General features: G+C 37.8%; 1 protein-coding gene across 3 annotated transcripts; it reads right to left on the reverse strand.

Annotated features, from left to right (window-relative positions):
* Window positions 1-38468: 38468 nt before the first annotated feature.
* Window positions 38469-96819, reverse strand: CYSLTR1 (cysteinyl leukotriene receptor 1). Of its 3 annotated transcripts, XM_003824413.4 has the most exons (3): window positions 95729-96819; window positions 51831-51917; window positions 38469-42157 (listed from the first exon to the last, which is right to left on the reverse strand). In XM_003824413.4, the coding sequence occupies exon 3, from the start codon at window positions 42128-42130 to the stop codon at window positions 41117-41119; it is 1014 nt and encodes a 337-aa protein (XP_003824461.1). In that variant the 5' UTR covers window positions 42131-42157; window positions 51831-51917; window positions 95729-96819; the 3' UTR covers window positions 38469-41116. The 3 variants fall into 3 exon arrangements, 2 of the variants coding, with proteins under 2 accessions (XP_003824461.1, XP_008976381.1); XM_008978133.4 differs by lacking the exon at window positions 51831-51917; XR_008622789.1 differs by lacking the exons at window positions 38469-42157; window positions 51831-51917 and adding an exon at window positions 89587-90116.
* Window positions 96820-144179: the final 47360 nt, after the last annotated feature.

Raw genomic sequence — 144179 nt, forward strand, 5'->3', positions numbered from 1 at the left:
TTTCAAGCCAGTGGATCTTAGTTTGCTGGGCTCCATGGGGGTGGGACTTGCTGAGCCAGACCACTTGGCTCCCTGGCTTCAGCACCCCTTTCCAGGGGACTGAATGGTTCTGTCTTGCTGGCGTTCCAGGCGCCACTGGAGTATGGAAAAAATGAACTCCTGCAGCTAGTTTGGTGTCTGCCCAAATGGCTGCCTGGTTTTGTGTTTGAAACCCAGGGCCCTGGTGGGGTAGGCACCGGAGGACTCTCCTGGTTTGCGGGTTGTGAAAACCGTGGGACAAGCGCAGTATCTGTGGCAGAGTTTCTCAGGCTCAGCCCCTCACGGCTTCTCTTGGGTGGGGGAGAAAATTCCCTGACCACTTGCACTTCCTGGGTGAGGTGACACCCCACCCTGCTTCAGCTTGCCCTCCATGGGCTGCACCCACTGTCTGACCAGCCCCAGTGAGATGAACCAGGTACCTCACTTGGAAATGCAGAAATCACCTGCTTTCTGGGACGATCTTGCTGGGAGCTGCAGACCGGAGCTGTTCCTATTTGGCCATCTCAACAGCCTCAAGAATAGAAAACACTTTCTCTCTTTTTTTTTTTTTTTTTTGAGACAGAGTCTCACTCTGTCGCCCAGGCTGGAGTGCAGCAGCGTGATCTCGGCTCACTGCAAGCTCTGCCTCCCGGGTTCACACCATTCTCCTGCCTCAGCCTCCTGAGTTGCTGGGACTACAGGTGCCTGCCACCACGCCCTGCTAATTTTTTTTTGTACTTTTAGTAGAGACTGGGTTTCACTGTGTTAGCCAGGATGGTCTGGATTTCCTGACCTCGTGATCTGCCCGTCTCAGCCTCCCAAAGTGCTGGGATTACAGGTGTGAGCCACCACGCCCGGCCAAGAGTAGAAAACACTTTCTACCTCATTCCCTAATGCCAGCATTACCTTGATATGGTGGCATGGAGGGATGGAGGGAGCAATATGAGCAAAGATTTAGAAGGGAGGTACTGTATATGTGGAGAGGTAATGTAAGCAGTTGAGTTTCACTGGAATTTTAAAGTGTGAAGCAGGAGAAGGTGAGAGATGAGGCTGGAGAATTAGGCAGAGGTCAGATCATGGACACCTATATATGTAATGTTAAGAAGCTTAGCTCTTATCCTCTATGTATTCTTGATGTTTAGCCTGAAACCTGTCACTTTTACAATGCAGATATGACAATAAATTGAATCAAAATTACTTCAAATACAGAACAGTGTCTAGGAATAAGCTTCAATGAGATATAAATATTCAGTTATAAAAATAATTGCTTTCATACCTTTGTAATGTTGGCATCAAAGGAGGACACTATACTATAATGAATAGATGTACTATGTTTACATACATAGAAAACATAATTTGATTTTATAAAGTGGAAAAAATTGACTAGCAAACCATTCTAAATGATTTTATTTTTTATGTTACAATTATATTTTCAGGAATCTTTAATTTTTTTATTTTTAACTTTTGTGGGTACATAGTAGTTGCATATATTTATGGGGTATGTGGGATGTTTTGATATAGGCATGCAATGTTAACTAAGCACATCTTAGAGAATGGGGTAGCTGTCCCCTCAAGCATTTATCCTTTGAGTTGCAAACAATCCAATTACACTCTTGAAGTTATTTTAAAATATACAATTAAGTTATTATTGACTATCATCACCCTATTGTGCTATCAAAGTGTAGGTCTTATTCATTCTTTCTAACTATTATTTTTGTGTTAATTAACCATTCTCAGCTCACCAAAGGCCCTCACAACACTTCCAAGCCTCTGGTAACTGCTTTCTATGACCGTAAGTTCAATTGTTTCAATTTTTAAATCCCACAAATAAGTGATAAGATATGACGTTTGCTTTTCTGTGCCTGGCTCATTTCACTTAATATAATGATCTCCAGTTCCATCTACGTTGTTTGAACTGACTGGATCTCATTCTTTTTATGGCCGAATAATATTTTATTGTATATATGTACCACATTTTCTTTATCCATTTATCTGATGATGGACACTTATATTGCTTCCAAATATTGGCTATTGTAAACAGTGTTACGAGAAATATAGGAGTGCAGATATCCCTTTGATATACTAATTGTTTTTCTTTTGGGTACATTCCCAACAATGGGATTGCTGGATCATATGGTAGCTCAATTTTTAGTTTTTTGAGGAACCTCCAAACTGTTCTCCATAGTGGTTGTACTAATTTACACTTCCACCAACAGTGTACAAGAGTTCCTTTTTCTCCTCATCCTCACCAGCATTTGTTATTGCTTGTCTTTTGTATATAAGTAATTTTAATGGGGGTTGAGATGATATCTCATTGTAGTTTTGATTTGCATTTCTCTGATCAATGAGGTGAGCACTTTTTCATATGCTTGTTTGCAATTTGTATGTCTTCTTTTGAGTAATGCCTATTCACATCTTTTCCCATTTTTTGATTAGATTATTAGATTTTCTTCTATACAGTTGTTTAAACTCCTTATATAGTCTGGTTATTAATTCCCTGTCAAATGGGTAGTTTGCAAATATTTTCTTCCATTCTGTGGGTTGTCTCTTCATTGATTGTATTCTTTGCTGTGCAGAAGCTTCTTAACTTGATGTTATTTGTCTGTTTTTGCTTTGGTTGCCTGTGCTTGTGGGGGTATTGCTCAAGAAATTTTTGCCCAGAATGTCGTGTAGAGTTTCCCCTATGTTTTCTTGTAGTAGTTTCATAGATTGAGGTCTTAGATTTAAGACTCTAATCCATTTTGATTTGATTTTTATATATAGTGAGAGATAAGGGTATAGTTTTATTCTTCTGTATATGAATATATACTTTTTATTTATTTTTATTTTTTATTTTTATTTTTGAGACGTAGTTTCACTCTTGTTGCCCAGGCTGGAGTGCAATGGCAGGATCTCGGCTCACGGCAACCTCCACCTCCCGTGTTCAATCGATTCGCCTGCGTCAGCCTATCGAGTAGCTGGGATTACAGGCATGCGCCACCACTCCCGGCTAATTTTGTATTTTTAGTAGAGACAGGGTTTCTTCATGTTGGTCAGACTGGTCTCGAACTACCGACGTCAGGTGATGCATCTGCCTCGGCCTCCCAAAGTGCTGGGATTACAGGCGTGAACCACCGTGCCCGGCCCTACTTTTTATTTTTATGTTTTTTTTTTTTTTTTTTTTTTTTTTTTTGAGACCGAGTCTCACTCTGTTGCCCAGGCTGGAGTGCACTGGCGCAATCTCGGCTCACTGCAACCTCCACCCTCTACCTGCCGGGTTGAAGGATTCTCCTGCCTCAGCCTCTTGAGTAGCAGGGATTACAGGCGCCTGCTACCGCACCTAGCTAATTTTTGTATTTTTAGTAGAGTTGGGGTTTTGCCATGTTGGCCAGGCTGGTCTAGAAGTCCTGACCTTAGAAGATTCACCCACCTCAGCCTCCCAAAGTGCTGGGATTACAGGCTTGAGCCACTGTACCTGGCCTGAATATTTACTTTTTAAAGCACTGTTTATTAAAGAGATTGTCTTTTCCACAGTGTATGTTTTGGCACCTTTGTTGAAAATAAGTTCACTGTTAATGGATGGATTTATTTCTAGGTTCTCTATTCTTTTCTATTCATCTATGTATGTGTTTTTATGCCAGTACCATGCTGTTTTGGTGACTATAGCTCTGTAGTAGTAAAATTTGAAGTCAGGTAATATGATTCCTCCAGTTTTGTTCTTTTTGTTTATGATAGCTCTGGCTATTCTGGGTTCTTTGTGGTTCTATATAAATTTCAGGACTGTTTTTCCTATTTCTGTGAAGAATGTCATTGGTATTTTGATAGGGATTGCACTGAATCTGTGGATTGCTTTGTATAGTATGGACATTTTAAGAATATTGCTTCTTCTAATTCATGAACATATAATTTTTTTTATTTTTTTGTTTCCTCTTCAATTTCTTTTATCAGTATTTTTACTTTTTATTACAGAGATCATTCACTTCTTTGGTTAATTCCTATGTATTTAATTTTATGTGTAGCTAATGAAAATGGGATTAGTTTCAACATTTCTTTTTCACATTTTCACTATTGGCATATAGAAATGCTGATGATTTTTGTATGTTAAATTTTTGTCCTGAAATTTTACTGAATTTGTTGATCAGTTCTAATAGTTTTCCTGTGGAGACTTCAGGTTTTATCAAATATAAGATCACATCATCTGCAAATAAGGATAATCTGATTTCTCCCTTTCCAGTTGGGATGCCCTTTTAATCTCTGTCTTGTCTGATTGCTCTAGCTAAGACTTCCAGTACTATGTTGAGTAACAGTGGTGAAAGTGGGTATCCTTGTCCTTCAGATCTGAGTCAGACCTGAAGCCAGCACAGCACTGGGTCTTGCCCAGTGCCTGCTGTAACCACTTTCTGGCTACTGCATATGTTGTCTCAAGGCCCTGGGGCTCTACATTCAACAGGTACCAAAGCCAGCCAGGGTTGTGTCTTTCCTATCAGGACAGTGAGGGCCCCAGTCCCCATTTGGGTTCAGAAATGCTGTCTGGGAGTCAGGGATGAGAGTAAAAAACCTTAGAAGTCTACCTGCTGCTCTGTTGTATGGCAGCTAAGCTGACACTCAAACCACTAGATGCAGACCTTCCCACTCTTCACTCCCCTTTCAAAAGGCAGAGTAGCCTCACTCTGTAGCCACTGCCATCTCAGGCCATGAGGAGTACTGGCAGTCTACCAGCCAATGTTCCTCTAAGGCCCATGGGCTTTTAAATCAGTTTGTGGTGAATGCTGTCTGGCCTGGGACTCACCCTTCAGGGTAGTGGGCCCTTCTCTGTCCCTGGGCAGGTCCAGAAATGCCATTCAAGAGTCACAACCTGGAATCAGGGACCCTAGGAACTTGCTTGGTGCTCTGTCCCACTGTGCCTGTGCTGGTACCTAAGGTGTCAGACAAAGTCCATTTACTTTTCCCTCTGCTTTTCTCAAGCAGAAGTTTTGCCTCATAGCCACCATAGCTAGTAATGTGCTGAGTCTCACATGAAGCCAGCAAGCCTCAGGGGCTCACCCAAGGCCCTTGATATAGTACCTGGGTATCACTGCTGGTTATTCACGGCCCAAGGGCTCTTCAGTTAGCAGATGATGAATGCTGCCACGACTAGGTTTTTCATGAAAGGCGGCAGGTTCCTTTCTGGCAAAAGGTGTGTCTAGAGATGTCGTCTGGAAGCTAAGGCCTGTAATGGGGGCATCATGACTCTATCTGGTGCCCTATTCTGCTGTGACTGTGCTAGTATTCAAGATGCAAGACAAAGTCCTTCCCACTCTTCCATCTCTTCTCCTCAAGAAAAAGGAAGGGGTCTCTTTTGGACCTGTGAGCTGTGCAGCCTGGGGTTAGGGGAGGGGTGATGCCAGCATTTCCTTGACTTCCCTAGTTGCTGTTTCAGTATGTCACATGTCCCCCCACACAAATCACAGTCTACGGCCTAGTTCAGCACTAGGACTCACCTAGGAGTTGCATTTCTTATGGCCTTGGCTACTTTTCAAATTTACTTTGAGACACAGGGTGCAGTAGCCTCAGCGGTGATGTTTGCAGGAACTCACACTCCAACCACTGGGATTGGTGATTCTCTTCTGGCTAGGGCTGGTTTACATGTGCCCTCCAAGGGCAGGCATAAGCTGAGTTTGATCAGGTTTTTCTTTCTGCTTTAACAGGACAACATTGAGTTCAATGCCTCACAATTACTGTGTTCTCTCTCCTCTAGTGCCCAGAGTTGCACTCCACACCATGCTGCCACTGGAGGTAAGAGAGGGGTGTCATCAGTGACTTCAGACTGTTTTTTTCTATCTCCTCAGTGTCTCTTTGAGTGATATGAAGTTAAAATCAGGTTCTATGAATGTGCACCTAATTTTTGGTTCTTATAAAGATTTTTTTTTTCTTTGTAGATCGTTGTTAACTTGGTGTACTTGTAGAGGGGGATGATTGGTGGAGCCTTGTATTCTGCCATCTTGCTCCATTTCTCTAAAAACCATTTTGTAATGGTGTTTTACTCTGTATTATTGACAATCATCAGCAATGTAAGTGTAGTTCAGGAAAAGGCTTGAATATGTGTCTTTATATTTGTCAGAGAACAAATTTACTGGTGGCTGTCACTGAGAATGCAGCCATGGCTGGGATCTTATATACCTGACAGTATTATTTTATTTTCTGAATTCATGGTCAATTTTCACATATCAGTTTGTTTCACTTTATGATAAGGTAAATATGCTCTTAAAGACAACTGTGTTTTATGAATCATTGTGGTCACTTTTTATAGACTCTAGACTGTAAGTAACTACTCTTAAATAATTGATTTACTGTACACGTTGGGCTGTGCATGTCTGGCTATAGCATATTTTGCATATGAAGACTAACAAATTAAGTAATAAAATGACTGCTCAAAAAAACTACTGCTGGCTTAACTGAGGTTATAAAATAAATCACTATAAAAAGTACTTAAATTGAGTTTTAATGAGTTCTATCTTCCCCTACACTCATGGAAACATATGATTTCTAAGTTCATGGAAGAATATTCTTGTCTATGTCATCTTCTGGGTAGCCTAAATGTTCTTTCTGGGTAGCTAATAACTTATGTACCTGCATAGAATGTTTGGTAGGGAGGCAGGCCAAAATGGATTGGAAAGCATTTGGGACTAGTGGGTCCTTTATGGAAGAGTCCTAGAGTCATCATGGGATTAGGGTAGAGGTGTCAACTAGCTGTCACAAAATGCTACTGTGAGTACTCCTATATTCCAGTGCTGTTTTTTCAGCCTCTAGAGCCATTGATCTGTAAACTTGCTGTGAAAAGCAGGGAGAAAGGAGTATTATTTCTAGATGAAGGTTCATCTGTCATGCGGGCTACAGAAACCACCTAGACAAAGAGATTGGATTTAGCCTTAGTTTGGGACTATTTCTCTGAAAGACTCAGAGAATATGAATTGAGAGATTTGTTAACTGACAGATAATTTAACCATTAAACAGGAGATTCCTAAAATATATAAATTCAATCTTAAACTAAGGTTGATTGAATTTTAATTAGCTGAAGCATAAATAATGTTCCTTTACTAATTAAAATATTCAGGGTGGCAGGGCTAAGACTGTTGACTAGAAGGAGCTCATGTTCACCACTCTCACAGAGAGAAAATTGAAGGGCTACTGAACATAGACTCTGCAGGCCTATTATTTGAGAAACCACAGCAGGATCCACCAGGGCAGCAAAGAAACACAGAGAACAGAGAGGAGCAAAGCTGAGCGTCAGCCTGTCTGGGCTCAGCACAGAGCCAGGAAAACCTCTTCAACACAGGAAAGGGTGAGTGAATGAGAGCCTTCAGGGGGATTCACACTTTCAGAGGCACGTGTGTAAGACTGGAATGGGAGAACCACCCTGGCCCTCCCACGCACCCACCCCCACCATGATTCTAGACTGAGGCAGAGAGACACCTGGACATTTTGTGGGGGCAACTCCTGAGTCCAGTGGGACTTCCACAAGCCTTGGGCCCTGGAGCAGACCAGCAGTGGTGCCACATCTCCAACAGAGGCCACAGGTGCAGTGCCACGTTGCTCCACCACTGCTCAGGGCCAGGGCTCAGCACCAGCTTTTAGCCCAGCAGTCCTGCTTTGGCCTGAACTCATCTGGCCACCCTTCCCATCTCCGCCACTGATATCCAGCTGGGTAATGCTTGCTGGGGCCTTCAGTTCAGTGGTCCCACTTTTGTGTGAACTCAGCTGGAAGGAGCAGCTTTCTCTTTTCACAGGCAACGCCCTAATGGCAGAGCATGAGACCCCACCCACTCTGCCCTGGTAGGAGCGGGCAGCACTTTCTAAAGCTTCTGGCCCAAAAGCCTTGCCTTTGTGTGAGCTTAGCTGGAGGGCATAGCTCCTGTGGTCACAAGAAATACCCCAACAGCATAGCATGAGAGCTCACCCTCCCCTGCCATTGGTAGCCAGGTGGACAACAACTGCTAGAACCTCCAGCCCAGTGGTCCCAATTTTATGTGAACTCAGCTGGATGGCCAGTTTCCTGTTATCACAGGAAACACCCCAATGGCAGAGCAAGTGACCCAACCCATGCCTGCCACTAGTAGCCAGTGGGGGTGACAGCTGTTAGAGCCTCCAGCGTAGCAGCCTTGCTTTTGCATAAACCCAGCTGGAGGGTGCAGCTTACTGTTGTAGTGGAAAACACTGGGATGGCAGAGCCCGAGACCCCACCTGCCTCTGCCACTGGTGGCCAGGTAGGCAAAGCCTTCTAGAGCTTCCAGAACAGTAGGCATGCTTTTTTAGTTAACTTAGTTGGAGGGTGCCACTTCCTGTTGTCACAGGAAACACTCAGACAGCAGAGCATGAGAGCCCACCTACCCCCACCACTGGTATCCAGGCAGGCAACACCTACTACAGCTTCTATCCCAGTGGCCTTGCTTCTGTGTGAGCTTGACTAGAGGGCACAGCTTTTTGATGTTCCAGGAAACACCTGGATGATAAAGAATGAGTCCCCAACTGCCCTGACTGCTGGTAGCCAGGTGGGCAACACTTCATCAAGCTTTTGACCCAATAGCCCCACTTCTGTGTGAACTCAGCTGAAGGGTGCAGCCTTCTCTTGTCCCAGTGTCAGGGTGCATAAACCTACGGAACCCCATTACTAATATCTAGGTGGACAACAGTTACTAGAGCATCCAGTCCAACTGTTCTACATCTGCCTGAATGTGCCCAGGGGGCACAGCCCCCTATTGCCCTGGAAAAACCTAAACAGTAAGACTGGCAACCCCACCCACACTCATTCCCATAGCCAGATGGGCCACACCCATTGGAGTTTCCAACCCAGCAGTTTCACATCCAGCTGAACTTTGTGGGTGGACATAACCATATGTTGTCCCAGGAAGCAAAAAAATGGCAAATTAGGGGCAACCTGGCAAGGACACAACTTGGGCAACTTTATCCCCAGCCTGAGGGAGCCCTGTGGACCAGAACTCTCAAGAAAAGAAACATGGGCACAGAGACAGTAATTGGAGGGGGTTCCTCCAAGACCCAGGAGCAGATTAGTATTGAAGCCAGTCAATGAAACCCACCTTATATCTTTATCAAAACTCCAAGGGCATCAAAGAAGAAAAAAATCAAAGCAATCTATCCAAGGACAGAAACTTCAAAGACTGAAGAAACATTAACCCATGCAAATGAGAAAGAAACAGCATAAGAATTCTGGCAACTCAAAAAGCCAGAGTGCATTCTTTCCTTCAAACAATCACAGTAATTCTCCAGCAAGGTTTTTTAATCAGGCTGAGATGGCTGAAATGACAGAAATAGAATTCAGAATATGGATAGGAATGAAGAGCAGTGAGATTCAGAACATTGAAACCCAATGCAAGGAAGCTAAGAATCACAATCAAATGATGCAGGGGCTGACAGATGAAATTGCCAATATAGAAATAATGTAGCTGACCTGATAGAACTGAAAAAGACACTACAAGAATTTCATAATGCAATTGCAAGTATTAACAGCAGAATATACCAAGCTGAGAGAAGAATTTCAGAACTTGAACACTGGCTTTCTGAAATATGATAGTCAGACAAGGATAAAGAAAAAGGAACAAAAATGAATGAACAAAACCCCAGAGAATTGTAGCATTATGTAAAGAGAACAAATCTATAACTCATTGATGTCCTAGAAAAAGATGGGGAGAAAGGGGGCAACTTGGAAAACATATTTCAGAATATTGTTCATGAGAACTTCCCCAACCTAGCTAGAGAGGTCAACATCCAAATTCAGGAAATGCAGAGAACCCCACAAGATACTTCACAAGAAGACCATCCCCAAGACATAATCATCTCCAAGGTTGAAATGAAAGGAAAATGTTAAAGGCAGCTAGAGAAAGAGGACAGGTCACCTAAAAGGAGAAACCCATGACTAACAGTGGACCTCTCAGCAGAAACCCTACAAGCCAGAAGAGATTGGGGGCCCATATTCAACATTCTTAAAGAAAAGAAATTCCAACCAATAATTTCATATCTGTCCAAACTAAACTTCATAAGCAAAGATGAAGTAAGATCCTTTACAGAGAAGCAAATTTGGAGGCAATTTGTTACTGCCAGGTCTGCCTTACAAGAGCTCCTGAAAGAAGTACTAAATATGGAAAGGAAAGATCACTACCAGCCACTACAACACACTTAAGTACACAGACTAGTGACACTGTAAAGCAACCACACAAGCAAGTATGCATGATAACCAGTTAACAATACAATGACAAGATCAAATCCACACATATCAATAATAACCTTAAATGTAAATGGGCTAAGTGTCTCAGTTAAAAGTCATAGAGTGGCAAATTGGATAAAGAAGCAAGACCCAATGGTATGCTGTCTTCAAGAGACCCATTTCACATGCAAAGACACCCATAGGCTCAAAGATAGAGGAATGAAGAGAAATCTATCAAGCAAATGGGAAACAGAAAAAAAGTAGGGGTGGCAATCCTAATATCAGACAAAACAGACTTTAAACCAACAAAGATAAAAAAGACAAGGGCATTACATAATGGTAAAGCATTCAATCCAACAGGAAGACCTAACTATCCTAAATCTCTTAGCACCCAATGCAGGTGCACCCAGATTTATAAAGCAAATTCTTAGAGACCTACAAAGAGACTTAGACTTACACACAATAATAGCGGGAGACCTCAACACCTTACTGACAGTATTAGACAGATGATTGAGCAGAAAGTTAACAAAGAGATTCCAGATCTGAATTCCACACTTGACCAAATGGACCTAATAGACATCCATAAAACTTTCTACCCAAAGACAATAGAATATACATTTTTTTCATTGCCACAAGTACATACTCTAAAATCAACCATTAAGTTGGACATAAGACAATTCTCAGCAAACTCAAAAAAACCAAAATCTTATCAACCACCCTGTTGGACCATAGCACAATAAAAATAGAAATCAAGCCCAGAAAAATTACTCAAAACCATACAATTATTTGGAAATTAAACAACATGCTCCTGAATAACCCTTGGGCAAATAATGAGATTAAAGCAGAAATCAAGAATTTCTTTGAAACTAATGAGACCAAAGACACAACATACCAGAATCTCTGGGACACAGCTAAGGCAGTGTTAAGAGAGAAATGTATAGCACTAAACAACCACATCAAAAAGTTAGAAAGGTCTCACATTAACAACCTAACATCACAACTAGAAGAACTACAGAAGGAAGAGCAAACCAACCTCAAAGCTAGCAGAAGAGAAGACATAACCAAAATCAGAACTGAACTAAAGGAGATAGAGAAACAAAAAGCCTTATAAAAGATCAATGAGTCTAGAAGGTGGTTCTTGAAAAAATTAATAAGATAGACCACTAGCTAGACTAGTAAAGAAGAAAAAGAGATAATCCAAATAAAGATAATTAGAAATGACAAAGGAGATGTTACCAATCTTACACCACAGAAATACAAATAACCATCAGAGGCTACTATGAACACCTCTATTCAAACTAGAAAATCTAAAAGAAATGGATAAATTCCTGGACACATACGTCTTCCCAGGACTGAACAAAAAGAAATTGAATCCCTGAACAGACCAATAATGAACTCTGAAATTGAATAAATAATAAATATCCTACCAACTAAAAAAAGCCTAGGACCAGATGGATTCACATACAAATTCTACTAGATGTGCAAAAAAAGCTGGTAACATTCCTACTAAAGCTATTCAAAAAAATTGAGGCTGAGGAATTCATTTCCAATTCATTCTATGAGACCAGCATCATACTGATACCAAAACCTAGTAGAGACACAAGAAAAAAGAAAACTTCAGGCTAATATCCCTGATGAACATAGATGCAAAAATCTTCAACAAAATACTAGCAAACTAAATCCAGCATCACATCAAGAAGTTAATCCACTATAGGCAAATCAATAAATGTGATTCATCACATAAAAGAACTAAAGACAAAAACTCTATGATTATCTCAATAGATACAGAAAAGGCTTTTAATAAAATTCAGTATCTGTTCTCATTAAAACCCCTGAATTAACTAGGCACTGAAAGAACATACTTTAAAATAATAAGATCCATCTATGACAAACCCACAGCCAATATCATACTGAATGGGCAAAATCTGAAAACTTTCCTGTTGAAAACTGGCACAAGACAAGGATGCCAACTCTCACCACTACTACTCAACATAATATTGAAAGTTCTGTCCAAAGCAATCAGGCAAGACAAAGAAATAAACAACATTTAAATAAGAAGAGAGGAACTAAAACTATTCCTGTTTGCAGATGACATGATTTTATACCAAGAACCACCCCCCACCCCCAGTCTTAGCTCAAAAGCTCTTTGAGCTGATAAGAAACTTCAGCAAAGTTCTGAGATACAAAACCAATGGACAAATATCAGTAGCATTTCTGTACATGAACACCCCCAAGCCAAGAGCCAAATCAGAAGTGAAATCTTAAAATTGCCACAAAAGAATAAAATACCCTAAAACTTAAAGTATAATAACAATAATAATAATAATAATAAAACCTAGGACTACAGCTAGCCAGGGAGGTGAAAGATCCCTACAATAAGAATTACAAAACACTGCTCAAAGAAATGAAAGATGACATAGACAAATAGAAGAACATTCCTTGCCCATGGATAGGAAAAATTAATATAATTAAAATGGCCATACTGTCCAAAGCAAAGCAGTGTACAAATTCAATGCTGTTCCCATCAAACTACCAAGGGCATTCTTCACAGAACTCAAAAAAAATTATTCTAAAATTAATTTGGAACCCAAAAAGAGCCCAAATAGGAAAGATAATCCTAAGTAAAAAGAACAAAGCTGGAAGTATCACATTGCCTGACTTCAAACTGTACTACAAAGCTGCAGTAATAAAAATAGCATGCTACTGGTACAAAAACATACACATAGATCAAAACTGGTACAAAAACATACATAGATCAATGGAACAGAATAGAGAACCCAGAAATAATGCCACACACCTACAACCATCTGATCTTCAGCAAAGCTGACAAAAACAAGCAATGGGGAAAGAACTCCCTATTAAATAAATGGTGCTGGTATAACTGCCAAGCTATATGCGTGTAAAGGTTGTTTTCATACTGCTACAAACAAATACCTGAGACTGGGTAATTTTCTTTTTTTTTTTGGAATGGAGTCTTCCTCTGTCACCCAGGCTGGAGTGCAGTGGTGCAATCTTGGCTCACTGCAGCCTCTGCCTCCTGGGTTCCAGTGATTCTCCTGCCTCAGCTTCCTGGGTAGCTGGGATTACAGGTGCATGCCACCACACCCACCTAATTTTTTTATTTTTAGTAGAGATGGGGTTTCACCATTTTGGCCAGGCTGTTCTCAAACTCCTGACCTCAGGTGATCCGCCTGCCTCGGCCTCCCAAAGTGCTGGGATTACAGGCATGAGCCCAGCCGAGACTGGGTAATTTTTTAAGGAAGGAGGTTTAATTGACTCACAGTTCCACATGGCTGGTGGGAGAGGTCCTCAGGAAACTTACAATCATGGTGGAAGGTGAAGGAGAAGCAAGTACCTTTCTCACATGGTGGCAGAAAAGAAAAATGCCAGGAAGGGAAATGCCAGACACTTATAAAACCATCAGATCTCATGAGAACTCAATCAGTATCATAAAGACAGTATTGGGGAAACTGACCCCATGATCCAATCACCTCCCTCCCTTGATACGTGGGGATTACAGGTTTCTCCCTTGACACGTGAGGATTGCAATTCGATATGGGATGATGAGTGGGGACAGAGAGCCAAACCTTATCAATGTGGAAGAGTGAAACTGGACGCCTTCCTTATACCATATACAAAAATCATCTCAAGATGAATTAAGGACCTAAATATAATACTCAAAACTATAAAACCCCTGTAATATAACCTAGGAAATACCATTCTGGACATAGGAACTGGCAAAGATTTCATAATGAAAATGCCAAAAGCAATTGCAACTAAAGCAAAAATTGAGAAATTGAACTTAATTAAACTCTAGAGTTCTGCACAGCAAAAGAAACTGTCAACAGAGTCAACATGCAGCCTACAGAACGAGAGAAAATATTTGTAAATTATACATCTGACAAAGGTCTAATTTTCAGAATCTATAAGGAACTGAAATGTTCAAGCAAAAAACAAGCAAACCTATTAAAAAGTGGGCAAAGGACATGAACAGACACCATTCAAAAGAAGACATACATGCGGCCAAGAATGATATGAAAAAATGCTCAATATCCCTAAACATTAAAGAAATGCAAATCAAAACCACAATGAGATACCATCTCACACACAGTTTGAATGGCTATTATTAAAAAGACAAAAATAACAGATTCTGGTGAGGTTGCAGAGAAAAAGGAATGTTTATACATTGCTGGTGTATAAGCTTTCTGCCACAGTGCTTTCTACCATTGTAGAAATGGTAGAAAGGAGGAGAAAGAGATTTGGGAAAAAAAACCTGTTGGGTACTATGTTTAGTACCCAGGTGATGAAATAGTTTGTACACCAAACCCCTGAGTCAGTAGTTTACCTATATAACAAACCAGCAGATGTACCCCTGACTAAAATAAAAGTTAAAATATTTAAAAAGACACATTGTTAATTGAACACACATGTACAAATTGGCAAATATTTACAGTCTTCTACCATTTTTTCTGAAAAAGGTATAGAGTGAATGTATAAAAACACATATATGTAGGCATTTGCTAATATGTTTGTGAAAAGATACACAGGTGACTGATCACATTGTCTGCTTCCAGAAGGGGAAAATGGGTGGCTGGACAGAGAGGTGGAGAAGTCTGTGCACCAAATACTCATTCTGTTTTTTGATTCTTGAACCATATGAGTGCATTAACTATTCAAAAATTTTTTTGCAAATATTGTTTATACATTACAATCATAATTTCAAATCTTATTTGAAATTGAATAATATGTTGTCTCTGTGGACTAAAATAATTTATAAATAGTTAATAAAAATGGAATAACTCTTTCAATGGCTTAGTAATAAAAGGTTTAGTATCTGCTTTAATTATTGATTGATATTTAGTGGTTTATAAGTTATAAATCCATAAATAACCTATAAAATATTAATTAAAATCTACAGTAAAACTCTAAATTGTAATGGTAATAATTTTTGCTTATATAAATTTATGGAGTATAAGTGTAATTTTGTTACATGAATAGATTGTGTAGTGGTGAAGTCAGGGCTTTTAGAGTGTCCATTATCCAAATAATGTACATTGTACCAATTAAGTAATTTCCCATCCTTCATCGCCTCAAACCCCCTTATCACTGAGTCTCCATTGTCTTATCATTCCACATTCTACATTCACATATACACGTTATTTACCTCCCATTATAAGTGAGAATATGTGATTGTTGTCTTTCTGTGTTTGAGTGGTTTCACTTAAGATAATGGCTTTCAGTTCCATTCATGTTACTGACAAAGACATTATTTCATTATTTTTAAAGGCTGAATAGTATTCCATTGTGTATATATACCACATTTTCTTTACCCAGTCATCCATTGATGGATATTAAGGTTGATTCCATGTCTTTGCTATTGTGAATAGTGCTGTTATAAATATATAATATATATTATATATTTATGCTGTTATCTTTTAAATATAATTATTTCTTTTCCTTTGGGTAAATGCCCAGTAGTGGGATTGCTGGATTGATTGGTAGTCCTATTTTTAGTTCTTTGAGAATCTCTATATTGTTTTTCATAGAGGCTGTACTAATTTACATTCCCACCAACAGTGTATTGGCATTTTCTTTCTTCAAATCCTCCAACATGTTATTTTTTTTGTCATTTTTAATGAGCCATTCTAAGTCCTATAAGATGATACCTCGTTGTGGTTTTAGTTTGCATTTTTCTAATAATAAGTGATGTTGAACATTTTTTCATATGGTTGTTGGTTATTTGTATGTCTTCTTTTGAAAAATATCTATTCATGCCCTGTTAAAACTTTTTAATGGGATTGTTTTTATTTTGTTGAGTTCCTTGTAAATTATGGATATCTGTCCCCTGTTGGATGCATAGTTTGCAAATATTTTATGTCATTCTGTATGTTGTCTCTTAACTCTGTTTATTGTTTCCTTTGCTGTGCAGAGTATTTTCAGTTTAAGTTTCATTTACTTATTTTTGTTTTTGTTGCTTGTGCTTCTGAGGTCTTATTCATAATTTTTTTGCCTAGACCAATGTCCAAAAGAGTTTTTACTAGGTTTTCTTCTAGTATTTTTATAGTTTCAGGTCTTACATTTGGGTCTTTAATCCATCTCGAGTTGACTTTTGTACATGGTGAGAAATAGGGGTCCAGTTTTATTATTCTGCATATGGCAATCAAATTTTCCCAGCACCTATTGAAAAGGGTGTCCTTTCCTCAGTGTATGTTCTTTTCAACTTTGTGAAAGATCAGTTAGCTGTATTCATGTGACTTTATTTCTTGGTTTTCTATTCTGTTCAACTGATCTATGCATCTATTTTTATACCAGCATGATGCTGTTATAATTACTCTAGCCTTGAAGTGCAATTTGAGGTCAGGCAATGGAATGCCTGTAGCTATTTTTTTTCTTTTTTCCTTAGGATTGCTTTGGCTATTTGAGTTCTTTTTTGGTTGCATATGAATTTCAGGATTGTTTTTCCTAATTCTGTGATAAATGACATTGGTTTTTATAGAGATTGCATTGAATCTGTAGATTTCCTTAGGCAGTATGTTCATTTTTACAATAGTAATTCTTCTGATCCATGAAAACGAATGTTTTTTCCACTTTTTTCATCTATAATTTCTTTTATCAGTGTTTTGTAGTTTTTTTTTTTTTGTAGAGCTCTTTCAACTCCCTGATTAAATATATTCCTAGGTTTTTTTTTTGTAGCTTTAGTAAGGGGGAGTGCCTCCTTGATTTTTTTCACAGGTTCATCATTATTAGTGTATAGAAATGCTACTGATTTTTGCACATTGATTTTGCATCCTGAAACTTCACTGAAGTGACATGTCAAATCTAAGAGTTTTTTTTTTTTTTGGCAGAGTCTTTAGTGTTTTCTAAATAGAAAATAATCTCATCAATGCTTTTTATGCATTTATTGAGATTATCATCTGGTTTATGTCCTTTATTCTGTTCATGTGTTGTATTACATTTATTGATATGCGTATGTTGAACCAACCTTGCATTCCTGGGAAGAAATACACTTGATTATGGTGTATTATCTTTGTGAGGTGCTGTTGGATTCAGTTTGGTAGTATTTTATTGATAATTTATGCGCCTATGTTTATTAGTGATATTGGCATGCAGTTTTATTCTTTCATGTGTGTTCTTGCCTGGTTTTGGTATCATAGTGATACCGGCTTTGGAGAATTCGTTTCTCCTCAGTGTTTTGAAATAGTTTTTGGAGGATTGTTATTAGCTTTCCTTTTATTTTACTTTTTTAGAATTCAGCTGTTAACTCATCTGGTCTGGCATTTTCTTCGTTGGGAGGTTTTTAAACTACTGATTCAATGTCACTACTCATTATTGAACTGTTCACCTTTTCTATCTCTTCTTGGTTCAATCTTGGAAGATTATATGTTTCCAGGAATTAATCCATTTCCTCTAGGCTTTTTAGTTTGTGAGCATATACTTTTTCATAATAGCCTGTGATGATCTTTTTTATTACTGTGGCATTAATTGTAATGTCTCTTTTTTGTAACTGATTTTATTTATTTGAATCTTCTTTCTTCTTTTCTTGGTTAGTCTAGCTAGCAGTTTATCAATTTTGTTTATTTATTTATTTTGAGAAAACATCTCGCTCTGTCACCCAGGCTAGAGTGAAGTGGCATAATCATGGCTTACTGTAGCCTTAACCTCCCAGGCTCAAGCAATCTTTCTGCCTCAGTCTCCCGTGTAAATGGGACTACAGGTCCTACCACACCTGGCTAATTTTTATTTTTATTTTTTGTAGAGATGGTAGTCTCACTTTGTTGCTCAGGCTTGTCTTGAACTCCTGAGCTAAGTAATCCTTCCATTTTGGCCTCTGAAATTGCTGGAATTACAGGCATGAGTTACTGTGCTTGGCCTGTTTATCTTTTTGAAGAACCAACTTTTTGTTTTGTTGATCCTTTGTATTGTTTTTTCATCTCTATTTCATTTAGTTCTGTTGTGATGTTTGTTATATTTTTCTTCTGCTAACTTTAGGTTAGGTTTGTTCTTGCTTTTCTGGCTCCTTGAGGTGCAATATTGAGTTGTTAATTTATAATTTTTCCTCTTTTTTCATGTAGGCATTTAATGCTATAAACTTCCATCTTACCACTGCTTTTGCCATATCTCATAGGTTTTGGGATGTTCTGTTTCCATTTTCGTTTGCTTTAAAAAATGTTTTCAATTTCTTTCTTAATTTCTTCATTGATCCAATGATCATTCAGGAGCATGTGGTTTAATTTCCATGTATTTGTATAGTTTGCAGAGTTTCTCTTGGTATTGATTTCTACTTTTATTTCACTGTGGTCTGAGATCATATTTGATATAATTTTGATTTTAAAAAATGTGTTGAGATTTGTTTTGTAGCATAACATATGGTCTATCATGGAGAATGTTATATTGATGAGAATAATGCATATTCTGTAGTTGTTGGGTAGAAAGTTCTGTAAATGTCTGTTAGGTTTATTTGATTTAAAGTTGATTGTCCATCTAGATGATCTGTCCCATGCTGTGAGTAGGGAATCAAAGTCTCCCACTATTATTGTACTGCTGTCTATCTCTTTCTTTAGGTCCAATAATATTCGCTTTATGAATCTGGATGTTCCAGTGTTGGGTGCATATATATTTAAAATTCTTATAGCCCCTTGCTGAATTGACACTTTTATCATTATATAATGATCTTCTTTTACTATTTTTACTGTTTTTGATTTAAAGAATGTTTTATCTCATATGAGTGTTGTTACTCCTGCTTGCTTTTGGCTTCTGTTTGCATAGAATAATTTTTCCATCTCTTTACTTTCAATCTATGTGTTTTTACAGATAAGGAGAGATTTTGTGAGCAGCATATGATTGGATCACATTTTAAACATTTATTCTGCCAATCTCTCTCTATATATTTTTGTATTAATGTTTTCTTTCTTTTTCAAAAAATTTTTGTAGGTACATGATAGGTGTATACATTTATGGGATTCATTAAAAATTTCATAAGACATGCAACAAACAATAATCACATTGTGAAAAATGGGGTATCCATCTCATTAAACATTTATCTTTTCTGTTAGAAATGATCTAATTATACTCTCTTAGTTATTTTAAAATGTACAATTAAATTATTATTAGCTATTGTCACCCCGTTGAGCTCCAAAATACTAGGTCTTATTCATTCTTTCTAACTATATATTTTTGTACCCATTAGCCATTCCCACTTCCCCCTGCTCCCCACCCCCCACTAAGATTTCCAGCTCCCGGTAAACATTCTTCTACTTTTTTGTGTCCATGAATTGAATTGTTTTCATTTTCAGCAACCACAAATAAATGAGAACATGCAAAGTTAGTATTTCTATGTATAACATATTTCACTTAACATAATGACTTCCAGTTCCATCCATGTTGTGGCAAATGACAGGATCTCATTTTTTATGGCTGCATAGTACTCCATTGTATATATATACGACATTTTTAAATCCAGTCATCTGTTGATGGACATTTAGTTTGCTTCCAAACTTGGCTATTGTGAACAGTACTGCAACAAACATGGGAGTGCAGATATCTCTTCAATATACCAATTTTCTTTCTTTTGGGTATATACCCAGCAGTAAGAATTCAGGATCACATGGTAGCTAAATTTTTAGTTTCTTGAGGAACCTCCAAACGGTTTTCCATAGTGGTTATACTAATTTACATTCCCCCCAAGAATGTATGAGTGTTACCTTTTCTTCACATCCTCTCCAGCATTTTTTAATGTCTGTCTTTTGGATAAAAGCCATTTTAACTGGGGTGAGATGATATCTCATTTTAGTTTTGATTTTCATTTCTCTGATGATGAATGATGTTGAGCACCTTTTCATAGGCTGATTTGCCATTTGTATGTCTTCTTTTGAGAAATGTCTATTCAAATCATTTGCCCATTTTAAAATTGGATTATTAGATTTTTTTTTCCTATACAGTTGTTTGAGTTTCTTATATATTCTGGTTACTAATCCCTTGTCAGATGGGTAGTTTGCAAATATTTTCTCCCATTCTGTGGGTTGTCTCTTCACTATATTGTTTTCTTTGTGGTGCAGGAGCTTTTAAATTGATTTGTCTGTGCTTGTGGGGTATTATTTAGAAAATTTTTGCCCAGACCAATGTCCTGGAGAGTTTCCCTAATGTTTTCATATAGTAGTTTCATGGTTTGAAGTCTTAGATTTAAATCTTCCATCCATTTTGATTTGATTTTTGTATATGGTATGAGATAGGGGTCACGTTTCATTCTTCTGCATGTGGATATCCATTTTTCCAAGCACAATTTGTTGAAGAAACTGTCTTTTCCCCAGTGTTTTTCCCAAAGTTTTCTTGGAAACTTTGGCAAAAATGAGTTTATTGTATTTATGTGGATTTGCTTTTGAGTTCTTTATTCTGTTTCATTGGTCTATGTGTCTGTTTTTATGCCAGTACCATGCTGTTTTGGTTACTATAGCTCTGTAGTATAATTTGAAGTGAGGTAATGTGATTGCTCCAGTTTTTTTCTTTCTGCTAGGAATAACTTTGGCTATTCTGGGTCTTTTGTGGTTCTATATAAATGTTAGGATCTTCTTTTCTATTTCTGTGAAGAATGTCTTTGGTTTTTTGGTAGGATTTGCATTGAATATGTAGACTGCTTTGGGTAGTGTGGACATTTTGACAATGTTGATTCTTCCAATCCATGAACATGGAATATTTATGTTTGTTTAGTTTCCAAAATTCATCTTGTTATTGATTTGTAGATTTATTACATTGTGGCCAGAGAAGATACTTGAAATTATTTCGAGTTTTTTGAATGATTTAAGAATTGTTTTGAGACCTAACGTATGGCCTATCCTTGAGAACGATTTATGTGCTGAGGAGAAGAATGTGTATTTTCCAGCCTTTGGATAAAATGTTCTGTAAATTTCTATTAGGTCCATATGTATTATAGCATCAATTAAATCTGATGTTTCTTTGTTGATATTTTTGTCTGGAAGAGCTGTCTAATGCTGAAAGTGAGGTATTGAATTGAAGTGTCCACCTATTATTGTATTGGGCACTCTCTCTTTTTCTATAATAATATTTGCTTTATATATTTGGGTATTTTATGGTTGAGTATGTATGTATTTAAACTTGTTATATACTCTTGCTGAACTGACCCCTTTATCATTATATAGTGACCTTCTTTGTCTCTTCTTATAGTTTTTTTCTTGAAATATATTTTATGTGATATAAGTATAGTAACTCCTGCTCTTTCTTGGTATCCACTGGCATGGAATATATTTTTCCATCCCTTTATTTTTAGTCTAAGTTTGTCTTTATAGGTGAAGTGTGTTTCTTGTAGGCAACAGTCTATTGGGTCTTATTTTTTATTCATTCAGCCAGTCTATGTCTTTTGATGGGAGAGTTTAGTACATTTAAATTCAATGGTATTATTGATAAGTAAGGACTTACTCCTGCCATTTTGTTATTTCTTCACCTCCTTCTTTCCTTTCTTCCTGGCTTTCTTTTAGTGAAGGTGATTTTCTCTGGTGGTACAATTTAATTTCTTACTTTTGATTTTTTGTATCTGTTGTATATTTTTAAATTTGAGGTTACTATGAGACTTGCAATTACTATCCTGTAGCCCATTATTTTAAACTGATGATAATTTAACACCGATTTTATAAACAAACACTTAAAAAGAAAACAAAAGCTCTAAGCTTTAACTATCTTTCACTACTTTTTAACTTTTTGTTTTTTTCTCTTCATGTCTTTTTTTAACTATATATGTTTTGAACAGTTGTTGAAGCTACTATGTTTGATTGGTTCACCATTTAGTCTTTCTACTTAATAAAAGTGTACACACCACAATTACTGTTATACTTTTCTGTTTTTTTCCCATGTGCTTATTATTGCAAGTAGTTTTGTACCTTCATGTGATATCTTCTTGCTCATTAACATCCTTTTCCTTCAGATTGAAGAAATCTTTTAGTATTTCTTATAGGATAGGTCTGGTGTTGATAAAATCTCTCAGCTTTTGTTTGTCTGGAAAATCTCTATTTCTTCATGCTTAAGAGATATCTTTGCTGGCTGTACTATTCTAGGGTAATGATTTTTTTTTCTTCTAGCACTTTTAAATAATTCACACCACTTTCTCCTGACCTATAAGGTTTCCAGCAAAAAGTCTGTTGCTAGACCTATTGGAGCTCCATTGTGTGTTGTTTGTTACTTATGTGTTGCTGCTTTTAGGAACCTTTTGTTGTCCTTGACCTTTGGGAGTTTGATTTAAGTGCCTTGAGGTAGTCTTCTTTTGGTTAAACCTGCTTGGTATTCTATAACCTTCTTGTACATAAATGTTGCTATCTTTCTCTATGTTTGTGAAGTTACCTGATTTTTTTAAATAAACTTTCTATCCATATCTCTTTCTCTACCTCCTCTTTAAGGCCAGTAACTCTTAGGTTTGCTTTTTAAAGGCTATTTTGTAGATCCTGTAGGCATGCTTCATTTTTTTAATGCTTTTTTCTTTGTCTCCTCTGTTTATTTTTGAATAGCCTGTATTCAAGCTTTCTAATTCTCTCTTCTGCTTGGTCATTTCTGCTGTTAAAAGACTCTGATGCAGTCTTCACAAAGCTAATTGCATTTTGAATTCTATCTGAAAGGTACCATATCTCTGTTTCTCCAGGATTGGTCCCAGGATTTTGACCTGTTTTTGTGCCTTATTTATTTCATTTGGTGAGGTCATATTTTCCTGGATGGTGTTGGTGCTAGTAGATGTTTTTCAGTGTCTGGGCACTGAAGAGTTAGGTATTTATTTTAATTTTTATTGTGTGAGCTTATTTGTAGCTGTTCTTCTTGTGAAGGCTTTCTAGATATTAGAAAGAACTCATGTGTTATCGAAGATATATCTGCTTTAAGGAGCACTCGCAGCCTAGTAATGCTGTGTTTCTTGTGGAATCATAGAGGTACTGCCTTGATGTTCTTGGATAAGATTTCAGAGAATTCTCTGGATTACCAGGCAGAGACTGTTGTTCCCTTCCCTTACTTTCTCCCAAACAGTCTCCCTCTCTGTTCTAAGTCATGTAATGCTTGGGGTGAAGTGACACAAAACCCCCTGTGGCCACCACCACTATGACTGCTCTGGGTCAGACCTGAAGCTAGCACAGCACTGGGTCTCACCCAAGACCTGCTGTAACCACTCCCTCATTATTGCCTATGTTCACTTGATGCCCTGGGGCTCTAAAATCAGCAGGTAGCAAAGCCAGCCAGGCCTATGCCTTTACCTTCAGGTTGGAGAGGACCCCCAGGCCCTGGGTGGGTCCAGGAGTGCCATCTGGGAGGGAGTCAGGGACTAGTGTAAAAATCCTTAGCAGTTTACATGGTATTTTACTGTGTAGTGGCTGAACTGGCACTCAAACTACAAGTTGCAGTTCTTCTCACTCTTCTCTCACCTTTCCAAAGGCAGAGAAGTTACACCCCGTGACTACCACCAACTCTTGTCACGAGGAATACTACCAGACTACCACTGATGTTTCCTTAAGCCTCAAGGTCTCTTGGTCAGCTTGTGGTGAATGCTGCCTTACCTAGGACTCACCCTTCGGGGCAGTGGATTCCCGTCTGGCCCAGGGCAAGTCCAGAAATGCCATCCAAGACTCATGTCCTGAAAATTGGGATCCCTAAGAGCCTGCTTGGTGCTTTACCACACCCTGTGGTATTGTTGGTAACTAATGTGCAAGACTAAGTTCCCTTAACTTTTCCCTCTGCTTTTCTCAAGCAGGAGGAGTTTTGTCCCATAGCCACTACAGCTGGTAATGTGCTGAGTCTCACCTGAAGCCAACAAGTCTCAGAGGCTCACACAAGGCCCTGGATGTAGCACCTTGGTATTGCTGCTGATTATTCAGGGCCCCAGAAATCTTCAGTTAGCAGGTGATAAATGCTGGCAGGACTGAGTTTTTCCTTCAAGGCACCAGGTTCTCTTCTGGTTCAGGGTGTGTCTAGAAATGTCATCTGGGAGCTAGGGCCTGGAACGATGGTCTCATGACTCTGACCAGAGCCCTATCCTGCTGTGGCTGAGCTGGTATCCAAGATACAAAAGAAAGTCATCCCCACTTTTCTGTCTCTTTTCCTTAAGCGGAAAGAGGGGATATTTTCTTGAGCTGGGAGCTGTGCAGCCTGGGGTTAGGGAAGGGGTGATTCCAGCACACCGTTGGCTGCCCCAGCCGGTCTTTCAGTATGTCATGTGCCCTCCCAGTCCACTGTTTCTGGGCCTAGTTCAGCCCTAGGACTCACCTAAGAGTTGCAGTCCTTGTGGCCTAGATTGCCTTTCAGGTTTACTTAGGGAACAAGTAAACTTTGTTTACTTTGTTTTGGCCCTCGGTGGCGAGGTTTTCAGGCATAACTCAAGTTTGGACCATTGGGATAGGTGATTTTCCTTTGGCTAGGGCTGGTTTAAATGCCTCCTCTGTGGGTGGGCATCAGCTGAGCTGGATCTGCTTTTTCTTTCTGCTCTAACAGGAGGGCACCGAGTTCAATGCCTCACAATTACTGTGTTCTCCCTCCCCCAGTGCCCAGAGATGCTTTCAGCACCTCTGGGGTGGGGATGGGGTGGTGTCAGCAATTCAGGTTTGTTTTTTCTATTTCTTCAGTGCCCCTTCCAGCAATATGACGTTTAAACGAGGTCCTATGAGTGCTTATCTGATTTTTGGTTCTTATGCAGGTGTTTTTTTTTTCTTTTCTGTGTGGTGTCCTTCTGGGTGGCACGATTGATGGAGCTGTCTATTCTGTCATCTTGCTCTGTCTCTCTAATTTTACTTACTTTTCAAGAACCAGTTCTTTTAAAAATATCTTTTCAACTTTTATTTTAAGTTCAGGGGGTACATGTGCAGGCTGTTACATGGCTATATTTTGTGACACTGAGGTTTGGGTTAAAAATGATCCTGTCACCCACGAAGTGAGCATAGGATGCAATAGGTAGTTTCTTAGCCCTTTCTCTGCTTTCTCTTCTTCCATTAGTAGTCCCTGGTGTCTATCGCTGCCATCTTTATGTCCATATGTACCCAATGTTTAGCTCCCACTTATAAGTGAGAGCATGTGATATTTGGTTTTCCATTCCTCTGTTAATTTGGTTAAGATTATGGCCTTCAGCTGCATCTATGTTGCTTCAAAGGACACAATTTTATCCTTTTATATGGCCACATAGTATTCCGTGGTGTATATATACGCCACATTTTCTTTATCCAACTTACTATTGATGGGCCCCTAGGTTAATTCCAGGTATTTGCTATTGTGAATAGTGCTGCAATGAACATATGAAGCCATGTGTCTTGTTTAGACAACAATTTATTTTTCTTTGGGTGTCTACCCAGTAATGGGATTACTGTGTCAAATGGTAATTCTGTTTAATATTCATTGAGAAATCTCTAAACTGCTCCCTACACTGGTTGAACTAATTCACATTCCCACCAACAGTTTATGAGTTTACAAGCATTCCCTTTTCTTTGCAGCCTCACCAGCATCTGTTTTTTTTAAAATTTTATTATTATTATACTTTAAGTTTTGGGGTACATGTGCACAATGTGCAGGTTAGTTACATATGTATACATGTGCCATGCTGGTGTGCTGCACCCATTAACTCGTCATTTAGCATTAGGTATATCTCCTAAAGCTATCCCTCCCCCCTTCCTCCACCCCACAACAGTCCCCAGAGTGTGATGTTCCCCTTCCTGTGTCCATGTGATCCCATTGTTCAATTCCCACCTATGAGTGAGAATATGCGGTGTTTGGTTTTTTGTTCTTGCAATAGTTTACTGAGAATGATGATTTCCAATTTCATCCATGTCCCTACAAAGGACATGAACTCATCCTTTTTTATGGCTGCATAGTATTCCATGGTGTATATGTGCCACATTTTCTTAATCCAGTCTATCATTGTTGGACATTTGGGTTGGTTCCAAGTCTTTGCTATTGTGAATAGTGCCGCAATAAACATACGTGTGCATGTGTCTTTATAGCAGCATGATTTATAGTCCTTTGAGTATATACCCAGTAATGGGATGGCTGGGTCAAATGGTATTTCTAGTTCTAGATCCCTGAGGAATCGCCACACTGACTTCTACAAGGGTTGAACTAGTTTACAGTCCCACCAACAGTGTAAAAGTGTTCCTATTTCTCCACATCCTCTCCAGCACCTGTTGTTTCCTGACTTTTTAATGATTGCCATTCTAACTGGTGTGAGATGCTATCTTATTGTGGTTTTGATTTGCATTTCTCTGATGGCCAGTGATGGTGAGCATTTTTTCATGTGTTTTTTGGCTGCATAAATGTCTTCTTTTGAGAAGTATCTGTTCATGTCCTTCACCCACTTTTTGATGGGGTTGTTTTTTTCTTGTAAATTTGTTTGAGTTCATTGTAGATTCTGGATATTAGCCCTTTGTCAGATGAGTAGGTTGCAAAAATTTTCTCCCATTTTTAGGTTGCCTGTTCACTCTGATGGTAGTTTCTTTTGCTGTGCACAAGCTCTTTAGTTTAATTAGATCCCATTTGTCAATTTTGGCTTTTGTTGCCATTGCTTTTGGTGTTTTAGACATGAAGTCCTTGCCCATGCCTATGTCCTGAATGGTAATGCCTAGGTTTTCTTCTAGGGTTTTTATGGTTTTAGGTCTAATATTTAAGTCTTTAATCCATCTTGAATTAATTTTTGTATAAGGTGTAATTTTGTACAAGGTGTAAGGAAGGGATGCAGTTTCAGCTTTCTACATATGGCTAGCCAGTTTCCCCAGCACCATTTATTCAATAGGGAATCCTTTCCCCATCGCTTTCTTTTTCTCAGGTTTGTCAAAGATCAGATAGTTGTAGATATGCGGCGTTATTTCTGAGGGCTCCGTTCTTTTCCATTGATCTATATCTCTGCTTTGGTACCAGTACCATGCTGTTTTGGTTACTGTAGCCTTGTAGTATAGTTTGAAGTCAGGTAGCATGATGCCTCTAGCTTTGTTCTTTTGGCTTAGGATTGACTTGGTGATGTGGGCTCTTTTTTGGTTCCATATGAACTTTAAAGTAGTTTTTTCCAATTCTGTGAAGAAAGTCATTGGTGGCTTGATGGGGATCGCATTGAATCTATAAATTACCTTGGGCAGTATGGCCATTTTCATGATATTGATTCTTCCTACCCATGAGCATGGAATGTTCTTCCATTTGTTTGTATCCTCTTTTATTTCATTGAGCAGTGGTTTGTAGTTCTCCTTGAAGAGGTCCTTCACGTAGCTTGTAAGTTGGATTCCTAGGTATTTTATTCTCTTTGAAGCAATTGTGAATGGGAGTTCACTCATGATTTGGCTCTCTGTTTGTCTGTTATTGGTGTATAAGAATGCTTGTGATTTTTGCACATTGATTTTGTATCCTGAGACTTTGCTGAAGTTGCCTATCAGCTTAAGGAGATTTTGGGCTGAGACGATGGGGTTTTCTAGATATACAATCATGTCATCTGCAAACAGGGTCAATTTGACTTCCTCTTTTCCTAATTGAATACCCTTTATTTCCTTCTCCTGCCTAATTGCCCTGGCCAGAACTTCCAACAGTATGTTGAATAGGAGTGGTGAGAGAGGGCATCCCTGTCTTGTGCCAGTTTTCAAAGGGAATGCTTCCAGTTTTTGCCCATTCAGTATGATATAGGCTGTGGGTTTGTCATAGATAGCTCTTATTATTTTGAGATACATCCCATCAATACCTAATTTATTGAGAGTTTTTAGCATGAAGCATTGTTGAATTTTGTCAGAGGCCTTTTCTGCATCTATTGAGATAGTCATATTTTTTTGTCCTTGGTTCTGTTTATATGCTAGATTATGTTTATTGATTTGCATATGTTGAACCAGCCTTGCATCCCAGGGATGAAGCCCACTTGATCATGGTGAATAAGCTTTTTGATGTGCTGCTGGATTCGGTTTGCCAGTATTTTGTTGAGGATTTTTGCATCGATGTTCATCAGGGATATTGGTCTAAAATTCTCTTGTTTTGTTGTGTCTCTGCCAGGCTTTGGTATCAGGATGATTCTGGCCTCATAAAATGAGTTAGGGAGGATTCCCTCTTTTTCTATTGATTGGAATAGTTTCAGAAGGAATGGTACCAGCTCCTCTTTGTACCTCTGGTAGAATTTGGCTGTGAATCCATCTGGTCCTGGACTTTTTTTGGTTGGTAAGCTATTCATTGTTGCCTCAATTTCAGAGCCTGTTATTGATTTATTCAGAGATTCAACTTCTTCCTGGTTTAGTCTTGGGAGGGTGTGTGTGTCGAGGAATTTATCAGTTTCTTCTAGATTTTCTAGTTTATTTGCATAGAGGTGTTTATAGTATTCTCTGATGGTAGTTTGCATTTCTGTGGGATTGGTGGTGATATCCCCTTTATCATTTTTTATTGCATCTATTTGATTCTTCTCTCTTTTCTTCTTTATTAGTGTTGCTAGTAGTCTATCAATTTTGTCGGTCTTTTCAAAAAACCAGCTCCTGGATTCATTGATTTTTTGAAGGGTTTTTTGTGTCTCTATTTCCTTCAGTTCTGATCTGATCTTCGTTATTTCTTGCCTTCTGCTAGCTTTTGAATGTGTTTGCTCTTTCTTCTCTAGTTCTTTTAATTGTGATGTTAGGGTGTCAATTTTAGATCTTTCCTGCTTTCTCTTGTGGGCATTTAGTGCTATAAATTTCCCTCCACACACTGCTTTGAATGTGTCCCAGAGATTCTGGTATGTTCTGTCTTTGTTCTCGTTGGTTTCAAAGAACATCTTTTTTTCTGCCTTGGTAAATTTTTTTTTATCCCCTTATTTTGAGCCTCTGTTTGTCTTTGCATGTAAGATAGGTCTCTTGAAGACACCATGTTGATGGATCTTGACTCTGTGTACAGCTTACCCTTCTGTGTCTTTTAATTGGGGCATTTAGCCAATTTACATTTAAGGTTAATATGTTATGTGTGAATTTGATTCCATCATAATGGTTCTAGCTGGTTATTTTGCATGTATATATATATGTATTTTTTTTGAGAGGGATTTTTGCTGTTTTGCCCAGGCTGGAGTACAGTGGCATGATATCAGCTCACTGCAACCTCTGCCTCCCAAGCTCAATCAATTCTTCTGCCTCAGCTTCCCATGTAATTGGGACTGCAGGCATACACTACCACACCTGGCTAATTTTTTTGTATTTTTAGTAGAGACGGGGTTTCACCATGTTGGTCAGGCTGGTCTTGAACTCCTGACCTCACATAATCTGCCCACCTCAGCCTCCCAAAGTGCTGGGATTACCAGTGTGAGCCACCACGCCCCGCCATGCAGACTTGTTGATGTAATTGCTTCATAGTGTCATTGGTCTTTGTACTTCAGTGTGTTTTTGTAGTGGCTGGTAACAATTTTTCCTTTCTATATTTAGTACTTCCTCCAGGAGTTCTTGCAAGGCAGGCTTAGTGGTGACAAACTCCCTTGGCATTTGCTTGTCTGAAAAAACAAATATTTCTCCTTTGCTTATGAAGCTCAGTTTGGCCAGGTAGGAAATTCTGGTATGGAAATTCTTTTCTTTAAGAATGTTGAATATTTGCCCCCAATCTCTTCTGGCTTGTAGGGTTTCTGCTAAGAGGTCCACTGTTAGTCTGATGGGCTTCTTTTTGTAGGTGACCTAGCCTTTCTCTCTGCCTGCCCTTAGCATTTTTCCTTCATTTTGACCTTGGAGAATCTGATGATTATGAGTCTTTGGATTGATCTTCTCTTGGAGCATCTTACTGGGGTTCTCTGGATTTCCTTGATTTGAATGTTAACCCCTCTAGCTAGGTTGGAGCTCTCCTGGATGTTATCCTGAAGTATGTTTTCCAACTTGATTTTGTTCTTTCTGTCTCTTTCAGGTACCCCAATCAGTCATAGATTCAGTCTTTTTACATAATCCATAGTTCTCAGATGTTTTATTGATTCTTTTTCATTCTGTTTTTTTTTTTTTCTATTCTTGTTTGCCTGTCTTATTTCAGCAAGATAGTCTTCAAGCTCTGAAATTCTTTGTTTGGTCTATTTGGCTATTTATACTTGTATTTGCATTGTGAAGTTCTTGTGTTGTGTTTTTCACCTCCATCAGGTCATTAATGTTCCTTTCTAAACTGGTTATTCTGGTTAACAGCTTGTGTAGTGTTTTATCATGGTTCTTAGCTTCTTTGCATTGGGTTAGATCATGCTCCTTTATCTCAGGGAAGTTCATTATTAGTGGCCTTCTGAAGCCTACTTATGTCAATTTATCCATCTCAGCCTCTGCCCAGTTCTGTGCCCTTGCTGGGGAGGTGTTGTGATCATTTGCAAGAGAAGATACACTCTGCCTTGTTGAGTTTTCAGTGTTTTTGCATTGATTCTTTCTCATTTTCATAAGTTTATCTAGCTTCAATCTTTGAGGCTGCTGACTTTCAGATGGGTTTTTTGTGGGGACTTTTTTGTTGATGCTGTTGTTGTTATTGGTTTCTGTTTGTTTTTCTTTTAACAGTCAGGCCCCTCTTCTGTAGGGCTTCTGTGGTTTGCTAGGGGTCCCCTCCAGACCCTATTCACCTGGGTCCCTCCTGCACCTGGAGGTGTCACCACTGGAGGCTGCAGATAGCAAAGATTGCAGCCTGCTCCTTCCTCTGGGAGCTCCGTCTTAGAGGGGCACCAACCTGATGCCAGTGGGAACACTCCTATGTAAGCTGTCTGACAACCCCTGTTGAGTGGCCTCATCCAGTCAGGAGGCATGTGTTCAAGGTCCTGCTTAATGAAGCACTCTGGCTGTCCATTGGGGGAGGGGGTGCACTGTGCTGGGGAAAAATTCCACTCATTCAGACTGCCTGGATTCCTCAGTGCCAGCAGGGGAAAGACTAAGTCTGCTGATCTGTGGAGATGGCGGCCACCCTCCCCTTCGGGGGTCCATTCCAGGGAGATCAGAATTCTGTTCATAATCCCCTGGCTGGAGTTGCTGAAATTTCCACAGGGAGGCCCCACCTGGTGAAGAGGGATGGGTCAGGGTCCAGCCTAAAGAGGCAGTTTGGCCACGATCTGCCACAGCTGCTGTGCTGCATCGTGGAGAATTCCTCCTGGGTCCAAACTGCCCCATCTCCCTGGCTCTGGCAGGGGAAAAATGGCAGACTGGAGCTTTAGTGATGGCTGCTGCCTCTTCGCCTGGGAGTTCAGCCCTCTCAGGAAACAGGCAGCTGCAGTGATGGCTGCCGCCCCTCCCTTGAGGAGCTCAGTTGTCTTAGGCAGCAGGCAGCCACAGTGATGGTGGCCAACCCTTCCCATGGGAATTCAATAATCTTAGGCAGTCTCCAGCTGAATGGCTGCTGAGAATCTGCAGAGTTCTGTGCTTGGGACCCAAGACCCTGGTGGCATGGGCTCATGAGGGGGACCTCCTGATCCACAGGTTGCACAGATACATGGAAAAAAGACTGGTTTCCTGGGTGGGGTAGCACAATCGCTCACTGCCTCCCTTGGCTAGGGGTGGGAGCTCCCCTTGCCCCTTGTAGCTCCCAAGTGGGCTGTCGCACCACCCTGCTTTTCCTCATTCTCCATGGGTTGTGCCAACTGCCTAGTTAGTCCCAATGAGAGAACTTGAATACCTCAGTTGCTGGTGCAGGATTCACTTGCTCTTTTCATTCTTCTTAGTGGGAGCCTCTGACCACAGCGGTTTCTAGTTCGCCATCTTGGAAACCCCTGCCCCTTTTAATACCTGATAATTTCCCTTCCTCTGAAGTCTCCTTTTCAGAATTGATATATGTATGTTCTTTCTTTTGATTAGTGCTATCATGGTATATTTTCTCCATTATTTTAATTTTAATCTATCTCTGTCTTTATATTTAAAGTGAGTATTGTGTAGAAAACATAGAGTTGGTCTTTCAAGAAATTCACTCTCACAGTCTCTTTTAGTTTGTGTATTTAGACTACTATTCACATTTAAGGTGATTATCAATATAGATGGATTAATAACTACTATATTTATAACTGTTGTCTATTCATTGCCCCAATTCTTTCTTTTCTTTTTTTTTTTTTTATCTTTCACTCTTTTTTTCTCCTTTTCTGGTTTTGAGTTCCTGTCATTTTTTTTTTTTCCAAGGCAGAAGAATTTTTCTTAGTACAGAACAAAATGAAAAGTCTCCCATGTCTACTTCTTTCCACACAGACACGGCAACCATCCGATTTCTCAATCCGTTCCCCACCTTTCCCCCCTTTCTACTCCACAAAACCACCACCGTCATCATGGCCCGTTCTCCATGAGCTGCTGGGCACACCTCCCAGACGGGGTGGTGGTTGGGCAGAGGGGCTCCTCACTTCCCAGTAGGGGTGGCCGGGCAGAGGCGCCCCTCACCTCCCGGACACGGCGGCTGACCGGGCGGGGGGCTGACCCCCCCACCTCCCTCCCAGACCGGGCGGCTGGCCGGGCAGAGGGGCTCCTCACTTCCCAGTAGGGGCGGCCGAGCAGAGGTGCCCCTCACTTCCCGGACGGGGCGGCTGGCCGGGTGGGGGGCTGACCCCCCCCACCTCCCTCCCGGACGGGGTGGCTGGCCGGGCGGGGGGCTGACCCCCCACCTCCCTCCCGGACGGGGTGGCTGGCCGGGCGGGGGGCTGACCCCCCACCTCCCTCCCGGACGGGGCGGCTGGCCGGGAGGGGGGCTGATCCCCCCACCTCCCTCCCGGACGGGGCGGCTGGCCGGGCGGGGGGCTGACCCCCCCACCTCCCTCCCGGACGGGGTCACGGGTCTCCTCACTTCTCAGACGGGGCGGCCGGGCAGAGACGCTCCTCAACTCCCTGATGGGGTCGCGGCCAGGCAGAGGCACTTCTCACATCTTAGACGGGGTGGTGGGGCAGAGGCGCTCCCCACATCTCAGATGATGGGTGGCCGGGCAGAGACGCTCCTCACTTCCTAGATGGGATGGCGGCCGGGAAGAGGCGCTCCTCACTTCCTAGATGGGATGGCGGCCAGGCAGAGACGCTCCTCACTTTCCAGACTGGGCAGCCAGGCAGAGGGGCTCCTCACATCCCAGATGATGGGCGGCTGGGCAGAGACGCTCCTCACTTCCCAGACGGGGTGGTGGCCGGGCAGAGGCTGCAATCTCGGCACTTTGGGAGGCCAAGGCAGGCGGCTGGGAGGTGGAGGTTGTAGCGAGCAGAGACCACGCCACTGCACTCCAGCCTGGGCACCATTGAGCACTGAGTGAATGAGACTCCGTCTGCAATCCCGGCACCTCGGGAGGCCGAGGCTGGCGGATCACTCGCGGTTAGGAGCTGGAGACCAGCCCGGCCAACACAGCGAAACCCTGTCTCCACCAAAAAAATACGAAAACCAGTCAGGCCTGGCGGCGCGTGCCTGCAATCGCAGGCACTCGGCAGGCTGAGGCAGGAGAATCAGGCAGGGAGGTTGCAGCGAGCGGAGATGGCAGCAGTACAGTCCAGCCTCAGCTCGGCATCAGAGGGAGACCGTGGAAAGAGAGGGAGAGGGAGACCGTGGGGAGAGGGAGAGGGAGACGGAGAGCGAGAGCGAGTTCCTGTCATTTTTAAGAACAGGCTAAGTAGCCACTTGGCAGAAAGCCCTAGAGGGTAATCAAACAATGTATGGGAGTCCGAACTACACAATCTTTAGGGTCTCTTTCAATTCCCAGATTGTAAGATTCTTAATTAGTCAAATTATTCAACAGTTATATGGAGACACAGTCAAGGTGATTATAGTATCTACTTTTTTTTATAGTGTCTACTTTTAAAGTACCATAACCATATTTGCAATATTGAGGAATAGCTTAATAAACAAGACTTTGAGGTTGCAGTATTTCTCTATCCCAGAGTTGAGGCTTCCAATGCATTCATATTAGAAACTTCTATCTTTTGTCAATTTATTTTTTCAGGGATGGTTTGGAGCTGAGAGGAAAGGGTATGGGGTTTGGGCCACAGGGAAACTAGCTCGTCTTGCCCAAACTCACCAGAAAAGAATCTGTACCAGAAAACCAGTTGAATAATATATAGTAAAAAGTGAAATAATGAAGCAGATGATATTCTAATCAACTAGTCAATATTTTGTCTTTCTGGCAAGTAAGCAAAAAAATGGATATTCTAAAGTTTATTGATAAATAATGCACTTGACAAGAGAAAAGACTGTACAAACTAACCAGATCTCCTGTCATCCATTTGGGCACTCCCTTGAGTGCCCCTGTACATATATTGTCCTAATATCACCTCAACTGCCTCTTTCAAACATTCCATGGTGCTTCCTGGGATTTTATAATGATATGAACACTCACCTTAAGGGTCCCTAATTATTTTAGCCTTGAGAAAGGCCCAATTTCTCTGTTAATACACTAGCTTATCACTCCCTTGAATCAAGGAATTTTAGGCTTCTTCCAATATTCTGACAATATTAGAATATAGATTGTCAACAGGACCTTCCCAAAACAGGGGAAGAAAGGGTTCATTCAAGATGCCAGTTATGCTGAGTACTAAATATGGCATAGTGGGAAAAGACACAGAGTCAGAAATCAAGCCCTGCAGGACTATAGGATCCGATTTGCAATGCTTTTATAATTAGACTTAAATTCAAAACCTGATATACATGAAGAGTTGTTGGTGCTGTTTTAGTGACAAAAACTCCTGTGGAGCGAATAAAGAGCTAAATCTTAGCTGAGCTACTATAACTTTTATCCAGTAAAAGGGAAAACTATTTGGAAGAGTAAAAGGGGATAAATTTTCTTGGTTTCTTGTCAGTTGTTTGAACTTTTTTTAAAAAGGGAAACTAGAATTAGGTAGTAATTTGAATTATTCTTTGCCAAGTTGCAGAAAGAATAATCTGGTTTTTAATGGGATGTAAAACATTATTTTTCATTATTTAATTTTCATAACTGTCTGGGTCTTCAAGAGATCATTACACTTTCAAGTTAGGAAGGTGAAAAAACACCAAACCAAAAGCAGTTATGGGTATTCAGAAACAAATATGCTACTTTTTATTTACCCAGAGTGCAATGCAACGAGGCAAGGGCATAGTTTTACTTTGTTTTGCCATTTGGATAGCCAGTAAATAACTTTGTGCACCAAAAGGACAGTTTTCCATAAGGATAATTTAATTGGGTTAAAGTTCTAAGATAGTGCTAGTGACATGCAAAAGATTTCTTAGATCAAGTGACTAGCTATCAAGAGACACTGTAAGGGTCAGCTTCTTGGGGATACAAATTTAAATGTCATTTGAGCCAGTGTTCCATGTAAATCTGTTTGATAAAGTTTAAGTTATGCCTTTGTAATTTAGAAAAGAAATATATTTTTGTGATTTAGCAGAGTTACCATGGAGGGGATTATGTAAAGGGATTACATATACTGCAGAGAAAAGGGAACTAACAAGCAGATGAATGAGGAGTTAGAAGTTGTCTTGTGATTCATCTGGAGTAACAGAGCTCTTGGTGGATCAAACAAAATGTTTTGGATTTGGTTCTCAGAAACATTTTGCTATTTTAATATCAGGCAAAGCCAATCTAACCTGGGTTGTACATATGAGGTAGAATGTGATAAATGAGCTTCTTTTCCTACCTTCTGTGCAGTAGTGCTTACCAAAAAGAGCCCACAAATTTACATTGCTGAGATCTAATCTCACCTTTCAAGCTTCCAAATTTCTACCTTTGGAGTCACTAAAGTGTTAGTAAGAAGTAGATATTGAAATATATATATATATATTTAATTATCTTAAAAGGACAATTAAAATGCAAAATTATGTCACTAAGGTGAAAGGCTAGGAGGTTTTGACAACCAAGAAAACCAAAGTTTACAGTTAAGATGAGTACACAGAACTATTTATGTTTATTTTGTAGGTGAAAATGCAGAGTATTCTTACAAGATTGAAATAGTTTTTGATATACATAAACCATATTGGCTGAGGAAAATAAAAAACTAAGTATATAATGAGAGTTTAGATAGCTGATAATATTTAAAAGGACCATTTACAACCAAAAGAATGAGTGTGAAGGCCATTAGGAATCACAAATGTCAAGCTCCTTCTAATGTCAATGTTCTAGGATATAATATATATAAATATATAATGTATATAATATATAAATATATAATATATAAATATAATATATATTATATATAAATATATTATATATAATATATATATAGAATATATAAATATATAATATATATGATATATAAATATATTATATATCATATATATTATATAGAATATATAAATATATAAATATATAATATATAATATATAATATATAAAATATATAAATATATATTATATAAAATATATTATATATTATATAAAATATATAAATATATAAAATATATAAATATATAAAATATATAATATATATTATATATAATATATATTATATATAATATATATAATATGTAACATATAAATATATAATATATATTATATAAATATATATTATATATCATATATTATATAACTATATATTATATAGTTATATAATATATCTATATATTATATAACTATATAATATATAGTTATATAATATATAGATATATTATATAACTATATATTATATAGTTATATAATATATTATATAAATATATATTATATAGTTATATAATATATATTATATAAAATATTATATAGTTATATAATATATAATATATTTATATAATATATATTATATAACTATATAATATATAGTTATATAATATATAGATATATATTTATATTATATATAAAAATATATAATATATATTTATATATGATATATGATATATATTAGATATAATATATAATAATTATATCTAATATATATCTATATATTTTATAAATATATAATATATATTTATATAATATATATAATATTAATATATAATATATAAATATTATATATATAATATAGAATATATAAAATATATCTATTCTATATAATATATAAATGTATTCTATATTCTATATTCTATATAATATATAAATATATATTCTATATTCTATATAATATATAAATATAGAATATATATTCTATATAATTTATATAGAATATATATTCTATATTCTATATAATATATATAAATATAGAATATATATTCTATATAATATATAAATATAGAATATATATTCTATATAATTTATAAATATAGAATATATATTCTATATAATATATATAAATATAGTATATATATTCTATATTCTATATATTCTATATATTCTATATATTCTATATATTCTATACAATATATAGAATATATATTCTATATTTATATAGAATATATAGAATATATATTCTATATTTATATAGAATATATAGAATATATATTCTATATAATATGTATAATATATAGAATATATATTCTATATATTATATAATATATAATATATAGAATATATATTCTATATATTATATAATATATAGAATATATATTCTATATATTATACATAATATATAGAATATATATTCTATATATTATATAAATATATAATATATAGAATATATATTCTATATATTATATATAATATATAGAATATATAGTCTATATAATATATAAATATATAATATATAGAATATATAGTCTATATAATATATAGAATATATATTCTATATAATATATAAATATATAATATATAATGTATAAATATATAATATATAATATATTTATATAGAATATAGAATATATTATATATATAGAATATATTATAATATATTCTATATTAATATAGAATATATTATATATATAGAATATATATAATATATTCTATACATATAATATATTCTATATTAATATAGAATATATTATATATATTCTATATTAATATAGAATATATAATATATAATATATAATATATCTATATGTAGTATATATTATATAATATATATAATGCATATAACTATATATATTATATATATATATTTTTTGAGACAGAGCTTTGCTCTGTCACCTAGGCTGGAGTGCAGTGGCACGATCTTGGCTCACTGCAACCTCTACTTCCCGGGTTCAAGTAATTCTCCTGCCTCAGCCTCCCTAGTAGCTGGAATTGCAGGTGCGTGCCACCACGCCTAGCTAATTTTTGTGTTTTTAGTAGAGATGGGGTTTTCACCATGTTGGCCAGGCTGGTCTCGAACTCCTGACCTCGTGATCTGCCTGCCTTGGTCTCCCAAAATGGTGGAATTACAGGCATAAGCCACTGCGCCTGGCCAGGATATAATATTCTTAATATGTTCTTCCAACTAAAATAATAGGCTTTAGGTCATGGTTCATGTGTTTATATAATTAAAAAATATAAGCATGTAGTTTAATTAAACCTAGTTTTTAAAATAAATGAATAAGTCATTTAAACATCATTAAAAAATAAACTTTAATTTTCTATATTTCTCTTTCTCTCTGTATTTGTATATCTTTTACTGTGGTAAGAGCACCTTACATGAAATATATCCTCTTAACAAACTTTTAAATATACAATATTGTATTGTTAACTATAGGCATAATGTTGAAAAACAGATCTGTAGAACCTATTTGTCTCCCACAGCTGAAGCTTTTTGCCTGAAAATGGTCCCGCAGGATATTATAGTAAATTAAGAACATGGGTTGTGAAATCAGACTGCCTGGGTTTGAACCTTGGTTCTGGTGCTTACTAGCTGACTGACTGAGCAAGTTCCATGACCTCACCTCAGTTTTTAATTCAGCAAAGCAGGCATAATAATGGTACATACCTTGCAGGGCAGTTGTAAGCATAAAATTCATTGATATGGGTAAAACACTTAAAATAGAATATAGTATATAGTTAGAGTTTATTAAATGTTAGATACTACCACTTAAATACATAATTTTCAACCTCAAGGAATTTATAATTCCACAAAGTGATAACTCCACTTTGGGAGACAATATTAACATGTGGAAAAATTGGTGAAAACATTAAGTACTATGCAGTGTGGTGGAAGCTATAAGTACATAAGACATGAAAAAAAGCAAATTTATGATGGGCTTGCAAGTAATTGAAGGTTTTATGGTATGTTGCTGTGTGGGAGGAAGTGGGACTATGACTGGAAATGATAACATCGGCAAAAGCCTGGAAGAAATAAATAACCCACAAGATTCTTTGATGTGGAGTAGGATTTAACTATGGCTATTTTTGTTCAAATTCTTTCAAATCTGAGAATCCATGTAGTAAATATGACTCAGTAATTTTAAGTAACAGAACTACCTCTAAATACTTAAACATTATATCTTGTTATATATTTTTTAAAACTTTAACATTCCTGATCTCATTTGAGTTTTACAAATGCCCTATAAAAAATGCAGGATAAGTATTATTATTACCATTTTACAAATAAGGAAGCTGAGGATTAGAGTTTATGTCATTTGCTTAAAGTTACATAACTAGTAAGCAATAGAGACCAGGTTAGCATCCAGGTCTTCTGGATTCCAATCTAGTGCTCTTCTACCATACTATGCTGCTTGCTGTATAGCAGAAGGCCCAGTAAATGAGAAATGAGGATTGAATTTTGTGATAAATATTATGTTTGATCTTTGTCTCCAGCAAGGGAAAAATAGTATAGGGTAAGAGCATAGAAACGGCCAGGTCACAGGTATATTAAAAATAAATGGGCACAAGCTATTACTATGCCTTAGAGGTCCTTTCCGTTTATGTTTTGTAATTTTTTTCCCCAAGGGACTACAACATTAGAAATGAAATAGAAATAATGTACACATGGCAGATTCAGATAGAAAATTTTCCCAAAGCTTTCTTTTTTCTTTATAGTTATCATTTATTTCCTCTGAGGTAAGGTACCTTTTAAAAAACAAACTTAAAGGACACACTACACTTCAGCAAAAGCTTGTCCACGCATATTATATTTCAGCCGTAGATGAGTTGTTGTGGCTGTTTTAAGATCAAAGCGTTCACTGTAATATAAAAGTCACTGTAAACATATCCATGATATTCCTGTCAACATACCAATAAAAAGTAATAAAGCAATAATAAAACTTATAGTGAACTTTCACCCATAATGCATATCATACAGCAAAATCTCTTACATATAGTTGTATACATATACATAAATGTATGCACTTCTTAAAAGAATTTGTAACGTGAACATTCACAATTTTCTTCATAAATCCTTTGTAGTTTATTTTGATCCCAGCAATTGGCATATAGAAAAGTAGATTCCTTTTCCTTTTCTCTTCTTCAGATAAGTTTTTAATTACTTCTATTTATATATAGGAGTGCCAGTTGTCTGGCTTCTTAAGGAAGAATTATATGTCATGGATGGAGAGAAATCTCTACAGGAACCTCACTGAGCAGCTAAAACTCCACTATTCAATTTTGGGAGCGTGAGGCAAAGGCAGAAGAAAATTGGAGACAAACTGGCTTTTGACCAGATTTCTCCTGTTTCCATATTGAACATTGAATGGTGCTTTTAGGACCCTTTAGCTGAATACTAGTCTGTTCTAGCACTTTTACATTCTCTTTTGGAAGAAATGGCCCTAATTTGCCTAGCGAATCAGTACTACAAAGAAGGGTGACAGTACGTTTTATGTAGCTCCTGAGTCATCTCCAGTTCTCATCTGATGGCATGCATGCAAAGGAATATGTTAGAATGATTCAGAACTATTTGCCAATTTTATATCTAGTTTTATATTTTATAACTTTTAGCTTGCATGTATTTTTATTGACTAATTTTATATATTTTATCATTTGTAAAGCTTTTATTTGAAGAGGAAAACTTTAATATAAGACATATTTTATAGTGCAAAGATACAAATATTCTCCAAATTCTGGTGAGTGGTCAAAATTATTTATAATTCAGTTCATAGTTGTGGACCGAATTTTTAGCACTTAAAATATCTATAAATATCTAATCATGTGGATGCATAAATGAGATAGAGTTGTAGGCCCAAATAGTTAAGTATTTATAAAATATTAAGTAAAATTTTTATTTTTTTTGTAAATGATTTGACAAAATACTTATTTGGGAAACTATTTTCATTGGTTTGGACTGGAAATGGGTTTAAACTATACTTTACATATTTCTTCTCCTTTTTCTGGCAAAGAGGCCTTCTTTCTGGGTACATAAGTCACGCTGGACAAAGAATGCTTTCTAAATGTCGACAGCCTTTTCCTAAAGTTACCCCCAGAAAAGAAATATAGGAGAGGGTCAAAGCAACAATTGGATGCAGCCAGAGACAAGGTTATGACCACGGACTTCTGCATTCTAAGGACAGAATCACAGGGTTTAGTTTCACTGTGTAAAAAATGAAGGTGAATGGTACGTTGAATATGATATGGCATGAAACTGACTAAAAAGGCAGCGGTCACGACCATGATCATTCCTATAGCCTTTTTATGACTTGACAGATTTTTTTTCATTGATTTTTTTAGTAAGGTCAAAATGATCATTGTGTAACAGACAATTATAATAACAAAAGGGATGATAAAGCCAACAAACAATGACACATAATGCAAGACCAAAACATGATTTTTAGTTTGATTGTCTTGTGGGGGCTCAAAGCACTTGGTATTATTTTTCTCATCTTTTTGTGGTTTGGCCATTAGAAATGGAGAACTGGTCAAAATCACAAAAATCCAAATACCTACACACACAAACCTGGCTTTTTTCTGTGTAACCAAATTAATGTTCTGGACTGGAAAAACAATTGCAATGCACCGGAAAAAGCTCATGGCTGTCATAAAGAAGATGCTACAATAGAGGTTGACATACAAAGCATAGGTGCTGAGGCGGCACAAGAAGTCACCAAAGAGCCAAATACCTTTGTGAACATAATAGACCACACGGAGAGGCAGTGTGCACACACAAAGTAGATCTGCTACTGCTAAATTAATCATGTATACTTGGAAGGCTGACTTCTCATGATAGGTTTTTATGAGGACATAGAGCACAAAGCCATTGCCAAAGAAGCCTACAACAGAGATCATAGAGTACAAGGTGGAATACACTTGATTGCGGAAGTCATCAATAGTGTCATGGCATGTGGCAGAAGATACTGTCAGATTTCCTGTTTCATCCATGTTTCTCTACGAATGTCTGCTTTGTGCCTACAATAAATAAAAAAAAAATTGTCAATTTTAACTAGACCATAAATTACAGGAAGTACTAATGTTTTATTTCATAGTGTCACTATGTATACTTTTTGACCACAGCAGCAAGCAAGAGTAGTGAGGCATTGAGGAGGGATTCAGCTGTACCTTATCCTCCGGAGAAGAGTCTGTATCCTACAGGCATCCAGAAAACTTTTTTTGTCCTTTCCCACCTATGTTTTTCTGATGGACTTCCTCTAAATCTTCAAGACCTAGGTGAAACAGCCCTCCTGTATTTTAAATCATACTACTGTAGTACAATTCGGTAGGTTTTCCTTTCAAATGAACTTGTTTTTCTATTAGAGAAAAGCTTTAAGAAGCAGTTTCACATGTATGAATATATCTATATCTATACTTATTTATTGGAAAATCTCTGAATTATTTTAGATAATAAAATCTGGATGAAAATGCTTGGCTCCCAAAAAGAGCCCACATCACCAAATCAATCCTAAGCCAAAAGAACAAAGCTGGAGGCATCACGCTACCTGACTTCAAACTATAATACAAGGCTACAGTAACCAAAACAGCATGGTACTGGTACCAAAACACTGGTACCAAAACAGAGATATAGACCAATGGAACAGAACAGAGCCCTCAGAAATAATACCACACATCTACAACCATCTGATTTTTGACAAACCTGACAAAAGCAAGAAATGGGGAAAGGATTCCCTATTTAATAAATGGTGCTGGGAAAACTGGCTAGCCATATGTAGAAAGCTGAAACTGGATCCCTTCCTTACACCTTATATAAAAAGTAATTCAAGATGGATTAAAGACTTAAATATTAGACCTAAAACCATAAAAACCCTAGAAGAAAACCTAGGCAATACCATTGAGGACATAGGCATGGGCAAGGACTTCATGTATAAAACACCAAAAGCAATGGCAACAAAAGCCAAAATTGACAAATGGGATCTAATTAACTAAAGAGCTTCTGCACAGCAAAAGAAACTACCATCAGAGTGAACAGGCAACCTACAGAATGGGAGAAAATTTTTGCAATCTACTCATCTGACAAAGGGCTAATATCCAGAATCTACAAAGAACTCAAACAAATTTACAAGAAAAAAACAAACAACCCCATCAAAAAGTGGGCAAAGGATATGAACAGACAGTTCTCAAAAGAAGACATTTATGCAGCCAACAGACACATGAAAAAATGCTCATCATCACTGGCCATCAGAGAAATGCAAATCAAAACCACAATGAGATACCATCTCACACCAGTTAGAATGGCAATCATTAAAAAGTCAGGAAACAACAGGTGCTGGAGAGGATGTGGAGAAATAGGAACACTTTTGCACTGTTGGTGGGACTGTAAACTAGTTCAACCATTGTGGAAGACAGTGTGGCGATTCCTCAAGGTTCTAGAACTAGAAATATCATTTGACCAAGCCATCCCATTACTGGGTATATACCCAAAGGATTATAAATCATGCTGCTATAAAGACACATGCACATGTATGTTTATTGCGGCACTATTCACAATAGCAAAGACTTGGAACCAAACCAAATGTTCAACAATGATAGACTGGATTAAGAAAATGTGGCATATATACACCATGGAATACTATGCAGCCATAAAAAATGATGAGTTCATGTCCTTTGTAAGGACATGGATGAAGCTGGAAACCATCATTCTGAACAAACCATCGCAAGGACAGAAAACCAAACACCGCATGTTCTCACTCATAGGTGGGAATTGAACAATGAGAACACATGGACACAGGAAGGGGAACATCACACACTGGGGCCTGTCATGGGGTGAGGGGAGGGGGGAGGGATAGCATTAGGAGATACACCTAACGTAAATGATGAGTTAATGGGTGCAGCACACCAACATGGCACATGTATACATACGTAACAAACTTGCACGTTGTGCACATGTACCCTAGAATTTAAAGTATAATAATAATAATAATAAAAGAAAATGCTTGGTTCCCTCAAGAAGAAGGCTTCCTTGGTAATATCTGTTGAGTGCCACCCATACCTATGGAAAATAATCTAATTTGCTGTTAATGAAACTCCCTCCCCTGGGGGAGAGTATTAATCTAGAACATGGTTGACTCTACCTATAACTGCAGAACTCCATGGTAAGAGAAACCTTAGAAGCCATACAGTTATTTAATGATGAGAAAAATGTTTCAGAGTGATAAAATACATTTCTAAAATCTGAACCATTATTTAAGGCTCTGAAGAAATATGTAGTACAAGTAGTTGGAATATACTTGTTTGGTGAGAAAAACGTTGTAGCCATTCATTCTTGTTCTCTTTCTAGACTTCCTAGACTTTACTGTTTAGCAATATACAGTTATTTCTCTTATAGGAAGGATTTCTCTTATAGTTGATACTTACTCTAGTCTATTTCAGCTCTGTCACTGAGGGCAGTCAATAAGTTCTGATCAGAGAAGGCTTGAGGTGAGATACTGTAGTGTAGAAGTAGTGATTTCTCTCATGTTTCTCTAGATTATCCTCTTTTATTCTTTACAAAGGTTGAAGGGACTCAGTATGTAACATATCAGATAATCTTTGATTGAAGTCTGATGTTGGCCTTTTACACAACTCCTGCTCCCTTGTAAGAGACGTGTTGGGGTTTGCAAGGTGGGAAGACTGCTTGAGTATGCAAAAACTGTCAGCCATGAAGGGGACTGATCTTTACTAGGGATACAGAAACAGATAGCTATGGTAGTTGTTGCAGGTAGGATGTAACTTCCTAGGTTTACTACCGCTAACAATTATATTTGCTATTGAGGATGTAGCGTCCATCCATCTAGCCATCCCAGCTAGTTGTTCAATTTTTTCCCTTTCATTAAAAAAGTCATTATTATTATTATTATTACCAAGAACTTTTGGTATAAGATAAAAATTGGATAGATTATCTGAGCCAAGATGGCCAATTATATGCAGTCAGAAAGAGCTTCTTCCACCAAAAGACCAGACTGTGAAGGAGATTGGCACACTCCAAATTGATCCTTGGAAAAAAGGCATTGAAAGTGGACAGATGGAGGATGGAGACCCTAGGCTGAAAGGGGAGGAAGCTGAGAATGCTGCACAGGGGTACCAAGTACTAGGACTCATTCCTGGCCCAGAGCAGCTCCTGGGGAAGAGATGAGTGAAATAGGCATGGAGTGCCCCAAGGACATTTGGGCCATGGACATTTGGAATCTTAGCTGCAGGAGACCTCATGATCTCCACGGACATTTGAGCTAGCAGGGAGAACTTCTCAGAGAGTTGGCAGAGACAGAAATCCAGCCTTCACAGAGCCCAGAGTATTTGGCACCAGAATGACTATAGTGGAGCATGGCCACGGTTACACACACCCCAAGGATCGCCATACTCCTCTAAGTAGCTTCATCCTTTGTTGGCTGCCAGACTTGGACAGAGTAGGGCTATCTTGCTCATAGGATAGGGGTAGTATGATCTGAGGACCCCCTTCTTTGCTGGACTCTCCCAGGGTCCCTGCCTGGCCACACCTGCTTGCAGCACAGCCTCAGCTGCCCAGCCAAAGAACTTGCTAGCAGCCACCACCATAGCTCTTTCACCAGATGACCCTGCATAACAGTCGGAGAGCTTTTGTAGATAGACTGCCACTAGCATGCAGTTGCCTGCAGCCTCTCCCCACCACTTCACCAGTACATGTGCAAAGACCCTACTGCCAACCCCCCACACCCCTGAAGTGCTTTTGCTGGCAGTCCCTATTGATGTGTTGTTGTCAGTATACTGGGAACACCTTGGTTCCTCCAGCACAGCAGGTCCTTAATCTTGAGGGACCAGTGAAAAAATTGTGGGCCTGGTCCCAGCCCACCAAGGTTAAAACACACAGCTCAGAGGAGTGGGCTGAATCTTGGACCCCTGAAAGTATCCAGAAACAAAGTCAATTGACTAAACTTAAGTTATACCACAGTCAAACCCTCAAGGGCATCAAATAATATAAAAGCAAAAAGCCATATGCAAAGAACAGCAACATCAAACCTTAAAGGTACATCAGCCTACACAAACAAGAAAGAACCAGTGGGAGAGCTCTGACAACTCTAAAATCCAGAGTATCTTCTTATCGCCAAATGACCACACTAGCTCCCCAGGAATGACTCTTAACCAGATTGAAATAGTTGAAATAACAGACATAGAATTCAAAAATCTGTATGGCAACAAAGCTCATTGAAATTCAGGAGCAAGTTGAAACCCAATTCAAAGAAGCTCATGAATCCAATAAAATGATACAAGAGTTAAAGATAAAATCGCCCTTTTAAGAAAGAACCAAACTGATCTTCTAGAGCTGAAAAACTCTTTTCAAGAATTTCATAGTACAAATGGAAATATTAACAGCAGAATAGACCAAGGTGAGGAAAAAATCTCAGAGCTCAAAGATCAGTTCTCAGAAACAACTCAGACAAAAATAAGGAAAAAAATAAAGAAAGAACAAAACCTCCAAGAAATATGGGATTATGTAAATAGACTGAACCCATGACTCATTGGCATCCCAGAAAGACAGGGAGAGAGAGCAAGCAACATGGAAAACATCAAGAACACAAGCCCATTCACAATAGCCACAACAAGAGTAAAATTCTTAGGAATACAGCTAGCAAGGGAGGTGGAAGATCTCTACAATGAGAATTACAAAACACTGCTCAAAGAAACCAGATATGATATAAACAAATAGAAATACATTTTATGCTCCTGGAGGGGAAGAATCAATATTGTTAAGATGGCCATACTGCCCATTTACAGATTTAATGCTATTCCTATGAAACTACCAACAGCACTTTTCACAGAATTAAGAAAATCACTTCTAAAATTCATATGGCACCAGAAAAGAGCCTGAACACCCAAAGCAAACTAAGCAAAAAGAACAAAGCCAGAGGCATCACACTATTTTAAACTACAGTACAAAGCTAGAGTAACCAAACAGCATAATACAGGTACAAAAACAGACACATGGACCAATGACACAGAATAGGGATTCCAGAAATAAATCTGCACACCTACAACCATCTGATATTCAACAAAGTCAACAGTAACAAGCCATGGAGAAGGGACTTCCTATTCAAAAAAATGGTGCTGAGATAACTGGCTAGCACCATATGCAGAAGATTGAATCTGGACCCCATCCTTTCACCATCTACAAAAATAAACTCAAGATGAATGAAAGACTTAAACATAAGACCTAAAAGTATAGAAACCCTACGAGAAAACTTAGGAAATACCATTCTCGACATAGTACCTACCAAAGATTTCATGACGAAAACATCAAAAGCAATTGCAGCAAAGCAAAAATTAACAATTGGGATCTAATTATACTAAAGAGCTTCCACACAGCAAAAGAAGCTATCAACAGAGTAAACAGACAACCTATAGAATGGGAGAAAATATTTGCAAACTATACATCCAACAAAGGTCTAATATCCAGAATCTATAAGAAACTTAAATCAACATGCAAAAAAAAACCTGTTAAAAAAATGGGCAATGGACATGAACAGACACTTCTCAAAACAAGACATAGATGCAGCCAACAAACATACGAAAAAATGCTCAACATCACTAATCAGAGAAATGCAAGTCAAAACCACAGTGAGATACCATCTCACACCAGTAAAAATGGCTGTTATTAAAAAGTAACAAAAATAATAGATGTCGGCGAGGTTGCAAAAAGGGAACACTTATACCTTGCTGGTGGGAATGTGAGTTAGTTCAGCTACTGGAAAGCAGTTTGGAGATTTCTGAAAAAACATAAAACAGAACTACCATTTTACCCAAACAATCCCATTACTGGGTAAATACCCACAGGTGTATAAATTGTTCTTCTATAAAGACACATATACTCATGTGTTCATTGCAGCAAAATTCACAATAGCAAAAACATGGAATCAACTCAGATGCTTGTCCATGGTGGACTGATAAAGAAAACATGGTCTGTATACACTATTTGATACTAGGCAGCCATAAAAAAGCATTAAATAACGTCCTTGGCTGCAACATGTATGCAGTTGGAGGCCATTATCCTAAGAAAATTAATGCAGGACCAGAAAATCAAATACTGCATGTTCTCACTTGTAAATGGTAGCTAAACATTGGGTATATATGGACATAAAGATGGGAACAGTATACATTGGAGACTACCATAGGAGGTAGGGTGGAAGGGAGAGGATTGTGGGCTGAAAAACTACCTATTGGGCACTATACTCGCTACCTCAGTGATGGAACCATTTGTACCCTAATCCTTAGCATCACACAATATACCCATGTAACAAACCTGCATATGTAGCCCCTGAATCCTCCCCACCCCCCAAAATTGAAGAAGAATCATTCTGAGGCCATAGACAAAAATGTAACTCCTATTCCAAACTCCTGCATTATTTCTCAGTTTGCTTTCTAGTTACCTGGCTCTTTCACCATTGGTTGTGAACTCAGGTGTAGTTGTGGAAGAAAAAAAACTGCCTAAAGTTAATCTTTTTCTTAGTTCCATGTCAAGTGTTTTTTCTAAACTGGGCAATATTATCTTGTAATGCACTAGATAGTGCTGTTGAAAATTTTGGTAATAGCCCTTTTCAGCTTTATTGAGATATAATTGACAAATAGAAATTGCGTATTCTAAGTTGTACAATGTGATGATTTCATGTGAGTATACACTGTGAAATCATTTCCCTAACAAAGTTAATCAACACATCCATTACCTCATATACCATTCGTGTGTGTGTGTGTTGTGTGGGGGGGGTAAGAATGCTTAAGATCTACTTTCTTTTTTTTCACTTCTATTTTAGGTTCAGGGGTACATGGGCAGGTTTGTTATATAGGTAAACTTTTGTCATGTGTTCTTTTTTATCTATACAATCATTTGTTGTACAGATTATTTCATCACCTAGGTATTAATCCTAGTACACATTACTTATTTTTTCTTATCCTCTCCCTCCTCACAGCCTCTACCCTCAGGTAGGTCCCAGTGTCTGTTGTTCTCTTCTTTGTGTCCATGTGTTCTCACCATTTAATTCCCACTTATAAGTGAGAACATGCGGTATTTGGTTTTCTGTTTCTGTGTTAGTTTGCTAAGGATAATGGCCTCCAGCTCAATCCATGTTCCTGCAAAGGACATAATGTCATTCTTTTTTATGGCTGCATAGTATTTCATAGTGCATACATACTACATTTTCTTTATCCAGTCTTCTATTCAGGGACATTTAGGTTGATTGCATGTCTTTGCTATTGTGACTAGTGCTGCAATGAACATATGCATGCACACGTCTTTATGGTAGAATGATTTATATTCCTTTGGGTATATACCCAGTAATGGAATTGCTGGGTGGAATGATAGTTCTATTTTTAGCTCTTTGAGGAATTGCCACACTACTTTCTACAATGGCTGACCTAATTTACACTCCCACCAACAGTGTATAAGTGTTTTTTTTTTTTTCTCCACAATCTCACCAGCATCTGCTATGTTTTATTATGTTTTAATTTTTTTTTTTGAGACAGGGTCTCACTCTGTCACCTGGGCTGGAGTGCAATGGCACAATCTCGGCTCACTGCAACCTCCGCCTCCCAGGTTCAAGCTATTCTCCCACCTCAGCCTCCCGAGTAATGGATTACAGTTACAGGCGTGTGCCATCACGCCCAGCTAATTTTTGTATTTTTTTGGTAGAGACTGGGTTTCATCATGTTGGCCAGGCTGGTCTTGAACTCCTGACCTCTGGTTATCTGCCTGCCTTGGCCTCCCAAAGTGCTGGGATTACAGGTGTGAGCCACCATGCCTGGCCTGCCTTATGTTTTGATTTTTAAATAATAGGCATTCCAACTTGTGTGAGATGGTATTTCACTGTGGTTTTGAAATAAGATCTTCCATATCAAATTTCAAGTAAATAATATAATAATTTCAAGTAAATAATATAATATTAACTACAGCCACCATACTGTACATTAACTCCTCAGAACTTGTTCATATTATAGATGAGCCACACTTGAAAGGTATTAGATAATTACCAGCAGGCCTTCCTACCACTATCAACTCTCAATCTATCTTGCTACAAACCCTTTCCGGAATAATTTTTACACATTGTAGTTTTCAATTATGACATGTCTTCCTTAAAATCTTCAGTGATTTAGAATGCCTTCAGAATAACATCTAGACTTCTTGGCCTGATATTTAAGGCTCTCTACAGTCTGGGTGCAATTTACCTTTCCAAGTTTCTCTCTCACTTCTCTCTTTTGTACACTGTATAGTTAGAAGAAACAACTATTTTAGTATGCCAGTGACATGTGCCATAAGCTTTCCCACCTGGCTTTTTTCACTGTCTTTTTTTCTTCTTGAAATGGCCTTTCCTCCTTCCTGAAATGTCCTTTCCTCCTTCTTTGCATATGCAAAAACTACTCATCATTCAGCTCAGATTACACTTTCTTGACTAAGTCTTCCCTCAGCCTCTTTCTGAAGTAATTTCTATCTTTGATGAACTTCTAGAGAAACTTAAATCTATCTTGCAAATCAATGATTTGTATATCTTATCTCCCAGACTATCTGGTTGATATATAAAAAAGCATCCCACACAGGGCCTAGCACATATGTATCTTGCCCATAAATGCTCAGTAAGTGTTGAGTGAATACTAAATTAACGATAGGGCAAGTTTAACATTTGAAGGTATTATTTGTCATTTAAAACTATTTGGAGTTATCTTTTCATTCCAATATAAATTAAAATCTTTCCAATGTCAGAGTCTGAAGTTGCTGTGTAAGTAAAGTTGCTTCCTAATATATCAAGGAAAGTACTAAGTCATAAGGCTAACCATAATGTTAAAAAACACAGATAATGTCAGTTGTGGTGGCACATGCCTGTAATCCTGGCTACTCAAGAGGCTGAGGCAGGAGGATTGCTTGAGCGCAGGAGTTTGAGACTAGCCTGGGCAAAACAGTGAGACCCTGTATCTAAAAAATAAAAAATCCCACCCATATCATTGATATAGACTAATCATTTGTCCATTACATGTTATAATTAAATTTGAAATTCTCACATCTTTGAAAGATGCTAAATAAAACTGATAAATAACTATAAAAATATACAAAGAAACAGATGGTCTATAGTCTCATTAATAACTTCCCAGTCCTTGCAGACCAAAATAAACTTTTCTAAAATTTCAATATTTAGGTTCAGTTGTTTATTTATAATGAAGTCAACAATTTGTATTAAGCCATAAAAAGAAGATTGTAAAACTTTTAAGCAAGTAGTGAATCCTAGAATGGTAGAGATCATTTACTACAAGCCACTCATTTCACAGATTATGGCTTTACTTGTATGAAACAGCATTTAATTTGTTTTTTAGAATTTACCGTGATCCCCCAATAATGTTACCCTCCACTAGATGAATACAGAGAGTTTCTTTGGAAATATAAGATACTTAAGACCTCATCCCTGCCTTCAAGCAGCTCATTTTCTAGTGGGGGATAGGAATGATAGCCTAGAAGTGTGAAGAGGTTACAATACAGTATTGTAAAAGCCGTCTTAGCAGAAAACAAATGGGTTAATAAAAGCTAGCAACAAACATAAATAGAATTGATTTTATTTTCATGAGAATAATGAAGTAAGTTACTTTGTTAAGATAACTGCAAGTTGAAAAAGCAAAGTTCATTTGGAAAATTCAGGTATACCTCTTTCTGGCACTGGAGTACCTTCACAAATGTTCCTTCTTATGGTGATCAATGCCTTTTACGGTGTAATATTAGAGGAAGCCCACGCTGAAATCATAAGATTGAAAAGGCAGTTAACAACTGTAGAAGCAGTCCAGAAGGGTCATAAGAACTTAGCAGCCTTATGTATAGATCCAGAGCGTGTAATGGGGCATCAAATCTTTACTGACAGATTTAGGGCTAGTCACTGAAATCTGTGTCTCCTTCTTTTTTCTCCATCTGTTTTTACAGTCCCAGGGGGAAACTTGGAATACAGACAAGGGCTCATCACAGATGTTTGCTGCTGTGTGCATGTAGCATCTGTATCTAAAAATGAACACACTATTATAAAATATTCCTCTCTCTATGAAACCAGGGTATTTCCTCTATCTTCTCTTCTAAACACTTGGTTATAAAGTTAAGAGGGGAAGTAATTTGGAACTTTACATCCAGGGATCTGGATTGCTGGGAATAGGTGTTAGAACATTAAAAATATCAAGTATATTGTCTGGGATGGCTTAGAAATAGTTTTCCTTAAAGGACGAATGGCTTAAAGAACCTTGCACTCTTCTCCTTATAAACTATAATAGCATATAATGTTTATATCACTAATTTGGCATATATACTTTTGGAGATTAACTGTTTGTAGTTAACTTTTCATAAGCATATATCTCTTCTCTTCAATTAAATTATGTTCAATAATCTAACAAAGTATAATAAATCTCCAAGAGATGAGCAGAGATGGGCTTTCTTGAAGGAGGAGCAACCTGAATGCTTTTCTTCTAAGTTTTTGTTGTCCTACGGCAACTTTAATTCCTGCCTGCAAGGCCTCCAGAGGCTAGCTACTATTCCTTTATCTGTGGTCCAAGCGCTAACAAAATAAACACTTTCCTTCAGTTTATTCTTTTTTTTAAATTTTTAAAATTTTATTTATTTTAGACAGAGTCTCACTCTGCCCAGGCTGGAGTGGCTGGAGTGCAGTGGCGTGATCTCCGCTCACTCTGACCTCCGCCTCCCGGGTTCAAGCAATTCTCCTGCCTCAGCCTCCTGAGTAGCTGGGATTGCAGGCATACGCCACCACACCCAGCTAATTTTTGTATTTTTAGTAGAGATGGGGTTTCACCATGTTGGCCAGGCTGGTCTCGAACTCCCCGACCTCAGGTGATCTGCTCGCTTCAGCCTCCCAAAGTGCTGGGACTGCAGGCATGAGCCACTACACCTGGCCCCTTCGGTTTATTCTTAACCAGTAGAAACAGGCTGGACCTTTCTAAAAGAACTCTACTAAAAAAAAAAAAAAAAAGAAAAAAAAAGAAAATCAAAAGGAAAATAAAAGAAATGTAAAAATAAAAAATATAGTCTAGTGTTAAAAGTAGAAACCTGAACCTACAGCTGCAACATTGGAGTTCGAACCCCCCTTGTACTCAGATAATCATTTCTTAGATCTTCTCCACTTTCTTCTCCCTCTCCAAATTGTTCCTTTTTCTCTAGGTAAGAAGTTGACATATGTAACCTACTACAGTCTGGGTAAAGTGTGTGTTGCTGGTGCAAAATTACTCAGAGTTGTCTTTTATATTTTGTCAATCAGGCAATAAACATATTTTTTTAAGTTTGTTTAGCTTGTCCCGGGTCTCCGTACATCAATAAAGTTCTAGTGACTGAATGTTGAATGTATAAAAATCCTTTCTGGCTGGGTGCGGTGGCTCACGCTTGTAATCCCAGCACTTTGGGAGGCCGAGGCGGGCGGATCACGAGGTCAGGAGATAGGAACCACAGTGAAACCCCGTCTCTACTGAAAAATACAAAAAATTAGCCGGGCATGGTGGCGGGCGCCTTTAGTCCCAGCTACTCGGAGAGGCTGAGGCAGGAGAATGGCGTGAACCCAGGAGGCGGAGCTTGCAGTGAGCCGAGATCGCGCCACTTCACTCCAGCCTGGGCTACAGAGCGAGACTCCGTCTCAAAAAAAAAAAAAAAAAAAATTCCTTTCTGATCTTGAAATTATATGATTCTACTCATCTGTGCAGAAAATTAACTTGGCTCTGTCCTGGTTTTGTGTTTAGACAAAGCTTATATTTTTCCCTAGCGTGGGACAAGAAAGAAAGTTTATGAATTTCTAAGACCCACCTATGAGAAGTTTAATATTACCAGCTTAATGCACTATCTAGTTATCCATTTCCATGGTGGCTGTGCAATTACAATTTAGTCCAATCTTTACACACAAGCGAGTAAATGTCACATTGTCTGGGCAACCGTGTAGTATTTTTCAAGTTTGGGATTCTGAAGGGTCTTCTATGGTTCCTTTATGAATTAGCCTTGCACATAGTAGGCACTCAATATTTTCACTCCTTGCTTCTCTTTCCTTTTCAGTTCCTTGAGGACTCTTGTCTCTGACAGGAGCTCTGCCAATACTGGGCTCTACCATTGTTATCTGGGTGATAGGGAGGGTAAATTTGAGTTAATGAAGTCAAATGTGGTTGTATGATTTTGATTTTAATTGTTTAATTCATGAACTACTCAGATCTTTTATTCGGCTCATGTTAAGTCCAATTCAGTTCAGGTTAACAAATATTTAAGGAGCCCCTATTCTTATAAGGAAGAGGATACTTTTTCTGCATCAGCCCTTAGCAGCTATTGAACCTATAACCTGGTCAAGCTCTAGTGTGCAAGGTAAATAAGAGAGCCCAGAGGTTTTCTAAGAATGTCAGGCCCCAGGTTAGTTGTGTAATCCCAGTGCTTCGGGAGGGTGAGATGGGAGGATTGCTTGAGGTCAGGAATTCGAGACAAGCATGGGCAGCACAGCAAGACCACTCTACAAAAAATAAAAAAATGTTGCTGAATAGGATTTCATTATATAGATATACAAATTGTTTATACATTTACTCATTGATGGACATATGAGTTGCTTTCAAGTTTTGACTATTACAGATAAAGCGGCCACAAACATTTATGTACAAGTCTCTATATGGGCATGTTTTCACTTTTCTTGGGTAGCTGGATTACAAGGTAGGTGTATGTTAAACTTTTATTTTATTTTATTTTATTTTTATTATTATACTTTAAGTTTTAGGGTACATGTGCACAATGTGCAGGTTAGTTACATATGTATACCTGTGCTATGCTGGTGTGCTGCACCCGTTAACTCGTCATTTAGCATTAGGTATATCTCCTAATGCTATCCCTCCCCCCTCCCCACAACAGTCCCCAGAGTGTGATGTTCCCCTTCCTGTGTCCATGTGTTCTCATTGTTCAATTCCCACCTATGAGTGAGAACATGCAGTGTTTAAACTTTTAAAAAAACTGACAAACTGCTTTTTAAGGTGAGTAATGTGGGTATACTACTTGGTATCCCCTCCATATCTCCATATGCTAACACTTGGTATGGTCAGTCTTTTAAATTATATCCGTCTACTATGTGTGTTGTGATATCTCATTTTGATTTTGATTTGCGTGAATGATATTGAGACGCTTTTCATGTGCTTATTTGCCGTACATATATTTCCCTTGGTGAAATGCTTATTCAAATATTTCACACATTTTTCATTGGTTGTTTATTTTCTTATTATTGTGTATGACAGTTCTTTATATGTTCTGGACACAATACCTACATCAAATATATGCTTTGCAAATATTTGCTACTATTTTATGGGTTGCATTTTTATTCTCCTAACAGTGTCTTGCAAACAACAGAAGTTTTCATTGTGATAACATCCAATTTATCAACTTTTCTTTTATAGATTGTGATTTTGGTGCCATATCTAAGAAATTTTTGCTTTACTCAAAGTCACGAGGAAGTACTGATACATGCTACAACATGTATCAACTCAAGAACATTTGCTAAATGGAAAAGCTATATGCAAAAGACCACATTTTGCTTATTCCATTTATCTGAAATATCCCAAAAAGACAAACTATAGAGACAGGTGATAGTTGCCTGAATCCACACGTGGGAGCAGGGAGTAATTGCAACTGGACACAAAGGATCTTCTAGGGGTGGTGAAAGTGTTCTAAAATTGCACTGTGGTGATGACTGCACAGTTCTGGAAATTTACTATAAATAATTGAATTGTACACTTACAATGGGCGAATTTTATGATGTATAAATTATACCTTTAAAACGCTGGAGTTTTTGCTAAAAATGAAATTACTGATACAGTCAACAATGTGGATGAATCTCAGAACAATTATACTGAGTGAAAGAAGCCAGACAAAAAAGAATCCATACTGTGTGATTCCATTTATATAAAATTCTAGATAAACTAGTGCATAGTGATGAAGAGCAAATCAGCAGATCCCTGGGAATAGGAACAGGGTAGGAAGGGGAGAGCCCATAACTAGAGACAGGAGGGAGAAATTACAAAGGGGATACTTTGGGGTGATGGATATATTCGCTGTCTTGATTATGATGATGGTTTCATAAGTATATACATGTGTGAAAACTCATCAAATTGTGCACTTTAAATGTGTGCAGATTACTGCATGTCAGTTCTACCTCAGTACAGCTGTTTTCAAGGGACATGAATGGTAAGATAATTACAAAAAAAATTAGTTCTCTCAGAAAAAAACAAAGAACAAAAAAAAAAATGATAAAATAATTAGCCATGTATGGCAGCATAGTGCCTGTAGTCCTGGCTACTCAGAAGGCTCAGGCGGGGAGAATTACTTGAGCCCGTGAGGTCAAGGCTGCAGTGAGCCATAATTGTACCAGTGCACTCCAGCCTGGTGACAGACTGAGACCTTGTCTCTTGAAAAAAAAAAATAAGGTGCCAACACATATACCATACAACTATATTGTTGCTGCAATAGAATTGTATGAACAAGAATCAATTATATACTATCGTGCTAAGTGAGGTCCAGGAACAGCTAGTGATCCAAAAGTGTCTCCAGGTAGTCCCCAGACTGGTATCTTCTACTAAGTGAAATTGTAATAATACTTCTTTTTTGTTTCTAGTGAAGTAGTAAGCCATTCTTGATCCTTTTAACCCAATTTTACATTTCTCTTCTTTGAAATGCCACAGTATTTTGTCTGTACCTTTCTTGATAATTTCCATTTGTTGCTTTGTCATTAGTGTTCTCTGTGGTCATTCAATTTATGTTTTTAAATTTTTTTATTTTTCATTTCTGTGGGGACATAATAGCTGTATATATTTATAGGGTACATGAAATGTTTTGATACAGGCATGCAATGCATAATAATCACATCATGAAGAATGGGGTATCTTTCTCCTCAAGCATTTGTCCTTTGTGTTACAAACAATCCAATTTTACTCTTTTAGTTATTTAAAATGTACAAATAAATTATTATTCACTATAGTCACTCTGTTGTTCTGTCAAATACTGGGTCTTATTCATTCTCTCTAACTAATGTTTTTGTGTCCATCAACCATCCCCACCTCCTCTCACTACCCTTCCAAACCTCTGGTAACCACCTTTCAACTGTCTATATCCATGAGTTAAATTGTTTTGATTTTTAGATCCCACAAATAAGTGGGAACATGCAATGTTTCTTTTTTTTTTAATTATACTTTAAGTACTAGGGTACATGTGCACAACGTGCAGGTTTGTTACATAGGTATACATGTGCCCTGTTGGTTCGCTGCACCCATCAACTCATCATTTACATTAGGTATTTCTCCTAATGCTATCCCTCCCCCAGCCCTCCACCCCCCGACAGGCCCTGGTGTGTGATGTTCCCCACCCTGTGTCCAAGTGTTCTCATTGTTTGGTTCCCACCTATGAGTGAGAACATGCGGTGTTTGGTTTTCTGTCCTTGTGATAGTTTGCTGAGAATGATGGCTTCTAGCTTCATCCATGTCCCTGCAAAGGACATGAACTCATCCTTTTTTATGACTGCATAGTATTCCATGATGTATATTTGCCACATTTTCTTTATCCAGTCTATCATTGATGGACATATGGGTTGGTTCCAAGTCTTTGCTATTGTGAATATTGCCACAATAAACATATGTGTGCATGTGTCTTTATAGTAGAATGATTTATAATCTTTGGGTATATACCCAGTAATGGGATTGCTGAGTCAAATGGTATTTCTAGTTCTAGATCCTTGAGAAATCGCCACACTGTCTTCCACAATGGTTGAACTAATGTACACTCCCACCAACAGTGTAAAAGTGTTCCTATTTCTCCACATCCTCTCCAGCATCTGTTGTTTCCTGATTTTTTAATGATCGCCATTCTAACTGGCGTGAGATGGTATCTCATTGTAGTTTTGATCTGCATTTTTCTGATGGCCAGTGATGATGAGCATTTTTTCATGTGTCTGTTGGCTGCATAAATGTCTTCTTTTGAGAAGTGTCTGTTCATATTCTTTGCCCACTTTTTGATGGGGTTGTTTATTTTTTTCTTGTAAATTTGTTTAAGTTCTTTGTAGATTCTGGATATTAGCCCTTTGTCAGATGGGTAGATTGCAAAAATTTTCTCCCATTCTCTAGGTTGCCTGTTCACTCTGATGGTAGTTTCTTCTGCTGTGCAGAAGCTCTTTAGTTTAATTAGATCCCATTTGTCAATTTTGGCTTTTGTTGCCATTGCTTTTGGTGTTTTAGTCATGAAGGCTTTGCCAATCCCTTGTCCTGAATGGTATTGCCTAGGTTTTCTTCTAGGGTTTTTATGGTTTTAGGTCTTACATTTAAGTCTTTAATCCATCTTAATTACTTTTTGTATAAGGTATAAGGAAGGGATCCAGTTTCAGCTTTCTATATATGGCTAGCCAGTTTTCCCAGCACCATTTATTAAATAGGGAATCCTTTCCCCATTTCTTGTTTTTGTCAGGTTTGTCAAAAATCAGATGGTTGTAGATGTGTGGTGTTATTTCTGAGGCCTCTCTTCTGTTCCATTGGTCTGTATACCTGTTTTGGTACCAGTACCATGCTGTTTTGGTTACTGTAGCCTTATAGTATAGCTTGAAGTCAGGTAGTGTGATGCCTCCAGCTTTGTTCTTTTGGCTTAGGATTTTCTTGGCAATGCTGGCTCTTTTTTGGTTCCATATGAACTTTAAAGTAGTTTTTTTCCAATTCTGTGAAGAAAGTCATTGGTAGCTTGATGGTGATGGCATTGAAATTATCTCAGGCAGTATGGCCACTTTCACAATATTGATTCTTCCTATCCATGAGCATGGAATTTTCTTCTATTGGTTTGTGTCCTCTTTTATTTCATTGAGCAGTGGTTTGTATTTCTCCTTGAAGAGGTCCTTCACATCCCTTGTAAGTTGGATTCCTAGGTATTTTATTCTCTTTGTAGCAATTGTGAATAGAAGTTCACTCATGATTTGGCTCTTTGTTTGTGTGTTATTGTTGTATAGGAATGCTTGTGATTTTTGCACATTGATTTTGCATCCTGAAACTTTGCTGAAGTTGCTTATCAGCTTAAGGAGATTTTGGGCTGAGATGATGGGATTTCCTAAATATACAATCATGTCATCTGCAAACAGGGACAATTTGACTTCCTCTTTTCCTAGTTGAATACCCTTTATTTCTTTCTCTTGCCTGATTGCCCAGGCCAGAACTTCCAACACCATGTTGAATAGGAGTGGTGAGAGAGGGCATCCTTGTCTTCAGCCAGTTTTCAAAAAGAATGCTTCCAGTTTTTGCCCATTCAGTATGATATTGGCTGTCAGTTTGTCATAAATAGCTCTTATTATTTTGAGATACATCCCATCAATACCTAATTTATTGAGAGTTTTTAGCATGAAGGGCTGTTGAATTTTGTTGAAGGCCTTTTCTCCACCTATTGAGAAAATCATATGGTTTTTATTGTTGGTTCTGTTTATGTGATGGGTTATGTTTATTGATTTGCATATGTCGAACCAGCCTTGCATCCCAGGGATGAAGCCGATTTGATCGTGGTGGATAAGCTTTTTGATGTGCTGCTGGATTTATTTTGCCAGTATTTTATTGAGAATTTTTGCATCGATGTTTATCAGGGATATTAGTCTAAAAATCTTTTTTTCTTTTTTTTTGTCTCTCTGCCAGGCTTTGGTATCAGGATGATGCTGGCCTCATAAAATGAGTTAGGGAGGATTCCCTCTTTTTCTATTGATTGGAATAGTTTCAGAAGGAATGGTACCAGCTCCTGTTTTTGTCTCTGGTAGAATTCAGTTGTGAATCCATCTGGTCCTGGACTTTTTTTGGTTGGTAGGCTATTAATTATTGCCTCAATTTCTGCACCTGTTATTGGTCTATTTAGAGATTCAACTTCTTCCTGGTTTAGTCTTGGCGGGGTGTATGTGTCCAGGAATTTATTCATTTCTTCTAGATTTTCCAGTTTATTTGCATATAGGTGTTTTTAGTATTCTCTGATGGTAGTTTGTATTGCTGTGGGGTCAGTGGTGATATCCCCTTTATTGTTTTTTAATTGTGTCTATTTGATTCTTCTCTCTTTTCTTCTTTATTAGTCTTGCTAGCAGTCTATCAATTTTGTTGATCTTTTCAAAAAAAAAACAGCTCCTGGATTCATTGATTTTTTTGAAGAGTTTTTTGTGTCTCTGTCTCCTTTAGTTCTGCTCTGATCTTAGTTATTTCTTGCCTTCTGCTAGCTTTGAATTTGTTTGCTGTTGCTTCTCCAGTTCTTTAAATTGTGATGTTAGGGTGCCAATTTTAGATCTTTCCTGCTTTCCTTTGTGAACATTTAGTGCTATAAATTTTCCTCTACAAACTGCTTTAAATGTGTCCCAGAGATTCTGGTACGTTGTGTCTTTGTTCTCATTGGTTTCAAAGAACATCTTTATCTCTGCCTTCATTTCGTTATGTACCCAGTAGTCATTTAGGAGCAGGTTGTTCAGTTTCCATGTAGTTGAGCAGTTTTGAGTGAGTTTCTTAATCCTGAGTTCTAATTTGATTGCACTGTTGTCTGAGAGACAACTTGTTGTGATTTCTGTTCTTTTACATTTGCTAAAGAGTGCTTTACTTCCAATTATGCAGTCAATTTTAGAATAAGTGCGATGTGGTGCTGAGAAGAATGTGTATTCTGTGGATTTGGGAGGAGAGTTCTGTAGATGTCTATTAGGTTTGCTTGATGCATAGCTGAGTTCAAGTCCTGGATATCCTTGTTAACATTCTGTGTCATTGATCTGTCTAATATTGACAGTGGGGTGTTAAAGACTCCCATTATTATTGTGTGGCAGTCTAAGTCTCTTTGTAGGTCTCTAAGGACTTGCTTTATGAATCTGGCTGCTCTTGTATTGGAGGCATATATATTTAGGATAGTTAGCGCTTCTTGTTGAATTGATCCCTTTACCATTATGTAATGGCCTTCTTTGTTTCTTTTGATCTTTGTTGGTTTAAAGTCTGTTTTATCAGAAACTAGGATTGCAACCCCTGCTGTTTTTTTTCTTTTTTGCTTTCCCTTTGCTTGGTAAGTATTCCTCCATCCCTTTATTTTGAGCCTATGTGTGTCTTTGCACGTGAGATGGGTCTCCTGAATACAGCATACTGATGGGTCTTGACTGTTTATCCAATTTGCCAGTCTGTGTCCTTTTATTGAGGGCATTTGGACCATTTACATTTAAGGTTAATATTGTTATGTGTGAATTTGATCCTGCCATTATGATGTTAGCTGGTTATTTTGGCCATTACTTGATGCAGTTTCTTTAGAGCATCAACAGTCTTTACAATTTGGCATGTTTTTGCAGTGGCTGGTACTGGTTGTTCCTTTCCATGTTTAGTGCTTCCTTCAGGAGCTCTTTTAGGGCAGGCCTGGTGGTGACAAAATCTCTCAGCATTTGCCTGTCTGTAAAGTATTTTATTTCTCCTTCACTTATGAAGCTTAGTTTGGCTGAATGTGAAATTCTGGGTTGAAAATTCTTTTCTTTAAGAATGTTGAATATTGGCCCCCACTCTCTTCTGGCTTGTAAAGTTTCTGCTGAGAGATCCGCTGTTAGTCTCATGGGCTTCCCTTTTTGGGTCACCCGACCTTTCTCTCTGGCTGCCCTTTACATTTTTTCCTTCATTTCAACTTTGGTGAATCTGACAATTATGTATCCTGGAGTTGCTCTTCTTGAGGAGTATCTTTTTGGCATTCTCTGTATTTCCTGAATTTGAATGTTGGCCTGCCTTGCTAGGTTGGGGAAGTTCTCTTGGATAATACCCCGAAGAGTGTTTTCCAACTTGGTTCCATTCTCCCCGTCACTTTCAGGTACACCAATCAGACGTAGATTTGGCCTTTTCACATAGTCCCATATTTCTTGGAGGCTTTATTCATTTCTTTTTACCCTTTTTTTCTCTAAACTTCTCTTCTTGCTTCATTTCATTCATTTGATCTTCAATCACTGACAACCTTTCTTCCAGTTGATTGAATCAGCTACTGATGCTTGTGCATGCATCATGTAGTTCATGTGCCATGGTTTTCAGCTCCTTCAGGTCATTTAAGGTCTTCTCTATGCTCTTTTTTCTAGTTAGCCATTCGTCCAATCTTTTTTCAAGGTTTTTAGCTTCTTTGTGATTGGTTCAAACATCCTCCTTTAGCTCGGAGAAGTTTGTTATTATCGATCTTCTGAAGCCTTCTTCTCTCAACTTGTCAAAGTCATTCTCCGTCCAACTTTGTTCCATTGCTGGTGAGGAGCTGCGTTCCTTTGGAGGAGAGGAGGCGCTCTGATTTTTAGAATTTTCAGCTTTTCTGCTCTGGTTTCTCCCCATCTTTGTGGTTTTATCTGACTTTGGTCTTTGATGATGATGACATACAGATGTGGTTTTGGTGTGGCTGTCCTTTCTGTTTGTTAGTTTTCCTTCTAACAGTCAGGACCATCAGCTGCAGGTCTGCTGGAGTTTGCTGGAGGTCCACTCCAGACGCTGTTTGCCTGGGTATCACCAGTGGAAGCTGCAGAACAGCAAATATTGCAGAACAGCAAATATTGCTGCCTGATCCTTCCTCTGAAAGCTTCATCCCAGAGGGGCACTCACCTGTATGAGGTGTCTGTCGGCCCCTACTGGGAGGTGACTCCCTGTTAGTCTACACGGGGTTCAGGGACCCACTTGAGGAGGCAGTCTGTCCATTCTCAGAGCTCAAACACCATGCTGGGAGAACCCCTGCTTTCTTTGGAGCTGTCAGACAGGGACATTTATGTCTGCAGAAGTTGTCTGCTGCCTTTTGTTCAGCTACGCCCTGCCCACAGAGGTGGAGTCTATAGAGGCAGTAGGCCTTGCTGAGCTGCAGTGGGATCTGCCCAGTTCGAGCTTCCCAGCTGCTTTGTTTACCTACTCATGCCTCAGCAATGGTGGATGCCCCTCCACCCAGCAGGCTCAAGCCTCACAGGTTGATCTCAGGCTGCTGTGCTGATAGTGAGCAAGGCTCTGTGTGCGTGTGACCTGCCGAGCTAGGCACATGAGAGAATCTCCTGGTCCACCAGTTGCTAAGACTATGGGAAAAGCACAGTATTTGGGTGGGAGTGTACTGATTTTCCAGGTACAGTCTGTCACAGCTTCCCTTGGCTAGGAATGGGAAATCCCATGACCCCTTGCACTTCCCAGGTGAGGTGACAACCCGCCCCACTTCGGCTTGCCCTCCATGGGCTGCACCCACTGTCCAACCAGTCCCAATGAGATGAAACAGGTACTTCAGTTGGAAATGCTGAAATCACCCATCTTCTTCATGGATCATGCTGGGAGCTGCAGACCAGAGCTCTTCCTATTTGGCCATCTTGGAATGGAACCAATGTTTATCTTTCTGTGCCTGGCTTATTTCACTTAAATAATGATCTTCTGTTCCATCCATGTTGTTGCAAATGACAGTATTAAAGTCATTATTTTATGCCTGAATAGTACTCCATTGTGTATATGTACCGTCTTTTTCTTTATCCATTCAGCTGTTGATGGACCTTTAGGTTGTTCCCAGATATTGGCTATTGTGATAGTGCTGCCACAAACAGAAGTGCGGATATCTCTTTGATATCCTGATTTCCTTTTTTTTTTTTGCGGGGGTGGGGTATATATCCAGCAGTGGGAGTGCCGGATCATATGGGAGTTCTATTTTTGGTTTTTTGAGGAACCTCCAAACTGTTCTCCATAGTGGTTGTACTAATTTACATTCTTATCAACAGTGTATAAGACATTCCTTTTCTTCACATTCTCACCAGCATTTGTTACTGCCTGTCTTTTGTATATAAACAATTTTGACTTGGGTGAGATGATATCTCACTGCAGTTTTGATTTGTATTTCTCTGATGATAAATGATGTTGAACGCCTTTTCATATGCCTATTTAACATTTGTATGTCTTCTTTCGAGAAATGTATTTTCAAATCTTTTGCCCATTTTTTGATTAAATTATTAGATTTCTTTTCCTATACAATTGTTTGAACTCCTTATATATTATGGTTATAAATCTCTTGTCAGATGGGTAGTTTGCAAATATTTTCTCCCAATCTGTGGGTTTTCTGTTCACTTTGTTGATTGTTTCCTTTGCCATGTAGAAGATTTTTAACTTGATAGTATCCCATTTGTCCATTTTTTGCTCTGGTTGCCTGTGCTTGTAGGGTATTACTCAATAATTTTTTTGCCCAGAACAATGTCCTGGAGCATTTCCCCAATGTTTTCTTGTAGTAGTTTCAAGCTTGAGGTCTTAGATTTAAGTCTTTAATCCATTTTGATTTGATTTTTGTATATGATAAGAGATGGGGGTCACATTTTATTCTCCTGCCTATGGATATTTATTTTTACCAGCACCATTTGTTGAAGAGTGTGTCTTTTCCCCAGTGTATGTTCTTGGCAACTTTGTTGAAAATGAGTTCACTATAGGTGAGTGATTGTGTTTCTGGGTTCTCTGTTCTGTTCCGTTGGTCTGCCTGTCTGTTTTTATGCCAGTTCCATGCTGTTTTGGTTACTATGGTTTAATAGTATAATTTCAAGTTAGGTAATGTGATTCCTCCAGTTTTCTTATTTTGCTTAGGACAGCTTTGGCTATTCTGGGTCTGTTGTGTTTCCATATAAATTTTAGCATTGTTTTTTCTATTTCTGTGAAGAATGTCATTGATATTTTGATAGAAATTGCATTGAATCTATAGACTGCTTTGGGTAGTATGGACATTTTAAAAATATTGATTATTCCAAAATATGAAAATGAAATATCTTTCTATTTTTTGGTATCCTCTTCAATTTCTTTCACCAGTATCTTATAGTTTTCTTATAGAAATCTTTCACTTCTTTGGTTAATTCCTAGGTATTTAATTTTATTTGTGGCTCTTGTAATAGGATTACTTTTAAAATTTCTTTTTCACATTGTTCACTGTTGGCTTATAGAAATGCTACTGATTTTTGTATGTTGATTTTGTATCCTGCAACTTTATGGAATTTATTTTTCAGTTCTAATGATTTTTTTGTGGAATCTTTAGGTTTTTCCAAATATAAGATTATATCATCTGCAAACAAGGATAAGTTGACTTATTCCTTTTTAACTTGGATGTTCTTTATTTCTTTTTCTTTTCTGATTGCTCTAGCTAGGATTTCCAGTACTATGTTGAATAATTGTGGTGGAAGTGGGCATCCTTGTTTTGTTCCAGATCTTAGAGGAAAGACTTTTAGTTTTTCCTCATTCAGTAAAATTCTAGCTGTGAGTCTGTTGTAATAGGGCTTTTATTACTTGAGGCATGTTTCTTTTATACTTAGTTTTTTGAGAGTTTTGATCATGAAGGGATGCTGAATTCTACCAAAATATTTTTCAGCATAAAATTAAAATGATTATATGTTTTCTGTCTTTTATTCTCTTTATATGATGTAGCACATTGATTGATTTGTACATGTTGAAACATGAATTCCAGGGATAAATCCCACTTGGTCAAGATGAATGATCTTTGTAATGTATTGTCAAATTTGGTTTGCTAGTATTTTATTGATGATTTTTGCATCAATACTCAGAGATATTGGCTTTTAGTTTTCTTTTTTGATGTATGTTTGTTTGGTTTTGGTATCAAGGTAATACTGGCCTCTTAGGATAAATTTGGAAGTGTTCCCTCCTCCTCTATTTTTTGAAATAGTTTGAAGATTGGTATGAGTTCTTTAAATGTTTGGTAGAATTCATCAGTAATGCCATCAGGTCTCAGGCTTTTCTTTACTGGTAAACTTTTTATTATAACTTCAAACTTGTTATTTGTTATTGATCTGTTCAGGTTTTGGGTTTCTTTCTGGTTCAATCTTGGTAGGTTGCATGTGTCTAGCAATTTGTCCATTACTTTTGGATTTTCCAGTTTCATGACATATACTTGCTCATAGTAGCCATTAATAATCCTTTGAATTTCTGCAGTATCAGTTGTAATGTCTCCTTTTTCATTTGTGATTTTATTTATTTGGATCTCTCTCTTTTCTTAGTCTAGCTCAAGGATTGTTAATTTTGCTTAACTTTTCAAAAAACTGATTTTTTGTTTCATTGATCTTTCATACTGTTTTTTCACTTCAATTTCATTTATTTCTTATCTGATCTTTATTATTCTTTTTCTTCCACTAATTTGGGTTTGCTTTGCTCTTGCTTTTCTAGTTGTTTAAGATGCATTTTTAGATTGCTCATTTGAAGTTTTCTGTTTTTTATAATGTAGGCGCTGGCAGCTATAAACCTCCCTCTTAGTATCACTTTCGCTATATCCCATAGGTTTTGGTATGTTGTGTTTCCATTATCGTTTGTTTCAAAAATTTTTTCAATTTCCTTCTTAATTGTTTCCTTGACAAACTGGTCACTCAGGAGCATATTGTTTAATTTCCATGTATTTGTATAGTTTCCAAAATTCCTCCTGTTATTAATGTCCAGTTTTATTCCATTGTGGACAGAGAAGATTCTTGATATTATTTCAATTTTTTGAATGTTTTAAGACTTGTTTTGTGACCTAACATATGGTTTATCCTTGAGAATAATCTACATACTGAGGAAAAGAATGTGTATTCTGCAGCTCTTGGATGAAATATTCTATGAATATCTGTTAGATTCTTTTAGTGTGTAGTGCAGATTAAGTCTGATTTTCTTTGTTGATCTTCTGTTTGGAACATCTGTCCAATGCTGAAAGTGCGGTGTTGAAGTCTCCAACAATTATTGTACTGGGGCCTATGTCTCTCTTTATCTCTAATGATATTTCCTTTATATATCTGGATGCTCCCTTGTTGGATGCATATATATATTTAAAATTGTTGTATCCTCTTGCTGAATTGACCCATTTAAGACAATTTAGTGACTTTGTTTGTCTTTTATATTTTTGGGTTGAAATCTATTTTGTCTGTTGTAAGTATAGTGACTCCTGCTCTTTTTGGTTTTTTATTGGCATGGAATGTCTTTTTTCCATTCTTTTATTTTCTGTCTATGTGTGCCTTTATAAGTGAAGTGTATTTCTTGTAAGCATCAGGTCAATGGATCTTGTTTTTTCATCCATTCAGCCAGTCTATGTCTTTGGATTGGAGAGTTTAGTTCATATACATTCAATGTCATTATTAATAAGTAAGGAGATAATCCTGTCATCTTGTTATTTGTTTTCTGGTTGTTTTATATTCTTCTCTTCCTTCTTTTTTTCTTCCCATTTTCAGTGCAGGTGATTTTTGCTGGTGATATGATTGTTTCTTGCTTATTATTTTTTGTGTATCCATTGTACATTGTTTGGTTTGAGGTTACCATGAGGCCTGTAAATACTATCTTATAATTTATTATTTCAACCTGATAAAAACTTAACACTATTTGCATAAACAAACCAACGAAAAAGCAAGAAGAATACTTATAAAAATTCTATGCCTTAACTGTATCCCCCAACTTTTTAACATTTTGTTGTTTGTATTCATATCTTATTGTACAAAATATGTCTTGAAAAGTTGTTGTAGTTATTATTTTTGATTGGTTCATTGTTTAATCTTTCTACTTAGTATATGAGTAGTTCACACACTGAGTTACAATGTTATAATATAATGTGTTTTTCTGTGTACTTACTATTACCAGTAAGTTTTGTACATTCAAGTGATTATTTATTGCTCATTAATGTACTCTTTTCATAATTGAAGTAATCCCTTTAACACTTCTTATAGGACAGGTCTGATGATAATAAAATTTCTCAGTTTTTTTTTTTGTCTGGGAAAGTCTTTATTTCTCCTTCATGTTTGAAGGATATTTCCACCAGGTACGCTATTTTATGGTAGAATTTTTCTCCTTCAGCACTTTAAATATGTAATGCCACTCTCTCCTGCCCTGTAAGATTTTCACTGAAAAGTATGCTGCCAGAGGTATTGGAGCTTCATTGTATGTTATTTGTTACTTTTCTCATATTGTTTTTCATATCCTTTCTCTATCTTTGACCTCTGAAAATTTTGATTATTAAATGCCATTAGGTAGTCTTCTTTGGGTTAAATCTGCTTGGTGTTCTATAACTTTCTTGCACTTGGATATTGAAATTTTTCTCTAGATATAGTAAGTTCTCTGATACTATCCCTTTGAACATGCTTTCTACCCCTATTTCTTTGTCTACCTCCTCTTTAAAGCTAATCACTCTTAGATTTGCCCTTTTGAGGCTATTTTTTAGATCCTGTAGGAATGCTTCATTGTTTTTTATTATTTTTTCTTTTGTCTCCTCTGGTTATGTATCTTCAAATGGCCTGTCTTGAAGTTTACTAATCCTTTCTTTGGATCAATTCTGCTATTAAAAGACTCTGATGCATTCTTCAACATGTCTATTTCATTTTTCAGCTCCAGGATTTCTACTTGATTCTTTTAAATTATTTTAATCTTTGTTAAATTTACCTGATAGAATTCTGAATTTCTTCTCTGTGTTATCTTGAATTTCTTAGAGTTTCCTCAACAAAGCTATTTTGAATTCTCTGTGTGAATGGTCACGTATCTCTGTTGCTCCAATATTGGTCCTTGGAAACTTATTTAGTTCATTTGGCAAGATCATGATCTCCTGGATGGTCTTGATACCTGTAGATGTTCATCTGTGTCAGGGCATTGAAAAATTAGGTATTTATTTCAGCATTTGCAATTTGGGCTTGTTTTTACCTGCCCTTCTTGGGAAGGCTTTCCAGATATTTGAGAGCACTTGGGTGTTGAAATCTAAACTGTATCTGCTTTAGGGGGCACCCCAAGCCCAGCAATGTTTTGGTTCTTTCAGACACATAGAGGTTCCTTGTGCAAGATCCAGGAGAATTATCTAGATTACCAGACAGAGACTTGTTCTCTTCCTTTACTTTCTTCCAAACAAACAGTGATATAGTTTGGCTGTGTTGCCACCCAAATCTCATCTTGAATTGTAGCTCCCATAATTCCCATGTGTCATGAAAGGGACCTGGTTAGAGGTAACTGAATCATGGGGGCAGGTCTATCCCATGCTGTTCTCATGATAGTGAATAAGTCTTATGAAATCTGATGTTTTTCTAAATTGGAGTTCCCCTGTACGAGCTCTCTCTACCAGAGGTTCTTCATGAGGGCACTGCCCCTCCAGCAAATTTCTGCCTGTACATCCAGGCATTTCCATACATCCTCTGAAATCTAGCTGGAGGTTTCCAAACCTCAATTCTTGACTTCTGTCTACCCACAGGCTCAACACCACATGGAAGCTGCCAAGGCTTAGGGCTTGCACCCTGTGAAGCCACAGCCTAAGCTGTACCTCGGCTCCTTTTAGCCATGGCTAGAGTGGCTGGAATGCAGGGCACAAAGTCTCTAGGCTTCACAAAGCAGGGGTTCCTGGGCCTGGCCCATGAAACCATTTTTTCCTCCTAGGCCTCTGGGCCTGTGATGGGAGGGGCTGCTGCAAAGGTCTCTGACATGCTCTAGAGACATTTTCCCCATTGTCTTGGTGATTAACATTTGACTTCTCATTACTTATTCAAATTTCTGCAGCCGACTTGAATTTCTTCTCAGAAAATGGGTTTTTCTTTTCTATTGCATCATCAGGCTGCAAATTTTCTGACCTTTTATGCTCTGTTTCCCTTTTAAAACTGAATGCTTTTAACAGCACCCAAGTAACTTCTTGAATGCTTTGCTGCTTAGAAATTTCTTCTGTCAGATACCCTAAATTATCTCCCTCAAGTTCAGAGTTCCACAAATCTCTAGGGCAGGGGCAAAATGCCACGAGTCTTTTTGCTAAAACATAGCAAGAGTCACCTTTATTCTGGTTCTCAACAAGTTTCTCATCTCTATCTGAGACCACCTAAGCTTGGATTTGATTGTCCATATTATTATCAGCATTTTGGTCAAAGCCATTCAACAAGTCTCTTGGAAGTTCTACTTTCCACATCTTCCTTTCTTCTTCTGAGCCCTCCAAACTGTTTCAACCTCTGCCTGTTACCCAGTTCCAAAGTTGCTTCCACATTTTTGGGTATCTTTACAGCAGCACCCCACTCTTCCAGTACCAAGTTACTGTTATTACTCTGTTTTCATGCTGCTGATAAAGGCATACCTGAGACTGGGTAATCTATAATGAAAAAGAGGTTTAATTGACTCACAGTTCCAAGTGGTTGGGGAGGCCTCACAATTATGGCAGAAGGCAAAAGCCACACCTTACATGGTGGCAGGCAAGAGAGAAAGCTTGTGCAGGAGAACTCCTCTTTATAAAACCATTGGATCTCATGAGACTTATTTACTATCACAAGAACAGCACTGGAAAGACCCAACCCCGTGATTCAGTTACCTCCCACCAGGTTCCTCCCACGACACATGGAATTGTGGGAGTTTCAAATCAAGATGAGATTTGGGTGAGGATACAGCCAAACCATATCATCTCCCCTTTTCAAAGGCAGAGGAGCCTCACCCCATTGTCACTGCCACCTGAAGCCCAAAGGGTGTACTCCCAGACTACTGTCAATGTTCCCTTAAGGCCTAAAGGCTCTTTACCAGCTTGTGGTGAATGCTGCCTAGCCTTGGACTCACCCTGCATGGCAGTGGGCTCCCCTCTGGCCCAGGGAAGGTCCAGAAATGCTATCCAAGAGCCAAGTTTTGTAATCAGGGAAACTTAAAGACCACATTGGGGCCCTACATTTTTTTTCTGGCTGAGCTGGTACCTGAGGTGCAAGACAAGGTCATTTTTACTTCTCCCTCTGCTTTTCTCAAGCAGATGGAGTCTTGCCTCATAGCCACCACAGCTGATAATGTGCCAAGTTTCATCTGAAGATAGCAAGTCTCAGAGTGTCACCAAAGGCCCTTGACATAGTAGCTGTGTATTACTGCTGGTTATTCAGGACCTAAGGGCTCTTTAGGTATTAGGTGGTACATACTGACAGGATTGGGTCCTTCCATTCAAGGCAACAGACTTCCTTCTGGCCCAGGGTGTATCTAGAAATGTCCAGGAACTGGGATCTGGAAAAGGGCCTCACGACTCTGACTGGTGCCCTATCCTCTGTGGCTGAGATGGTATTCAAGATGGAAGACAAAGTCCTCCCAACTCTTCTCTGTCCTCTATTCAAGTGGAAGTAAGGGGTCTGTTTTGGAGCCATGAGCTGTGTAGCCGGGGGTTAGGGGAGGAATGATGCCAGCATTCTCTTAGCCCCCCCAGCTGTTGTCTCAGTAGGTCATGAGACCACCCCCCAGGTCCACTGTTTCTGGTCCCAGTTCAGCATTAGGACTCTCCTAGGAGTTGCAGTCCTTGTGGCCTGGAGTGTCTTTCAAAATTACTTCAAGCCCCAGAACACTGTAGCCCACAGCATCAAGACTTGTGGGAACTCAAGTTCTGACTGCTGCAGTCTGTAATTCCCCTCTGCCTAGGGCTGGTTTAAATGCCCCCTCCATGGGTGGCCATCAGCTGAGTTTGATCCAGTTTTCCTTTCTGCTGTTACAGGACAGCACTGAGTTCAATGCCTCACAATTGCTGCTCTCTCTCTTCCCGAGCACAAAGAAATACTCTCTGCACCATGCTGCCACTGCTAGGAGATGTGGGAGGGATGCGTTGGCAATTCAAGACTGTTTTTTCTACCTCTTCAGTGCCTCTTTCAGCATTACAAAGTTAAAATCAGGTACTATGAGAGCTCACCTGATTTTTGGTTCTTACAAAGGTTTTTTTTTTTTTTATGTAGATAGTTGTTAAATTGGTGTCCTTGTGAGGTGTGTGTGGGCGCAATCAGTGGAGCCTTCTATTTTACCATCTTGCTCCACCTCGAGTCCCTGGTCATTCAATTTAAACTTCCCCATTAATCCTACCCCAGTCCCACTAGACTGTCAAGGCAATGAATAAGTCATTCTTTTGGTATATCCTGCTGTATGTATTACAGTGCCCTTTAAATATTAATTTATTTGAGTTAATCCATTTTCTGTATGATTTAATTGATGTCTTGTCAAAATCAGTGACAATCGTTGCGTGGAGAAAGACAATAAACATAGTGCAAAATTCATAGGACTATTAGGCCAAAGATTTGGATTATACCTCAGGCTTCAGTGGATGATTAATTGAGTGATCTTGGGCAAATCACTTCTTTTTTTATGATCTCTTCACTTATCTGTTATACAATAGGGCTTGAATTATACGATCTCTGAAGTCCCTTCTAACCTACCATACTATAAATCTGTGAATCAGGGTATTTCTGTTTTTTGAGAGCTGTAGGATAAGAGATTTATAGTTTCAATGAAGAGAAACACGGACATAAGTTGTTTGTGATCTTGACTTAAGACTACTAGATGTTCCCTGAACTTCTTCTAGGTGATGTCTGAGAGAAAGACTCAATTCTTCTTTGAGTGTATTAGCTGTGCTCAGAATACAGGCTTGGTCAGGCACTCTAAAGGCAGCACAGTTCTAGATTTGAAAGTGATTTCTAAACAAAGTGCTAAATTTATGATTTAAAGTTGTCTCACTTGTCAAAGCCCACAGGTCTTTCTCCCTGGACTTATCCTTTTTGTTTTACAAGTTATGCCATCTCTGGTTCTGACTATAGCACCACCATTCTTCAGGCCTTCTAAGAGAGAAACTCCTGAAATCGTATTTGATAGCTCATTTTTATCATTTGTTGTATGAGAAGTCCATCCTGACTGATCATATTGTGGCGTGCCAGGTTTCACTAACTCAGACCTCCGTAATAACTATTTCAATACTGACTGAGTGGTTAAGTTAAATATTAAAAGCCAGTGCCCTTATGTGAAAGCTGGAATTTAACAAAGAGTCCACCAAGAGTTTTGCCTAGGCTTTTCCTGGGCCTTAAAGCATGACAAAATAATGACGGAATTCTTAACAGGACCCATTTAGGATTAAACAAAATTTATTGGGGGTCTGAAGAAACTCCCCAGGCCTCCACAAAGAAGTTTATTGGGGTCTAAAGGAACTCCCCAAACCTCCGTGACTTAGCAGGAGACAAGATAAGGGTAATCACCTCAGCACCTAGACCCATTTAGATTAAGTAAATTTACTGAGGCTCCAGAGGAAGATCTTCAAAACTCAGACCTTAGTTATAGATTCAAATAAGTTAATTGCTATGTCTTTAGATGAATGCACACTTACACATAGACATATAGCTTAGAAGGTATATAAACTCTGGAAAACTTTGTAATTTTGAGTTGGTCTGGTGATAATTTCTAAGCCTTCTCCCTGTAATCAGTTACAGAAATAAAAGCTCTCTTCCCCCAGTGCATCTACATCTTGTTATTGGGCCAGGAGAAATATCAGCCCGACCCTCAGTTTGGTGTGGAAACAGTATGGCTTCAAGATTCCAAATCCAATGATCCATTTGTTCATATCTTAGCTGATGCCTGAAATCTACTCTATAGAGTTTCTAACAGGCTTTGATTCCCAGGAAAGTATATCTCTTCCTTAATGTGGACCATTTTGGTTCTTAGGCCCTTAATAACTTAAACAAATGAGTCCTCTTTGCCCCAAGTAAAAACATTTGTAACTTGTTTTGCTCCAACAAAGTGCAATAAATAAAGCCTTTGACTTTAGTAAAACAACTGCTCTTTTTTGTATATTTTTGGAAATTTTCTCACAGTCTTCTGGGAACCAAATTCCAGAGTTAAGGCAATCTCTTCAGATTGTTTTAGAGTCCAAATCCCTAAAAGCAAACAAACTTCCACCCTCACCCTTCTGATCAAAGTTGTCCCTGACAGCTCCCCTGATTAGGGTTGTTGGAGACATCAGATATACTTGAGTACCTTCCAAGATATTACTTATAAGGAAAAAAGTTATTTTTTTTCTAGATTGGATAAATAGCAACATAAAAATGGATATTTCATTGCTTAGAAGATGATCCTAAGATTTATTCATCTTGCTTCACTGAAATTTTATGCCCATTCCTCACCTTCCCAGCAGCCCCTGGCAAGTGCCATTCTAGTTTCTGATTCTATAAATTTGACTATTTTAGATATTTCATTTAAGTGGAATAAGCACAGTATTTATCTTTCTGTGATTGGGTTATTTTGCTTAGCATAACGCCCTCAAGGCTCATCCATGCAGTTGCATATTACAGAATTTCCTTCCTTTTTTATGGCTGGATTATATTCAATTTTATGCATATACCACCTTTTCTTTGCTCATTCATCTGCCAATGGGCATTTGGCAGAACTATTTACAATAGCTAAGATTTGGAAGCAATCTAAGTGTTCATCAACAGATGAATGGATAAAGGAAATGTGGTACATATACACAGTGGAATACTATTTGGCCATAAAATTAGATCCAGTAATTTGCAACAACATATATAGAACTAGAGATCATTATGTTAAGTGAAAAGAGAAATAAGCCAGGAACAGAAAGACAAACATCACATGTTCTCACTTATTTGTGGGATCTAAAAATCAAAACACTAGAACTTATGGTCATTGAGGGTTTTTCTTTTTTTTTTGAGAGGAGGTCTCGCTCTGTCACACAGGCTGGAGTGTAATGGCATGATCTTGGCTCACGGCAATCTCTGCCTCCCAGGTTTAAGCAATTCTTCTGCCTCAGCCTCCTGAGTAGCTGGGATTACAGGTGCCCGCCACCATGCCCGGCTAATTTTTGTATTTTTAGTAGAGACCGTGTTTCACCATGTTGGCCAGGTTGGTCTCGATCTCCTGACCTCAGGTGAGCTGCCTGCCTCAGTTTCCCAAAGTGCTGGGATTACACGCATGAGCCACTGCACCCAGCCTCCATTGAGGGTTTTTAGTTTTATTCTATACCATCTCTTATTTATAGTAAGTGCCCTGTTTTATAAATAAAGACTTTTTTTTAGTTATAGTAAATCACTTCTCCTTTAAGAAAGGAGAAAAATTAGCTTAATTTTCTAATGAAGCAAAGACAATATAGATAAAGTGGCAATAACACAATAGTCTTTGTCCAAGATTGGTCTGAGTTTGAATCATTATTTCTTCACTTAGCTGTGTGACCTTGGGCAAGTTACTTAACTTCTCTGATACTGATTCCTCATCTGTAAAATGAAGATAATAAAGGAGAAAAGACAGCAAAAGGGTATCAGAGAGGAAAAAAATGAAAAATGTGTAGTATTGTAGAATCCAAAGGAGTGGTTTTTAAGAAAGATTGTGGTCATTGGTTTGAAATGTTCCAAAAGACCAAAGAGAATGAAGTTTGTAAAATGACAATTGGACTTGGTAATTAGGAGGCCAGTGGTGATCTGGGAGAAAATATTTTCAATGAAGTAATAAATTTTTAACTAAATTACAAGGATTAAAACTTTTAACGTGACTTTTCAACCTCTGTTTGGATTGTCATTGTGAATAAAAAGAGAAAAAGAAAGAAAGAAGATGTGAAGGTGTGTTAGTTTTCTATAGTGTAACAAATTACCACCAACTAAAAACAACATCCAATTATTTTCTCATGGTTTCTGTGGGTTGGGAGTTTAGTTAAAAACTGGGTCTTCTGCTTAGCATCTCACAACACTGCAATCAAATTGTCAGCCAGAACTAGTATCTCCTCCGAGGCTTAAGGTCCTTTTCCAAGATGATTTGTCATTAGCAGAATTCTTTCCTTGCAGTTGTGTGACTGAGGTCCCATTTTATTGCTAGCTGTTGACCAGGGATGACTCTCATCTCCTAAAGGCTACCTTCAGGCCCTTGACACATGGTCTTATTATCTTACAACATTGCTGTTTGTTTTCTTCCAGGCCATCAGGAGAGATATCTCTCCTCGAAATCTTTCTGATACTTTCTCTGATGTCTAGACCTCCTATTAAAGGGCTCATCTGAATAGTAGGCCCAGGATAATCCACTATTTGATAAACTGAAAATCAATGAATTAGTAACCTAATCAAGAAATGAAATCCGATTATATTCACAGGTCCCACTCAGACTCAAGGGGAGGAGTTTATACAGGACTTGTACATCAGGGGACAAGAATACTTGGGGTCATCTTTGAATTTTGCCTATCAAAGAGTGAATGTCTAGGAGGGATTTTCTGAGGAGGAAAATGTGTTCTAAAGCCAAGCTATAAAAATCCCTAAGAGTGGCAGCAGCAGAAGTGTGGACTTGTAAATAAAAATGTTTGAGTGATTAGTCAAGGTGCTTCAGGTGAATATTTACTTATCTCAGACATATTTCTGGCAAGGTGGGAGTGAAACAGAGTAGAGTCTGCATATAAATGCTCCAAACAAAAAGAGTTTATCAGGGATCTTTGGCCTGAGTCCAGGTAAGATTTCTATGCCAAAGTATAGCAAAATCTGGGGATGCAGTTGAGGTTTCCAAGGTAAAGGGAGGTTTTTGTAGTGCTGAAAGAAGCTCTTGAAAAAAAAAAGCACATGGTACCATTAAGGAAGGACTCAATGGGGAAACAAAACTGTCCAGTTGCCTGATTGGTGTGGAGGAGCAGACTGTACCTTATTTCCCCAAGTGTTGCAGAAAACAGTAATGTAGTTACATTCCTCTTAGAAATACATAGCCATGTATCCATTCTTAGTGAGTAGAATGAAATGGAAGTGGCCTTATAACTGTGTATGTAAATGGTATGTGAAAAGTTATTAATTGAATTAAATTGGATTGAATTAAACTGATTTTGATTATATGATTAATGATTTATGGTTTTGTCATAAATAAAAAGAAATGTCTGCTGAATCTTGTTTACCTAAGCCTTAATTACCTCAAACTATTAATTTAATTAATTCAGCTAAATTTCCTGAGGTTCAAGTGAAAGTTTAAATAATAGGGCTGGAAATGGAGCCTCTAAGTTTAATTTTTATATCTAGAAAGATTTTGGTAAAGATACTGACAAGATCAGCTTATATTAAATACTAAGATGTACTAAGAAGAAATCAAGCTGGAATTGTAAAGAGCCCACCAGCCTGATTTGAAACTTTAAATTTTATAAAATATGGTCTAACCATAGAACTTACTACTTTCTGCCTAGTGTTATTATATGCATTCATTCAAAAATATTTTTCTAAGCCTCTATTATGTCCATTTATGTACTTGGCTTAGTGCTTCTTAACTGAAACTCCTTAGGACAGGGAGCAGGTTTCACTCATCTTTGTGCTCTCTTAGAGCTTAACTCAGGGCTTGGGACATGGTAAGCCCTCACTAGGTGTTACTGCTTGGCATTGAATTGGTGGCAGGGATTATGTGTGAGGATGACACCTGATCTGTGTTTCCCTGGGAGAGATATAGCTATATTTCACAGGATTGGGCTTTGTCTACCACTGCGTTATTAATATCCTCAATTATAGGCAAGGAAAGACAGTCATTATTTTATGCAGATGTTGTCAACTGGTGGATGGAAGTTAAAAATCTGAATAACTGAAAAATTAAATGAGATAGGAGGTAGGACTAAGGTGAATGCCAAGTAAATTTGTGTAGTTTGTCAAATACCAGTCAAGAAATGTACTGTTTAGTTGCAAGTAGAGCTAGAGAGAGAAGGCGGGAGAGAGAGAAGAAAAATTGGTAGAAGTGTGAAAAGTATATCAGCAATGAAGAGGTAGTCCTGATTGAACACCACATTGATCACACCTTCTCCCTTTTTAGAAGCCCCTTATTGTTTACAGGAAAAGGTATAATTCCTGTCCCATTCGATGGTACTGAATGACTTCTCAGGCCCCCTCCTGTTACTATAAACCTATTAGCATAATATGAAATTTGATTCTCTAAGGTGTATTCAATTCTTTGAAAAATTCTTCCAGTAATTCCTGGGCACCCTTTAGAATAAGAAATGGCATGACAAAGAGTAACTTATCAGTGTTCTGGTGTTCAGGCTTTCACAAGGATTTGAGACCAAATATGATCACGAAGTGAATAATATGAAAAGAGATGACAGCTATGTTCCCACACAACTGTGAGGTGAACCAAGTCACTTTGAACAGGCAATAAAAAGGAGTATGTGTCAGGTTACTGAAAACAATTATCAAGCAGAGTTACTCAGTGAAAGGAAGCTACCAGAAGAGGCTATAAAAATCTCTGTTTGGGATTGAATGACTTAGTTTTATAGAATGTTAGAGATGGAAGAGCACTTGGAGAACATCTAATACACTCCCCTCATGACCCGGAAAGTTAAAATGACTGCTGAAAGTAACAGACAGAATTAGTGGCAGAGTAAAGACACCTCACTCACAGTCCAGTGCTATTTTCACTAAACCATATAATTAAGTTTCAGATTCCACAAAGCCTTTCAATAGACACTGGCACAAGACAAATTCATATACTGCTACAAATCATGACAGTTAAATATACTGTTGTACAAAGGACTTCACAAAAGGCAAGGATTGATCCATTATTTTTGCTCTTTCTTTACAATGTGGGAATACTGTTTGCTGAATTTAAAATTTACAAATTTCTTTTTAATTTTCTTGTTTATCTTCTGTTCAATCTGTCCTTATCACTTATGATGAATTATTCTTAAAGCACAGTTCAAATCATATCCTTTCCCTCTCAGAGGTCTCCAGTGGCCTATTAATTAACCTCAAAGAACTATTCAAGACTACAATAATATTCCCTCCTAACTGCATAGAGTTACTTTCCTGTTGTTTACCATATGTGTATCATGCAAATTATGCTATGAATAGCTCCATCTCTCCTTTTGTCTCTTTTTCTTTGCTCAGGGCATTTTAGGGATGGCAAAATGCTGTATTGCCATTTATAAAATGCCCTTTGTCCTCATCACTATTATATGTAATTCTAACCATCGTTAAGACAATCTCTTACATCATCTCTTCCCTAAAAACTTTCTAGATGCTCTGTATTACTTTGAAATACTAGTTATATTAAAGGAGATGGATTAGCCACTTAATATGTATCAATTCGGTGCTAGATATTTGGAAAACAAGACACAGACCTTGCCCACTAATGGCTTACAGTCTACTAGAAGAAGACACAAGTATGTTAACAAATAAATGCACTGCATTATTACAGCTGCTGTGATAGAAGTTGATAAAGGACACAGAGCATAAAAGTAGTAAATGGGTGCATGTATTTGTAGAAAAGGCTTTATAAAAGAGAGAAGGGTGGGGCATATGGGGAAGAGTATCCTAGGTAGGAGGAGAAAGTAGAATGAGCAAGGAATGGAGGTGTGAAGTAGCCTGGCATATTTAAGGAACATCTAACATTTTGATATGGCTAAAATATAAGATGAAAGTAGTATGCATGTGCGTGTATGTGTGTTTGGGCGTGTGTGGGTGTGTGGGCGTGTGTGTGTGTGTGATTGGACTATGGGGCTTAAAAGTGAGAAATTAGGTAGAAAAGAAATGCAGAAAGTAGATCCTAAAGGGTGTTATATACCATTCTAGATAATTTGAGTTTATCTTCTAGGGAATTGAAAGCTACTACAGCATGCAGAGTGAGAAAAGAATACTGATATATAAGGGAAAGAGGAAGTAGAGCTGTAAATATAGAGGTTGCCCATCCCTGAGAGGTTTAATTTTCTTGATAAAATAAGAGACAATATTATCTGCTGAGAAAAAGAAATGGGCTGCAGTAGGGTTCAGCTCATTGAAAGATTGGTGGAGGTTGGAATAATTGGCTCTGGAGAATGGGAGAGAAATATGACCAAGAAGGGACTGATGGCCCAATTGAGGTTTGAGAATGTGAATTTTTAACAGCCCCAGTCTGCATGATTGTGTGATTTATTCCAGTAGTGCTCAGCAAGCACCCTGGGTGTAGGAGAGAAAATATACAAATGTTTCAATTGATCTAAAACTGGGGGCCACAGAGCAAATGTTATGAAAGGACAATGGAGTAAGGAAGTTAAGAATGCTTCCAAAGAAGTCCTAGCCAAAGCAATTAGGCAAGGCAAAGCAATAAAAGGCATTCAAATAGGAAAAGAAGAAGTCAAACTATCTCTCTGCTGCTGCCGATTATATACATAGAAAACCTTAAAGACACTGCAAAGAAACTCCCAGAACTAACAAAAAAATTCAGTAAAGTTTCAGAATATAAAATCAATGTACAAAAATCAGTCACATTTGTGTACACCAAAAACATTTTAGCTAAGAACCAAATCAAGAACACAATTCCATTTACAATAGCCACAAAAATAGCTAGAAATTTATCTAATCAAGAAGATTAAGGAGCTCTACAAAGAGAATAACAAAACACTGCTAAAAGAAATCAGAGATGATACAAATAAATGGAAAAATATTCGATGCTCATAGAGTGGAAGAATCAATATTGTTAAAATGGCCATACTGCCCAAAGCCATTTATGGATTTAATGTTATCCCTATCAAAATACCAATGTTATTTTTCACAGTTAGAAAAATGAATTCTAAAAATTCATATGAAACCAAAGAAAGCCTAATTTACCAAAGCAATTGTAAGCAAAAGGAACAAAGCTCGAGTCATCACATTACTCAACGTCAAACCATACTATAAGACTACAGTAACCAAAATAGCATGATACTGGTACAAAAACAGACACATACACCAATGGAACACAATATAGAACTCAGAAATAACCTGCACACCTACAACCATCTGATCTTTGACAAAATTGACAAAAATAAGCAATGGGGAAAGGACTCCCTATTCAACAAATGGTGCTGGGATAACTGGCTAGCCATATGCAAAAGAATGGACCCTATACCTCTCACTATATACAAAAATTAACTGAAGATGAATTAAAGTTTTAAATGGAAAACCTCGAACCTTAAAATACTAGAAGAAAACCTAGGAAACACCCTTCTCAACATTGATTTTGGCAAATAATTTATGGCTAAGTCCCCAAAATCAATTCCAACAAAAACAAAAATAAACAAGTAGAACCTAATTTAACTAAAGAATTTCTGCAAAGCAAAAGAAATTACCAACAAAGTAAATGTACAGCTTACAGAATGGGATAAAATATTTGCAAGCTGTACACCTGACAAAGGTCTAATATCCGGAATCTATAAGGAACATAAATCAACAAGCACAAAATAATCCAATTTAAAAATGGGGAAAGAACAGGAACAGACCCTTCTTAAAAGAAGATGTACAAGCAACCAACAAACATAAAAAATACTAAACATCACTAATCACCAGAGAAATGCAAATTAAAACCACAGTAAAATACCATCTCATAACAGTCAAAATGGCAATTAGTAAAAAGCTAGAAAATAACAGATGCTGGTGAGGCTGTGGAGAAAAGAGAGTGCTTATACACTGTTAGTGGGAATGCAAACTAGTTCAGTCACTATGGAAAGCAGTTTGGAGATTTGTTGAAAAACTTTAAATGGAACTCTATTTGACCCAGCAACCCCACTAGTGGCTATATAGCCAAGGGAAAATAATTAAGTCTATCAAAAATACATCCATGCACATGTTCATCAAACTGCTATTCACAATGGCAAAGATGTGGAATCAACATAAATGGCCATCAATGATAGACTGGTTAAAGAAAATGTGGTACATATATACCATGAAGTACTATGCAGCTATATGAAAAAACAAAATCATGTCCTTTGCAGCAAGATGGACGGAGCTGGAGGCAATTATCCTAAGCAAATTAACATAGGAACAGAAAACCAAACACCACATTTCCTTGCTTACAAGTGGGAGCTAAATATTGAATACATATAGACATAAATATTGGAACAATGGACACTGGAGACTACCTGATGCGGGAGAAAGGGAAGTAGGCATGGGCTGAAAAAATACCTATTGGGTACTGTGTTCCCTACCTGGGTGTTGAGATCATTTGTACCCCAAACCTCAGCATTATGCAGTATACTCATGTAACAAACTGCACAATGTACCCCTTAATCTAAATAAAAGTTGAAACCAGAAAAAATAAAATTAGCAACAATAGAATGCAACCAAAATAATAGCTAAAAGTAAAATTATGAAGAAATTTAATACGTTGGCAGAAAAGGGAGGGCACAAAAGACTTGAAGACTCACTGAGATGTATGAACTGGTGTAGTGGTAAAAGGGGGTGTCTGAAAGTCTATGGGCTTTAGTCAGAGTGTTGTACATTGGAGTTCCAAATTTCAGTTCTGTGGTGACAAATAAGGCCCTGGACCTGGGCATGGAATGAGTAACCAAGATGGAATGTGAATGGACATTGTTTCAGATAAGGTGGTAAGAAAAATTGAAGTCAGTTTGTTGGGTTGGTTGTTCACATGGAAGATGACGTTACCAAAGTGATCATATAATTTAGGGGGTAGAGAGGAGAACTGTCTAAGAGGTTGACAGACGATGTGAATAAGAAAGATTAGAGGGTGACATAGATGAATGTCTTTTTGCATTATGGTAGAAAAGTAATGATTTAGAGTAGCATCAGCGAGCCAAGAGACAGCTAATAGATTCTGGCTCACAGTATATGGGATGTAGAAAAATAAGCAGCACACTTTTGATGAGAAAGACCAAGGTTAGCTTAAGGCAAGGACACGGTGAGAGAATTCTTTGAAGAGGTTTAGGACATAGGAGAATTTACTCATAATGGAAAGGGTGTTTCAGAAGGCACAGTAAATAAAGGGTTAGAAAGGTCAGATGTGGAAGAATTAGGAGGAAGGAAGTACAGTGTATTCTCAGGATGTTAGAACCTTGGAGAACAGTTGACTAGAGAGTTGATGATTCACCCACAGAATTCAAATTTCTGTTTTCACTTAATTTGTCTCTAGCTCTTCTTTGTACTTTTCAAAAATAGTAATTGTATCAGACGATGGAGCAAGAAGGCAGAATGGAAGGCTCCACCAATTGTCTTCCCCGCAGGTATGTCACTTTAACAACTAGCTACAAAAAAATCACCTTCATAAGAACCAAAAATTAGGTGAGTACTCATAGTACCTGGTTTTAATTTCATATTGCAGAAAGAGGCACTAAAAAGGTAGAAAAAACAGCTTTGAATTACCAATGCCACTAATCTCCTATTCCCTAGCAGTGACAGTGTGGTGGGAAGAGTGTTTCTGTGTGCCAGAGAGGGAGAGTGCAGAAATTGTGAGGCATTGAACTCAGTGCTGTCCTATTAGAGCAGAAAGAAGAACTGGATGAAACTCAACTGACACCTGCCCACAGAGAGAGCATTTAAACCAGCCTTAGTCAGGGGAGAATTACTCACTCCAACAGTCAGAACTTGAGTTCCTGCATGCCTTGCCACCAGGGGTAAAGTGCCCTGGGGCTCTAAATAATCTTGAAAGGCAGCCTAGGCTGCAAGGACTGCAACTCCTAGGAACATCCTAGTGCTAAACTGTGCCCAGATACAGTGGACTAGAGAAGCATGTGACCTACAGAGACACCAACCAGGCCAAGAGAGCACTTATATCATCCTTCTTCTTATCCCAGGCTGCACAGCTTGCAAGTCCAAAATAGATGCCTTCCTTCTGCTTGAAGAGACAAAAGAGAAAAGTGGGGAGGACTTTATCTTGCATCTTGGATACCACCTCATCCATAGCAGGATAGGGCACCTGTTAGAGCTATGAGGCCCCCTCTCCAGGCCCTAGCTCCTGAATGACATTTCTAGACATACTCTGAAGGGAACCTGCTGCCTTGAAGGGAAGGACCTAGTCCTGGCAACACTCATCACCGGCCAACTGAAGAGCCTTTGGGCCTTGAATAAACAGAAATGATATCCAGGTACATTGCTGATGGTCTTTGGTGACACAGAGCTGCTGGCTTCAGGTGAAACAGCATATTCCAAGCTCTGGTGGCTGAGGCAAGATTCCTTCTGCTTCGGAAGGGAGAGAAAAAAGTGAGGGGAATTTGGTCTTACACCTTATATACCAGCTTGGCCACAGGGAGGTAGACCACCAAATGACCTCTCAGGGTCCTCAAATCAAGTATATGGCTCTCATATGGCATTTCTGTATGTTTCTTGGGCTGGAAGGGAGCCTACTGTTCTGTAGGGTGAGTCCCAGGCTGGGCAGCATTGACTACAAGTTGACTGAAGGGAACTTGGCCCTTAAGGGAACATTGGTGGTAGTCTGGCAGTAGTCTCCATGGGTCTATAGTTATGGTGGCCATGAGATGAGGCTTCTCTGCTTTGGAATGGGGAGGGAAGAGTGGGAAGGACTGCATTTTGTAATTTGAGTGCCAACTCAGGTGCAGTGCAATAGCACACCAGGTAGACATCTAAGCATTTTGATTCTAGTCCCTGACTCCTGAACGGCACCACAGGACCCACCCAAAGAATGGGGAAACTTACTACTATTAAGAGAGGGACACAAGCCTGGCTGGGTTTACCACCTGCTGATTATAGATCCCCAGGGCCTTGAGTAAACATAGACAGTAGCCAGGGAGTGGTTACAGCAGGCCTGGGGTGATACCCAGTGCTGTGCTGACCCAGCACAGTCATAGTGGTGGTAGCCACAGGGATGCTTGTGTCACTCCACCCTCAGCTTTAGGTGGTTCACGATGGAGAGACAGAGAGACTACATTTGTTTGTAAGAAAGTAAGGGAAGAGAACAAGAATCTCTGCCTGGCAATCTGTAGAATTTTCCCACATCTTATCCAAGACCATCAAGGTAAAAGTAGCAGTGGGAAGAGCCTTATAGGCGCTCCCATTATCCAGCTTGAGCCCAGTGAAGCCATCCCTGACTGTATGTCACAGGGGCCTTTGGGGAAGGCACCCAGTGGAATTAGGGAGGGGTCACAGGGTGTAAGAAGTTTCCAACTGGATTTTGCAACAGTTTCAACTGGGCACTAACTTTCTTGAGCAAAAGCCAGGGAGCAAATGGGAACTGCTGCAGATGTGAATGCAGGAGCCACAGCTGACACTGTGGGCAGATAGGAAGGGGTGAGACCTGAAAGCCAAGTTTGCTTGCTCAGCGGGGAAGCTTATGGCCTGGGAAAAGTTCTGAGTTCTGCACAAGCAAGCTGCCTGGATCTAAACTTGGCACCATTAGTGGAGCACTATAGGAGCGAGGCTGGCCTTGCCAACTGTGTGGGAGGTGGGTGAGGCCTTTCACTACCAGCTATCCCCCACTTCTCTTGTGAACTATATGGCACAATAGAACCAATGGAACAGAATAGAGAACCCCAAAATAAAGCCAAATACTTACAGTCAACTGATCTTCAACAAAGCAAACAAAAACATAAACTGGGAAAGGACATCCTATTCAGAAAATGTTGCTGAAATAATTGGCAAGCCACACGTAGAAGAATGAAACTGGATCCTTGTCTTTCACTTTACACAAAAATCAACTCAAGATGGATCAAATACTTAAATCTAAGACCCAAAACCATAAAAACTCTAAAAAATAACATTGGAAAAATTCTTCTAGATGTTGGCTAAGGCAGACTTCATGACCAAGAACCCAAAAGCAAATACAACAAAAACAACAATAAATAGATGAGACATAATTAAACTAAAAGAATTCTGCACAGCAAAAGAAATAATTAGTACAGTAAACAGACAACCCACAGAATGGGAGAAAATATTTGCAAACTATGCATCTGACAAACAACTAATATCCAAAGTCTACAACAACTCAAATAAATCAGCAAGAAAAAAACAAATAATCCCATCACAAAGTGGAAAAGGGACATGTATAGACAATTCTCAAAAGAAGATATACAAATGACCAACAAACATATGACAAAATACTCAACATCACTAATTATCTGGGAAATGCAAATTAAAACCACAATGAGATACTGCCTTACTCCTACAAGACTTAATTAAAAAATTAAAAAATAATAGATGTTGGCATGGGTGTGGTGAAAAGGGAATACTTTTACACTGCTGGTGGAAATGTAAACTAGTACAACTACTATGGAAAACAGTATGGAAATTACTTAAATAACTAAAAGTGGAATTATCATTTGATCCAGCAATACTACTATTGGGTTTCTACCCAAAGGAAAAGAAGTCATTATATGAAAAAGACACATGCACATGCATGTTTATAGTAGCACAATTCACACTTGCAAAAATATGGAACCAGCCTAAATGCCCATCAACCAATGACTGTATAAAAAATGTTGTATATCTACACCATAGAATACTACTCAGCCATAAAAATAAATGAAATTATGGCATTTGCAGCAATCTGGACAGAGTTGGAGACCATTATTCTAAGTGAAGTAGATCAGGAATGGAAAACCAAACATTTATATATTCTCCCTTATATGTGGGAGCTAAGCTATGAGGATGCAAAGATGTAAGAATGATATAATGGACTTTGGGGACTCGGGGAAGGGTGGGAAGGGAGTGAGGGCTAAAAGACTACACATTGCGTACAGTGTACACTGCCTGGGTGATGGGAGCACTGAAATGTCAGAAATCATCACCAAAGAACTTATCCATGTAACCAGAAACCACCTGTTCCCCCAATACTATTAAAATTAAATTTTAAAGGCCTAGAGACAGAAATACCATTCGACACAGTAACCCCATTACTGGGTATATACCTGAAGGAATATAAATTCTTCTATTATAAAGACACATGCATGTGTATGTTCATTGCAGTACTATTCACAATAGCAAAGACATGGAATCAACCTAAATGCCCATCAATCATAGACTGAATAAAGAAAATGTGTCACATATACACCATGGAATACTATGCAGACACAAAAAGGAATGAGATTATGTCCTTTGTAGGGACATGGATGGAACTGGAGCCCATTATTCTTAGCAAACTAATGCAGGAACAGACAATCAAACACCGCATATTCTCACTTATAAGTGGTAGCTAAATGATGAGCACTCATGGACACATATAAGGGAACAACACACACTGGGGCCTATTGGAGGGCGGAGGATGGGAAGAGGGAGAGGATCAGGAAAAATAACTAAGGGATATTAGGTTTAATACCTTGGTGACAAAATAATCTGTACAACAAACCTCATTTACCTATGTAACAAACCTGCACATCCTGCACATGTACCCCTGAACTTAAGAAGAAGTTAAAAATAAAAAGAAAACTTTCATGCAAATAACAAATCTCTGTCCACCACAGCCACAAATGACTTACCTAAACTTTAGTCTATCATTTTCAGCTGCTTATTAGATTGCTCTACTTGGATCTCTTGTCCTTTAAAAAATTTCAAACATATTTTCAGATAAATACAACCTTCTCTTCAAAATTAACTTCCCCACCTTATGTTTCTGTTTTTTCAATGACAGTAATAGTCTTCCAGTAAGTCAGGCATAGAACCTGGCAGTCATCTTTGACTCCACCCTATCCTTATTTTATCCCTCGAGTCCTGTTGATTCTTATTTTGCAATGCCTCCTGACCCTTTGTTTCTTTTTTTTTTTTAACCAACTTAGTTCAGCATCCTTATCTCATTATGCCTTAGCTACTTGAAGGTGATCTATGCATCCTCTTTCACACTTAAATAATCAAGAGGTGAACCTGGCAAATTTCTACTTATACTTCAAGATTTAGGTTGAAGTTATCATTCTCTATGAATACTCCCATGTGCATGGTTCATTTATTACAGTGCTGTAATTACTCTTTTTTTTAAAGTTGTTTAATTTTCTTTTTTTTAATTATACTTTAAGTTTTAGGGTACATGTACACAACGTGCAGGTTTGTTACATATGTATACGTGTGCCATGTTGGTGTGCTGCACCCATTAACTCGTCATTTAACATTAGGTATATCTCTTAATGCTATCCCTCCCCCCTCCCCCCACCCCACAACAGGCCCCAGTGTGTGATATTCCCCTTCCTGTGTCCATGTGTTCTCATCGTTCAATTCCCACCTATGAGTGAGAACATGCAGTGTTTGGTTTTTTGTCCTTGCGTTAGTTTGCTGAGAATGATGGTTTCTGGCTTCATCCATGTCCCTACAAAAGACATGAACTCATCATTTTTTATGGCTGCATAGTATTCCATGGTGTATATGTGCCACATTTTCTTAATCCAGTCTATCATTGTTGGACATTTGGGTTGGTTCCAAGTCTTTGCTATTGTGAATAGTGCCACAATAAACATACGTGTGCATGTGTCTTTATAGCAGCATGATTTATAATCCTTCGGGTATATACCCAGTAATGGGATGGCTAGGTCAAATGGTATTTCTAGTTCTAGATCCCTGAGGAATCGCCACAGACTTCCACAATGGATGGACTGCTCTACAAACCCACCAACAGTGTAAAAGTGTTCCTATTTCTCCACATCCTCTCCAGCATCTGTTGTTTCCTGACTTTTTAATGATTGCTATTCTAACTGGTGTGAGATGGTATCTCATTGTGGTTTTGATTTGCATTTCTCTGATGGCCAGTGATGATGAGCATTTTTTCATGTGTCTGTTGGCTGCATAAATGTCTTCTTTTGAGAAGTATCTGTTCCTATCCTTCGCCCACTTTTTGATGGGGTTGTTTTTTTCTTGTACATTTGTTTGAGTTCATTGTAGATTCTGGATATTGGCCCTTTGTCAGATGAGTAGATTGCAAAAATTTTCTCCCATTCTATAGGTTGCCTATTCACTCTGATGGTAGTTTCTTTTGCTGTGCAGAAGCTCTTTAGTTTAATTAGATCCCATCTGTCAATTTTGGCTTCTGTTGCCATTGCTTTTGGTATTTTAGACATGAAGTCCTTGCCCATGCCTATGTCCTGAATGGTATTGCCTATGTTTTCTTCTAGGGTTTTTATGGTTTTAGGTCTAACATTGAAGTCTTTAGTCCATCTTGAATTAATTTTTGCATAAGGTGTAAGGAAGGGATCCAGTTTCAGCTTTCTGCATATGGCTAGCCAGTTTTCCCAGCACCATTTATTCAATAGGGAATCCTTTCCCCATTGCTTGTTTTTTGTCAGGTTTGTGAAAGATCAGATAGTTGTAGATATGTGGCATTATTTCTGAGGGCTCTGTTCTGTTCCATTGGTCTATATCTCTGTTTTGCTACCAGTACCATGTTGTTTTGGTTACTATAGCCTTGTAGTATAGTTTGAAGTTGGGTAGCGTGATGCCTCCAGCTTTCTCCTTTTGGCTTAGGATTGACTTGGCAATGCGGGCTCTTTTTTGGTTCCGTATGAACTTTAAAGTAGTTTTTTCCAATTCTGTGAAGAAAGTCATTGGTAGCTTGATGGGGATGGCATTGAATCTATAAATTACCTTGGGCAGTATGGCCATTTTCACGATCTTGATTCTTCCTACCCATGAGCATGGAATGTTCTTCCTACCCATGAGCATGGAATGTTCTTTCGTTTGTTTGTATCCTCTTTTATTTCATTGAGCAGCGGTTTGTAGTTCTCCTTGAAGAGGTCCTTCACATCCCTTGTAAGTTGGATTCCTAGGTATTTTATTCTCTTTGAAGCAATTGTGAATGGGAGTTCACTCATGATTTGGCTCTCTGTTTTTCTGTTATTGCTGTAATTACTCTTTTTGCTTACATGTCTGTCACACCCATTTAGACAGTAAGCTCATAGCTCATTAGTAGCAGTGAGTTGCTTTCTTCATTTTTTGCTCTTTTCCTCTCATAATTGGGCAACTTTGAAGAGTAACTTTGTGGTCTTAAGAGCTTTTGAGTAATAGAGCATCTAATTTCCCAGGGTGGATGTCTAGGATCAGAGGAAGGAGCACGTGTGTGTGTGTGTGTGTGTGTGTGTGTGTGTGTGTAAGTGCAGGTGCTGTTATGCAAGAATCTAAATAATGGTGTAAAGTGATAGTAAAATGTGGATATATCTAGTAGGGTAGAATCTATTTAAAAGAAGCCTGAAAATTCACAGAGTGCAGGGGACCATGACTCATGGATGGGCACTTTACAAATCACCAGAGAAGAAAGGAAAGGGGGTGGAGCAGATTGAATCTACACATTTGGGCAGAAAGGGAGGCAAAGATCTTAAAACAAAGACAGCATAGCGGTGGCTCATGCCTGTAATCCCAGCGCTTTGGGAGACCAAGGTGAGTGAATCACCTGATGTCGGGAGTTTGAGACCAGCGTGACCAACATGGAGAAACACCATCTCTCCTAAAAATAGAAAATTAGCTGGGCGTGGTGGCACATGCCTGTAATCCCAGCTACTCAGGAGGCTGAGGCAGGAGAACTGCTTGAACCCGGGAGGCGGAGGCTGTGGTGAGCCGAGATTTTGCCATTGCACTCCAGCTTGGGCAACAAGAGTGAAACCCTGTCTCAAAAAAAAAAAAAAAAAAAGGCATAAGTGGTCTGGTGGGGCTGGAGGAGAGTTCAAAAGTGCCATATGTCAGAGACTAATGGAAATGCAAAGACTCAAGGATGTGTTTGATTATAGGGTCCGAATGAGACTGATGGGTGTTTTTGGATTGAACCAACAGCAGAGACAAAAAGATTAAATCAGTATCTGCATGTACTTTCATGATTCTATTAAGTTATACGCCTGCCAAGATTTCCTTTACCTTTCTAGTAAATGCTAGCATGCACTGGAGAGTCTGTACGTGTTGGAGGAGTGCCAACAGGAGTGGGGTGATGAAGGCAGGGCCAAAGCAGAAGAGGAAGTGGGGAGGCTGGGACTCAGGGCTCCTAAAACCGATACTTCCTCTTCTGCTGCTGAGCAGTGGCAGGATGCAGAAAACATATTTAAAGAGGGTGCAGCTCAGTGGAGCCCTGTTTTTATTTGACCAACTCCCCAGTGCCCTCTTTCCTCCTCTCCATGTAGCCTATTATTGTCAAATGAAAAAAAGTTGGTTGTGCCATCCTGTAATTCTGAGCTCAGGGAGGTTAGGGACAATGCTGTATTAATCTTTTGATACAGTAGACACTCATTAATGTTTGTTGAATCAATATCTGAATGAATAGGAGAGTCAACAAATATGAATGTTTTGTAAATTACAAAGCTCTTTAAAATGTAAATTTTTATTATTCTCTTTCTTATTCATATAAGGCTCACCTACTTTGACCACACCACCCCACAATCATATCTCTCTTTGCACATAGGAAAATGTGTATTTGATGTTTATTGAGTGATTGTTTATTGATTGACTACAGTAAAGCTACTCATCCTCTATGGAGATTTAATCTACAAACCATCAGGCTACGCTAATGATCCCAGTGACTTTCTTCCATCGTAGTAAAAGATTTGGGGGAGGAGGGCAGAATGATCCTTCCGTCTGTGATCACTTTAGCCCTATCATTACAATAAGTAGCTTTCTTACTTCATATTTCCAGGGATGTGCTGCTCACAGGGATATGCTTTTTGGGAATACATTTCCAAGGATATGTATTCTCATTGGTATTAAAAACTATGGGGGAACTGACACTTCGTTGCTGACAGCTCTCAGGTGTTTCTTCTGTAGTCTCTTATTCTCCTTAAGAGGAGAATGTCAAACCCATCAATTCAGGCCATTCTGTTGTCAGACAGTTGGAATCTAAGCACATGACACTGTCAAACCAAAAAGGACCTTGGACTGTGGCATTCAGAACTAATGACAGTGTGTCCCCTTCCATTGTACTGTGCCAAAAATGCTTTATCCTGTGTAATCAGATTAAAAGGATGCATAAGACCAGAACTTAAGGGAAATGAAAGTTAACAAAAGGCAATAGAGATCTTGAGGAGTGTATGAGTGTGGGTGACAGTGTATAGTGGAGGATACTTTCACCCCTAGTTTGGGTGATAGAAATGTGTTGCAACCTACACACATACTTTTGAACTTTTTGTAAAGCACTAAGTAGAGGGCCTTTTTCCAGGAATACCTCTATAACTCTCTACCTAATTACCAGCAGCTTGGAATCCTCTGATGTTCTGAGGTCATTGCTTACAGCTAACTCTGAGGCCTGCTTCTATCATCTTGGCATTTAGATGTCTGGCTCTTGCAAAAGAGTTGTTCTCTAGGAGATTGCTTTTTATTTAAGGCCCTTTGTCTTAAGTAAGAATTCAAATTCAGATCAAACACAAATGGTAACCAATTTGGAATGAAAAGAAGCCTTATTACCTTCTGAGGCCTGAATATTTCCTAGGAACTTTGGAATAAGTATGTAAGACACATCTGAGATGTTTGAGTGTTGTTATTATTAGCTCAATTCTACTTAGCTTGGTGAATCCATGACAACACAAAGACAACCCTTTGTAGAAACAAACACTGTTAATCTGAAATTTATGAGAAATCTTAAGAAGTCATATACTTTAGACATCTTGAAATGCTATTCAAAACTGGATTTTTCTTTCCCTTTTAGGGAAAAGGGATTGAGAAAAATAAAAGAATGCCCAAATGTCTCCTATTTTTTCTTTAGCTCAAGGACCTCAAGTCTAGATCTGAACTCCTGTTTCTTTTCTATCAGTTACACATATGTAGGAGCTCAAATGTCTGGGTTGTATTGATTCTGAAAGCACTCTAAGCAAGATAATGACATTTTATTCATCAAAAGGAAAATCAACTATGTGTTAAATGTTCAAGGGCTTATGTTTACTCTTCTCTCTCTTTTCCTCTATTTCTATAAGGACCTCTTCCTAACTTATCCCCCAAATTTAAAGTATTTTTTTCTCTTTTCTTCCATATGAACCCACCACCCCAATCTAGAAGAAGGACTGTGGGGCACAGAGAAAGGAGAGGTCATGATGAGATGGAGTGGGATGAGACAGAATGAAGCAGCAGGATAGAAGAATTTATACAGTGGCCTTTTCTACTAATCCATAAAGAAATCTTAATTAAAGGCAAAAGTAATTGCCATCTGAGGGTGTTTTAGCACCTTGATTGTAACATGAATTAATGGACCTAAGATGTCTGGATTTATCTAATCAAATTAGATAAAGGAATGGCTTTCTTTATTGCCTTTTCTGTAGGGATGAGGATATGTACTTCTTGCTATGAGTCTATCAGACTTCTTAGCAGTTTTTTTTGTTTGTTTGTTTGTTTTTTGAGACGGAGTCTCGCTCTGTCGCCAGGCTTGAGTGCAGTGGCGCGATCTCGGCTCACTGCGACCTCCGCCACCCGGGTTCAAGCGATTCTCCTGCCTCAGCCTCTCGAGTAGCTGGGACTACAGGCATGCGTCATCACACCCAGCTAATTTTTGTATTTTTAGTAGAGATGGGGTTTCACCATATTGGCCAGGATGGTCTCAATCTCTTGACCTTGTGATCTGCCCACCTCGGCCTCCCAAAGTGCTGGGATTACAGGCATGAGCCACCACACCCAGCCAACAGTTTTATTTCTGCACTGCAAAGCAACAAATTGGCATACTGACTAATCTATCTTTTGTAGGGTTGACTAATATAAATATATCTTTCAACAGTTTGTTCATATCTGATTGAACTGGGAAAGCTTTTCTCACTGACCCTTAAATCATACCACATAGATGTTCATGTGGCCTGAAACGCAAAAAACTGGAGTGAGAGACAAAAGTGACTTTAGGTCTTTCTATTTTAGACACACACACACACACACAACTATACATACTTATATATTTTAAAAACGTGATTTGTATTATAACCAAATCTGTGATTGAACAAGTGGTTTTATGAAAGAGTAGTGGGATATTGTGTTGCATTCAAAACTTGCTGCAAAAAACTATTTTAATCCTTAGCATATAATCCTAAGAATCAATGGGCTTGGTTAAAGTAGTAACAACAAAAGGTGGATAGTGCTTTCACAGAAATACTTTTTAAATACTACTCTTAAATATTTTATTCCTTTTAGAGTTCACATTGAGGTGTGCATAAGTATTGTAGGGCTAGTGACAACTATAATCCAGAGTGTTTGATGCTACTGACAGGTCCTAAGAGTAGGATGAGGTTGCTGAGACTTAGAGTGATGTCCCTGACCTAGCAATATAGTCTAGGGAGTAGAAAGTAGCTAGCCCTACTGTCTCCCCATGCAGTCAGTTTTGTTATATGTTTATCCACCTGGAATGAATGGAATTTAAACAAAATCCTTCTGATGGTGGTTTGTATTTTCAAGTCGCTTTCAGATTTTATATTTATCATTTTAAGAGATTTAGAAAATATTCCTATCAGCTCATTACTGCATTAGATACACAAAGGAACCAAGAAATACTAATGGCTGTTAACTTGCCAGAGAACACCCAGTTGTTTACATGTCAAAACAAGGGTGAACTCCCAGTTATCCCAGTTACCCCGTTTCTCTCCCATTGAAATCCATGCAGCAAGATAGTTTAGAGCAGCAACTGTTAGGTGTTAGGAACATGAGAATAACAAAATGGACCAAAGTAGAGGTCCATACAGGGCAATGTTATTTGGGAGATTATGATAGTTACCATTCATAGTATTGAATTCACAAGGTTGGGTATGTACCTTAAGAATCAGCACCTTCCCTTTATTATCCTTTATTATTGGTCAATTATACTGAAAATACAAATTTATAATTTTCTATACTGTGGAAGAGTCTTGCTTTTATGACAGATAAATAGTTTCTAAATGCATCAAAATTTCATTAAGGGGAGGTAGTAGAAAATGAGAATTGATGATTCTGGATTAGGAATACACTAACATGCTAGATTAAATCTAAAAGCAAATAGCAAACTTTTCTTAACCTACCATTATCTGTGTGCTTACTGGCTCCCAAAATGACTTATTTTATTTGGAGGAACCCTGACTGGCTGGTGTCAATACTTAGGGGAACTGGGGAAAATTTTTTTATCATGGATGAATGTAAATATAGCACTTGAGGTTGTTTATGATATAAAAACAGATAGCTTTTAGTTCTAATTGAGCCATTAATAGTAAAACAACAACAGAAAACATTTCTGAATGATTAAGACTTCTGTAATAAAGTTAAAATTGTCTTGTAACAAATTTTCCTAATGTATTTTAAATGTAATACAGTCCTTTGTATTTTATAATGCATTGTAAAAATATAAATATTTTTGTTTTTAAAACAGTGTACAATCTAGTTCAGATTTAGTTACAATCTCTTTTAAAATAATCATTTGTTAGACATATGGTATCATAGTTTCTCTCTAGGTTTCAAAATAATCAGAATACTGGAAAGCAGAACCACTGAATTCAGTAGGTGGAACTTACAAACCCATTTGTTTCCTCTTGAAAACAGCCTTTTTTGTCGCTAAGTAGAAAAATGTTCCTGGCTAAAGATTTTATTAAAATGTATGAATTTTTGGCTCTGTGTAAACTTAGTCTACACCAGATGTGTCTGAGTTACTAAATAGATCATGCAATTTTCTTCTATTCATTTATAGTTGAGAGAGCTTTATTTTTACAGTCTCTGGCCAGAACTGGCCATTTTCTAGTTGTATGGTGTGTTTCAAGAAAATTTTTTAGCCTCTCTGAGTCAATTTTCTCATTCATAAACATGGACAGTAACACCTACCTTGTCTAAATTATAGGATGTTGAAAGGTTCAGGTGGGATAACAAATGTGAAACTACCTTGTGAAAATTTTACTCTCCACTGGTTTACCTTCAGTAATTACTACATATTTATTTTCCATATTGAAGGAAAATGTCACTACATTAGAGAAACTCCACTGAACCCTCAAAATGGGGATTTGAAAATGTATCTTACATTTCTGGCTTAATTACAAAGGCACTGGAGGCTTGCGGAGTGTGTCTCCTCTGTATTTTGCCACGTTGAGCCCTAGCAGAAGCACTGAGCAATATTTGTTGACAGACTGATCATATTATCAGATTTCTGGCTAAGAAATAAAGCAGAAAGAATTCATACTAGCACCCAAACTTAAAGCAGGCAAGGCAGGTAACTTATCCCCAAACTCCTGGGAATTTGCTAAAATTTACCATCAGCAACATTTTACTACATACTGTTCTGGTCTTAGTACTGAATACTGAGTCTCCTTACCTGCTAACTTCAAGGTCCACAGTTTACTGTCCTTTTGCGTTTGTTCTCAGAAGCAAGCTCCAAGTCTTCAGTAAATTCGATCTACCAGTCCTTGCAATTAATCCTTGTTGGCGAGCTGCACAGTATCTTGATACCCTGTAGGGTCGTAAAAGCACAGTCCATTCACAGAGTGCCTGCTCTATAGGCAAGCTTCTTTGCAAAGATGGGTTGCTGCTATTTTTAAGAGGGGAGAGAGCAGGGCACATTTGCTAGCCAATATATACAGATATACAGATTCTTCTTCCTCTTTCAGATTAGCCTTCAAACTGTTAAAGCACTCCCGGAGTCTGACTTCTCTGGTGCAAAGTGGGGGAGGGGAAGGGTCAAAGAGGAAGGAAGAATAGAAACTGGAGACTTGCAGGTTGCGTGTATGTATAAATAAACTTTTCTTCCTAGCTTCAGGAATAGAATTCTCAGGAAATTATTCAGCTGCTCTAAGATGGGAAGCAGGGAGGAGTGTTCTCTCTTCAGCTTAGTTCTCTGTGATTTCTGTGACTGTGAGGTCATTAGACTATTTGTAGGTGGGGAAAGATAATCCTGCCAGTATATGCTAATATAACTGGCATTATGTGAAACTTGATCTTAAGTAACATAAAGTTCATCTCTGTTTCTCTCTCTCTCTCCTTAATGACACTTGTGGCTCTATCCACATTCTAAAAAGCCTTTTCCTTTCTGGTTCCTTTTTGAGCTTTGTTTCCTGAAATCTTCATAACAATAAATTGCCTCCATTGGATTAAAACTGTTTTTTTCTTTTTTTGTCCCACTGAAGATGACCTGGAATGACTGGGCTTGCTGTCAATGGTCCTGTGTTGGAAATTTGGGGGATCAGGCAAGTGTTCTTGGCCTTTGGCTAGGCTCTGAGGTGTTAGAGCTGTGGGGTGCTCAATATGGCTTCTGGAGAATAGGGACATAGCAGTCTGGTATGTGCTGATTGAAGCCTGGGGCAGCACTTTGATGTTAAAAACCAAATTGGTAAGATCATGATGTGAATTTGTTACATCAATTATCTTGAGTTATATTAAGAAGATTCTATATGGAGATGGGCATAAATATGTTGATGTTAACACTTTGTAAACATGCCCCATAACTAACAACTAGTTTTATGTACTTGTAAAATATGAGCCCAGCAGTAGACTTCTGGCTTGCTACCTGCTGTAGGAACAAAGTCATTTACTCAAATTTTGTATCTTTAGGTACAAGAATTACCTCACAACCAACCTGGGGCAATCGCTTTAAGGCCCTTGAATCTTTATCTCTTTTCACAGAGTTCTGGATTGTGGTGGTGATGGTGATAGTTGGAGGAAAAGGCTATCCAACCACATTTGAAGGGATGTTAACATTTGGATTCAAGACTAGACTTTCTAATCCTCTCCTAGGGAGTTTTAGTAACTAAACTGACATTCAAACTAGTATTTCTTCCACTGAGTTTGGATCCCCAAATATCTACAGGAAAATTTATAAGTGAGACAAAGAGTGAATTATCACTTTTCCTCCAGTCTGAAATGTTACAGCCATTTTGAGCTACAGTGGAAGGGCAATTCATACTCAGGAAATGAAGAAAAGAGAAAGGAGCTAGATCCTTTGTGGAGATAAGAGAGATCAGATTGTTACTGTGTCTATGTAGAAAAGGAAGACACAAGAAATTCCATTTTGATCTGTACCAAGAAAAATTGTTTCTGCTTTGAGACCATACCCCAGCACAACACCCGTAAAGGGTCTCTGCTGAGGAGGAGTAGTGAAAGAGGGAGGTCTCTTTGCAGTTGAGATAAGAGGAAGGCTTCTGTCTCCTGCTCCTCCCTGGGAATGGAATGTCTCCTGTAAAGCCAACCATTCCCATTCTTTCTATTCTGAGATAGGATAAAACCGCCCTGTGGCTAGAGGTGAGATATGCTGGCAGAAATACTGCTCTGTTACTCTTTGCTACACTGAGGTGTTTGTATAAAGTGAAACATAAATCTGGCCTACATGCACATCCAGGCACAGTACCTTTCCTTGAATTTATGCATGATACAGATCCTTTGCTCACGTTTTCCTGCTGACCTTCTCCCCACCTGTTGCTCTGCTACACTCCCCTTGCCAAGATAGTAAAAATAATGATCAATAAATACTGAGGGAACTCAGAGACCAGCGCTGGTGCAGGTCCTCACATGCTGAGGCTGCCGGTCCCCTGGGCCCACTGTTCTTTCTCTATACTTTGTCTCTGTGTCATTTCTTTTCTCAGTCTCTCGTACCACCTGATGAGAAATACCCACAGGCGTGGAGGGGCAGGCCCCCTTCAATCCTTGAGCTTCAAGTTGGCACCGAAATAGCTGTGGCAGAAAGGGTGTTTCTTGTGGTTCTACTTTGTGCTCCCCTACCTGTTTCTTTCATTAGCTAATTTTCTGTTCTTGAGCAATGGGGAAGGCAGTGATTCACCCATTCCCAAATGGGTCTTTGCCTTGTACAGCTGGATCAATTTACACCACATTTGCTATAAATGACATCAGACTCCTTGTCTCCTTTCTTCATCTCTTTATCTTTTCTCTTCCCATCCATCCATCTTCATTACATATCTACTCTCACATTCTCTTTCACTTTAGGAAAGGTTGAAGTGCCCAGAATGATACCTGTCTGCTGCTGTCTCTCTACTCTTGCTCATTTTCCCAGACTCCTTCAGTTCTTACTTTCTTATTGAGGTAAGGAAGACCAAATAGGGAGTGGTGAGGGAGAGGGGGGATAACATGTAGTTGGATGGGAAATCTGTCTCAATGAAGTAAGACTTGGGTAGCAAGATAAAGAATTTTCAGTCACAACAGTGTTCACACGTAAGTGACAGGATTCATAGCTTATGTGGACTCAGAGCTGAAAGAGGTAATGAAAAATCATCATCTGGTTCAGACTTTATATTAAATTGAATTTGTGAGGGTATGACATGTCTGATTCATCATTGTGTCCTCAGCTGTTAGCTCATTGCCTTGTTTGGTTTGTTGAATAAATAAATCTAGTCCAACCCTTTCATATTATAGATGAAAAAGCAGGCTAGAAAGAGGCTCTCTCAAGATGCCATTATTTTACCACAAAATCAAAAATAGTAATTTTTCTTTCTCCAGGACTGAAATTTTTTCACAGCCAATACTAATTGCACTTTGGAAGGGTAAAGAGCATGACTATACTCAAAGCCCAGCTCTATACAGACATATATGCTTGTTAAATTAAGTTTAGCCTAAAGCTGTCTCCTGGAAATATTTTAAGTTCAGCCTAAAGGTTTCTCTGTACATAGTGAACTATAACCTAACTAGAAGTATAAACAGACTGTAACTTACTCTTGTACCAGTCATCAAGATTGACCAAACGAAGGTAACCACCTGTTCCAACTATGTTCAAATAAGGAAAATGCCAAGCTGTAACCAATCCAGCTGTTTCTGTATTTCACTTTGACTTGCTGTACATCACTTTCCTTTTTCTATCTATAAATCTTCAACCATACCTCAGCACTGGAGCCTCTCTGAACCTTTTCTGGTTCGGAGACTGCCTGATTCACAAATTGTTCTTTGCTCAATTAAACTCTGTTAACTTTAATTTGTCTAAGGCTTTTCTTTTATCACATTCATTCACAGAGACTAGAATAGCCATGATTCAACTTTTAGTTCCAGCTTATAGAAACACGGAGACAATGAAAAAAATCAGGCTGGCTGTAGAAATATGGCTATTACAACTTTCCTTTTTCCTGCCCCAGGGCCTATTCCATGGATATAAAACAACCCTGGATTGTCATTTTTAGTGAGGCAAGGGCCCTCTAACTGAGAGTGCTGGATGAGGTTGAATGAACCCTGTGAACAGAACAGCACAGACCACCTAGGAAGGATGGTACAGATCATCTAAATAATGTTACATTACTATGTACATTATTCTGTGCTGTCACCACTAGCCATGCAGTAACCACTAGCCACACCTGCTTATTTAGATTTAACTGTAAATTAATAAAATAAATAAATAGTTCTGTATTTTAATTACACTAGCCACATTTCAGGCACTCAGTAGTATAGCCACATAGCCACATGTGAATGTGGCTACTGCATTGAACAGCACAAAGTTAGGACAGTTGTTAAAATTAATACCTAGCTTGGGGTAAAGAATATCAGTACAAGTTCATATAATTAAGTGCCAAAGCTGGGAAAAGAATCCAGGCTTTTGGGCATCTATGAAGAGGAAGCAGATTTGTTTCTACCTCTACATATTTATTTATATTCAGTGTGGATCTCTGAGCATGGTACAAGCACATTGAGTGTGTGTGACTCTATTTGTGGGCTTTAAAGTGTTTTGGGGGGCATGGGATCTGGTTAGCATGGATGAGAGAGCTCCTTTACATAAATTTTTGCAGTTCTTGCCTTTCTCTCCTGACAAGACCAAAAGAGAAAATATTCATAAAGGTTCAATAAAAAAACAAAAAAACAAAAAACAAAAAAGTTATACAAATGAAAGGTGTCATGATTATGATGAGCTCCAGCTTTACTTCCTGCTGCTTAGTGTTTGCCCCTGAGTTCAGCTGGAGATGAGTATGGATGGGGAAGTGGCCTGGGTTGGAGGAAATTTTGGCAGCTGAGGTGACAGAGAGTCTGCAGGTGTGTGTGGTCAGGAAACCTGCTTCATGGTCTCCAAGCCTAGGAACTGGAGCCAGTTAGACTTGCTCTTACCTCAACTTTTGCTACAAGAGAGGAACAGTAATGGAGGAATTAGGCAAAGACCTTCAGTGAGAGCTAGGCCTTTCCTTAATTAGGGAGATTATCTACAATCACTTAAAAATGTGTCTAGTTTAGAAATAATGCATGTTCTCACTTATAAGTGGGAGCTAAACATTGAACACACATGGACATAAAGATAGGAACAATAGACACTGGGTACTACTTGAGGGGGGAGTTTGGGAGGGGACAAGGGTCAAAAAACTACCTATCAGGTGCTATGCTTACTACCTGGGTGACAAAATCATTTGTACACCAAGCCTCAGTAACACATAATTTACCCACGTAACAAACCTGTACATGTACCCCTGAACCTAAATATAAAAGTAAAAATAAATAAAAATTCTGAAAAAATTCAGATTCATTAATGAGAATTGGCCCAAAGACTGACTGTCATAGGAGAGATCATCCACTATCGATGGGGAGAACTGGATGTGAAAAACATACCATGGATTATACAATGAGAAGATGCAGGTAATGGTGACTTTAACGCCCTGGGTTGGTGGGCATGGGAAGGATACAGAGAGGATGTCTAGATTATAGAGTCAACCCCCCCCACTCTTACTCACCAGGCAGGTTTGGGAGACAGAGAGCCTGGGCCAAATTTCAGCTTGCCCTGCAAATCTGGGTGAGTTCTAGAGTCCTGCAGATTCTATTTCCATAGAATGTTGGAGCTGAAGAGAACCAGGGAGAGCATCCATGTCTTCCTCTTATTCTACATATGAGGAAACTTATGATGCAAATTAGTTGTAGTGTTGCTTTGTTTGATTTGTTGAATAAATAAATCTAGTCCCACCCTTTCATATTATAGGTGAGGAAACTGAATCCAGAGAGGATCCCTCAAAAGCCTTGAGGCTCCCTCAAGATGACTTTTTTTCCATCCTTGGATAGATTATTCCATCATTCTGAGTCTTAGTGTTCTTATTAGAAAAAATAATCACAATAATCTTGGCTCTGTTTATTTCACAGAATTTAAAAATCAAATAATATGAAAGACATGAAAAGGCTTTATAAACCGTAAGGTATTATGCAGATAAAATTATTTTATTGCCTATGTCTTCATCCTCCTCTCCTACCCAATGCCTTCTCTCACCCAAAATACTGCATGCCTTCTTATAAATATTTTCTTGGAGAGACATATTTGGGTAACTTTGAGATAACTTGGGGTCTTGAAGGGTGTTATCCTCCCAGGGCAGGGAATTATTGCCATTGAGTATCTAGTTGCAAAGGACCACTTTTACATATGGAGCCATGTTTACCACAACAGCAGCATCTGCCAGGTGTTATTTGTATGTATTTCCTGCTTGTTTTTGTGTGTTAGGGAGTGGTGTAAGAACAAGGCTTAGGGACAATTGAAGTACTATTTGTAAAACTGCCTTAGCTGTTGGAGTTCTCTGAAGTAAATGGAAAACATTCACTTGGCTTGAAATTGGAATCCCAAGACCTAGGTTTATTTTGGCTCCATCACTTTTGGTATGACCTGCGGCACAGCAAGTCACTTACATCTTATGAGTCTCAGTTTTCTCATTTGTAATTAATAAGACTAAAGGGATAATGCTATCCACCCTGTACTGCACTGGGAACAGTGAGCTAATGCACATGAAAGTGCTTGTGAACTGTAAATAGCTGTAAAAACAACCTCTCTGTTGTTTCCTAGTAACAGGGGAAATTCCCCAGAGACATGCTCTGAAGTTGTCTTTGGCATATTTCCTTTACCTCAGCAGGGACCAGCTAACCCTCTAGCCAAGGGAAATTGATTTAAATATTTGATTTTAGGGCCCAGCCCTTAACCTAGCTTCACCTCTCTTGATGAAACATCCTGGCTTTCAAAAAATACCAACAGTACTAGCTTGGGCAAAATTTTTGAAGCAAATCAAATATATTTTCACCTACTCCCTCTTTTTCTTTTTTCATTTCAGCATCCCCTCCCCTAGAGGAGGTAGAGTGCTGCAGAAGAAACAGCATTCTGAGAGGTTGTATGCCCTAGTTGTTAATAGCTTACGCTTTGGAGGTAAATAGATTTGGGCGGAATCTTTGTTTCGCCATTTACTGGTTGTGATTTTGGACAAGTTATCCAACTTCCAGCTCTTGGTTCCCCAGATTCCTTGTCTGTAAAATGGGGCCAATAATTTGACTACGTTATGGGGTGGTTAAAAGCCTTAAATGTAACAGTGCCTGGCACAAATTATGTTTCCAGTAAATGTAGCTTTATTTTTATTTACACTATGGTTTTGCTCTCTCAGAGTTATTTATATTTTAAAGTTGCCAGACTGGAATTAGACACTGTCTGAAAGAATGATTTCTGGTTTGGAGCATTAAGAACTTTCCTACATCTTAACGCTGCTGACTTGATAGTTTGTATAGGTGAGTCTTCAGGGAACATTGGTTACAAATTTGAATACAAAACATAATCTTGATATTTTGGGGGGTATAATATTTCCACAGGCCTTTCATTTTATCCTTGTTTGGTGATTTTTCTTTTGGTTTTGCTTACAGATGATCAGAAGTGCTTTTCCTGATGTCGATTATTTCCTAATAAATATGTGCATCCCTGTTCTGTCTGTATTGCCTGGTCAAGGCTTTGACCTTGACTAAAACAAACAAAAATGCAGATATTTTTTCCTGGACTTCAGAGAACACATAAAAATATGTGTCTCATGGGGCTAAGCTGGATCCCTAGAGGTATAATAGCTATGGTTATAGAACAAGGGCTCAGCTTGTTTAGTTTCATCATTTTTGATTTGGGTCATGCATCTGTGGATCAACCTCAGATTCATTTTGTCATTTTGTAGATTGCCTTTTCTTCCATGAAGTTGTGCCTAACAATTTATTTCTCACCCATACAGAAAAACTGTGGGCCAAATTGTGTGTTGTGTGCTGGGTCGGGGGGCAAATATGTGGTTACTGGTTGGTTGAACATTTTCCTTTGTGGAAATAATAGAACCAGGAGAATAGGAAAACACACTTAATAGGATGAGGAGTGAAGGATTATGGTGTTCATGCACTCAAACTGATAACTTTTGTCAAATCTCTTAATATAGAGCCTCAACTATTGCTTTTATGATTCTCACTGTTGATCAAATGAGGTCTGTGAAAGCACTTTGAAAATGGGAATGCATTATAAAATTCTAAGATTATTATTTATCAGCTTAGTGTCAGTTATGGAATGCTCTTGTTAGGTAACATTGAACTTTTTTTTTGCAGCAAGATATTATTGGCATCCTTTCTCCTCTGAAATGGTTCTAACGCTCACTTTGATTTCTAAATGAAGCACATTCTTGAATCTGACAATTATTCAATCTCCAGGCTGTCTTGAGTCCAATATAATTTAAACAAACTAACAAACAAGCTGCAGTCATGAGTAGTCAAAATGGTAGCTGTAAGAGTCTGTCTTTTTGTTCCCAAGATTAAAAGGCCTCATTTTACTCATTTTGGGTTTATAACTATCAGTTCTTCTCTTCCTTCCTGTTTTAAGCAGGAAGTGCTGATAGCATTCTATATAAATAAGTATTTTTTTGATGGTGTCATGAAGAGGATAGTTTTCTTAATTTATTTTTCAGAGGGTTCATTGTTAGTATATAGAAATACAACTGATTTTTGTATGTTGATTTTGTATTCTACAAATTTACTGAATTTGTTTATTAGTTTTAACAGTTTTTTTTTCATGGACTCTTTATGGTTTCCTTTTCAAAAATTTTCTTGTATTTTTAACTTTGATTTTTGGTTCAGGAGTACATTTGCAGGTTTGTTATATAGGTAAATTATATGTCATGGGGATTTGATGTACACATTATTTCATCACTCAGGTGATACGCATGGTACCAGATAGGTTGTTTTATGATCCTTTCCCTCCTCCCACCCTCCACAGTCATGGAGGCCACAGTGTCTGTTGTTCTCTTCTTTCTGTCCATGTGTACTCAATTTTTAACTCCCACTTACAAGTGAGAATATGCAGTATTTGGTTTTCTGTTTCTACCTCATTTCGCTTAGGATTATGACCTCCAGGTCCATCCATATTGCTGCAAAGGACATGATCTCATTCTTTTTTACAGCTGCCATGGCATATATGCACCACATTTTTGTTACCCAGTTTACTGTTGATGGGCATTTACATTGATTCCATGACTCTGCTATTGTGACTCGTGCTGTGATGAACATAGGCATTCATATGTGTATGGAAGAATGGTTTATATTCTTTATGGAAGAATGGTTTACTTTCCTTTGGGTATATACCCAGTAATGGGATTGCTGGGTCAAATGGTAGTTCTATTTTAAGTTCTTTGGGAAATCTCTACATTGCTTTCCACAATGGCTAAACTAATTTTTATTCCCACCAACAGCATATAAACATTCCCCTTTCCTCACAACCTCACCAACATCTGTTATTTTTTGACTTTTTAATGACAGCCATTCTGACTGGTGTGAGATGGTATCTCATTGTAGTTTTGATTTGCATTTCTCTGATGATTAGTGATGTTGAGCATTTTTTAATATGCTTGTTGGTCATATGTATGTCTTCTTTTGAAATGTCTACTCATGTCATTTGTCCACCTTTTAATGAAGTTGTTTGTTTTTCGCTTGTACATTCATTTGAGTTTCTCATAGATTCTGGATGTTAGACCTTTGTCAAATGCATATTTTCTCCCATTCTGTGGACTGGCTGTTTACTCTGTTGATAGTTCCTTTTGTTGTGCAGGAGCTCTTTAGTTCAATTAGGTCCCATTTGTCTATTGTTCTTTTTGTTGCAATTACTTTTGGCATCTTCATCATGAAATTTTTGCCAGGCCTATGTCCAGAATGGTATTTCCTAGGTATCTTTCAGGGCTTTTATAGTTTTAGGTTTATGTTTAATTCTTTAATCCATATTGAATTGATTTTTGTGTATGGATTAAGGAAGGGATCCAGTTTCATTCTTCTGCATATGGGTAGCCAGTTATCCCAGCACAATTTGTTGAATAGGGACTCCTTTTCCCATTGCTTGTTTTTCTCGACTTTGTTGAAGATCAGATAGTTGTAGGTGTGTGGCTTTATTTCTGGGCTCTCTTTTCTGCTCCATTGTTCTATGTGTCTATTTTTGTACCAGTACCATCCTTTTTTGGTCACTGTAGCCTTGTAGTATAATTTGAAGTTGGTAATCTGATGCCTCCAGCTTTGTTCTTCTTGCCTAGGATTGCCTTGGGTTTTGGGCTCTGTTTTGTTTCAATATGAATTTTAAAATGTTTTTTTCTTAATTTTGTGAAGAATGCCACTGGGAATTTGATATGGATAGCATTGAAACTGTTAATTGCTTTGGGCAGTATTGTCATTTTAACAATATTGATTCTTTTTATCCACGAGAATGAAATGTTTTTCCGTTTGTGTCATCTCTGATTTCTTTCAGCAGTGTTTTGTAATTATCATTGTAGAGATCTTTCATCTTCCTTGTTAGCTTTATTCCTAGGTATTTTATTCTTTTTGTGGCTATTGTAAATGTGATTGCATTCTGATTTGACTCTCAGCTTGGATGTTGCTGATGTATAGAAATGTTACTGGTTTTTGTACATTGATTTTGTATCCTGAAACTTTCCTGAAGTTTGTTTATCAGAGCTAGGAGCTGTGGGGGAGAGACTATAGGGTTTTCTTGGTATAAAATTGTATCATCTGCAAAGAGAGCTAGCTTGACTTCCTCTCTTCCTATTTGGTTACCTTTTATTTCTTTCTCTTGCCTGATTGTTCTGTGCAGGACTTCCAGTATTATGTTGAATAGGAATGGGGACAGTGGGTATCCTTGTCTTGTGCTGGTTCTCAAAGGGAATGCTTCTAGGTTTTGCCCATTCAGTATGATGTTGGCTATGGGTTTGTCATAGTTGGCTGTTATTATTTTGAGGTATGTTTCTTCAATGCCTCCTTCGTAGAGGGTTTTTAACATGAAGGGATGTTGAATTTTATCAAAAGCTTTTTCTGCATCTATTGATATGATAATGTGGTTTTTGTTTTTCATTCTGTTTATGTGGTGAATCACTTTTTTTGATTTGTGTACGTTGAACCAATCTTGCATTCCAGGGATAAAACCTACTTGGTCATGGTGGACTAGTTTTTGATGTGCTGGTGGATTTGGTTTCCTAGTGTTTTTTTTTTTTTTTAGTATTTTTACATATATGTTCATCAAGAATATTGGCCTGAAGTTTTCTTTTGCTGCGTCTCTGCCAGGTTTTGGTATCAGGATGAGGCTGGCCTCACAGAATGAATTAAGAAAGGAGTCCCTCCTTCTCAACTTTTTAGAATAGTTCCAGTAGGAATGGTACCAATTCTTCTTTATACATCTGGTAGAATTCAGCTGTAAATCCATATGGTCCTGGGCATTTTCTGGTTGGCAGGCTTTTTATTACTGACTCAATTTTAGAACTCATTTTTGGTCTATTCAGGTATATAATTTCCTCCTGGTTCAATCTTGAGATCTTGTATCTTTTGAAGAATTTATCCATTTCTTCTAAGTTTTCTATTTTTGTGCGTAGAAGTGTTTGTAGCAGCCTCTGAGGGTTTTCTGTATTATTGTAGGGTTGGTGATAATGTCCCTTTTGTCATTTCTGATTATGTTCATTTAGATCTGCTCTCTTTATGCTTTATTAATCTAGCCAGCATTCTGTAATCTAAATATCTTATTAATTGTTTCAAGGAAGCAACCTCTGGATTCATTGATCTTTTAAATGGTTTTTTTTTGCATTTTAATTTCCTTCAGTTCAGCTCTAATTTTGGTTATTTCTTGTCTTCTTCTAGCTTTGGGGTTGGTTTGCTCTTGTTTCCCTGGTTCTTCTATGTGTGATGTTAGGTTGTTAATTTGAGATATTTCTAACTTTTTGATGTGAGCATTTAGTGCTATAAAGTTCCCTCTTACTGCTTTGTCTGTGTCCCAGAGATTCTGATGTATTATATCTTTGTTCTCATTAATTTCAAAGAATGTCTTGATTTCTGTCTTAATTTCATTGTTTACCCAAAAGTCATTCTGGAGCAGGTTGTTTAATTTTTATGTAATTGTATGGTTTTGAACAATTTTCTTAGTATTGATTTCTATTTTTATTGCACTGTGGTACGAGAATGTGTTTGGTATGATTTTGTTTTGTTTTGTTTTTTGAATTTGCTGAGGATTGTTTTATGGCCAATTGTGTGGTCGGTTTTAGAGTAGATGCCCTGTGCAGATGAAGAGAATGTATATTCTGTTGTTTTGAGGTGGAGAGTTCTGTAGATGTCTACTTGGTCTGTTCTGTAGATGTTCATTTGGTCAAATGTTGAGTTCAGATCTTGAATATCTTTGTTAGTTTTCTGCCTCAATGATCTAATACCATCAGTGGGGTGTTCACATCTCCCACAATTACTGTATGGTTATCTAAGTGTCTTTGTTGGTCTCTAAGAACTTGCTTAATGAATCTGGGTGCTCTTGTATTGGGTATATATATATTTAAGATAGTTGGGTGTTCTTATTCAATTGAATCCTTTATCATTATGTAATGCCCTTCTTTGTTTTTTAAAACATTGTTGGTATTAAGTCTGACTTTTTTGAAATTAGAATAGGAACTCCAGCTATTTTCTGTTTTCAATTTGCCTGGTAGATTTTTCTCCATCTCTTTACTTTGAGCCTATGGATGTCACTGCACGTGAGACAGGTCTCTTGTAGATAACATACAGTTGGATCTTGCCTCTTTATTCAGCTTGCCACTCTGTGCCTTTTAATTGGGATATTTAGCCCATTTAAATTCAAGGTTAATATTTATATGTATAGGTTTGATCCTGTTATTGTATTGTTAGCTGGTTATTATACAGACTTGACTGTGTGGTTGCTTTATAGTGTCCATTGTCTTCATACTTAAGTATATTTTTGTGGTGGCAAGTAGCAGTGTTTCCTTTCCATATTTAGCACTCCCCGAAGGACTTCTTATAAGGCATGTCTGATGATAATGAATGCATTTAGCATTTGCTTGTCTGAAAAGGATCTTACTTCTCCTTCACTTATGATTCTTAGTTTGGCTTGATAGAAAATTCTTGATTGGAATTTCTTTTCTTTAAGAATGCTGAATATGGACCCCAAATCTCTTCTGGCTTATAGAGTTTCTGCTGAAAAGTCCACTGTTAGCCTGATAAGGTTCCCTTTGTAGGTAAGCTGCTCCTTCTCTCTAGCTGCTTTTAATATTTTTCCTTTCATATTGACCTTGGAGAATCTGATGACAATGTGTCATGGGAATGGTTATCTTGTATAGTATCTTGCTGGGGTTCTCTGCATTTCCTAGATTTAAATGTTGGCCTCCCTAGTGAGGTTGGGGAAATCTTTGTGGATAGTATCCTCAAGTATATTTCCCAAGTTGCTTGTTTTCTCTCCCTCTCTTTCAGAGATGCCAGTGAGTCATAGATTTTGTCTCTCTACATAATCCCATGTTTCTTAGAAGTTCTCTTTATTCTTCTTTTTGGTTTTTCTTTATTTTTATCTGATTGAGTTTATTTGAAAAACTGTTCTCCAAGTTCTGATATTGTTTCCTTGGCTTTATTGATTCTCCTGTTAATACTTGCTATTATATAATAAAATTATTGAAGTGAGTATTTCATCTCTATCATCTGTGTTTTTTTTTCTTAAAATGATCATCTCATCTTTTATCTCCAGTATTTTTTTGTTTTTATTTCTTAGGTTCTTTGGATTGGGTTTCAACTTTCTCCTGAATGTCAATTATATTTATTCCTATCCATATTATGAATTCTGACATTTCAGCCATTTCAGCCTGGATAAGAACCATTGCTGGGAAACTAGTGCAGTTTTTGGAGGTAAGAAGACACTGTAGCTTCTTGAGTTGCCAAAGTTCTTGCATATTTTGTTTTCCTCATCTGTATGGGCTTATGTTCCTTGTTTTTGAAGTTTCTGTCTTTTGGATTTTTTTCTTTGAAAAAAGAATTTTCTTTTATTGCAGCATTCTTATCTGGTTTGGGTATGAGGGTAATTCTGGCCTTGTAAAATGAGTTTAAAAATGTTTCCTCCTCTTCAATTTTTTTGGAATATCTTGAGAAAGATTGTTAAAAATTAATCTTTAAATGTTTGATAGAATTTACCAGTAAAGCTATTTGGTCCTAAAGTTTTCTTTATTGGGAAGTTTTTGATTAGCAATTCAACTTCATTACTCCATATTGGTATGTTCACATTTTCTATTTCTTTATTATTTAGTCTTCATAGGTTTTATGTTTCTAGGAATTGATCCATTTCTTGTAGATTATACAATTTGTTGGCATATAATTGTTTATAGCAATCTCTTATGGTTCTTTCTGTTTATGTTGTAACAGTTATAATGACTCTTTTTTCATTTATAATTTTATTGTCCATTTTCTAATTGGATTGCTATTATTATTATTGAATTTGGAGGATCCTTTATATATTGTTGACACCTGTCCTTTGTCATATATATCTTGGCAAATATTTTCTCTAAATCTGTAGCTTGTCTTTTCTTATTCTCAACAGGTTATTTTTCAGAACAAACATTTTTAATTTAATGAGGTCCAATTTATCAATTTTTTCTCCTATGGCTTATGCTTTTGATGTCAACTTTGACATTTTTGCTCAGCCCTGGATCCTGAAGATGATTTCCTGTGCTTTTTTCTAAAGATTTTATAGTTCTATGTTTTATATTTAACTCTGTGACCCATTTTGAGTTAATATTTGTATAAGGTGGCCAGGCGTGGTGGCTCACACCTGTAATCCCAGCACTTTGGGAGGCCGAGGTGGGTAGATCATGAGGTCAAGAGATTGAGACCATCCTGGCCAACATGGTGAAACCCTGTCTTTACTAAAAATACAAAAATTAGCTGGGCGTGGTGGCTTGTGCCTGTAATCCCAGCTACTTGGGAGGCTGAGGCAGTAGAATTGCTTGAACCTGGGAGGCAGAGGTTGCTGTGAGCCGATATCATGTCACTGCACTCCAGCCTGGTAACAGAGCAAGACTCCATCTCAAAAAATATATATATATTTGTATAAGGTATGAGGCATTGATGGAGACTATTATTATTATTTTTGCCTATGGATTGTAATTGTTTTGGTGTCATTTGTTGAAAAGGCTATCTTCCTTCACTGACTTGCTTTTGTACCTTTGTCAAAGATCAGGTGGGTATAAGTGTATGGATCTACTTCTAGGTTTTCTGTTTGTTTGCAGTGATCTACATGTCTATCCATATGCCAATAGCGCATTGTGATTATTAATCTAGCAATTTATAAATTCATAAAATTGGGTAGAGTGATTGTTTCACTTTATTTTTCTTTTTCAATATTGTCTTAGCTATTCTAAGTCTCATGTCTTTCCACATAAATTTTAGAATAAACTTTTCTCTGTCTACAAAAACCCTTGCTGAGATTTTGATATTGTGTTATGCCTATAGATTAATTTGCAGAAAAATGATATCTTTACTATGTTTAATCATTTACTCCATGAACATAATTTGTCTCTTCATCAATTTCTTTGTTCTTCTTTGGTCAACACTTTGTAATTTTTAGCATAATAGTCCTGCATATGTGTTTTTTGATTCATAACTAAGTATTTCATTTTGTTTGGAGTAATTGTAAATGTGATTGTATTTTAAAATTTGGTTTCATGAGTTCATTGTTAGTATAAAAATATGGTTGATTTTTATATGTTGACCTTGTATCCTATGGGCTTGATAAGCTCACTTATTAGTTCTAGGACCTTTTAAGATTCCTTGTAATTTCTATATAAATAATGTCATCTGCAAATACGCACAGCCTACTCAAGAAGAACAACCCCAAGACACATAATTGTCAGATTCACCAAGGTTGAAATGAAGGAAAAAATGTTAAGGGCAGCCAGAAAGAAAGGCCGGGTTACACACAAAGAAAAGCCCATCATACTAACAGCAGATCTCTCAGCAGAAACCCTACAAGCCAGAAGAGAGTGGGGACCAATATTCAATATTCTTTAAAAAAATTTTTTTAACCCAGAATTTCATATCCAGCCAAACTAAGCTTCCTAAGTGAAGGAGAAATAAAATCCATTACAGACAAGCAAATGCTGAGAGATTTTGTCACCGCCAGGCCTGCCTTACAAGAGCTCCTGAAGGAAGCACTAAATATGGAAAAGAAAGATGGCACCAGCCACTGTAAAAACCTACCAAATTGTAAAGACCATCGACACTATGAAGAAACTACATCAACTAATGGGCAAAATTACCAGCTAGCATCATAATGACAGGATCAAATTCACACATAACAATATTAACCTTAAATGTAAATGGGCTAAATGCTCCAATTAAAAGACACAGACTGGCAAATTTGATAGAGTCAAAACCCATTGGTGTGCTGTCTTCAGGAGATGCATCTCACATGCAAAGACACACATAGGCTCAAAATAAAGGAATTGAGCAATATTTAACAAGCAAATGGATAGCAAAAAAAAAGCAGGGGTTGCAATTCTAGTCTTTAATAAAACAGACTTTAAACCAACAAAGATCAAACAAGACAAATAAGGGCATTACATAATGGTAAAGGGATCAATGAAACAAGAAGAGCTAACTATCCTAAACATATATACACCCAATACAGGAGCACCCAGATTCATAAAACAAGTTCTTAGAGACCTACAAAGAGACTTAGAATCCCACACAATAATACTGGGAGAGTTTAACACCCCACTGTCAATATTAGACAGATCAATGAGACAAAAAATTAACAAGGATATTCACAGTTTGAACTCAGCTCTGGATCTAGTGGACCTAACAGACATCTACAGAACTCTCCACCCCAAATCAACAGAATACACATTCTTCTTAGCACCATATCACACTTATTCTAAAATTGACCTCATAATTGGAAGTAAAACACTCCTAAACAAATGCAAAAGAATGGAAATCATAACAAACAGTCTCTCAGACCACAGTGAAATAAAATTAGAACTTAGGATTAAGAAACTCACCCAAAACCACACAACTACCTAGAAACTGAACAACCTGTGCCTTAATGACTACTGGGTAAATATCCAAATGAAGGCAGAAATAAAGATGTTCTTTGAAACCAATGAGGACAAAGACACAATGTACCAGAATCTCTGGGACACAGCTAAAGCAGTGTTTAGAAGGAAATTTAGAACACTAAATGCCCAAAAGAAATCAGGAAAGATCTAAATTTGACACACTAACATTAGAATTAAGGAAACTAGAGAAGCAAGAGCAAACAAATTCAAAAGCTAGCAGAAGACAAGAAATAACTAAGATCAGAGCCGAACTGAAGGAGATAGAGACATGAAAAACCCTTCAAAAAATTAATTAATCCAGGAGGTGGTTTTATGGAAAGATTAACAAAATAGACCACTAGCCAGACTAATAAAGAAGAAAAGAGAGAAGAAACACATAGACACAATAACAAATGATAAAGGGGATATCGCTACTGATCCCACAGAAATACAAACTACCATCAGAGAATACTATAAACACCTCTACACAAATAAACTAAAAAATCTAGAAGAAATGGATAAATTCCTGGACACATAGACCCTCCCAAGACTGAAACAGAAAGAAGTCGAATCCCTGAATAGACCAATAACAAGTTCTGAAATTGAGGCAGTAATTAATAGCCTACGAATCAAAAAAGCCCAGGACCAGACGGATTCACAGCCGAATTGTATGAGAGGTACAAAGACGAGCTGGTACCATTCCTTCTGAAACTATTCCAAAAAATAGACAAAGAGGGACTCCTCCCTACTCATTCCATGAGGCCAGCATTATCCTGATACCAAAACCTGGCAGAAACACAAGAAAAAAAGACCATTTCAGGCCAATATCCCTGATGAACATTGATGTGAAAATCCTTAATAAAATACTGGCAAACCGAACCCAGCAGCACATCAGAAAGCTTATCCACCATGATCAAGCTGGCTTTATCCTTGGGGTGCAAGGCTGGCTCAACATATGCAAATCAATAAATGTAATCCATCAAATAAACAGAACCAATCACAAAAACCACGATTATTTCAATAGATGCAGAAAACCTTTTGATAAAATTTAACACCACTTCATGCTAAAAACTCTCAATAAACTAGGTATTGGTGGAACATATCTCGAAATAATAACAGCTATTCATGACAAACCCACAGCCAATATCATACTGATTGGGCAAAAGCTGGAAGCATTCCCTTTGAAAACTGGTGCAAGACAAGGATGCCCTCTCTCACCACTCTTATTCAACATAGTATTGGAAGTTCTGGCCAGGGCAATCAGGAAGAGAATGAAATAGAATGCATTCAGATAGGAAGAGAGGAAGTCAAATTTTCTCTGTTTGCAGATGACATGATTGTATATTTAGAAAACCCCATCATCTCAGCCCCAAATCTAGTTAAGCTGATAAGCAACTTTGGCAAAGTCTCAGGATACAAAATCAATGTGCAAAAATCACAAGCATTCCTATGCACCAATAATAGACAATCAGAGAGCCAAATCATGAGTGAACTCCCATTCACAATTGCTACAAAGTGAATAAAATACCTAGGAATATAACTTACAAGGGATGTGAAGGACCTCTTCAAGGAGAACTACAAACCACTGCTCAAGGAAATAAGAGAGGAAACAAACAATTGGAAAAACATTTCACGTACATGGATAGGAAGAATCAATATTGTGAAAATGGTCATACTGTCCAAAGTAATTTATAGATTCAATGCTATCCCCATGAAGCTACTATTGACTTTCTTCACAGAATTAAAAAAATTACTTTAAATTTCATATGGAAACAAAAAATATCCCGCATAGCCAAGACAATCCTAAGCAAAAAGAACAAAGCTGAAGGCATCATGCTACCTGACTTCAAACTATACTACAAGGCTACAGTAACCAAAACAGCATGGTACTTGTACCAAAACAGATATATGGACCAATGGAACAGAAGAGAGGCCTCAGAAATAACACCACACATCTACACCCATCTGATCTTTGACAAACCTGGCAAAAACAAACAATGGGGAAAGGATTCCCTATTTAATAAAAGTTGTTGGGAAAACTGGCTAGCCATATGCAGAAAACTGAAACTGGACCCCTTCTTACGCCATATACAAAAATTAACTTAAGATGACTAAAGACTTAAATGTAGACCTAAAACCATAAGAAAACCTAGGCAATACCATTCAGGATATAGGCATGGGCAAAGACTTCATGACTAAAACACCAAAAGCAATGGCAACAAAGGCCAAAACTGACAAATGGGGTCTAATTAAACTAAAGAGTTTCTGCAGAGCAAAGGAAACTTTCATCAGAGTGAACAGGCAACCTACAGAATGGGAGAAAATTTTTGCAATCTCCCCATCTGGCAAAGGGCTAATATCCAGAATCTACAAGGAACTTGTAAACAAGTTTACAAGAAAAAACAACCCCATCAAAAAGTGGGCAAAGGATATGAACAGACACTTCTCAAAAGACGACATTTATGTGGCCAACAAACATATGAAAAAAAGCTCATCATCACTGGTCATCAGAGAAATGCAAATTAAAACCACAATGAGATACATCTCACGCCAGTTAGAATGGTGAGTATTAATGCACATTAATTCCTTCCTCAAGCAGGGGACAACAAATGGGTGTTCCTTCTCCTGTGTTCAGGTGTATAATGGCCCCTGCTTTTGCTAGAATGTTTCCCCCTAACAAGGGAGTGGGGCTTTCAGGCATAATTAGAAAAGCGTGTGAAAAGAGTGAAGTTCCCCAGTCACAACTTAGTGGCTGTGAGAAGTATCTAATGACTGGCTGTCCTAGGACCCCTCGGATAGCGACAGACCTGGAGGACAGTTTTCCGGGACAGGAGAGTAAGACTGAGAAGCTCACACCAGTGTCCAGGAGACAGTTAACCTCCTGGCCCTCAATGGTCAAGCATACCCGGGGCTCTATGAGGGTGATGGCATGGGCTGGCACTTGCCCTGGGCACCCTCAGTCCTGCTGCTGGATCATCTGGTTAGTGGCTTCTGACTCAGAGGATCTTCATTCCCTGGGGCTGTGGGCCTTCCAGTGATTCTCTTGACATAAGGGGCATAGACGAGACGGCAGCTTATTTCTATTTGGACAATCTTTTTTAATGTGTCCTTGTAGACAGCACTGGAAGCAAGCCCTTTTAGGCATTCTATTTGCCCAGGCTTTCTGTGTTCCAGAGCCTCCAAAGTCTGCTGCCTGAGGGCCATGACTAAAGCAGTGGCCTTTTTCTTATATCATTTGTCCCATTCCATCTGCTCCTCCTGATCTCTATTATACAAAACCGAGGTTGTCAAGTTCAATGGGATTTCTAAGTTTTGCTCTGGGCCTAAGGTGGACTTTTGAAGTTTTTTCTAATGTCTGCAGCTGACTGAGTGATAAACTTATCCTTTAAGATTAGTTGGCCTTCAATAGAGTCAGGTGACAGAGAGGTATGCTTCCTCAATGCTTCCCTTAGTCTCTCAAGAAAGGCAGTAGGATTTTCTTCCTTTCCCCGTTATAGTGGACATCACTGAATAATTCATAGTCTTCTTCCTAGTTTTCCTTAGTCCTTCTAGCACACAAGTTAGCAAATGTCTGTGGCACCAATCTCCATGTTCTGATTCTGCATCCCAGTGAGTGTCTACACTGGGAACTGCCTGCTGGCTTGTGGGGAATTGTTCTCTTTCCTCTGTTGTAATCCTATCATTGACCCGAATGAGATACCAGAGATCGCCAAACTCTCAGGCTGCAGTTATGGTGGCACTTCTCTCATTTGGGGTTAGTGTCTGACCTGGCAGTAACATTATATCTCTCCATGTCAGATCAAAGGATTGTCCTAACCCTTGTAAAACATCAATATAGCCATAAGGGTTATCTGAAAATTTACCTAAGTCTACTTTAATTTGCTTCAAGTCTGACAGGGAAAAAGGTACATACACTCTGACTGGGCTGAATTCTCCAGAATACATCTTAGGGGCGTTTTTGCCTTGTGGGGAATGTTTCCTATCTGAAAAAAAATAACATAGGGATGCCAGCACCCCTAGTCATTTTCCAATGAGCATTAGTCCTAGAGCGTCCTCTATGGTCCTAATGCTTATTCCTTTCCAGGGTGTGTAACCACCCATGGACCTCTGCTTATCAGATTAGTTATGCTCACTGATGTAGCAGTCCTGTACCTGTTTTCCCCCCTTCACCACAAAGAAAGAGATCTAGGCTGCTGGATTCTAGTGGTCCTTTACCAGTATGCCCAACATTGCCTTTGGCTCAGGGGTGAGTTCTAGAGCTGTGCTGGGCTCCTGAGTATTTCATAATAACCCAGTTGCCCCATCAAGATGCATTCCTACAAACAACAGTTCTTATGCAAATTCATTTCAGAGAGGGTGTAGGTAACCTTTTGAGTCAGGATTGAGATAGAGTTTTTTGATTCTGTAAATACTTTGAGGCTTGGCTGAGTGCAAACAGCTCACACGTTTGAGCAGACCAATTATTAGGCAATTTTCTTAACTGTGTTTCTACGAGTTTCCCTCAATTATTGAATACCCATTTTGTTTTTCTCTCAATCACCTGGGAGGAACCATCTATTGTCCTGTCCTGAAGGGAGTTCCTCCTAGGTCTGCTCTGACCTTTGTATGATATTTAAGATTTAAATCCCCTGTTAGGAAATCCACTGGGTTAAGGGAGTTTCCAGTGGTTAATGTTAAATTACCCTTTTCTAACAGAATAGCCCCATACTTTAAGATTTTTGAGTTAGTAAGCTACCTTTTTGCTTTTTTGACTTAGGATAGTTCTGAACTGGTGAGGTGTGCTCACAAACAGGTTTCCTCGAAAGGCTAATTTTCTACTTTCTTCCATTAGCAAAGCAGTTGCCACTACAGATTTAATGCATTTGGGCCATCTGTGGGTTCCTGGGTTAAGGATTTTTGATAGGAAGGCTACTGGTTGTCAGTGGCCTCAGTGCTTTCGGGCTACGCCCTTGTTTACACTGATAACAAAGTGGTATTGGAGTGTTATAGGGTCATGGAGAAAACCTTCAGTTATCAATTATAAGTTTCAAATTTACCCCGGCTTCTAAATAAATAGGGTACACTGTTTTTTCTTTACCACTTCTATCTTTCTCTTTCTCTCTTTCTCCTTTCTGTCTTTGTAGATGGATTTTGGAAACACAGTACAAGGATGTTTGCTCGTTGCCCCCATTTGCCACTATAGGAATATGCACCTCTCTTTTATTTACTCAATTTTCTTTCATCCTGATCTATTATGTTGTTGTAGACCCAGTTCCAGTTATTAAAGTACTGGGCTGTCAGTTCTAAGGCCCTGGCAAGGGTGGTGGGGCATGGGTCCCACATAACTGCCCATTTTGAGAGCTGTATGCCTAAAGTGGGAGGGACACGAGGGACAAGACTCCCTGGGTTCATAGCCTAGGGGCCTAAGGACACAGCATAGAGCTTCCTTAGATCCCTTTGGAGATACAAACTGCTCTAATACTTGGGAGAGGAAGTGAAAGTGTGAAGCATTAGTATCTAGGAGACAGGGATCTCAGGAAGCAGGTTCAGAGGTCAGGAGAATTTTGGGGCTATACTTTCAAGAAATTCATGGTCAGGACCCAGGAGGTATGGGTCAGAAGGAAAGGTAGGGGCACACACATGGGTAATACTGTTGAGTAGAGACTCCTGGCTGTGCCATGATCTCAACTGGCTAATGCTGGGACTTCCGGATGACAGCTTTCTGCCTCTAGTCAGCCCTCAGCTTCCCCAGGAAAATTGAAAGCAGAAGCTGGTTCCAGGCAGACCAATGCTCCCAACCCAGAAGGGTTGGGGGTTGTTAGAAAGCCCTTTCCCAGACAGCCTCACACCTGAGTCTTAAGTCCAGTGGCCACACTAATCATTTTTAACTGGCTGACAGGTGCCTAGTATTTTCCTCCAATTCTAAGGAAGGATAGGACAGAATAGCAAGCAAAAGTGGTCCAATATTACTCACCACTTTGGAGGTCCCTTTGTGGTCACCAAAATGTTACCGGGTGGGGGGTCTTGTTCTTAGGGCTCCCAAGATGGTCGTGGGCCACTTCCAAGATGGCAGCAAGCCTCTTGTTCTCTGACCTGGGGTTCTTGGCCTCACAGATTCCAAGGAATGGAATCTTGGGCCATGTGGTGAGTGTTATAGCTCTCTTAGAAGCCATGGGTCACAGAAGACCACTGTGGAACCCAGCGACTAGTGTTCAGCTCGATTAGGATGAACCCAGGCACTTAGCTGTGCAGGAACAATGGTGACCCTTTAGTCCGATCGGGAACGGCAATGGGCACCTCGCTGGATCAGGAGCACAGCAGACACCCTGCTGGATCCAGAGGGGAGGAAGTCAGCAGCGGGTCTGCGATGGCAGCAAACAGCAGTGGTGGATGGCGAGCTAAAGGTCAGCTTGAGCTGTAACAAACATGGACCAGAACAGTGTGCAGTTGCAAGATTTAACAGAGTGAAAACAGAGCTCCCATAAAATGGGAGGGGACCCAAAGGGGGTTGCCCTGTTGCCTGCACTTTTAAGGTTGTATCCATAAACTTTTGCCCAGACCAATGATGTGAAGCATTTCTCCCATGTTTTCTTTTAGTAGTTTTATACTTTTGGGTCTTATGTTTGAGTTTTTTAATAAATTTTGAGTTTAACATTGGAATGATGAGTAATAAGGGGTATAATTTTATTCTTCTGCATATGGATATCCAGTTTTCTCAGAATCATTCATTGAAGGACTGTCCTTTTCCAAAATTATGTTCTTGGTGCCTTTGTTGAAAATTAGCTGCTTGTAAAAGTGTGAATTTATTTCTGGGTTTTCTAATTGGCTGCTATTTGAATGAAATGTCTTTTTTTCCAACCTTTCAATTTCAACCTGTTTGTGTGTTTGGATCTATAAAGTAAATCACATTATTTTTATTTTTTAAATTTTAAAAAAAATTTAATTTTGTTGAGTACATAGTAGGTGTATATATTTATGGATTAGTAAATCACTTTTAGATAGGATATATTTGGATTATTTCTTTGTATCCGTTCTGCCCATCTATACATTTTAATTAGAGAGTGTAATTTACTTCTGTTTACTGATAAGAAAAGATTTCTCTCATTTTGCTATTTGTTTTTATGATCTCTCATAATTTTTGGTCATTTTTTATCACTGCCCTTTTTGTATTTAGTTGACTTTTTACTGTACTTTAAAATTTTTCTTCTCACTTTATTATGTAAATATTTTCTCAATATTTTAGTTGTTACATGGAGATTACATTTTACATCCTAAATTTATTACAACCTAGTTTGAATAGACACCAACTTATCATCAATAGAATACAATAACTCTGCACCTATACATCTCCATTATCCCCTTTAAGTTATTATCATTATTTGCATCTTTACATACTGTGTGCCCAATAAAATATATTTGTAAATGGTCCTTATGCACTTGTCTTTTAAATTATGTAGGAAATAAAAAGTGATTTTACCAACCCCAAATATGATAATATAGGCTTTTGTTATTTATTTATGTAGTATCTTTATTAGTGATATTTATACCTTTGAATAGCTTTGAGTTAATGTCTAGTGTCCTTTCAGTTCAATCTGTAAGGCTCTGGTTAACCCAAATCTCTCAACTTTTGTTTATCTGAGAAAGTCTTAATTTATCCTTTATTATTGAAGAATAATTTTTACAGATACAGAATTCTTGGTTGACAGTTTTTTTCTTTCAGCATTTTAAAGGTGTCATTTCACTGTCTCTGGCTTCCAGGGTTACTGATGATAAATTAGCAGTTTGCCTTATTGAGGATTCCATGGATGTGACAATTCACTCCTCTCTTGCTGCTTCCAAGTTTTTTTGTATTTTTCTTTTTGCAGTTTGATTATAATGTTTCTTCATGTTAATCTCTTTGTGTTTATTCTACTTGGAGTTAATTGAGCTTCTTGAATGTGTAGATTCATGTGTTTCATAAATTTAGGAAAGTTTCAGTCTTTTTTTCTAACATAATCTCTCTGTTCTTTCTCTATCTCTTCTTCTAGTGTGTAATGTGTAATGTGTAAAAGTTATATTCTTTTTTTTTTTTTGAGATGGAGTCTTCGCTCTGTCACCCAGACTGGAGTGCAGTGGCACAATCTTGGCTCACTGCAAGCTCCGTCTCCCAGGTTCATGCCATTCTCCTGCCTCAGCCTCCCAAGTAGCTGGGACTACAGGCACCCACCACCACACCTGACTAATTTTTTGTATTTTTTTGTAGAGACGGGGTTTCACCATGTTAGCCAGGATGGTCTCGATCTCCTAAGTTGCTCTGCTTGATGGTGTCCCACAAGTCTTTTAGTCTCTGTTTATTTTTTTAATTCATTTTTCTTTCTTTCTGCTTCTCAGACTGCATAATTTCCATTGTCTTACCAAGTTCACTGATTCCTCTACTTGGTCAAATCTGCTGTGAAAACCCTCTGTTAAACTTCTGTAGTGAATTTCTTATTTCAAAATTTCAGAATTTTTATTTTATTCAAAAAAGTAATTTATATTCCTTTATTTATATTCTTAATTGTCATATATTGGTTTCCTGGTTTTCTTTTGTTCTTTCTCCACAGTTTGCTTCAATTCTTTGATATATATTGTCTTAAGACAATAGAATTAAGATCTTTGTAGAGTAAGCCAATGTCTGGGCTTCCTTAGTAATAGCTTTTATGAATTTATTTTTTTCTTTGAATAGATTATACTTTCCTTTTTCTTTGTATATTTTGTGATTCTTTTTGTTGAGAAGTGGCCATTTCAATATTATAATATGGTGACTCCGGAAATCAGATTATTCTCCCCAAGATTTTCTATTTTAAATTGTTAAAGTCTGCAATCATCCACTTGTTTATGACTTTTTCCAACTCATTTTGTAGAGATTGTCTTCCCTGAGATCATTGAAGTTTCTGTTCCTTTAAGTTATGTTCAGTTAGTGTTTCGATAGACATCCTTGAATGACAAAAGCAAAATAAAACAAAAATTTCTCTCTCAGGCTTTGCATGTTGTTCAGACACTTGTTTAACACTTAGCTAAAGTGTTTACAACTGTCCCTTATACTTTACTTTCTGTTTGCATGTGAGTAAAGAAATCAGCGAGCAGTGAAAACTTAGGGTCTTCTTGGGGCTTTTCTGATTATATATTATACCTTGGGCACATACATGGCTTTCTAAAATCCTTAGTATTCAGGGGCACTTTTGAATACTCTAATTTCCCAGTGAAGCTCTCTTTCCAGCTTTTCCTTCTGTTTTATGTGCTCTATTATATGTCTTAACTGCTTTATTTTTCTCCAGGTAGTTTCAGGTTTTTATTTGCCTTTTATTCTATAGATGTATCCTTCTTTTCTGCCCTGAGTAAATTCTGAGTTAGGTGAAATAAAGATGAATATCTTTTGTCAGTCTTTAAGGTAGTTCACAAGTAGGTTAGAAGAGACAAATAATTTATGATTAAGGTCTGCTATGTTTCTTCCAGAGTCAGGTAACAGGGTCCCACACTCAGAATAAGACATCCATCTTTAAGACTGTCATTTAGTTGGAGACTGGGTGGAGCAAGGGCAAGTAAAAAATGCAAAGATTTTTTTCCTACTCTTTTTATCTATTTCTTGATTCAGCATTCATTTGGTTGCTATAGTTTTAACTAGTGTCCAGAGGTTTAATGAAGTTGTTTCTGACAGTTTCTTTTTTTTGTGTGTGTTGGGGGGGATGTTTTTGTAAAGATACCGTGCATTTGGAGCTGTCTACATTGCCATTTTGCTGATTTCACTCTGAGCCTCTCTTCTTGAACTTTATATTTTTCTTAATTAGTCTACTCTGTACCACCCTCTTTTGATTATCATAACTTGATTCTATGTTATAATATCCAAAGTACCTTAAACAGTTATGCTCTGTGTCATCATTCTGTATTTCCTTCATAGTACATGCCACGGTTTCTAATTATCTTTCAATTTGTTTACTTGCTAGTTATAGCTTTCCTCACATTGAAATATAATCCCCATGAGAGCAGTCTCCATGTCTGTCTTATCATATTCCATCACATGGCACAGGACCTGTCATGATGCAGGCATGTGATACATTTTGATTAATATGTAAATAAATGGCAACACAAGTCTCGACTTATTATTATTTATTTTCATAATTTATTGGATATTTTTGTAAAATTAAAAAATATTTTTAATTCTTGTGGGTACATAATAGATGTATGTATTTATAGGGTACATGAGATGTTTTGATACAAGCATGCAATGTGAAATAAGCACATCATGGGGAATGGGGTATTCATTTCTCAAGCATTTAGTCTTTATGTTACAAACTATCTAATTACACTCTTTTAGTCACTTAAAAATGTAGAATTAAGTTATTATTGACTGTAGTCACCTTACTGTTCTATCAAAGTGTAGGTCTTATTCATTCTTTCTAACTAATATTTTTGGACCCATTAACCATCTACACCTCACCTACATTCCCCCTACTACTCTTTCCAGCCTTGGAAACTATCATTCTACTCTCTAGGTCCATGAGTTCAATTGTTTTAATTTTTAGGTAACACAAGTGAGCACATAAAATGTTTGTCTTTCTGTGCCTGGCTTATTTCACTTAACATAATGGTCTCCAGTTCCATCCATGTTGTTGCAAATGACAGGATCTCATTCTTTTTTATGGCTAAATAGTAATCCATTTTGTGTATAAGTACCATTTTTTTTAATCCATTAATCTGTTGATAGACATGAAGGTTGCTTCAAAATCTTGACTACTGTGAGCAATGCAGCTACTTTCTTTTGTGTATTTGCCCAGCAGTGGGATTGCTGGATTATATGGTAGCTTTATTTTTAGTTTTTTGAGAAACCTTCAAACTGTTCTTTATAGTTATACTAGTTCACATTCCCACCAACAGCATATGAGGGTTCCCTCTTCTCCACATTCTCACCAGAATTTGTTATTGCCTGTCTTTTGGATAAAAGTCATATTAAAATGGTTGAGATGATATCTCATTGTATTTTTGATTTGCATTTCTCTGATGATCAGTGATGTTGAGCACCTTTTCATATGCCCGTTTGCCATTTGTATGTCTTCTTTTGAGAATGTTTCAGCATCAATTGAAATGATCATATAGTTTTATCTTTCATTCTCTTGACATGATGTATCACATTGATTGATTTGAGCATGTTGAATCATTTTGCATCACTGGGGTAAATCCCACTTGGTCATGATAAATGATCTTTCTAATGTACTGTTGAATTTGGATTGCTTTTGTTGTTGTTGTTGTTGTTGTTGTTGAGGATTTTTGTGTCAATATTCAGTAGAGATATTGATCTGCAGTTTTTTTAAAAATATATCTTTGTCTGGTTTTGGTATAAGGGTAATACTGGCCTCGTAGAATGAGAGGAAATATTTGTCCCTTTTCTACTTTTTGGAGTGGTTTTGAATAGAATTGGGATTAGTTCTTTTTTAAATGTTTGGTAGAATTCAGCAGTGAAGCCATCAGGTCCTGGGCTTTTCTTTACTGGTAGACTTTTAATTACAGCTTCATTGTTGTTACTTGTTATTTGCCTGTTCAGGTTGTGAATTTCTTCCTGGTTCACTCTTGGTAGGTTTTATTATCTGGGAATTTATCCATTTTAAAAAATATTTTCCAATTTATTGGAAAACAAACAAGCAAGAAAATAAAAACTCTATGCCTTAACTTCATCTCTTCTCCTTTTAATGTTTTTCTGTTTCCATTTATATCTTATCATATTTATCATGTCTTGAAAAGTTGTCATTATTTTGATTAGTTCATCATTTAGTCTTTCTACGTAAGATAACAGTAGTTCACACACAAGACTTACAGTGTTACAATATTCTGTGTTTTTCTGTGCATTTACTATCACTAGTGAGTTTTGTACCTTCAGATGGTTCTTTGTGTATAACTAATGCCCTTTATTTTTGATTGAAGTACTCTCTTTAGCACTTATTGTAGGACAGGTATGGTGTTGAAGAAATTCCTTAGCTTTTGTTTCTCTGGAAAAGCCTTTATTTCTCCTTTATATTTGAAGAATATTTTTACTGGTTATACTATTTTAGGGTCAAAGATTTTTTCTTCAGTACTTTAAATATATCATGCCACTCTCTCCTGACCTGTAATGTTTCCACTTAATAGTCTGCTGCCAGATATATTGGAGCACCATTGAATGTTAATTGTTTCTGCTTTTAGAATCCTTTATTTATCCTTGACCTTGGGAGTTTGATTATTAAATGCCTTGAGGTATTCTTCTTTGGGTTAAATCTGTTTGGTGTTCTATAACCTTCTTGTACTCAGATATTAATATCTTTCCCTAGGTTTTTGAAGTTCTCTGTAATTATTCCTTTGAATAAACTTTCTATCCCTACCTATTTCTCTACCTCCTCATAAGGTCATTAACTTTTTTTTTTTTTTTTGACGGAGTTTCACTCTTGTTTACCAGGCTGGAGCACAATGGTGCGATCTCAGCTCACTGCAGCCTCCACCTCCCAGATCCAAGTGATTCTCCTTTCTCAGCCTCCCAAGTAGCTGGGATTACAGGCATGCACCACCACACCTGACTAATTTTGTTTTAGTAGAGACACGGTTTCTCCATGTTGGTCAGGCTGGTCTGGAACTCCTGACCTCAGGTGATCTGCCTGCCTCGGCCTCCCAAAGTGCTGGTATTAAAGCATTAGCCAATGCACCTGGTAACATTAACTCTTAGAGTTGCCCTTTTGAGGCTATTTTCTAGGTCCTGTAGGCGTGCTTCAGTGTTTTTTTATTCTTTTTTAAAAATCTCTGCTTATGGTGTATTTTCAAATAATCTTTCATTGAACTCACCAATTCTTTCTTCTGTTTGATCAATTCTGTTAATAAAAGACTCTGATGCACTCTTCAGTATGCCAATTGCATTTTTCAGCCCCCAAATTTCTGCCTGATTATTTTTTTTTGAGCCTGAGTCTCACTCTGTCATTCAGGCTAGAGTGCAGTGGTGTGATCTTGGCTTACTGCAACCTTTTCCCCTCTGGGCTCATGCAATCCTCCCAGCTCAACCTCCCAAGTAGCTGGGACCACAGATGCATGCCACCACACATGGCTACATTTTTGTATTTTTGGTAAAGGCGGGGTTTCACCATGTTGCCCAGGGTGGTCTCAAACTCCTGAGCTCTAGTAATCCACCTGCATCAGCCTCCCAAAGTGCTGGGATTACAGGCCAGGAGTGAGCCACTGTGCCTGGCCTTCCATTTGATTTTTTAAAATTATCTCAAAATCTTGTTGAACTTACCTGATGGAATTTTGCATTCCTTCTCTGTGTTAACTTGAATTTATCTTAGTTTCCTCAACACAGCTGTTTTGAATTCTGTGTCTAAAAGGTCACATATATCTGTTTCTTTATGATTGGTTCCTGGTGCCTTATTTAGGTCATAGAATGAGGTAATGTTTTCCTGGATAGTCTTGATACTTGTGGATATTCTTCAGTGTCTGGGCATTGAAGAGTTAGGTTAGTTATTTATTGTAGTCTTCACAGCCTGAGCTTGTCTGTACCTGTCCTTTTCGGCAAGGTTTTCCAGATATTTGAAAGGACTTCGGTGTTACGATCTAAGCTACGTTTGCATTAGGGGGCATCCCATGTCCAGTAATGCTGTGGTTCTTACAGACTCATAGAGGTACTGCTTTGATGTTCTTAGACAAGACCAGGGGGAATTTTCTGGATTACTAGACAGAGACTCTTGTTATTTTGTATTACCTTTTCCCAAATATACAGAGTCTCTCTCTGTTCTCATTCACCTAAAGATGGGGGTGAAGTGACACAAGCACCCTTGTGGCCACTACCATTATGACTGCACTGAGTCACCTAAACCCAGCACAGCCCTGAGTCTCACTCAAGGCCTACCATAACAACTCCCTGGCTATTGCCCATGTTTGTTCAAGGCCCTGGGGCTCTACAATCAGAAAGTGGCAAAACCAGTCAGGTTTCTGTCCTTTCCTTCAGGGTTGCAAGTTTCCACAGGCTCTGCATGAATCCAGAGGTACTGTTTGGGAGTCAGGAACTAGAGTAAAAAACCATAGAGGTCTACCTGGTATGGTACTTGTGTTTGGGTGCTGAGCTGCCACCCAAACCACAAGACATTGTCTTTCTTCCTCTTTCCTCCCATTTCCAAAGGCAGAGGAGCCTCACCTCATAGTCACTGTCATCATAGGCTACAGGGAGTAATGCCAGACTACCACTGATGTTCCCTAATGTCCAAAGGCTCTTATGTCAGCTTGTGGTGAATGCTTCCTGGCCTGGCCTGGGATCCACCCTTCAGGTCAGTGGTCTCCCTTTTAGCCAAGAACAGGTCCAGAAATGCCATCCAAGAGTCAAGTCCTGGAATCAGGAATCCCAAGAACCTACTTGGTGCCCTAACCACTGTGGCTGTGCTGGTACCTCATGTGCAGACAAAGTTTCCTTTACTTTTCCCTCTGCTTTTCTCAAACAGAAGAGGTTTTATCCTATTGCCAGCACAGCTGGTAATGTGCTTAGTCTCACCTGAAGCTAGGAATTCTCAGAGATTCATCCAAGGCCCTTGATGGAGTACCTGGGTAGTGCTGCTGGTTATTCAGGGCCAAGGGCTCTTCAATTAGCAGGTGATGACTGCTGCCAGGACTGGGTCCTTTCCTTCAATGCCGTGAATGCTCTTCTGGCCCAGGGTGTGTCTAGAAATTTTGTTTCAGAGGTATGGCTTGGAAAGGTGCCTCACAACTCTGTTGCCCTATTTTAAAAAGAGATTTAGGTTCCCACACAACAATAGTGGGAATCTTCAACACTGCATTGACAGTATTAGACAGATCATCAAGGCAGAAAATTAGAGATATTCAGGACCTTAACTCAACATTAAACCAAATGGGTTTGATACACCTCTACAAAACTCTCCGTTCTAAAACAACAGAATATATGTTCCTCTCATCACAACATGGCACATACTCTAAAACTGACCACACAACAACACATAAAACAATCCTCAGCAAATTAAAAAAAAACAAAATTACAGCAAACACATTCTTGGACTACAGTGAAATAAAAATAGAAGGCAAGGCTAAAAAAATGTGCAAAACCATGCAATTACATGGAAATTAAACAACATGCTCCTGAATGACTTCTGGGTAAATAATGAAATTAAGGCAGAAATTACAACATACCAGAATCTCTGGGACACAGCTAAGGAAGTGTTAAGAGGGAAAGTTATAGCACTAAATGTCCACATCAAAAAGTAAGGAAGATGTCAAATTAACAACCTAACATCACAACTAAGAGAATTACAGAGGCAAGAGCAAACCAATCCCAAAGCTAGCAGAAGACAAGAAATAATTAAAATCAGAGCTGAACTGAAGGAAACTGAGACACAGAAAATCATCCAAAAGATAAATGAGTCCAAGAGTGGTTTTTTGAAAAAAAAAAATAGCATAAATAGCCTGCTAGCTAGACTATTAAAGAAGAGAGGATTCAAATAAAGACAATTAGAAATTACAAGGGGATGTTACCATTGATCCCAGAGAAATAATAACAACAATCAGAAACTACTACAAACACCTCTATGCACACAAATAGAAAACCTAGCAGAGATGAATAAATTCCTGGACACATACACACCCCCCAATACTGAACCAGAAAGAAATTAATTACCTGAAAAGATAAATAACAATAACAAGCTTCAAAATTGAGTTAGTAACAAATAGCCTACCAGCCAAAAACAAAAACAAAAACAAAAAAGTGTCCAGGACCAGATGAATTCACAGCTATATTCTACCTGGTGTACAAAGAAGAGTTGGTACAATTCCTACTGAAACTATTCCAAAAAATTCAGGAGGAGGGACTTCTCTCTAACTTATTCTATGAAGCCAGCATCATTCTGCTACCAAAGCCTGGCAAAGACACAGCAGAAAAAGAAAACTTCAGGCCAATATCCTTGATGAACACTGATGTCAAAATTCTTGACAAAATACTTGCATACTGAATGGAGCAGGACATTAAAAAGCTAATGCACCATAATCGAGTAGGCTTCATCCTTGGGATGCAAGGTTGGTTTAACATATGCAAATCAACATGTGATTCATCACATAAACGAACTAAAGACAAAACCCACATGATTATCTCAATAGATGCAGAAACAGCTTTCAATAAAATTCAACATCCTTTTATGTTGAAAACCCTCCATGAACTAGGTATTGAAGGAACATACCTCAAAATAATGAGAACATTCCATGACAAACCCACAGCCAATATCATACTGAATGGGGAAAAGCTAGCAGCATTCCCTTTGAAAACCAGCACAAGACAAGGATGCTCTTTCTCACTCCTTCTATTCAACATATTATTGGAAGTCTTAGCCAGAGCCATCAGGCAAGAGAAAGAAATAAAGGGCATCCAAGTAGAAAGAGAGGAAGTCAAACTATTCCTGCTTGCAGATGACATGATTCTATATGTAGATAACCCCACAGTATCAGCTCAAAAGCTTCTCTACCTGATAAACAACTTCAGCAAAGTTTCAATGTACACAAATCATTCCTGTACACCAACATCAGCCATTGACATTCATAACAGAACTAGATGAAACTATTTTGAAATTCCTATGGAAACAAAAAAGAGTCTGAATAGCCAAGGCAGTCCTAAGCAAAAAGAACAAAGCTAGAGACATCATGCTACCCAACTTCAAACTATACTACAGTGCTACAGTAATCAAAACAGCATAGCACTGGTACAAGGACAGACACATAGACCAATGGAACAGAAAGATTTTCTATTTAATAAATGGTGCTGGGAGAACTGGCTAGCCATATGCAGAAGATTGAAACTGGACTCCTTCCTTATGCCACATACAAAAATCATCTCAAGGTAGATTAAAAACTTAAATATAAAACCCAAAACTATAAAAATTCTAGAAGAAAACCTGGGCAATGTTCAGGACATAGGCACAGGCAAAAAAATTTATGATTAAAAATGCCAAAAGCAATTTCAAGAAAAGCAAAAATTGACAAATGGAATCTAATTAAACTAAAGAGCTTCTGCACATCAAAAGAAACTATCAACAGAGTAAACATATAAGCTACAGAATGGGAGAAAATTTTTGCAATTTCTCCATCTGACAAAGGTCTAATATCCACCTCTATAAGAAACTTAAACCATTTTACAAGAAAAAAAAAACCAAACAACTCCATTAAAAAGTGGGCAAAGGATATAAACAGATACTTCTCAAAGAAGACAAGCATGCGGCTAACAAATATGAAAAAAAGCTCTTCAGTGATCACTAGAGAAATGCAAATGAAAGCCACAATGAGCTACCATCTCATGCAAGTCAGAATGGCTATTATTAAAAAGTCAAAAAAAAAAAAAAAACAACAACTGATGCTGGTAAGTTTGTGGAAAAAAAGGAATGCTAATACACTGTTGATGGAAGGGCAAATGAGTTCAACAGTTGTGGAAGACAGCGTGGTGATTCCTCAAAGACCTAAAGACAGAACTACAATTTGACCCAGCAATCTTATTACTGGGTATATACCCAAAGGAATAGAAATCATTCCATTATAAAGATAGATGCATGCATATGTTAATTGTGGCACTATTCACAATAGCAAAGACATGCAATCAACCTAAATGCCCACCAATGATAAACTGGATAAAGAAAATGTGCTACATATATACCATGTGGCCATAAAAAGGAACAAGATCATGCCTTTTGTAGGGGCATGGATGAAGCTGAAGGCTATTATCCTTAGCAAAGTAACGTGGGAACAGAAAACCAAACACTGCGTGTTCTCACTTATAAGTGGGAGCTGAATGATGAGTACACATGGACACATGGCGGGGGCAGCAATACCCACTGGGCCTGGTCATAGGGTGGTGGGCAGAGGAAGAGCATAAGGAAGAATAGCTAATGGATGCTGGGATTAATACCTGAGTGACAAGATGATCTGTGTAGCAAATCACCATGGCAAACTTTTACCCATGAAATAAATCTGCACATCCTTCACATGTATCCCTGAACTTAAAATAAATGTTGGAAATAAAAAAATAGAAAATGTATAGTGCTTTGAAGCCAATAAAGCTGGTATCTAGTATTGTTAAAAAGAATCAATATTATTAAAATGGACATACTGCTCAAAGCAATTTACAAATTCAATTCTATTTTTATCAAGCTACCAATGACCTTCTTCACAGAACTAAAAAAATTTTTTTTTAATTTATATGGAACCAAAAAAAAAAAAAAAGAACCCACATAGCCAAGACAGTCCTAGGCAAAAAGAACAAAGCTGGAGGCATCAGATTGCCCAACTTCAAACTATATTACAGGGACACAGTAACCAAAATAGCTTGGTATTGGTACAAAAACAGGCACATAGACCAATGTAACAGAATAGAGAGCCCAGAAATAAGACCACACACCTACAACCATCTGATCTTTGACAAAGCTGACAAAATCAAGCAATATGGGAAGGATTTACTATTCAATAAATGGTGCTGGGAGAACTGGCTAGCCGTATGCAGAAGATTGAAACTGGACCCCTTCCTTACACCACATACAATAATCATCTCAAGACAAATTAAAGACTTAAATGTAAAACCCGAAAATATAAAAACCCTGGAAGGCAACCTAGGCAATACCATTCTTGACATAGGAATGGGTGAGATTTCATGATAAAGATGCCAAAAGCAATGGAAACAAAAGCAAACATTGACCAATGGGATCCAATTAAACTAAATAGTTTCTGCACAACAAAAGAACCTAACAACAGAGTAAACAGACAGCATGCAAAATGGGAGAAAATATTGGCAAACTATGCATCTGACAAAGGTCTAATATCCTGTATCTAGAAGGAACTTAAACAAATTTACAAGAAATAAACAAACGCATTAAACACTGGACAAAGGAAATAAACACTTTTCAAAAGAAGGCATACATGTGGTCAAAAAGCATATGAAAAAAAGCTCAATATCACTGATAATTAGAGAAATGCCAATCAAAACCACAATAAGATATCATCTAATGCCAGTCAGAATGGCTATTATTAAAAAGTCAAAAAATAACAGATGCTGGAGAAGTTGTGGAGAAGAGGGAACACTTATACACTGTTGGTGGGAGTGTAAATTACTTTAACTATTATGAAAAGCAGTGTGGCAATTCCTCAAAGAGCTAAAAACAGAACTACCATTTGACTCAGCAATCCCATTACTGGGTATATACTCAAAGGAATAGAAATCATTCTACCATAAAGGCATATGCACATGAATGTTAATTGCAGCACTATTCACAATAGCAAAGACATGGAATCAACCTAAATGCCTATCAGTGACAGATTGGATAAATAAAAATATGTAGATATACATCATGAAATACTATGCAGCCCAGAAAAAGAATAAGATAATGTCGTTTGCCAGAACTTGCATGGAGCTGGAGGTCATTATCCTTAGCAAACTAATGCAGGAAGAGAAAACCAAATATCACATGTTCTCACTTATAAGTGGTAGCTAAATGCTGAGAACTCATGAGAACTTACTTTGTGTCACAACAACAGACACTGGGGCTTACTTAAGGGTGGAGAGTGGGAGGAGGAAGAGAGTCAGAAAACATAACTATTGGGTACTATACTTAGTACCTGTGTGACAAAATAATCTGTACAATAAACTCCCATGACACAGGTTTACCTATATAACAAACCTGCACATGTACCCCTGAACATAAAATAAAAGTAAAAAGAAAAAGAATAGGTTTCAGGTGTCTTTGTATTTCTAGTGCAGTCCCTGGCACATAGTAAGTAATCTAATAATTTGAGTTAAGGTAATGAAGCTCAATTTTAAGTATCAGCCAGCAGGTAGAAGAGAATTTGGGAGGGTTTGGGATCCTGTTTAGTAGTCTTACCTATTTTGTTAATAATAATGATTGTAAGCTTAAGATAATAATCTTGGCACAAGTTTTCACACATATTATTTATATAGTGACCTAGCAGTCCCATAAAAGCACTAGAAATAGTCCTCCTGTTTTCCTGGAAAAATGAGGAGCTAGGAAATTTTAGCACACCACTTATAAGTGAGGCTGACTGACAAGGTAAATGGAGAGGAATCTATTTTAGAGAGTCTGAAATCAATTTTATTTCACCAATGTAATCCCATTATGATCATCTGCCTGGACTCTTATCTTCCTCTCCCTCTTTCTCATCCTCTCCTCAGGTACTTCTCTGACAGTCTTATTGTTTAGTTTCTATTCTTTTACTGTTTTTGATGATTCCCTCACTGTTTGCCTGGACAGCAGCTGATTTCAACCCTGGCTCTTAGAATAGTATTTTCTCATTAGGCCAAGGTTTTCTTGACTATGTCAGTCTGTGGACTTGTTCTGGACTCTAATTGGTATGGGAGGTTTTTTCCTTGCCCACATTCAATTATTCACCAGTCTGAGAAAAGCTTCTCTCCCCAATGTTTTCAATTCTTCCTCTCCCATCTTGATTGCTCATTGCTGTGTTCATCTACATTTTATTGCTACACATCTACCCTTCTAAACAAAAGGTATCAAAAGGCAGTGAGGAAAATCTTGACATCATGACATGCGAAGGAAATCTTTACACTATCCATTACAACACTTACCACATTGTGTTTTAATGGCTAGTATTCATGTCTTTCTTCCCCATGGGATTGTGAACTTAAGGGAAGGTGCTGTGGTTTTGTCTTGTATCCTTGCTACCTTACTCAGTGGTTGGTACATAGTAGGCTCTCAGTGTGTAACTTAAGTGAACAAAGCAACCAAAATATTCAATATCAGGGTGGGTATATAAAACTCAAGACAATAGAGTCTCTTATTTTATCAAAGGCCATTTGCCCAACATATGTCTGAACAGACAATGCCTTTTTTGAAAAAAGCAGGTTATATTTCACAAACTTACTTAGATGCAGAGGAACTTTTTTTATTTTTTAAACTTCAACTTCTATTTTAGATACAGGGGGACATATGCAAATTTTTTACATGGGAATATTGCATGATGCTGAGGTTTGGGGTATGGATCCCATCACCCAGGTAGTGAGCATAGTACCCAATAGATTTTTTTTAAACACACGCCTTCTCTCTACCTCCTGATGGTCCACAGTGTCTACCATTAAGAAGGATTTAAAATAAATCATACTTAATGAGTTTGTCCAAAATTTTGATAAGTCGCATTAAGATGTTTTCTTGTGAAAGTCACTCACAAGGGTCAAGAGTTATGTAATTATTTATTATTGTAAAACACGTGCTTAAGTTAGTGTGGTAAACTTTAAGCTTCTAAACAATTCTTCAATCTTCAAAAACAAGAAAGTTTATTGGGCACAGTTTAGAGATAAAAGAGTTTAGACTTGAATGAAGTTTGGAGATGCAAAGAGTCTCAAGAAATAAAACAGATGCAGTAAGTTACATAAAGTTGTTATATTCATTTTTACTATTTATGATTTAAAAATATTTTTATAATAAAAATAGCATGTTTATGACTTTTTAAAAATGGCATTGTTTTATTATATAAGACATATGTGTTCATACAGAAAAATCTAAATGTAAAAAGAACAAAAATCACTTGCAGAAATATCACACCAAAATAATTGTGATTAAGAACTTTCTCTAAATAAATCTACACTACTGTTCCGTTATATTCTCAACAAATTCTTAGTCTTTTCTTATGTATCCTTGTGTATCCTGGAGGTGAGTGAATGTTGGCAGAATCAAGTTTTGGCCACTCCTTGTGCAAGCCTTTCTAGAATACCTAGCACTTCATTGCCCATTACATTGTTTTTGGCCTTGGACCTTCTATTAAACTGACACAACAGCGAAAGTCAGATTTAGCATCCTGTTACATTAGCTATTACTTAGTGGGTCTTACTAAATACCAAGAATTAATACGATTTGCTTTACACATATGAACTCATTCAATCCCCAAAACAATCTAAACAGAGTACAATTTTTACCCTCATTTTACAGTTGAGAAAACTGAAGGAAAGAGGTTAAGTAACTTGCCTAAGTTCGCTCAGTTAGTTAGTGATGTAGCTGGGAATTGAATCCAGGGGGTGTGCTTCCAAAGTTTACAACAAATGTGCTGTGTATGCCTACCATAGAATTATATGTTTTTTCTGTTAGGCCAAGCAAAATGGCTTTATGTTGGTTATAAATTATTGGTATTAAAATGCAACCAGACTCTTGAAGCACTGTGGTCATTTTAAAGGCCTCTTCTCATCTTTGTATTCAAGCTGTCCTTTAGAAGTTTCCTGCAAGGTCAAGAATAATTACTAGTATTTACTGAGTAAATATGGTCACTTGTATTAAAAAATGTATTAACGTATAAAAGTAGTGCATGGACATGTTAAGAAATAATTCAAACTAAATTAAAGATATTAAAAAGCAAAAGTCTCTTCCCTCCCTAGCCCTATTGTAAAGTTTCTTGTCTTTCCAGAAATAGTCTATGCATTCATAAGCATGTGTAAGAATGTGTGCAAGTATGTGCATGTGTGTGTGTTTAGCAAGTGGCACTACACTTCACAGTCTGTACCTTGGCTTTTTTTACATATATTTTGACCATCTTTCCATATTTTATGTAAACAACTAAACTCTTTTTTGCATATCTTTATTTTTATTTTATTTCAATAGGTTTTTGGGAAACAGGTAGTGTTTGTTTATATGAATAAGTTCTTCTGTGGTGATTTCTGAGATTTTGGTGCACCCATGATCCAAGCAGATTTGTAGCCTGGGAGCAGTAAACTATACCACAGTAGGCGATTCCATCCAAGTTTGTGTAAATATACTTTATAATGTTTGAACAATGATGAATTACCTAACAATGCATTTTTCAGAATGGCATCCCCATCATTAAGTGATGCATAATTGTATCTTTTAAATGATGAGATAATATGCTTTCTACATTTTTTGTGTTAAGATGTCCTAACTTTTATGAAATAATGGTAAATAGTAGAAGTAGTTCACTTTTTATTGTTCTTACTTGGTGAAATAAAAATCTGGCCATCAGTGGCCAATCCCTATCTCCATCCAACTTTTTTTCTGAAAATTTTATTGGTTCATGAAATTCAAAATTTTGGAACCATTTGCCTTGTACAGACATTTTCAGGCCTTGAACTAGTGAGGGATGGCAGGTAAAAGGGAGAAGGAGCATTTGTATGGGATGTTTCCACTATTACTCAAGTCACATTGCACATAGGCACCTATATATGGTATACGTTGTTGACCTTGTTTGGAGGTGTCACTGAATTTAAATATTAAAAAATGACATTACTGATACCATAGTAATCCCATTTTGGCTAAACCTGTGTTGTGTTATATTCTTGTGGTATAAAAACCAATGGAAGAAAACCAAATGGATTTTAGAGCTGCCAAAAGCCAGTTTGCTAGTTTTGTTTTTCTAAATTAGGGACTGCTGTGTTGTACAAATAAAATACATACTTTTCAAGGTTTAGTATTTAATATCTTTTTGCAAGTTACACTTTTATTCATCTAGATATTGCATAGTTTGTCCCCGTCCTCATGGAAATTATATATTCATGACAGAAAAAATTGTTCTTTATGAGGGAAAGGCTGTACTTGTTCACTAAGTGTATGGTTTCAGAAGACACACCGTGGGAGAGGGAAAGATACACTCACCAAGCCAGCCAAACTATGGAATTTTAGAGCTGAAAATGACTGTGTATTAAATTCTTTTATTTTTAGATAAAGAGGGAAAAAAGGCTCAGAAAAGAATGTGATTTCCACAAAGTAAGTCAGTTTGTCAAGAGTAGAGACAGGACTAGGACCTTATTTCAGGCCCGCCTTCCTTCTATTTTGTGTCCACTTTGACAGATTGATTCAGATAAGCCATGCAATGATGTATTGAGGCTGAGTCATCATCAGGTCCTTATAAACCCACAAATAAAAGATAGAGTCAAAAGAGGCCCTGTTTCTACTATCACTGAAGACATTTTGGTATTTAATATTTATCTTAATCTACTGGTATGCGACTGCTAGGGTGTCTGGGGTCTGATTCTACTAACCCTGAGGAAAGCATAGAACTTTCATCACCTCAAACCTAGTTGAAAATTGGTCCCAGAGATAAAATATTTCATGTCTCAGCATCACCAGTGTAGAATAGAAATTAATACAGGATCCTGACCAGCAGAGGACAAGAGCCAGTATACTTTTGGTAAAATAAAAGTGGTAACTCCTAACTTTTTGTAGAGCAAATTAAAATGAGGTGAATATAAATTAAGGAAAGAACTATAGATTGCCTAGAAAAAAGGTATCTCTAAAAGGTATTCATTTTCTTTCTTTTTCCATTTACACTCATAATTTCAGAGTTTGGTGATGTGAGAAAATATAAAAATATAATAACTATTATTCTTTTTTCCTTTTTTTAATACACTTTAAGTTCTGGGATTCATGTGCAGAACGTGCAGGTTTGTTACGTAGGTATACATGTGCTATGGTGGTTTGCTGTACCCATCAACCCGTCATCTACATTAGGCATTTCTACTAATGCTATCCCTTCCCTAGCCCCCAACCCCTCGATAGGCCCTCGTATGTGATGTTCCCCTCCCTGTACCCATATGTTCTCATTGTTCAACTCCCACTTATGAGTGAGAACATGCGGTGTTTGGTTTTCTGTTCCTGTGTTAGTTTGCTGAGAATGATGGTTTCCAGCTTCATCCATGTCCCATGAACTCACTCTATTTTATGGCTGCATGGTATTCCATGGTGTATATGTGTCACATTTCTTTTTATCCAGTGTACATTTAGGTTGGTTCCAAGTCTTTGCTATGGTAAATAGTGCTGCAGTAAACATATGTGTGCTTGTCTTTATAGTAGAAAGATTTATAATCCTTTGGATATATATCCAGTAATGGGATTGCTGGGTCAAATGGTATTTCTGGTTCTAGATCCTTGAGGAATCGCCACACTGTCTTCCACGATGGTTGAATTAATTTACACTCCCACCAACAATGTAAAAGCATTCCTATTTCTCCACATCCTCTCCAGCAATTGTTGTTTCCTGACATTTTAATGATCACCATTCTAACTACCATGAGATGGTATCTCATTGTGGTTTTGATTTGCAGTTCTCCAATGACCAGTGATGATGGGCTTTTTTATACATGTTTGTTGGCCGCATAAATATCTTCTTTTGAGAAGTGTCTGTTCATATCCTTTGCCCACTTTTTGATGGGGTTGCTTGTTTTTTTCTTGTAAATTTGTTTAAGTTCCTTGTAGATTCTGGATATTAGCCCTTTGACAGATGGATAGATTGCAAAAATTTTCTCCCATTCTGTAAGTTGTCTGTTCACTCTGATGATAGCTCCTCTTGCTGTGCAGAAGCTCCTTAGTTCAATTAGATCCCATTTGTCAATTCTGGCTTTTGTTGCAATTGCTTTTGGTGTTTTAGTTATGAAGTCTTTGCCCATGCCCATGTCCTGAATGGTATTGCCTAAGTTTTCTTCCAGGGTTTTTATGATTTTACATCTTACATTTAAATCTATCTTTGATCCATCTTGAGTTAATTTTTGTATAAGGTATAATAAGGAAGGGGTACTGTTTCAGTTTTCTGCATATGGCTAGCCAGTTTCCCCAGCACCATTTATTAAATAGAGAATCCTTTTCCCATTGCTTATTTTTGTCAGGTTTCTCAAAGATCAGATGGTTAAAGATGTGTGGTGTTATTTCTGAGGCCTCTCTTCTGTTCCATTGGTCTATATATCTGTTTTGGTAAAAAGTACCATGCTGTTTTGGTTACTGTAACCTTGTAGTATAGTTTGAGGTCACATAGCGTGATGCCTCCAGGTTTGTTCTTTTTGCTTAGGATTGTCTTGGCTATATGGGCTTTTTATTGTTTCATATAAAATTTAAAGTAGTTTTTTTCTAATTCTGTGAATAAAGTCAATGGTAGCTTGATGAGAATAGCATTGAATCTATAAATTACTTTGGGCAGTATGTCCATTTGCACAATATTGATTTTTCCTATCCATGAGCATGGAATGTTTTTCCATTTGTTTGTGTCCTCTCTTACTTCCTTGAGCAGTGGTTTATAGTTCTCCTTGAAGAGGTGCTTCACATCCCTTGTAAGTTGTATTCCTAGGTATTTTATTCTCTTTGTAGCAGTTGTGAATGGGAGTTTGCTCATGATTTGGCTCTCTGATGGTCTATTATTGGTGTATAGAAGTGCTTGTGATTTTGCACACAGATTTTGTATCCTGAGACTTTGCTGAAGTTGCTTATCAGCTCAAGGAGTTTTGGGGCTGAGATGATGTGGTTTTCTAAATATACAATCATGTCATCTGCAAACAGATAATTTGACTTCCTCTCTTCCTATTTGAACACATTTTATTTCATTCTCCTGCCTGATTTCCCTGGCCAGAACTTCCAATACTATGTTGAATAGGAGTGGTAAGAGAGGGCATCCTTGCCTTGTGCCAGTTTTCCAATGAAATGCTTCCAGCTTTTGCCCAGTCAGTATGATATTGGCTGTGGGTTTGTCGTGAATAGCTTTTATTATTTTGAAATGTGTTTCATCAATATCTCATTTATTGAGTGTTTTTAACATGAAGGGGTTTGTCATTGGTTCTGTTTATGTGATGGATTATGTTTATAGATGTGCATATGTTGTACCAGCCTTGCATCCCAGTGATGAGTTGGTCATGGAGGATAAGCTTTTTAATATGCTGCTAGATTCGGTTTGCCAGTATTTCATTGAGGATTTTCACATTGATGTTCATCAGGGATATTGGCCAGAAATTTTCTTTTTTTGTTGTGTCTCTGCCAGATTTTGGTATCAGGATGATGCTGGCCTCATAGAACGAGTTAGGGTGGAGTCCCTCTTTTTCTATCGTTTGGAATAGTTTCAGAAGGAATGGTGCCAGCTCGTCTTTGTACCTCTGTTACAATTTGGCTGTGAATCCATCTGGTCCTGGGCTTTTCTTGGTTCATAGGCTATTAATTACTGCCTCAATTTCAGGATTTGTTTTTGGTCTATTCAGGGATTCGACTTCTTTCTGGTTCAGTCTTGGGAGGGTCTGTGTGTCCAGGAATTTGTCCATTTCTTCTAGATTTTTTAGTTTATTTGTGTAGAGGTGTTTATAGTATTCTCTAATGGTAGGTTGTATTTCTGTGGGATCAGTGGTGGTATCCCCTTTATCATTTGTTATTGTGTCTATTTAATTCTTCTCTCTTTTCTTCTTTATTAGTCTGGCTAGTGGTCTATCTATTTTGTTAATCTTTTCAAAAAACCAGCTCCTAGATTCATTGATTTTTTGAAGGGTTTTTCATGTCTCTATCTCCTTCAGTTTGGCTCTGATCTTAGTTATTTCTTGTCTTCTGCTAGCTTTTGAATTTGTTTGCTCTTGCTTCTCTAGTTCTTTTAATTGTGATGTTAGGGTGTCGATTTTAGATCTTTCCCACTTTCTCCTGTGGGCATTTAGTGCTATAAATTTCCCTCTAAACACTGCTTTAGTTGTGTCCCAGAGATTCTGGTACATGGTGCCTTTGTTTTCATTGGTTTCAAAGAACTTATTTATGTCTGTCTTAATTTTGTTATTTGCCCAATAGTCATTAAGGAGCAGGTGTTTCAGTTTCCGTGTAGTTGTGCAGTTTTGAGTGAGTTTCTTAATCCTGAGTTCTAATTTGACTGCACTGTGGTCTGAGAGACTGTTTGTTATGATTTCATTTCTTTTTCATTTGCTGAGGAGTGTTTTACCTCCAGTTATGTGGTTGATTTTAGAATAAGTGTGATGTGGGGCTGAGAAGAATGTGTATTCTGTTGATTTGGGGTGGAGAGTTCTATAGATGTCTATTAGGTCCACTTCATCCAGAGCTGAGTTTGAGCCCCGAATAGACTTATTAATTTTCTGTCTCATTGATCTTTCTAATATTAACAGTGGGGTGTTAATGTCTCCCACTATTATTGCGTGGGAGCCTAAATCTTTTTGTAGGTCTCTAAGAACTTGCTTTATGAATCTGGGTGCTCCTGTATTAGGTGCATATATGTTTAGGATAGTTAGCTCTTCTTGTTGCATTGATCCGTTTACCCTTATGTAATGCCCTTCTTTGTCTTTTTTGAACTTTGTTTAAATTCTGTTTATCAGAGACTAGGGTTGCAACCCATGCTTTTTTTGCTTTCCATTTGGTTGGTAAATCTTTCTCCATCCCTTTATTTTGAGCCTATGTGTGTCTTTGCATGTGAGATAATGTCTCTTGAATACAGCACACTGGTGGGTCTTGACTCTTAATCCAATTTGCCAGTCTGTGTCTTTTAATTGGGACATTTAGCCCATTTACATTTTAGGTTAATATTGTTATGTGTGAATTTGATTCTGTCATTATAATGCTAGCTGTTTATTTTGTCCATTAGTAGATGCAGTTTCTTCATAGTGTCGATAGTCTTTATATTTTGGATTGTTTTTGCAGTGGCTGGTACCAGTTTTTTTTTTCTTTCCATATTTAGTGCTTCCTTCAGGACCTCTTGTAAGGCAGGCCTGGTGGTGACAAAATCCCTCAGCATTTGCTTGTCTGTAGAGGATTTTATTTCTCCTTCACATAAATCTTAGTTTGGCTGGATATAAAATTCTGGGTTCAAAATTCTTTTCTTTAAGAATGTTAAATATTGGTCCCCACTCTCTTCTGGCTTGTAGGGTTTCTGCAGAGAGATCTGCTGTTAGTCTGATGTGCTTCCTTCTGGGGGTAACCCAACCTTTCTCTCTGGCTGCCCTTAACATTTTTTCCTACATTTCAACCTTGGCAAATCTGATGATTATGTGTCTTGGGGTTGCTCTTCTTGAGGAGTATCTTTGTCATTGTTTCTGTATTTCCGGAATTTGAATGTTTGCCTGTCTTGCTAGGTTGGGGAAGTTCTCCTGGATAATATCCTGATGTGTGTTTTCTAACTGGGTTCCATTCTCCTTGTCACTTTCAGGTACACCAATCAAACATAGGTTTTGTGTTTTCACGTAGTCCCATATTTCTTGGAGGCTTTGTTCATTCCTTTTCACTCTTTTTTCTCTAATCTTGTCTTCATGCTTTATTTCATTAAGTTGATCTTCAATCTCTGAGATCCTTTCTTCCACTTGATTGATTTGGCTATTAATACTTCTGTATGCTTCATGAACTTCCCATGCTGTGTTTTTCAGCTCCATCAGGTATGCCCACAACTGCTGTCTAGTTCACAGGAAGCCATAGAGGTATAACAAAACAAATGAAATAAAAACAAACAAACATTGACAACTAAACCTTTACCTCATTTGCTGTAGTAGGGGAAATACTTTCTTTTTTCTTTCGTATTTTCCTAGGCAATATTCTTATGCAGTTTCCTTGGATATATGCCGATTTGGAATTTAGACATCTTCATGATGGGTAATAAATATTTCGAGCAAAGGAGTAGGGGGTAAGAATATCTCCTGGTTTGGAGAGAAAGTAGAGAGAGGCAGTGTGTTTACAAACAAAAATAGGACCAGGAATAGTCAGGATGCATCATACTGTTCTGTAAGCAAAGGATAGAAAGGTTAGTGGGGCCTAGAATCAACCACCAAGAACATTTAATATCTACTGTGAGGAAGATACTCTGCTATGTACTGAATCTAAAGCTCAGGGAGGGTGTATGTGTGTGTGTGTGTGTGTGTGTGTGTGTGTGTGTGTGTGTACCTGCATGTGTATGTGTTTATTTCTGTCTGGGTGGTCATGGAAATTAGAGATAGCTCAATTTGAATGAAGGGAAAAGTAAGGGAGGACTAAACAAAAAATAAATACTTATGTATAAGATTTGGCTTGACTTGAATAATGAAGCAAAGAATTAAAAACCAACCTCTCTATTTAAGATTTACCTTGTCAACTTAGGTGTGGCATTCTTTTGTTTTTGTAATATTCAAATTCCAAACATCTAACTTGGCATTTTGGTTACATGTTTTAAAGCTCTTTTACCTAGATTGTTTGTTCCCCATAACCATCAATGGTGGCCTATTGACCAGAGTGTCTTTCTGGATTTCCATGGGTTAAAGTACATTCTCCCCAGTATCTACTAAGGCAGTAGTCTCATTGCCAAAGTTAGCATTTAGTGTAACCAAAATGCCAAGGTCAGATATTTGGATTTTGAATATTTTAAAATTTTAATTTCATTTTAACATCTTAATTTCATTTTAACATTTTAAAATTTTAATTTGAGGCATAATTTACAGGCTATATATTATCACAAAGTTCTGTGAGTGCTATGTGTTTTTAAAATCATATAATTATGTAAATATCACCAAAATCAACATATGGAATAATCCCATCATCTCCTTCTCCTTGGCTTCCCTTGTGCTGCTCCTAGTCCCAGCTTCTGGCAGTCACTGATATTTTCTGTCAATACAGTTCTTCCTTTTCCAAAATGACAATAGAATCATAAAGTTTGTAGTCTTTTACTGTAGCTTTTTTACTCAATATAAATATTTTAAGATACATCCATGTTGCTGCATAGTTCAGTAGTGAATTCTTTTTATTTTTCTATATTACTTCATTGTATAGATAGTCAGAGTTTGTTTAATCCATTTACCAGCTAAAAGACATCTGGGTTGTTTCCAGTGTTTTTTTCTTTTGCCTCCTCTCACTGTGTATTTTCAAGTAGGCTGTGTTAGAGCTCACTAATTCTTTCTTCTGCTTGATCATTTCTGCTTGTTGAGAGGCTCTGGTACATTCTTCAGAATGTCAATTAAATTTTTCAGCTCTAGTATTTCTACTTGGTTTAAAAAATATTTTAATCTCTTAAAAAATGTATCTCATAGGATTCTGAATTACTTCTCTGTGTTATCTTAAATTTCACTGAGCTTCCTCAAAACAGCTATTTTGAATTCTCTCTCTGAGAGTTCACATATTTCTATTCACTCCACAACTGGTCACTGGTGCCTAGTTAGTTTCTTTGGTGAGGTCATGTTTTCTTGGGTGGTCTTGATACATGTGGATGCTCATTCTGCAGTTATGAGGAAGATTTGACCTAATAAAGATTTATCAGGAGGATAAGGTGCTTGTGGACTACTGCATGAGTACAGGGATGCCCCAAATACACCAGTGAGTTTAGAGTGATTTTTAACTGGTGTCCTCCATATAAGGAGAAGACTACTGCTTTAGTAGATACTAGGGAGAATGTACTTTAACCCATGGAAATCCAGAAAGACACTCTGGTCAATAGGCAGCCATTGATGGTTATGGGGAACAAACAATCCAGGTAAAAGAATTTTAAAACATCTAGGTATTGAGAAAGATGCCCTTACTCCATATATAATGTTTATTTCCCACATTCCAGACAATATTTTAGGCATGGATATTCTGTTAGGAAAGACTTTGAAAACTTCAGTAGGAGAATTCAGATCAAAGGTGTGTGTAGTAGTAAAGGCTATTCCCAGGGGAGAGGTAAAATGGAAAACTGCACAATCTCCTGCCCCTAGGTGGGTTGTCAACCTTAAATGATACAAATTGCCTGAGGGGCATGTTGAAATAAGTGCAGCTATTGAGGATCTCCAGGGAATTCCTCCAGATCTTACCAAAGACCACCAAAACAGTACCGCTATGAGTCTGAAAAAGTAATGGCATTATTTTGGGGGTGCCCCCTAATGCAGATATGGCTGCAATGATCAACGACTTAGATCAGAACACTCAATCCCTAAATCATAACACTCAACTCCCTTTGAATACTTGGAAAGCCTTCCCAAGAAGGACAGGTAAAAACAAGCCCAGATGGTGAAAATTACAATAAATACTGAACTCCTCAATGCCTAGACATTTA

The sequence above is a fragment of the Pan paniscus genome, chromosome X (genome assembly GCF_029289425.2).
Source record: "Pan paniscus chromosome X, NHGRI_mPanPan1-v2.0_pri, whole genome shotgun sequence".
NCBI classification, from domain to species: domain Eukaryota; kingdom Metazoa; phylum Chordata; class Mammalia; order Primates; family Hominidae; genus Pan; species Pan paniscus.

What these genes read in the sequence shown, in the direction of transcription:
- CYSLTR1 (XM_008978133.4), bottom strand. Translation starts at nt 42,130, where the DNA reads ATGGATGAAACAGGAAATCTGACAGTATCTTCTGCCACATGCCATGAC.